The following is a 144,179-nucleotide window of genomic DNA, read 5'->3' as shown; positions in this document are numbered from 1 at the left end:
TATTTGAAGTACAATACCTGCTCTTTTAGTCACGGTCACTAAACAGTGAGTGTGATGTTTAAAGAGAAATTGAAACCATAATATAGTTTGAATAATTATAGATGGCGGAAAAACTTCTGTGGTGAAGCGAAATTCCCATTTGATATTTACATTATTATTATTACTTCCTTCTGCTTTAACATTTATGTTATTCATGGTGGTTGTATATATATATATATATATATATATATATATATATATATATATATATATTTTTTTTTTTTTTTTGTGAAAAAGTGATCATGCGATTTCAAAGAATAACCCTGAAACTTAAACATTACACATTTAACATGAGTCTTTTGTGAAATGATTAATATATGTAATGGCTGCATCTCAATTCACATTCCCCAGTCAACACGTTGATAATTATTATTAATAATAATAATAATAATAATTAAAAATAATTAAATTAAATAATAATAATAATTAAAAAATTGTATGTAAAAATACAATTCACAGTGAGCTAAAAGTGTAACCTCACAGCGCATTCACTTATGGTGATCAGTGTTTGCTTTAGTTGGGCACTTTGACTCTTCATGTGTTATTGTTAGTTTTTCTCTGCTGCTGAAACTGTGTTATAGCAAGAACAGTAAGAGTAAATGTGATCAGATGATGTCAGCTACTTGATATTGATGATGACGAAAATTATATAATCATCATGTAGTGCTCTGATCATCTGATCTCTTCAAGAATATCACGTGTTACTAATTTCATATAACTGATAATAATCTTTCCTGTAGCTCAAACAGTAGAGCGTTGGCGCTTGCAACACCAAGGTCATGGGTTCAATTACTTGGGAAATCAAGAATGTAAGTACAATGTAAGTTGCTTTGGATAAAAGCTTCTGCCAAATGCATAAATGTAAACGTAAATGTAAATAATAATGTTTCTACAGCATGACATCCAACAGTGTTTAAATAAGGAAAACTGTATAATAGTAAATATAAAAACACTACACATTTTGAACTGCTGTTTCATTTAGACACTCACTGAACATGGTGTCAAAGTCTTGAAATCAACTGAATATTAAATAAGACATTACAACACTCACGATCTCAGCAGAGGAGGGTTAAACAACAAGAACAGCATTACCAGCTTCACTTATTACTAACCAGACTGACTTTATGCCATAGCCTACGTCTACATAAGTTCTTATTGAGAATTAACAGGTTTAATTACAGTTTTTCTCGATTGCTTAAACACATTTCTTGAAACTATGCCTCGTATTCTCAAAACTGTAAACACAAATCCATAACGTCTCACCCAATTCCCCAAACATCCTATTTTCAGTTCAAAATGAAGCTCTAGACTCAAAACCATTCACTCTTGCTGAAAAACCAAACTTTGCCCTCAGACAGGACACACAAGCCCTCATAATCACACACACTGCAACATAGTCTAACACACTGGTGCAATAAATTCAAAACAACATTTCCAAAACTGGTAAGTTATGTTGCTTGTGGTCCCCCCCTCACAAACCTTTTCACATGATGAACACAAAAGACACAACCAGTGGATACATTGGCACATTTTTATTCATTCATGTACTACACAGTACAACACACACACAACAAAACAAAACAAATTATTTTTCCCTGTTTTACTTTTTTTTTCTCCTCTAAGAAAATTTGTATATTTACTTACAGTAAGATGTGTGTGACCATCATATGACAGTAAAAGAGCACACACAAACCATATTCTAATATGGAATTGTATTGGAATGGTAAAGAGTGTTGGTCGTGACAGGAGGGCCTCCACTCAAGGAGACAATATGATGGACACGTCTAAGAATGTTCCACATATGGTTGAAATACCATCATTGGCCTAGAAAGATAACATTCTGGAGTCAAGACTATAAAGGATGAAAGATGCCCTCCCTTCACTGTCACACACTGACTGTGCCACTCTGTGTGACTGTACGACGGCTGGCCTTTTCTTGCAAGAAAATAAACCTCATCAAAGACTATTGGAAATGATTGTCTTTTATTCAGTAATAGAATTTTGTTTGCCACCACACCTCCACGAAGGTTCTCGAGGCGACGGTAAAGCGACTCAAATTTGGCCTTACTCGTAGCCCAGCCTCCCTCATAGTCATACCATTGATAAAGACATGGGCAACTAGAGTGGCTTGAATTTCATCTGAGACTGCTTGTCTTCTTGGCCTTGCCCTTCTTCCTCCTCCTCCTTATCCCTCCTCGATCTCTTCCTTCATGTCTTTCTGGATCCATTGTTCCAAAACTCAATAAACTGATTTGGGCCCTTTATCTATCTACTGAAGGATCTGATTGATGTGTGTTAAATTTTGACTCTTAGTGTTTCCACCTGGGTAATTGTGTGCTAACTGAGCTGAAGCTGTGCTGACTTGAGTGAACAATATTGAATGCTAGTGCTTTCTGAATGACAACATGGTCTAGGCAATGAGAAATGAAGGGATTTGTGTGTAGAGTTTTGCAGTGACAGTTCAACAAATCTGACTCATGTGTCAAAACAGGGAATAGTGTTTATAGTTTAGGGAAATGAGTGTGCTTTTTGATAAATGGCATTATGGTTTTGAAATTTTAGTTCAAAAGCCTGGTTATAGTGTTTAAGCAATTGAGAAAAACTGTAAATAATATGTTTAGATGTTGATGATTTATTGAAAATAATAAAATGTTACAGTCATCATTATGGAAATCGGTGTTTGTTTAGTTGGGCTCTTGACTTTGTAGCTTTAATCTTTCTTTGGCTGATTCAATAGTTCAAAATGATTAAAACACAATGGGCCCTATTTTAACGATCTGAAATGCAAGTATCAAGCGCGAAACGCAAGTAACTTTGTGGGCGGGTCTTGGGCGCTCTTGATATTATACCAGCCGTATAAATGACTCTTGCGCCCGACGCAAATCTAAAAAGGGGTTGATCTGAAGTAGCTTCATTACTCATAGGTGTGGTTTGGGCGTAACGTGAAATAAACCAATCAGAGCGACATCTCACATTCCCTTTAAGAGCAGGCGCGCTTGTTCCATGGCGGGTTGCTATTATAACGGCGGATTTGCCAGGCGCACACGAGGAGCGGTTCACAGCCGAGGAGACCGACGTTCTCGTCAGGGCCGTAAAAGACAGAAAAGTGACATTGGGGATGGGAGAAACACACCCAAATTAGCTTCGGTTAAACAGGCGTATAATAATTTGGGTAAATATGTAAGCTAGATTTATGCCTATTTTTTCACATCTTCATGGACACAACAATTATTTCCCTCGTGTGTTAATATTTTTCCTTGTAATAATGTATGGTTTTCTAAAAATGAGAACTGCTGCGTCTGTGTGAAGATGAGAGAAGCAAAGTGTATGCGCATTGTGCACATGCTACATTGATTATGGCCAATATGCACCCTTAAATAGCATATGAATAACATGCGCAACGCGCCACTGACTTTAGACGAGGTTTCTCCTGGTCAGTGGCGGAATTGTTTTCTAAACCTGCAAAATAGCATCAGGGAACATTTGCGCCGGAACACACCTCCTCTTTGCGCTGAACCGCACCCGGGAGCGTAAGTGTTTTTCTTAGTTTACCGACGTGCGTCTGTGGAGGGAAAAGTCCGCTGTGCGCGGGTGCAAAATAGGAATGATACATGCGTCGGTGTACAAAGTCAATTGCGCTGGGTGCAAGATAGGGCCCAATGTGTAATATATATCCGTAGACATATATTTAGATATAAATATATCTGATTACCACAAAAATGTAGTATTTTTTAGTTTTAGTTGAAATACAGTGATAAATCTTTGAGTTTGATCTGTGATTCAGTATAATTAATGATGATAACCTCATCAATAAATATCCAACATATCATCCCCAGAATTTCTCTTGGCTTTTTTTTTGTGTGTGTGTGTGTGTGTGTGATTATGACTGTGTCGTATAAACACAGTCAGTTACAGCAGTCAGAGAAAAACTAAAGCTAAAAAGTCAAACGTAATTCTGTAAGGGCAGGTTGAGTCTGATAGAGGTGACATCCAAAATGTGCAGTTGCTGGGGACATTTCCCCCCTGGAAATCATTCAAATAATTAATTATTTAGGTTCAGTGACACAATTATCTCAAAGTATTTAAAATGTTGCTCATTTGTGCTTATAATCATATTTATGCATATTGTGATTGTCTATTTATCTTTACATTTTAATTACCATTGTTGATTTACATGAGTGTGAAATGTCCATATGCTCTTCAGTTGACACACACACAAGAATATTTTGCTTTTATAAATTCAGACTTGTTCTTCACTATTGACGGAGGATACATGGAATTTTGGATCAAATCTGATAGTATGTGCATTTTATAAATGCATTTACGTCCATATATTCATATTAAATAACAGGGTCTTGGATGTTTTTTTGTTTTGTTTTTTCATTTGAATTTAAATTTGAATTTGGACAAGGAAGTGATAGATGAGAAATAAGGAAAAAGGCCACATATTTAAATCATGAGATGAATGTAGAGTTATTTGAAGTACAATACCTGCTCTTTTAGTCACGGTCACTAAACAGTGAGTGTGATGTTTAAAGAGAAACTGAAACCATAATATAGTTTGAATAATTATAGATGGCGGAAAAACTTCTGTGGTGAAGCGAAATTCCCATTTGATATTTACATTATTATTATTACTGCTTTAACATTTATGTTATTCATGGTGGCTGTATTTATATTTCTTTTCTTTTTTTTTCTTCTTTTTTTTCAACAGAATAACCCTGAAACTTAAACACTACATTTAGCATGAGTCTGTTGTGAAATGATTAATAACTCTGTCTGTACAAAGTTATATGTAATGGCTGCATCTCAGTTCATATACCTGTAATATGCACTAAAGTTATATGAGGTTCTTCACAGTAAATTGAAGTGCATACACAGCCAACATGTCCATGTGTTTTTTTGATGGCTGTCACTTGGGCTCTGCTTGGCCCATATCATTTTGTCCATCAGCTCCACATGTTGCTTTATTTAAAGGCAGTGACTGTGTATTTGCTGATGCATTTATGATATTTTTGTTAAACGTACAGTATGTAATTTTTTCGCCGCTAGGGGTCGCTAACCTCTTACAATAACAAAGGCGTAGTTTGATGACGCAACATTTGCTAAGAATTATGGATCTTGTCGTCAACGTCAAGCCGACCGATCTAATAAATGTTTATGGATGACTGAATACATCGATGCTTTTATCATGACTGTGATATGAAGCAGTTCGGGATTGCTAAGAGACAGCTATCAGCTCCACACGTGACACGAGTCCCGCGGATATAAAAGGAATATGGACATTTCATTCTACCGAACTACACGCGAGTGCAGAATTACAACTCACAGGTCAGTTTATTAGACAAATTAAACTTGTGAGGTAACGCAGCGCTGTTTCACTTGGTCTAACATTACGCTATCACAGTAAACTGCATTTAAATGTGTTGAAATGTATGTATTAGTTTGTCTGTATGAGACTAGCAGTAAGCTAGATCAACATTAAAATAACATACAGATCATATTCTAACATTTTATCATTGTTGAACTATATAACATTGTTTAGTTTTATGTAAATGTACTCACCTGTTTAATAAAGTACATGTAGAAGTGGTCGAAGTCTCGGACGTGGAGCTCTCGTTTATATACTGTCTATGGGAGCTCTCTGCATCTCGAAAACACCGCGCTGATATTGATTCTCGTTTTAGTTCTCCTTTTTTATCCAAAGTCTGCTTGCCATGGTCCATAATGTTTGAACGAAACAACAACAGCGTGCAAATAGACATTGCGAACTATACAGTGGTCCACGTCTGTCGCTTTGGTTACTATCAGAGGGCTTTGGTTGCTATGGCAGTACGAGCGGAAACCAGGGAGAACGCGGATATGACGCCATTGACGGCGACAAAACGGAAATAAGAAACGGTACGTGTCTTCGAATTAAATTACAAATTTCTCCTGGTTTGAAAGTTGTTGGAAACAGTCGGGATAATGTAAGTACACAACAAAAAAATATATGTAACATAGATATAGTGATTTTTGCTATTTTTAAAGCAAAAAAGTTACATATTGTGCCTTTAAGTTCTTTGTCTAATGCTTGTGTGCTGTTGTTAACAATAATCTGTTTTGTTAACTTATTTAAATTATTATTATTTTTTTTTAAATGGCAATTGACCAATTTAAGATAATCGGTTTCCTCAAATGAAATGAGTTTACACAGGTTTAAATTCATACCATAAAGATTACAGTAAAGAACTGTAAATTCACAGCTGCTCTTGTTTTGCTGCTTTTACAGGTGTGCTGTATTTGTACAGTTTAATTTTTGTAAATTTACAGGCTTTTTTTACAGTGTAGTACACCACCTCTGTCAGATGGTCGCGGCCCGCGGGATGCCTTAATAAGTCTGTTAACAAGCAGAATCACTGAAGGAAAGAAGAGAACAGAAAAAGAGATGAGCATAAACACAAGAACTACAACTGACTTCAGACACAGCCTTAGATGAAATTAAATCTGTGAAGATCTCAGCAGAGGAAGATTAAACAACTCCACAAACAGCATTACCAGCTTCACTTATTACTAACCAGACTGACTTTATTTCTGTCATACATCCAAAAAACATCATTTATAATACTGTGAACTTATTTCTTGAGTGGGCCCCATTGACTTTCATAGTATGGAAAAAATACTATGGAAGTCAATGGGGCCCATTAAATGCAATCTTCATAATATATTTTTTTGTGTTCAACAGAAGAAATAAACTCATAAAAGTTTGTTTAAAAGTTTTTAAAGAACAACTTGAGGGTTAGTAAATGATGACAGAATTATCATGTTTGGGTGACCTGTCCATTTAAGTACAAATTGTATTTAGTTGTGTTACACTAAAACAGTCCAGCACTTTGTAGTAAAACTCATTTCTATGTTGAAATAATGAAGATTTCAGGCCCCTGCCTGGCGGCAAATCCTACACAGCAAAATCCCCAGTGTTAAATTAACACTCCTCAGTGTACATGTGTGTCCACACTACAGGGTGTTAAAAATTAACACTGAAGCAGTGTTGAAGTTAATGAGATAATTAAGTTAACACTGAAGCAGTGTTGAAGTTAATGAGATAATTAAGTGATTAATTACGTGATGATTGGCCATTAGTGGTGACACCTGATGTTAATAAGCAGAATCACTGAAGGAAAGAGAAACAAGAACAGAAAAAAGAGAAACACAAGAACTACTAACTTTGAACCATTATTGCACTTATTATTTTACCAGTTTGACTTTATTTCTGTCATACATCTACACACGGTCTTATTTAGATTTAACAGAAGTTTAGATGGTAATGTTTTATGGAATGTTTCGTTTCATGTCACCATTATGGTGATCAGTGTTTGCTTTAGTTGGGGTCTTGACCCTTTACTGTTTAACTTTAGTTTTTCTCTGGTTGCTCCAACTCTGTGCTTATAGAGCATATGTGTTGTGGCAAGAGAAACTATGATTTGGGCTGTGTTTCCTGAAAGCATCGCAAGCCTAATTTGATCGTACAAACCATTTGTTGCAGTTGGTCTGCGATCAAGTTAGGCTTAAGATGCTTATGAGAAACACAGCCCTGGTTATGTTTTGATGATGAAATTACCAGTGACCTGATTCACTGATAGCACCCATCATTATAAACTGATTGTCCAAATGTTCTATTAATTTTTCACTTCCAGCATTGTTTTAAAGATCTGAAGGTTTTAAAATCACACACAGACATCAAGAATCTACATATGAATCTCCACAATGGTGACAATCAAACAAATGCTTAATGTTGCAGTGCATGATGGGAGCCACCAATCAGAACTCATCAATGGCTGACATCATGCATTGCAGCATGAATAAATTATGCAGCTGAATTGTCCTGTAATTTTCATTGTTTTTGCTGTTGGCTTTTATTTTGCTATTGTTTTGTTCTGACTTTAGTAGCTTGTTTTCTGATGTTCAGAGTTGATCTGTTTGTCACTAGTTTGTTTTTTGTCACCATTGTTGAGATTCATATGCTGATTCTTGATGTCTGTGCGTTTAAACACAATATCTTCTATGCATAAAGTATTTTCAAAATTTTTCGTATTGCTGTTGGATCTCAAACTGTAGCATCTCGGAGCTACAATCACCAATAATAAAATGAGACATCAAGCATATAGTCAAAAATTTTGACTCTGAATGGTATCAGTGAATCAGGTCACTACATGATGATAATGTATTTATCATCAAAACATATTGTGAACAGGTCATGGTTTCTCTTGTAGTAACAAATGTGCTTTATAAACACAATGTTGGAACAGTCAGAGAAAAAAATTAAAATATTAAAAAAGGAAAAGGGTCAAAAGCCCAACTAAAGCAAACACTGACCACCAAAATGGTAACTTGAAAAGAAAAATTCCATAAAACATTACCGTCTAAACTTCTGTTGAATCTCAAGAACTTTTGTCGATGTATGACAGAAATAAAGTCAAACTGGTAATAAGTGCAACAATGTGTAATGACTCGAAGTCAGTTGTAGTTCTTGTGTTTCTCTTTTTTCTGTTATTGTTTTTTCTCTTTCCGTCAATGATTCTACTTATTAACATCAGGTGTCACCACTAATGGCCAATCATCACTTAATTAATCACTTAATTATCGCATTAACTTCAACACTGCTTCAGTGTTAACTTAATTATCTCAGTAACTTCAACACTGCTTCAGTGTTCATTTTAACACCCTGTAGTGTGGACACATATGTACACTGAGGAGTGTTAATTTAACACTGGGGATTTTGCTGTGTATGAAAATATCCTGCTCTGCCACTGGTTGAGAGTGTGTTGCTCACTCACAGTGTATAAAAATGACCAAATGACTGACATCTGTTCAAGAGTGACTCCTCATCCTACAGCAGAAGTATCTCAGAAACTTGAGGTTTTATTTCACTACTGAACATGCACCGGCACTGGCTAATATTTTTTCTTGCCTCAATGTGTAAGTAAATATTGTTTAATAATAACATTTTACAATAAGGTTCAATTTGTTATCATTAGTTAATGCATTAGGCATTTAAAAAAAAAAAAATCTGTTAATCTAAACAATGCTCATTTATAGATATTGTATACATTTTAGCATGAAATTACAGTGTATTCCAGGTTTATAATTTCACTGTAGGACTTTTCTTGTATCTAACTGCACTAAAATAAAGTGTTTTACTGTGAGTTTACAGTATTGGAAAACACAATTTACTGTAAACATACAACATCATACTGTATTTCAACAAAGCATATGTACTATGAACCCAGCATGCAGTGCGGCATGAATAGATTAAGCTGTGGAGTTTCTTGATTCTTGGTTTAATCTGTCCTGCTGAAACTTATTTTTGCTTCGCTCCTAGCAGTTTGCGTTGTTGGTTTATTTTGTAATGTTGGTTTATGTTGTATAATTGTTTTTTATTATTTGTTGAGTGTCACCATTGTTGTGTTTTGTATGTCAAGTATTGATGTCTGTGCATCGATTAAATTTTACATGTATGGTTATGTCACATCTTTCACAGATAAATATCAGCAGTTGTTAATCTTTCAGGAGATCCTTATGCAATCAGTTATGAATTTGAATTAAGTTTTTGGAAAATGTTCATGCTCAAAAACTGTAAACCTGAATAAGTTGGCAAAACTCAAATAATTTGAGGTAATCAGTAACATAGTTATTTTTTTTTTTAAGTTAAGAAATTTAAGATTTTTATTTTGTACTTATCTTGAAATATTTGAGTATGCGAATTCATACACAGCTTAAAATGATCATGTACTTAATTATCATGTCAACTTAAAAAAAAATTGTTGTGGAAACTTGCCTTGCTTCCCAGATAGCAACATTGTTTTGGCCAAGATCTGGCCCACATCTGGCACATGTGGAAAGATGATCTGGCCCACATGCAGCGTGGAATGGCGGCCCTTGGGCGGCTCACTCCTGTTTGCCAGATCTGGGCCACAAGCAGGCCATAGCAATGCCACATGTCAGCCAAGAGCAAAGAAATAAACCAGAACTGGACCTTATCTGAGCCACAAAATCTGTGTATATTAAATATAGAGTCATTTCAGCCTTAATAAGCCTGTTAACAAGCAGAATCACTGAAGGAAAGAAGAGAGCGCAAGAGAAAAATCTCGGAGCAAAGAGAACACTGACACCGATAGACTAGACCAGGGGTGTCCAAACTCAGTCCTGGAGGGCCACTGTCCTGCAGAGTTTAGCTCCAACCCCAATTAAACACACCTGAACCAGATAATCAGACCTTGATTATCTGGTTCAGGTGTGTTTAATTGGGGTTGGAGCTAAACTCTGCAGGACAGTGGCCCTCCAGGACTGAGTTTGGACACCCCTGGACTAGACAGAGCAGGTTACTTTTGATATGAAAAAAATGTTCAGCTCTCAGGTTCTGTCCATTTTATTATGAAATTTAGACAATAAATACCGTTTTGGAGCTTGTAAATGTTACGTGACAGATCTCTGTAGCGCCTCAGTTCAAGTAAACCAATCATCTGTTACTTTTTATTTAAAGATACAGTACAACTTACCGAAAAGTTTATATGCCTCATACATAATATCGATCAATCAGTGTTTTTCAACCGCGGAGAGAGGTAAATAAAACTGCAGGAGAACAATTATGTCACAGAACGTTACATTTACCTCAGGAAAGCCATTTGATGACCATAGTTGACTAGAAAAAAAAAATAGCTATAGAGAGGAGTATTTTGCTAAATATGTGCACTACCTACCTACCTACCTACCTACCTACCCACCCACCCACCCACCCACATTAGTCAATATTGAATCAAGATTGGAATCAAATCCCAAGAATTGAATTGAAATCATGAAAATTGTGTTAAGCAATAATACAAACAGTAGCCTATCAGTCATGTACCATGTAAACATTGTAACATGTTGTCACTAAACTTAGGCTAATATAATTCTGTTTAATTTACCAAATGTTTTGACAATCACAATTACACCTTTTGTGATGCAAGTTGTTTTTTTTACATCCCCCCCAATCCATCCGTTTCTCTTGTGCAATTAAAATATCGTGATAATACCATATACCGCGATAAAAGCTCAATCAATTAATCGCAGCATGAAAATTTGATATTGGCACATGCCCAATGGGGTTAATTTATTATAATTGTTTTTAATTATTTAATGCAGAATTCTATATGTGTATAGGTGTGTTTGAGTTGTTTAAAGGAGACATATCATGCTTTTAAATTGTTCCTTTTTACATATAAATCATACATTTGTAGTCTATATAAAGCGGAACTGCAATGCTTGGGTCTGAATTCCTCATTATTATAGCTCCACAGGCCCCTTTTCTACCCCTTTTCTGATGTGCGTCTGAGAGCAACTGGTTTTGGTGCGGTCTCTTTAAATACAATTGAGACACTTCATACCCCCGCCCCCTCTCCAGGTTGTAGCGGTGACACTCGGTTCAACTCCACCCTGTTCGGCCATTTTTGTAGTTTGATAGCAGAGATACGATTATCTAGCGGCACAGAAACTTTTTATTCACACGTTATTAACAAAATGTCAACAACGGAAGACTTGTCCAGCCAGCCTTACATGTTCGAGCCAGAGTCGGAGCCGGAGCGAGATGAAAATGAAGACGATGAACCTGTAGAACAACGTCTTCATATGGATGTATCGCAATGGTGTGTTACTGTATTTACACATGAAACTTTGGTCTTCCGACCTTTTACCACTGTGTCGATTTATTTTGATTAATATGTGCGAGGGAGAGAGAGCAAGACAGCGTCTAGTTTGGAGACGGTGAAGTCTTGTTTACACTTTCGCCTGGCTCCGAAGAGAGAGAGTGCGCGCGCAACCGGGTCTCTCTCTCTACTCGTTCTTTCAGTTAAACATGCGCCCTGTCACAAGCAGTTCATCTACATTAGGCGGTATAATGAATCGTGTGGGTTACTACATCAAACAACCGAACATTTTAACTTACCCTCTCGTAACTTCTGCATCCTTTAGCTTTGACTACAAAATTGCAGCGAGAAATAAAAATGGCGTATTGCTCGAAGTGTTGGGCCGGAAGTCAATGTCCTTATTTGGCAGTTCTGCTGCAAATACTGTGATGTAATAGTTCAAAAAACATCATAGAGAACAGAAAAATCGGAACAGGTTGAAAAATATGACCAAAACAGAATATAAAGATATCAACGAAGCACCTGAAGAGAATAATTTCAACTTTTCTGTACTTCTAAACACTCAAAATATACAACAAAATGCATTTAAGGGCTAAAAAAGTGGATTTAGCATGATATGTCCCCTTTAAATTTAAAAAAAAATTATAATTAATATATCATAGAGTTGTTAGTGGTGGGGTTAATTAAACACAAATATCATTGACGTCACAATCGTGTTGCATTGTGGTATATAGAGCTGCCTGAAGTGTACATATGAAGTAGACTCGTTCCCTCTGTCAAAATCGAGGGAGCGAGGGTCTGTCCATATAAACTTCCCTCGTCCACTTCACGAAGTGGAACGCACTTCAAAATGGCGGCAGGGATTCCCCCGAGGGGAAGTGCTTAGGGAAGTTCGCAAGTGCGTGTATAAAAGTGGACTGGAACGCAGCCCGGAGTGTGACATTTGGGATCCAGCCACTGACGCATGATAAGGGGTGTGTTGAGGAGAATCGTGACGTCACGTTCTCTCAATCTCAAATCCAGGAGTTTCAGAAGGGTCGAAAATAATACATTAGTTGTACAGGAGTTGAAACTTGCAGTATGTTTTAATTGTGGAGTAACTTCTTAAATGTGGAAAAATGTATAAAAAAGAAAATGTTTATGACCCCCTAAGACCAATAGTTTACGTTTGTTTTCTGTGTGTTTGTGTGTGACGAGTATGAAGTGTAGAAGGATAAATGTTTAAACATGAAATACTCTTTCACTGTGTGTTGGGAGAATATATTTTCTGTGTTACTGAATGTCTCATAGGCACAGGGTGGGTGTCAGATGCTAAAGTCTGCAGTGCTACAAAAAAAGTTGAAGCTAAAAAGGGACTTTTTGAACAACTCAAACTGGACAAGAAAGACCCTCCAAATGAAAACATGTGGCCCTTGATATTCAATCAATATGAAGACCCTGCCAAAATTTATGTGAACCTGTATGTGACCTCCATCACAAACGTGGTATGAGTTCAGCATGATTTATCTTCTCATTCAGGTCGTTATGTCAAGCAGTTGTAGTATTATCTCATCTTTTAACATCTTTTTTTATCTACAGGATGAAAAAGCCCAGAGTCTCATGACACAGGTCAATATGATAACAGTAAGTGCTTTAAAAACCTATTTCATTCTTATTTCACAAAGCTTTACTCAATTTACAGAATTTTGTCACTTATAATCAGAGGTTTTATTTAATTTTCAAGTATACAGTATCTCTCTTATAATCACTCTGAACTTCATTTAACTTTCCAGGCATGGCCAAATTCAAATATGACGTGGAACCCAGACGATTTTTGTCAAATTTACACATTTGCAGCCCCCAGAAATATGGTTTGGACTCCAGACATTGGTATAAAAGAAAGGTATAAAAAATACGTCTCTCAGAACATTTTATTTATGCTGTTTTTACTTTTTAGTGATAGACCAGAAAGGTTGCAAAATGATGGATAGTGTCCTACTTACTTTTTTAACCCTCTGGGGACCAAGGTGTTTTTGGGGCCCTTGAGATGTTCTGACATGCCCTGACATTTGTGCTTTTTTCAGTTATTTATAAACATGTTAATGGCAAAGGTGTAAATTCACTCTATATAGCACAACCAGGGCTACCATAATATGTGAGCATCATGTATGTATATGTTTGTATTTTTAAGAGAATAATGTTTATGCGTGGTTATTGAAAAAAATAAAAATGAAAGTTGCTGAAATAAGACTACAAAACTCATACTAAATATGTGTCCACAAGACTTTTGACTAATGGATGTTGTCGCTTCAAAATTATGTGAAAATAGTCTTGCTTTATCGTTCACATAAAACAATACATTGATTTAAATTGTGTAAAACAGGTTTTGCGAACGAGGAGTGGTTTACACCTGAGAATACAATGTCCCACCCACTCTACATAATGAGCCATTCATTCAGGTGTGACACTGACTGAGCCAAGAATGAATGCAAGGACAAAAGATATATTTAGAAGAAGACTTATATTGACCATTTAAGATTTTGCTTACACCTATCTTGTAAATATGTTTTGCTATTTTATTAAAAAGGTTACAATTACAACAATAATTACAATTTCAACAATATTTCAAGTGTACTCTTTCTTTGTAAAAAAAAAATGATTATAGGCCTACATTTGATCATGTTTTGCTATTTTATTAAAAAGGTTACAATTACAACAATAATTACAATTTCAACAATATTTCAAGTGTACTCTTTCTTTGTAAAAAAAAAAAAGAAAAAAAAAAAAGATTATAGGCCTACATTTTCTCATATGTATTCATTAGTTTGAATATAGCCAAGATTGGAACATCTAACATCTTAGTTGATGACTTTATTTTTGACAAAAATAGTATATATATATGAAGAGTTCAGATGCAAAAGCCTCTAAGTGCCATCTGAAATTTTCTTATAGAATGATAATTTTTATCAAGCTCGTATATTTAAGTTCAGTAATTTCATTTAAATGACAATTAATAGGTAATCTTCATTGCCATTTAAGTGAAATTATTGAATTTAAATATACGAGCTTGATAAAAATAATCATTACAGAAGAATATTTCAGATGGCATTTAGAGGCTTTTGCATCTGGGCCCGGTTTCCCAAAGCGTTCTTATCTCTAAGTAGTTCTTAACCTATTCCTTAACCTCTCTCTAATGGGACGGTTCCCGAAACGTTCGTACGCTAAGTATATCTTTTGTAAGTCACACTTTCGTAAGGTTGGTCTGGACCACTCTTAGCTTTACCTTATCACTGTTGCAGGTCTATATGAATATAATTCTGAAGTTTTAATACACCCAGACAGTATTAAATTAGGCTAATTCAAGTGTTTTCATGCAAAGAATAAAATTGTCATTACACTGATTGTTGTTAGATTTTTAATTATATTATTATACAATATTATTAATTTAATTAAAACGCTCTTTTAAAGGCCAGTGAAAGCATACACTCTCAGAAAATAAAGTACATAATTGTACCTTTAGGGCATTGGGTACATATTTGTACCCTTGTGATTTGTACCTTAAGATATCAGTCTTGTACCTGTGGTAACAATTTTGTACCTTTATTTAACAGTACAAAAATGGACACTTCAAAAATGGTACAAAATTGGCTTTGACAGGGTACAATCGTTGACTATAATGAGATTTATATATTTATAATACACACGTTGAATTAAAATCAGAATTTTTTTAATCCTTTTCATTTTCACATTTTCCAACATTTCATTTTAAACTCAATGTCTAACTGTGACATATAAATTATTATCATCTGAGTAAGTGTCATTTGCCTGAAAGTCCATTTCCTCTCCTTTCATCTCGATGTCGGTTACTTCTATGCCTGCTTCTGATATTTTCTGAAGGACCTCCTCAGTTGAAAGCCCTGTAAGAACCATGAGTAACCGTGGTTTGACTATTTCTCCACCGATGGCCAAAGAAAGAAAGACCGCGAACTGGACGTTCTTTTAAATTGAGATTCAAGCAGCCAATCAGGGCTGACTCTACATACAATCTCAGAAAATAAAGTACATAATTGTACCTTTAGGGGTACAATGGCTTGTCACTGGGGCTGTACCCTCAAGGGTACAATATTGTACCTTAACCTTTAAAAGAAACGGTACATATATGTACCTTTTAATGCTTTTTGATCTTCAAAAAGGTACATATATGTACCTTGAGGTCCAACAGCAAACACTCCAGTGTTAATTGAACTCTCCAGACTCAAGAGTGTTAAAGTGTTAAAATATCAGTGTTAAATGAACACTCAAGAGTGTTAAAGTTAATGATCTAATTAAGTGATTCATTGAGTGATGATTGACCATTATTGAAGACACCTGATGTTAACAAGCAGAATCACTGAAGGAGAAAATATATATTTTTAAGACACCGTTATGTAGATCAGTGTTTGCTTTAGTTGGGCTCTTGACCCTTAAATTATTAACTTTAGATTTTGTTTGGCTGTTGTATCTGAGTTATAACTGCCAGATGAACAAAGAGAAAATTTGATCAGGTGGTGTTGGTTATGTTTTGACATAATCATAATTTGACCTGAATCACTGAACTCATGTAGAGTCTAATCTCAGACTTATATGTATATTGTTGATTACAACATCACTGTGATTCTACAGCAGTGGTTCTCAAACCTGTCCTGGAGGACCCCCAACACTGCACGTTTTCGTTGTCTCCCTAATCAAACACACCTGATTCAACTCTTCAGCTCATTAACCCATGTGATAATGAGCTGAATCAGGTGTGTTTGATTAGGGAGACAACGAAAACCTGCAGTGTTAGTGGTCCTCCAGGACAGGTTTGAGAACCACTGTTCTACAGCAAATGATTTTCAATATAATCCAAAATATGTCCTAACAGATGTTCTGATCAAAAGACTTTACAAATTACTTTATGTAGACACACTGATATCAATAATCAGCCTGTGAATCTCAACAATGGTGACAATAATAAAGCATGTTGCAGTGCATTCTGGGTGTCACCAATCAAAACTCATTCATGGCTCCCATCATGCATTGCGGTATGAATAAATTATGATCTGAATTGTCTTACTAATTTCCTTTCCCTAATTGAATATTCTGTTTGTCACCATTGTTAAGATTCATACACTGACTCTTGATGTCTATGTGCGCCTAAAAGAAAGATTTGTTTTATCAGAACAACTTTTAAGGAATCCTTTAGATTATTAAAAAAATTCTGGATCTTATGCTGTAATAAACAATATACATTTAAATCAGAGATTAGGCTCTAAATGAGTTCAGTGATTCAGGTCAATTTATGATTGTGTCAAAACATACCCAACACCACCTGATTAACTTTTCTCTTTATTCATCTGGCAGTTATACATCAGATACAACAGCCAAACAAAATCTAAAGTTAATGATTTAAGGGTCAAGAGCCCAACTAAAGCAAACACTGATCTACATAACGGTGTCTTAAAAATATATATTTTCTCCTTCAGTGATTCTGCTTGTTAACATCAGGTGTCTTCAATAATGGTCAATCATCACTCAATGAATCACTTAATTAGCTCATTAACTTCAACACTCTTGATTGTTAATTTAACATTCATATTTTAACACTTTAACACTCTTGAGTCTGGAGCCATTTAAACTCCCAGGAGAGTTCATTTAACACTGGAGTTTGTGCTGTGTTATAATGATTTAATATCAGTAAATTGACTTACAAAACTTTTATTTCCTTTATTTCAAGGCTACTCAAATATAGTGATAAGTTAAAATCTACCTTAAATGATTAAGGTATCATTAAAACCTTAAAAAAATTATTTTATTTTATTTTTTACAAAAAAAAATTACTTAGCAGAGGCTGTCTTTTGATATTGTACCGTAACCTTTAAAAGAATCGGTATATGTACCTTTTAATGCTTGGGGACATATATGTACCTTTTTGACCCTCAAAAAGGTACATATATGTACCTTGGGGGACAGAAATGGACTCCTACTGTACCCCTATTTCTGACAGTGTAGGCTACTGTCAGTTAAGTCCTATTCGGACGCTAATATTGTTTCTCATGGGCTCGTCCGGTATTTTAAACATTTACAGGGGTAAGTCGGTGATTTTAGTGCCGTCCGAATCCATAATATCAGTGTTTTTCTCACCCAACCCGCGTAAAAATCCCTGGCCAAATTAGTACCTTCTGTTTTTTGACAAACAGGTCGTGTGGTAATTTAATTGCCGTCTGAATCCACATCTCTGAGTTTACAAGAGATTCAAAATTCACGGTTTAAATCCTTTTTGATCACTACCGAGCACCGTACGCAAGATGTAAACTTTCATTACTGAAATGCTGGAAAGTATTTACAAGAACAATATTTCATCGCAGCTCCACCTCAGCGAACAAAAATGGGAAAGAGAAGAAGGCACGTAAATTTTTGAAAAGGTTATTGTGGCAGCAATATATGTTACAATTTTAAAATATGTAGGCTAGGCTATTATAGGCTATTATAGTTTGGATAATTTTTTATAATATCCAATAATCATAATAAATTGCAATTTCAACTATTTCTGAAGTGCTTCATTTATAAAGATCACCGCTTTCTCACATAAACATCCCCTGCACGAGAGAATAATTGATTCTCGAGCCATCGATATCGAACAATTCAGCACCATTGCCACGGACAGCGCCGGGTAACGTCGCACGTAAGAAGGTATATCTTAAGCAGCTTCCTAAGTTATGGTTCGGGGAACACACTTAGGAACATAAACACCTTTGGTAAGATATATCTTTCGAGCTCTCTTAGCGCGCTAAGAGTGAGCGTTATCGGGAAACCGGGCCCTGAACTCTTCATATATATAATTAGAATATCATCAAAAAGTTGATTTATTTCAGTAATTCCATTAAAAAAGTGAAACTTGTATATTATATAGACTCATTACATGCAAAGTGAGATATCTCAAGCCTTTATTTGTTATAATTTTGATGATTATAGCTTACAGCTTGTGAAAACCACAAAATCAAAATCTCAGAAAATTAGAATATTACATGAAATCACACAGTAATTACACAGTAATCCCATGGTCATTGAACCAGGTTTTGGTTATTTTGGCAGTGTGGGCAGGTGCAAATCCTGCTGGAAAATGAAGGAAGCATCTCCATAAAGCTTGTCTGCTGAAGGAAGCATGAAGTGCTCTGGAAATGTCCTGGTAGACGGCTGTGTTGAGTGGACAGCACAGTGGACCAACACCAGCCGATGACATGGCTCCCCAAACCAACACAGACTGTGGAAACTTCACACTGGACTTCAAGCATCTTGGATTGTGTGCCTCTCCATTCTTCCTCCAGACTCTGGGACCTTGGTTTCCAAATGAGATGCAAAATTTGCTCTCATCAGAAAAGAGGACTTTGGTCCACTGTGCTTTATTAAATCCAGAGTCAACGCAGCCGTCTACCAGGACATTTTCAGAGCACTTCATGCTTCCTTCATTTTCCAGCAGGATTTGCACCTGCCCACACTGCCAAAAGAACCAAAACCTGGTTCAATGACCATGGGATTACTGTGTAATTACTGTGTGATTTCATGTAATATTCTAATTTTCTGAGATTTTGATTTTGTGGTTTTCACAAGCTGTAAGCTATAATCATCAAAATTATAACAAATAAAGGCTTGAGATATCTCACTTTGCATGTAATGAGTCTATATAATATACAAGTTTCACTTTTTTAATGGAATTACTGAAATAAATCAACTTTTTGATGATATTCTAATTATATGACCAGCACCTGTATATTAGATGTGGCAGTATATTCTACAGTAAAAACTGTACCCAAATCTAGTCAACAAAATGTTGTCTTTCATATTTCGCCTGACTATAACGTTGTTTTTTATGAAATATTAGGGCATAAATGTTCATTTGCAGTTTAATATGTTGCTTATACAGACATTTTATTTCAACATATTTCAGTCGATTTTTACTCATCTCAGTATAGCCAAGCATTTTATTTGATTAAAGCGGTTTATTCTTTCACACACAGACACGTGATTCATATTTAGGTAAAACATTTACCCTTCATTCATCTCACAGAAACGCGATTCATCTTTTTGCGGTTTACATAGGCCTACACTTACGTTATTCCATAACGTTATTTCCTGTAGCTCAAACAGTATAGCGTTGGCGCTAGCAACGCCAAGGTCATGGGTTCGATTCCCAGGGAAAGCAAGAACTGACAAAATGTAAAAAAATGTGTACCTTGAAAACAATGTAAGTCGCTTAAAAGCGTCTGCCAAATGCATAAATGTAAATGTTATTCCACATTAACACTTGAGAAAAGATAACTTAGCCTACCTCACTCCTCAGCGGGATCTATTGCTCCTCATATCAGCATTGTTCTGAGGAAACTTTTCTCCAGGATTATTACATGGGCGTCAGTTTGGTTTGAAATGTGCTGGGGACAGAGACGCATTTGGAAGTGCATTTTCAGAAGTGCTGGGTACAATGATGCATTCATTTTTTTTCTCTCTTTCGCGCAGGTTATGTTTTGAAAGACGATGTCCTGTAGCTCAGGCACGGCCCCACTTTTCAACAGGCCCACCCAAAACTAAAAAAAAAAAAAAAAAAACTTTTACTATATTCTAATTTTGTTAATAATTATAAAAAAATCGCCAATAAGCTCATAATTTGAGCTAAAATAGTGTTTAGTTTTAAAAACCATTTTAAAAAGCTGGTTATATTTTGATGTTTCTGCGCAAGTTCAGCAGACAGTGAGGTTCGGGTTTGTTCCGATCAGAGCTTGTGAGTGGACAGCGCATTTCTGAATATTCCGCTCCGCTCGTTCATTCTGCAGGGTCGCTCGCTCAACCCAGATGTCCTGTTGCCTGGTTCGAAAATATGTGGAATAAGGGCTGCTTCCGACTAAAAGTTGTTTTCCTAGTCGACTAGTAGGCTAGTTGTTCATTTAAGTCATTCGTGGACAAATCGCCCCTTTATATTAATTTAATTACTTGTATAGCCTACATGGATAATGAGCTTACATAACATAGCCGCACTCAAGCGCACGACCGCAAGCATAAAGTTTGCCACAAAGACCCGGTAAAAGTAATGATTATGAATGCGTCTAAATGTGTCTAAATACGCTGTGAATGTGAATGTGCATTATACGCTGAGTTTCGGTTCATTTATGAGACGAACTCCAGTTCACTCGCCGGCGCCTCCATGTCGTGATTCTGCTATATTTACTTCTTATTTATTAAATCCAGGCAATTGGTTCAAGAAACATTGATTAAAATTAAGATATAATTAATACAAAACGAAATTCACTTTAAAGAAAGGCAGCTGTTCTGTTTGAGGTCTCTGTGAAAGTTTTAAAGCAGTCTTTTATTGCCGCTTTCAGAGTGCTCACGTCCGTAACCGAGAACTGACACGTTATTTTTTCCCTCATAAATGCGAACACGGGAAATAAAATAAAATGAATATTATAATGTTTTTTTGTTGGGTCAGACAATGATTACCAAATTTCTGTCTCATATTGCTCCTCACAACCACTGAAAACGGTCAAAAAAATTGAACCAAAAGTCAAATTAATATGGACGGAAGTTAAAAGTGGTGGGTACAAAATGACTCATGACGAAATCTGGTGGGTACGCGTCCCCCCCGAAATCGACGCCTATGGATTATTAGGTAGGCTATATTATGCATCACTCGCGGCGTGCTGTGTTTACAGCTGATGGGTGTTTCACAGGACTGAAATGGTTCTCAGAATTTGCGTTTGAATACCGCGCGCTCTACGGGGCGTGGTCACATTGCATTTGAATGAGCTCTAATGAGCTGGACTGGAATCGCTCTCTTTTAATACAGATTTCACAAGCTGAGAATATTTGTTTTTTATAAAAATGACTTCATTTAAAAGATGCGATCTCAAGCTTGATGCCCGTGGGTATGTTTGCCTGTTTGACTGAATTTTCGTGGAGTTACAGATCATTTTCGAACGCGTTTCAAATTGGAGTTCACTGACAGAGAGAGTGCAGAACTCGCATCATGTTAATTTTTCTGTATTTGGCAAAAAGCAAAACACTTTATTTTTATTGTGAGTACACAGAAAAAAAATAGAAACTGAACAGGATTGATTGATGTATAACACAAAATGAAAGATCAAAATTAACAGAGCATTATGAACTTAATTTACATTGCTAAAAAAAAAAAAACGAGCAAAACGCCCAGGCGCGTTTTTGGTCCCCAGAGGGTTAAATGAGACAGACATATGTGGCCAACAATTGTGACCTCTGAAGTGTGTATCCTTCGAAATGAGATCCAGCTCTTGATCAGCTGGTTCAGGTGAGTTTAATCAGAGCTGTAGTTAAACTCTGCAGGACAGTGGCCCTCCAGGAGCAGGATTAGACACCCCTGACATAACATGATAATCAGTATAGTCTGCAAATTACTTTTAATTTGAATACCTGCTGTCTTCAATCATGTCTTTAATAATCAGTGCTAATTTATATCTTATCCATTTAGTATCAAGACAGAGTATGGAACAAAGGAGTCTCCATATGTGCTGTTGCTCAATATAGGCTATACACTCTCATCTGACATTTTATCTCTGACCACGGCCTGCAAGCTGGATCTCTACAGGTTTCCATTCGACACCCAAATCTGCAGTATAACATTTCAGTCTACGGTGTTTTCAGGTACATCTGAAACACATGATTCAGTTTTGACGAACAACCACAATATTAATATGGTTTATTCTTCTAAACTAATTGACTTTAAAATAAAATAATACAATTTTAATAATAAATTTTTTTTCACAGCTCAGGAGATTAAACTGGACATAGTATCTGATAAAACAGAAATCCTCCATCAGTCAAAGGAGATCTTTCAGGCCCAGGGAGAGTGGGAGCTCATTGATATAAATGAAACTAAAGCTATCATGACTGATTGGGTTGAAGCGGACCAGCTGATATATCAGGTACAGTGCACAGGGTATGGAATGCAAGCCAATATTAAATATATAAATAAAATGCTAAAAACAAAGAACAACTAGCCAAAATTTAATTCAATTATTACATTTTCATTCAACCCTTAAAAAGGCAGGGGCATCCAAATACCCTAAAACTTAATTTATTAAAAATATGTATTTTCCAAAACAGTAGTCCTAAACACAATTACATTTTATTTATTAAAATTATGTTTTGTTTTTACACCCAAGTTTGAAGTTTGTGGAGTATAGTATACAGTATTTATTCTGTTATTTTACAGGTTAATGTTCAAAGTCAACATGCAAATTCTATGTAGGTGTTGCTCAAGAGATACTCTCTTGAGCAACACCTACATATAATTTACATGTTGACTTCTTTACATGTTGACTTCTTTAATAATAGGGTTCTCACACCAGAGGTTGAACAGATGTTGCATGGAAGCTGTGAATGTGAAGGGAGATGTGTGAATGTATATCTGCATTAAATTATTTATTAATAGACCCTGAATAATTTTTCAGCATTCAGTCAAATTTTATTGGAACTGGAAGAAACCATCATATTGATAATATTATTCTACACATTCAACACTTTGATCGCACAGTGATCTCTCCATATCAAGAGTGTTAAAGTTAATGAGCTAATTAAGTGATTAGTTTAGTGATGATTGAGCATTATTGAAGACACCTGATGTTAACAAGCAGAATCACTGAAGGAGAAAAGCACAAATTGTAAGTCAAATTGTAAAATATTTGATGGATGAATGCGGGTGCGGGCGGCAAGCTATTATTGTGTGCGGGTTGCGGGAAAATAAAATTATTTGCGGGAAATATCTAACAAAATAAAATAACTAAAAACAAATAAACCGTTATTTATTTAATGCACAAGCAACAAGGATAACTAAAATAAAAACGATTTAACGGAAGCTAACTCTCGCGTGGTTCATTCATAGGCGGGTCATTCTACAGAAACGTCCACTTTTGGTATGGCAAGATGTCTTAAAATTGATTTCTTTTTCTAACATTTAAACTTACACCACATTATTAGATTACCCTTTGACTTTATGAATACGCATAAATTACAGCTTAATGATTTTTTATATTTTTTGTACATTTATTTAAAGACCGCATGTACCATTTTTTTGTCACTGGTGTTACCTTACTTTTTTGGCAATATTAAAGGTTTTTATGAAATATTATTTCAATTTTTTTTCAGCACATGTAGACAGAGTTAGCGAAAAATAATAATAATGCAACAAATAAGGAGATTATGTTTTATTTATTTTAATCAGGTTTGTTAAAAGTGTGCTTGAATGAGGTTAGTTCATCTGCGCTACCATCTATTTGCTATAACAATGAAAATATTTGAAAACCAGTTAAAATCAAGTTAAAATCAAGTAATGATGTAATCCTTTAAATCTTAACTTTTGAGTGTAGCAGAATAAAATGGATGTAACATTATTACTATGTCACATGTGACATTGCATTTAATGTGACAGAAAAAAAGACAGTAACACCAGTGACACAATAAAGTTTATCTTTAAATGGAAGTCACTGGTGTTACTGGTGTTACCCATAAGAAAGGTGACACCAGTGACAGTAACACCAGTGACAATTTTCATGAAAAAATTATTTTACAAAATGGCTGCTGCAAGGTAACAAACCACATGTTGTCAATCATGGTATACCAACTAAATTAAGTAGTTTAATCCATTTGTATTCTAGTTTTTTTACAATTACCTAACAGTAAAGTAGGTCATACCAGTGACTTCAACTAAAAGCTTCATATGAAATCATGAGATAAATGAGAAGATTTCTGCTAACTGAAAAGAGACAGTGGATCTACCGTGGGCTTTTCTTCATAGATATTCAGGAAATTGGCAGAAGGAAGTCAAGTGATGTCATCGGTGTGATTTTTATTTCAAAATAAGAGATTTTTGTTTAACAGTAACACCAGTGACACAACTCCAGGGGACCACTACTTTCATTATAAATTTTATAATATTTATTCTGCATTTTTTTATATATATATATCATGTACATAATATATTTAATAGTTATGTATACATTATTGTATTTTAAATGGTGTAAAAACCTGTTATTGACCTCAAAATAAAGCATTTTCCCTCTGTACATGACTGTGGGGACGAGCACTTCTGTGGTGCTTGAAATTCTATATAATTAATAAAAATCAAATATTGCCACATTGATGGCTCAAGAGGGTGTAATTGTTCAAATAACATATTGTTTTATTTTAAAATGTAAAGAAATTGTAACCCTAAAGTGTTTTTTAAATGTAATATTTCTGTAAAGGCTAGGGACAGAAAAATGGACATTTTCATAGAATGACCCAGGCGCGGAACAGCCAAGCCTACCACACAGAGGCAAAATGTCTGCACCGCATGACTCAGGTGGATCGTTTAGTGCTACAGATATTTCCTCGTTATTAAAGAAAGGAACATGCAAAACTACAAAACCAAACAAAGGAAAATCTGATATTCGGAAATGTTTTTCAGTAGTATGCGACAGCGATGGCAAGCTGTGACAAATGCAGCAAAATACTCACATACAGCTGGCACAAGTCTGGAACTTCAGGTCTGAAGTGTTATGTGTGCACCGTTTTGAAAAGCCAAACTTCCCTGACGTTTACGGCAAGTCAGTCGAAAGTGTCAAGTGCACTAAAAGATGTAACAACAGAAAAATGTGTTGACTTTGTTTGTGCCGACCTAAGACCTTATGACACCGTCTCTCCAGGGTTTCATTAAACTAGCGCAGCACCTCGTTGACACAGCAGCCAAGATTGGAACGTTCGATGTGAAGGAAATGTTGCCTCATCCAACGACATTGTCACGAAATCTGAGTGAAAGGGCACAAACACTAAGGAGAGCTGTTGTTGATGACATGACCGATACAATTGCGAAATATGGTTGTGCAGTGACTACTGACATCTGGACCGAAAACTATCGGAAAACCTCTTTTCTGTCAGCCACAATACATTACATACACTGTTAACCCTTGCTGTAAAATTCTGACAATATTATACCATTTTCCATTAAAACAGTAATATACCGTAGAAAATAAAAGTAGCCTACAGGAATATACTGTGAATTAACAGTGCTCAAAGTCAACACTCAGAGGCTGTTTTCCCAATCACACCCTATACCCTCATTCACTATTCCCTACATTAGTTCACTAATATAGTCCACTTGAATGAAAAGAAGTGAGTGAATTGAGACACTGATGAACACCTGATAAGCAGAATCACTGAAGGACAGAGAAACAAGAACAGAAAAAAGAGAAACACAAAAACTACAACTGACTTCCAGCCACACTGAGTGTGAAACCAGTTTACAAACCAGTTTACGATTATTTCTTTCATACATGTACAAAAGTTCTTGTTGAGAATTAACAGAGATTTAGTTATTAATAAAATTTGTTGTCACCATGATGGAGATCAGTATTTGCTTTAGTTGGTCTCTTGTCCCTGGACTTCTTACCATTCATCTCTCTCTGGCTGCTGTAACAGTGAGTTTATAAAACACATTTGTTATGGCAAGAAAAAGTCAAGCGGAAGATGATCAGGTGTTTTTATTTTTTTGTGATGATGTCACAATCATCCTGGACATGTCTGATTTTCAGATTTTTCCTGTATATAGTCATTGAAATTATAGTTCTCATATTTAGCATATATCTGTGAATCTACAAAATGAAATCAATATTTCTGTAATCAGGTCTTCTGAAGAACATTGTAATCATATAGTGCATTCAATTTTATTTTACTCCTGCTTGACTGAGACCCACACAGATATCAACAATCAGCATATGAATCTCAACAATGGTGAAAAGTTTCATGTCGCAATGCATGCTGGGTTCCAGGATAATATAAAACTCCCAGCATGCACTGCTGCATGAATAATAATAATAATAATAAAGAAATATTGCCACCATTGTTGAGATTCATGTGCTAAATTGTGATATCTCGGTGTTTCTAAAACACAGTGTAGCTCTGTTTATGCATCATGTGTTAAAAAAAAAAAGAGTCATTGTATCTTATTGCTGCGTTTTCAAAGTGGTGGTAATGTAACACTTTTGATTGAGGATTAAACTCTGAATAAGTGAGAATGAATTCCTTAGTGAATGAACAGGCAATATGATGATTTTGTCATCATAATCATTATAACTGCAGTCATTCATAAACTGTGTGTGCACAAGTGTGACTTGCAAAAACACAGCTCAAGCAGCAAAAGAAAAGCTAATGTTTTAGCATCAGCATCCCAACTAAAGCAAGCACTGATCTCTATAATGGTAACTTCAAACCAAACATTTTCAATTAAACATCTCAATAACAACTTCTGTATGACAGAAATAAAGTCATACTGGTTAATAATAAGTGTAATAATGTGTAATGGCTGGAAGTCAGTCGTAGTTATTGTGTTTCTCTATTTTCTGTTCTTGTGTTTCTCTTTTCTTCAGTGATTCTGCTTACAATCACTTACATATTCCCTTAATTATCTCACTGCATTGTTACTTTTTACTCGTAGTGTGGATTTCCCTGAGGGGTTGAAAGGGTTAACTGTGTAAGATAAAAAAGACACACCCACAAAATGTATTTTAACAGTAATAAACTGTAAGTTATAAAACAGGTTTATACTGGCAACACTGTTGCCAGTAGTTTACTGTAAAATTATTTTTTTGGGTCACCATTGTGCAGAAGAGTAGAGCCTGTGCTTCAGTCCAGGAGAAGATCTACAAACATTGATGATTTGCTGCATGTTGCTTTATTTAACAGGCGGTGACTGTGTAGTTGCTGATCCAGTGGAAATCTCTTTATGTGCAATAGTTTTTTAGTGGTCTCAAATGAAAGAAGTTCACAGTAATACTTTGCTCACATTATTAATGCATTATAAATTTTAGTTAATACATTTAAATGACAGTTGGTCAATTTAAGGCAGTCGGTTTCTGCAAGTGTAATTAGTTAACTATAATTTAGTGCATTTTTACAGAAACAAACTAGATTACAGTAAAGAACTGTACAATTAACAGTATTTTACTGGCAACAGTGTTGCCAGTATTTTACTGTAAAAAAACCCGGTAAGGTCTAACAGTGTAGAGGCAAATTACGACATGGTGTCAAGGGTGTTCTTTGCAACCCCATTCGATGCAGGCACTTCAAAAACTGGCGACAACATTCGAGCTTTCTTATTTAAAAATCTCAGAGTATTTGGAATAGATAGTTCACAGGCAAAGAAACTTGTCTTCGTCACTGACAGAGGAGCGAACATGGTCGCAGCTCTACGCGGCTTCACAAGACTGAACTGTAGTGCTCACGTACTCAACACCATTCTTTCACATGGATTCTCGTCTGCTGTGATGGACAAAACACCCGAAGTTGGCCAACTTCTGAAAGACGTGAAAAAACTTGTCACCTACTTCAAACATTCCGGCCTGCAAGTGAAGCTAAGTAAGTCTCTAAAGCAGTCAGTGGAAACACGATGGAATTCTAATTTTGAAATGCTAGATTCTGTGTTTCAACAGTATGATGAGATTGCAACAATCCTGCTGGATAATAAACAGTATGACAGTATCTTTCCTATAAAGTACACTGTTAACCCTTGCTGTAAAATTCTGACAATATTATACCATTTTCCATTAAAACAGTAATATACCGTAGAAAATAAAAGTAGCCTACAGGAATATACTGTGAATTAACAGTGCTCAAAGTCGACACTCAGAGGCTGTTTTCCCAATCACACCCTATACCCTCATTCACTATTCTCTACATTAGTTCACTAATATAGTCCACTTGAATGAAAAGAAGTGAGTGAATTGAGAAACTGATGAACACCTGATAAGCAGAATCACTGAAGGACAGAGAAACAAGAACAGAAAAAAGAGAAACACAAGAACTACAACTGACTTCCAGCCACACTGAGTGTGAAACCAGTTTACAAACCAGTTTAACATTATTTCTTTCATACATGTACAAAAGTTCTTGTTGAGAATTAACAGAGATTTAGTTATTAATAAAATTTGTTGTCACCATGATGGAGATCAGTATTTGCTTTAGTTGGTCTCTTGTCCCTGGACTTCTTACCATTCATCTCTCTCTGACTGCTGTAACGGTGAGTTTATAAAACACATTTGTTATGGCAAGAAAAAGTCAAGAGGAAGATGATCAGGTGTTTTTATTTTTTTGTGATGATGTCACAATCATCCTGGACATGCCTGATTTTCAGATTTTTCCTGTATATAGTCATTGAAATTATAGTTATCTCATATTTAGCATATATCTGTGAATCTACAAAATGAAATCAATATTTCTGTAATCAAGTCTTCTGAAGAATATTGTAATCATATAGTGCATTCAATTTTATTTTACTCCTGCTTGACTGAGACCCACACAGATATCAACAATCAGCATATGAATCTCAACAATGGTGAAAAGTTTCCTGTCGCAATGCATGCTGGGTTCCAGGATAATATAAAACTCCCAGCATGCACTGCTGGAAAAGAAATATTGCCACCATTGTTGAGATTCATGTGCTAAATTGTGATATCTCGGTGTTTCTAAAACACAGTGTAGGTCTGTTTCTCTGGTTATGCATCATGTGTTAAAAAAAAAAAGAGTCATTGTATCTTATTGCTGCGTTTTCACAGTGGTGGTAATGTAACACTTTTGATTGAGGATTAAACTCTGAATAAGTGAGTGAACTCCTTAGTGAATGAACAAGCAATATGATGATTTTGTCATCATAATCATTATAACTGCAATCATTCATAAACTGTGTGTGCACAAGTGTGACTTGCAAAAACACAGCTCAAGCAGCAAAAGAAAAACTAATGTTTTAGCATCAGCATCCCAACTAAAGCAAGCACTGATCTCTATAACGGTAACTTCAAACCAAACATTTTCAATTAAACATCTCAATAACAACTTCTGTATGACAGAAATAAAGTCATACTGGTTAATAATAAGTGTAATAATGTGTAATGGCTGGAAGTCAGTCGTAGTTATTGTGTTTCTCTATTTTCTGTTCTTGTATTTCTCTTTTCTTCAGTGATTCTGCTTACAATCACTTACATATTCCCTTAATTATCTCACTGCGTCAATGTTACTTTTTACTCATAGTGTGGATTTCCCTGAGGGGTTGAAAGGGTTAACTGTGTAAGATAAAAAGACACACCCACAAAATGTATTTTAACAGTAATAAACTGTAAGTTATAAAACAGGTTTATACTGGCAACACTGTTGCCAGTAGTTTACTGTAAAATTAATTTTTTGGGTCACCATTGTGCAGAAGAGTAGAGCCTGTGCTTCAGTCCAGGAGAAGATCTACAAACATTGATGATTTGCTGCATGTTGCTTTATTTAATAGGCGGTGACTGTGTAGTTGCTGATCCAGTGGAAATCTTTTTATGTACAATAGTTTTTTAGTGGTCTCAAATGAAAGAAGTTCACAGTAATACTTTGCTCACATTATTAATGCATTATAAATTTTAGTTAATTTAAATGACAGTTGGTCAATTTAAGGCAGTCGGTTTCTGCAAGTGTAATTAGTTAACTATAATTTAGTGCATTTTTACAGAAACAAACTAGATTACAGTAAAGAACTGTACAATTAACAGTATTTTACTGGCAACAGTGTTGCCAGTATTTTACTGTAAAAAAACCCGGTAAGGTCTAACAGTGTAGGGTGCATTGACAAGAATATTCTTAAAAACCTGGTGACTTTTTTGAAGCCGTTCAAAGACGCAACCAATGACTTGGAGTCAGATAATACAGCCCTGAGTGCATCTCTAGTACTTCCGTGGTCCGTAAAACTAAAGGCGGGCATACACTGTGCGATTTTCGTCCGATTTTGAGCCGAATTCTGACTCCTGCGACTCTTTTTTGGGTCGGGCCGATTTTCAGCTTTGTCGTGCGTCGTTTGTCGTACAGTGTTCGTGCAGTGTACAGGGGGAAAAGAGAGGCGATTAACCTCTCACGACCGGCAATCGGATGGTCGGATGAATTTCTGGCATGTTAGAAATTTTGGTCGCTCCTCGTGACTATATCGCACAGTTGAAGCAGAGCTACGAACCGATTGCCCTAAACTCAGTGTTTTTTTCCCTCATTGCGCCTGCGCAAAAACAGTTTAATCTGCAGCAAAAAAAAAAAAAAAAAAAAAAAATGAAAAAAGGGAGATCTTTAAGTTCTGTAGTTCAAAGCTACAAATTACTGTTGCTTACCTCCAGTTCGTGTTGCAAAATGGATTAACCATTACCCACTTCTTCCAAGCCACCTGCGATGTAGGCTACACTTTGCCTCTTTTATTGTTAAAAATGTTTTTGAAATAAAGCTGTTTTTAATTTTCATAGATGAATTATTGCAGTGTTCGGACATATTATAGACTGTTAATAATTAATTATATGTATATAATTCATTGTAATCGACCTAAATGTTTTAGACAATTTTTAATGCGGAGAAGTAAGCTTCTATGTAATATTTTATTATCCTCACAGCGCGTTGGTTATGCGGTGATGCGCAATGAAATTGTTGAGTGGCAATTTAATTATAGTAGCCTATACTTTAATAGCCTAGGCCTTCCCTAATAATAATAATAATAATAATAATAATAATAATAATAATAATAATAATAATAATACTAGCCTACTAATAATTTAATATATAAATTGGAAATGCTAAATCTTCTTGATATTGATAGCTGATGCTTGTTTTGACAATATCTCTGGATAGGCTACATGATATCTTCCATAGGCGCAACCCGGCACGAGGATTTATCGTGCTGATTCGCGCATATTTCACACGTATAGTGTGAGCAGTCAAGTCGCAGCTCGACGTTCGGACCGTACAGTGTGAGCACATAAATCCTGAGCTTTGGCTTTACATCGCATGCGATCTACTCGTTCAGTGTGAGTAGGTTCCTTGCTGAAATCGCACAGACATCGCACAGTGTATGTCCGCCTTTAGAAACCACTGCGAGGCAGCCAGGACTGACTGCATTCTCAGTGAAATTGCATCCACTTGTCTGCAACGTCTGGAGGAACTAATGTCGCAGAAAAATTCGGCACCAAATGGAATTCATATGCTCTACAACATAGCTACATTCCTCACTCCCAAACTACGTCAGTTAAAAATGATTGATGATAATGAAAGACAAGCTGTGATCCTTGCCAACAAAGTGCTAGTTGATGAGTTGGGGTTTGATGAGGATAACACAGAGGAAAACCTACAACCGCCGCCATCAAAAAGGACTTTTCAAGACTTTGCGGAATGGGAGGATGCTGATGATACCATGGACAGCGACGTGTCATTCGATTCCGAAATAGCGAGATATTTGAAGGTCAAGTTGGATGGATTAGAAGCACACAGACCCAATGATGTCCTCCAGTGGTGGAAAAGACGATGTCAAGAATTTCCGAGATTAAACAAAGTAACACGCCAAGTACTTTGCATTCCAGCTTCCAGCGCACCATCGGAGAGGGCTTTCAGTATTTGCGGTCGCATACTGGAGCAGAGACGGATTAATCTGAAGCCCTCATCAGTGAACAACATGCTATTCCTGCATGGGCACATTAAGTAGTCGTACAATTTTTTTTTTAGTTAATTCAGTTTATTTTTTTATTTAGCTAAATATTTAAAATTGGTCTATTTTGTTATTGAGGAATAAGGATAGTTTTTGTTTAATGTTTGAAGGAATTGCTAAAAGCAAAGAAGGCATTCTTAAGCAGTATTAGGCCCTATACACAGCAAAATCCCCAGAGTTAAATTAACTCTGCTCAGAGAACATTTGGTCCCTCTCTACAGAGAGTTAAAATAACTCTGAAACAGAGTTAAAGTTAATGAGATACTTAAGTGATTAATTAAGTGATAATTGTGCATTAATGATGAACACCTGCTGTCAACAAGCAGAATCACTGAAGGAAAGAGAAACAAGAACAGAAAAAAGAGAAACACAAGAACTACAACTGATTTCCAGCCACAGATTAAATCAACTGAAGACAAAATAAGACATTAAATCTCTCAAGATCTCAGCAGAGGAGGATTAAACAACCAGCTTCACTTATTACTGACCAGATTTACTTTATTTCTGTCATACATTTACAGAAGTTCGTATTGAGAATTAACAGAGGTTTAGATGTTGACGATTTATTGAAAATGGTTGGTCACCATAATGGAGATGAGTGTTTCCTTTAGTTGGGCAGTTTGACTCTTAGCTTATTTTTTTGTGAGTTTGTGTTTTATGTAACAGTTTTTACTAAAACACGTAATTTGTTGCAAAGAATGCCAGACGCAAAGATGTTCAGGTGATCTAGTTTTCAACAACAAAAAGTAGAATGATCCACTTATATCATCACTGTCCTAAAGTGATTGATGTTAATAGATTATATTCACTAACAATACTCTCTTGCCACAGATTGGACATTTTGAATTTTTTTAATACTTTTTTTTAAAAGTTTTTTTTTTTTTTTTTCTAAGACACAGACATCAAGAATCAGCATATGAATCTCAACAATGGTGACATGTTTCATGCCGCAATGCATCCTGCGAGCCATGAGTTTTATACTATTGTGGCTCCCAGCATGCATTGCAGCATGAAACATGTCACCATTGTTGAGATTCATATGCTGATTCTTGATGTGTTTGTCTAAAAAAATAAAATCCCTATAATGTATTTTAAAAATCTAAATTCAGAATGTCCGATCTGTGGCTAGAGAGTATTTTTAGTGAATATAATCTATTAACATCAAATGATCACTTTTAGACAGTCATGACATAAGTGCATGTTTCTACTATATGTTGTTAAAAATTATTTCACCTGATCATCTTTGTTTTTGGTTTTCTTTGTAACAAATTATGTGTTTTGGCAAAAACTGTTACATAAACCACAAACTTGCAAAAAGAGTCAAACTGCCCAACTAAAGGAAACACTCATCACTATAATGGTGATCATACATTTTCAATAAATCGTTAACATCTAAACCTCTGTTAATTCTCAATAAGACCTTCTGTAGACGTCTGACAGAAATAAAGTCAGTCTGGGGTGCGTTTCCCAAAAGCATCGTTGGCCAACTATGGTCGCAAGTTCATCGCAATGTCCATTGAACTCTATTGTTAACGAGGGAACTTGCGACCATAGTTGGCTAACGATGCTTTCGGGAAACGCACCCCTGGTTAGTAATAAGTGAAGCTGGTAATGCTGTTTGTGGAGTTGTTGAATCCTCCTCTGCTGAGAACTTGTTGACAGCAGGTGTTCATCATAAATGCCCAATCATCACTTAATTAATCACTTAAGTATCTCATTAAGTTTAACTCTGATTCAGAGTTATTTTAACTCTATTTAGAGAGGGACCAAATGTTCTCTGAACAGAGTTAATTTAACTCTGGGGATTTTGCTGTGTATATAGGCTACTTTTCTGTTTGAACATGAAAGAAATCCAGGTTTATTATTAATATATAATTTATTAGGCTATACTATAATTATTATGGTATATTTTTGATTTACATTTCTTACTTTTTTGACTGTATTTATATGTTCTACGTTCCTTGTTCATGTTCATCCATTGAATTAAACGCAAATAAAACGAAACATTTGTTTATTTTATTATATTCAATAGGGGAGCAAGTGAAAAAATAACAGTAGCAGGCAGAATATACAATGTATTACAAAAAAAAAACTACTTGTACGTTTACCCGCGGGATTTTGCGGGCGGGAGCGGGATGAAACTTGATTGTTGCGGGCGGGCGGGGGCGGGAGCGGGACAAAATCTTGCGGGAGCAGGAAAAATCCGTCCCGCGCAGGTCTCTACCTTATGTGTTTACTTTAATTGTGCTTGTCTGCTGTTATTGTTTATAACAGTCAAATGAACAAAGATACAATGTGATCTGATGGTGTTGGTTATGTTTTGACATAATCATGTTGTGATCCGAAAAATGAAACTTATTGAGATAGTTTGGTTTAACTTGTTAACAGCAGCTTTGTGATTCTACAGCATATGATTTTCTGTATTTTTCATATAATACAAAATATTTAATAAACATTGTTCTGATCAAAAGACTTTCAAATGAACTTATTTAGAAACACAGACATCAATAATCACCCTGTGAATCTCAACAATGGTGACAATAATAAAGCATGTTGCAGTGGCTGCCACCAATCACAACTCATTAATGGCTCCCATCATGCATTGCAGTATGAATAAATTATGATCTGAATTGTCTATGTAATTTACTTTTCCTAATTGAATATTCTGCTCGTCACCATTGTTGAGATGCATAGACTGAATCTTGATGTCTGTGTGTGCCTAAAAGAAAGTTTTTTTTTTTTTTTTTTTCAAAACAACTTTTAAGAAATCCTTTGTATTATATCTAAAATTCTGGATATTTATGCAGAATCACAGTTATTCTGTGATCACCAACATAAATCTAAGTCAAATTAGGATCTTAATGAGTTCAGTGATCAAGTTCAAATGATGATTGTCATAATATAACCAACACCATCAGATCACTTTTTTTCTTTGTTTATCTGGCAGTTATAACTCAGATACAACAACCAAACAAAATCTAAAGTAAAATAAGGGTCAATAGCCCAACTAAAGCAAACACTGATCACCATAAAGGCGGCTTACAATTTGAGATTTTCTCCTTCAGCGATTCTGCTAGTTAACATCACGTGTCTTCAGTAATGATCAATCATCACTCAATTAATCACTCAATTATCTAATTAACTTTAACACTCTTGAGTGTTAATTTAACACTCATATTTTAACACTTTACACTCTTGAGTGTGGACTCATATACACTCCCAGGAGTGTTAATTTAACACTGGAGTTTTTGCTGTGTAGGACATGGACATGAAAATTGGGTAGATGTCTTAAACAATTGAGGTCAGACTCCAACGTCATTAAACTACTCCACAAACAGCATTACCAGCGCATCTTGTGAAAAGGCCATTTTACCACTCCTTTAAACCTTTTAACAAACATGACCTCATAAAACTAACCTTATGCTGACACACACACTGTTTTTGCAGCACAAGATCCTTTGTAATTTAATCAGAAATGCTAGAATGTTTAAAATGCAAACCATAAACTGCACACAATACATTTCAAACAATTCTACTGAGACAAACATAAACCTCGAGAATCAGCTTGTGAATCTCAATAATGGTGACATGCTTCATGTGGCACCCAGAATGCATTGCGGCATGAAGCATGTCACTGTTATTGAGATTCACAAGCTGATTCTTGAGGTTTGTGTGTGTCTAGGTTTTATAATAATTTTAAATATGTAATGTTTTTTTTGTTTTTTTTTACAAAATTATTTATTATTTCACTGTTGGATAACATGCTGTAGAAACATTTCTTTAATGCACAGGTGTCAAACTCAGTTCCTGGAAGTCCACAGCCCTACAGAGTTTTGTTCCAATCCTGCTTCAACACACACACACATGCAGTTTTCAAATAAGCCTGAAGGACTTGATTAGCTGATCAGGTGTGTTTAATTAGGGTTGGAGCTAAACTCAGCAGGGCTGTGGCCCTCCAGGAACTGAGTTTGACACCCCTGCTCTAATGATTTATTTGAAATGAATAACATACATGATGGTCTAGTAGTGATGTTACATTCATGAACGAATCGTTCTTTTTTAATGAATATTTTAGGTGATTGAATCATCCTCGTTTACGTAAGCGCAGCTCAGTGAACCGGGTAGCTCTGTGACTTTTTCAGCCTGTCAAAGAATGACTAAACCTGGAGCCAATAGCCTTCGAGTATGAGATGTGACGGAGCATGTGATTTGTTGAATGTAGTGAATGAATACACCCTTCACTGACCGTGACCGAGTTGCTTTTGAGTCTGAATGAGAGAGAGAGAGAGATCTTCTCGATCGTGAACGAGTTGAACGAACTGGGACACGTCGTTCGTGAACGAAAAGAACCAGTTGTTTGAACAATAATGATGGCGAACAGATAGAGCTATATAGGCTTGTGTAGTTGGCATATTTGCATCAAAGAAAGAAATTTGCAATTTACCATTGTAATGAAAACATCTTAATAATACAAGCTGATGGTTAAATATAACAAAGACAAATTAAAATAGTAATTTTTTACTTGGTTTGAGCTACGTGGGCGGGGGGCACTTGACTGTTTACTTGATTTAAATTTACACTTCTCTTTTCCTGCTTTTCTTGGTTAGGTTAGGTCTCATTTGCATAACGTCAACAAATAGCATTTCAGTTCGGGCTGTGAAGGGGCATGTAATTGCTTGGATCTACTGAACAAATACGCCCATCACTGACCGAGATTGCTCTGTTTTGAGTCTGAATGAGAGAGAGATCTCATTTGTGAACGAATTGAACAAACTGGTACAGTTTGTGAATGAAAGCCTACTGGGTAGATTGGTCATTTAGCATGTGATTAAGTCAAGTCAGGTCAAGTCAATTTATTTATAGAGCACAAGATAAACACAACGTTTGTTGATCCACAGTGCTTTACAGACGGTCAAAAGGTTAATGGAGAAAAAGTAATAATAATAATAATAAAAGAATATATAAAAATAAAAATAAAATAAAAAATCCATACACAGCATCACTCAAATGCAAGAGTATAAAAATGAGTCTTTAAGCTAGATTTAAAAACGTTGAGTGATGGAGAGGCCCTGATATTAAAGGGTAAGCTGTTCCAAAGTTTAGGGGCAGCAACCGCGAAAGCTCTGTCACCTTTGGATTTGCAACGTGAACGAGGGACAGATAAAAGAAGCTGGTTACAAGATCTTAATGACCTAGAGGTTGTATATGGCTGGATAAGGTCACAGATCCGGGGCTGATTTTTGCAGTGCCTTATATACAAAAAGAAGGACCTTAAAATCAACTCTGAATTTGATAGGGAGCCAGTGCAATGAAGCAAGAACAGGAGTAATATGCTCCCGCTTTTTTGTTCCTGTCAGCAATCTGGCTGCCGCGTTTTGAACCATCTGAAGCCGAGATAGAGTGCTTTGAGAAAGGCCGACATAGAGTGAATTACAATAGTCCAGTCTTGAAGAGATTAGTGCGTGGATGACAATTTCAAGATCCTTTTGAGAAAGAAAATGTTTTACCTTCGCAACAGATCTGAGGTGGAAGAAGCTACTCTTTACAACCGTGTTTACATGCTTTTCGAATTGTAATAAAGGATCAAAGTGGACCCCTAGATTTTTTACATAGGGTTGTACGCTATCACTAAGGGAGCCTAACCTACTTGTCAGAGTAGTATTGAGTGCAGTGGGGCCTAGCAGAAGCACCTCAGTTTTGTCAGTGTTTAGTTGCAGGAAATTGTTAGCCATCCAAATTTTCACTTCGTCAAGACATGAGAAAAGAAGTTGAAAAGAGGAGTCATTTTCAAGTTTGATTGGAAGGAAAAGTTGTAGGTCATCGGCGTAGCAGTGATAGTTTATACTATATTTCTGGAGAATGGAGCCCAGGGGAAGCATGTAGAGTGAGAACAATAAAGGGCCAAGAATAGAACCCTGGGGAACACCATAAGGGACGGGTGCAGTAGGTGAGGTAAATGACCCAATATTTACTGAAAACGTCCTACCCTTTAAATAAGAGGTGAACCATTGTAATGCCGTGCCTTGAACCCCTACTGCATATTGAAGTCGATTCAAGAGGATGTCATGGTCAATAGTGTCAAAAGCTGCACTCAGATCTAACAGTAACAGAATGACAAATGACCCTGAATCAGTTGACAACAAAAGATCATTTGTAACTTTAAGCAAGGCTGACTCTGTACTGTGAAGCGCTCTAAAACCAGATGGGAACTTATCCAAAATGTTAAAGGCATCCAGGTAAGAAGTAAAGTGTGAAAGCACTGCTTTCTCTAAAACCTTGGAAATAAATGGGAGTTTAGAAATTGGCCGGTAGTTACTAAGAACAGATGGATCAAGGTGTGATCTTTTTAGCAGGGGCTGTACAGAAGCATGTTTAAAAGACTCAGGGAAAACCCTGCTAGACAAAGAACTGTTTATAATAGTCAAAAGCGCAGGGCTAATGGTGTCTAGTACCTCTCTGAGCAAACGGCCAGGCAGTACATCAGATTGACAGTATGTAAATTTCATCTTAGAAATTAATGCACTTAATTGAGATTGAGTCACTGGTTTAAAACTAGTGAAATTGCTAGGAGGAGAGATCGGGGGAGAAACATCCATGTCAGAGAAGTGAGATCTGATATCTAGTATCTTCTGTACAAAGAAACCTAAAAATTCTGTGCAGGTCTCGAGATTGCCAACAGGTGCTGAGCAAGAGGCTGGATTAAGTACTGAGTTTATAGTTTTAAAAAGAACTTTTGGCCTGTTTGCATTCATGGAAATCAAATTTGAAAAGTATTGAGATTTTGCATCACTGACCGACTTTTGATAGGAGGCAAGACAATCTTTTAAAATTTGATAAGAGACCTGAAGCCCATCCTTTTTCCACCTGCGTTCAGCCCTTCTGCACTAATCTAAACTAATTAAATCTCATTCAAAGCGCAGTTATAGGTGTGCACATACGATTGTTTATATATTCATATCTAACATACAGAACATAACTCAATGTTTAATATAACCCCAGATTTATGAACGTGTATGTCTGACCAAACAATTAAAATGTTAATTATGCAAGAAAACCTTGTTTTGGTCATCAACCACTTATTTAGACTTATTTTATTAATTAAGTAAATAAGGCAAACATTTTAACAAAGCCAAATCAGTTTTTTGTAAGAAGTAAATAAGTTTGTTAAGCCACTACCGGCTGCAGTATTCATGTAATATGAAAAAATTGTCTCTGAATGAATTATTTTGGTGAACAAACTGAAAATTAACGAGACTCTGGAAAGAATCAAAATTTCCACCACTATGGCCTAGAAAAGATCAACCAATCAGAGATGATTATATTGTTTGATGATTATATTGCTATCATCATGTGGCTGACATCATCTGATCATAACTTCTTTTACTTTTCTTGCCATAACAAACTGTGACAGCAGTCAGAGAAAAACTAACATTAAAACATCAAGAGTCAAACTGCTCAACTAAAGCAAACACTGATCACCTTAATGGTGAAATCAAACCAAACTATTCATTTCAATAAATCATCAACATCTAAACCTCTGTTAATCTCAATAAGGACTTTTGTACACATATGACAGAAGCAAATCTGGTTTGTAATAAGTGAAGCTGGTAATGGTGTTTGTGGAGTTGTTTAATGACGTTGGAGCCTGACATCAAATGTTTAAGACATCAACCCAATTTTCATTTTCAACCAAAATTTGACGTCTGAGCGATGTTGGAGTCCATGTTCAATCGCATTTCTAGCTGGGATGATCTAATTTTTTTGGCCATAGCATGAGCACACAGTGAGTGCGCTGGGAGGTTACACTTTTAACTCACTGTGAACTCACATTATGATCATATATGGAACGTGTTCGTTTTTCTCTGGCTGCTGTAACTGACTGTTATGGCAAGAAAAGCAAGAGTTGATCAGATGATGTCATGATGATATAATCATAATTTTGTGGTCTATTTTACTGATGCCATCTGTTAGATAAAACTGGATATCAGAATGAAGTCAATGATCAACGCAGAGTGGAACACTAGATCTAGGAACCAACAATGACACAAACACAGAAGTGCAACACAGTTTGGAATGGAATAATGAGAAATGAAAAGACGGATAGTTTATTTGTTTTTTTGTTTAGATTAATATACAGAAAATGAGATTTCGGCTTGATGTCTCAATTTCCGTTCATTTGTGTTTTACACCAAACTCCATGTTAGCATATTGTAGCCTATGACTTGCGATCTCTCAAGTGTCGTATGAAGCATCGCAGCAGCACTAATTGTGTTCCCAGCAACATATTTCTGCATCAACTGTCAGTGAGTGGTGCAAAAGGGTCCGTGATGAAATTTAAAAAAGGGTGCAGCTTGGTTTTTTGTTTAAAAGAAAAAAAGCAGAAATGGCTGTATTTTGTTTTCCAAATGTATTGTTGTCATAAAATAATAGAAAATTGGACGACATTTCCGATCGGTTTTTAATTTGTTATATTTATTTGTACGTTTATTGTATTTCATTTGACTGATCGCATCTTTACCCGGAAGTAAATTACACCGTCGTGCGAAGTCATAGTTTATATACACTAGTGCTGCGTTCCAGTCCACCTTTAGACACGCACTTGCGAACTTCCCTAAGCACTTCCCCTCGAGGGAATCCCCGCCGCCATTTTGAAGTGCGTTCCACTTCGTGAAGTGGACGAGGGAAGTTTAGATGGACAGACCCTCGTTCCCTCGATTTTGACCGAGGGAGCGAGTCTACTTCATATGTACACTTCAGGGCCCGTATTCATAAAGAATCTTAATGCAAAGAGTAGCTCCTAGTGACAAAATTCTAAGAAAATTCTTAGAAATGTGGGCGTTTACTCTTAAAATTGAAGAAAAAATCCTAGTAAAGAAAAAAGTATTTCAGAAAGCATCTTAACCATTAAAAGCGGTCTTAAGGTAAACATTGTTAGGAGCACGGACGAGGACTTTTAAGAGGCTTAAGAGTTTCTTTAGCAGAGGAGAAAATGACAGAAAGACGAAGAAGGAGAAGAAATGTGTTGCAGACAATGGATGACAGTGAGTTAATAAGAAGCATATATATTAGATCGTGCAGGGATCATGTTTGTGACAGATCTTTTTAGAGACACGCTAATATCTCCAACACAGCGCAGAAATGCCATAGCGCCAGAAATGAAAGTAATCACTACATTACAATATTTGGGAACTGGGAAAATTCCATGTTTGATACATTAAAACCAACATTCAAACCACCACCACTTAAATAGACATGCCAGTAATCAGTGTAATTGGAAAGAGTGGAACAATTTTTATCATTCTAAGCCAATCAAATACCTTATAGGAAATTAACAGCATGGTAAATAAAAAAAAGGATGTATATACACATATATAATGTGTGTGTGTGTGTGTGTGTGAGAACGGTCAAATAGGAAAAATTACGCATGTAATTTCAAAGTGGAGGCTTAGAATAGAAATATAAATCTTTTTTTCCTTCTTGGTCAACCAACCAATCACAGTCGTCAAAAGATAGTGTCATACATAGCAACGGGGTCAACCCCGCCTCCTCACTAGGATAAAAGTTTTTGTCTTTTCCTTACTCAGAGTTGCTCTCAGATCGGTCTCGAATTGCTCTTAAGCTAAGACTCCTACGTAAAAGTTTTTAAGCTAAATTAAGAGTTTTCTGAGAGGATTCTTAGAATCTTTATGAATACGGGCCCAGGCACCTATATGTCCCACAATGCAGTACGATTGTGACGTCACCACATGTCTCGTCTAATCACCACCACAACAAACAACTCTAAGATATATGAATTCAATTTTTTTAAATTGAAAACAACCCAAACACCATATATACATTTGGATGCTGCATTAAACAAATTCTTAAAGGGAAAACAAATGTAAATAATAAATCAACTCCACAGCTGATTCCAAGTGATCAAGGGCTTAGGACGTTCCAATTCAGCCCATTGCAGTTTCCGCCAGTAGTGGACACTCGCAATGACGTACATCCGAGTGAACGAGACGGAGGGAAGTTAGCAAGTGAAGGGCATGACAATTTTGGACTGGAACGCAGCATAGATAGATGTCGCCTTGGCTACGGCAGTTCATTGGCTCATCTGATTTTTTGTACATAGCATAGCCTATTTTGTTATGATTTTAGTATCATAATGATTAATAAATGAACGCACAATTATCCTGAACTTGATTTGAACAAATGCCTTTCAACTTGTGTGTGCAAAATTCAGAATTAAATGAATGTGCAGAAATTTGTACAAATAGAGAGTCTGTAGGCCTATACTGTTGTAGCCAATAAATAAGCACATTTAGTTGTGTTTTTTTCCATGTATGTTGATTTATGAAAAGTGAACAGCAGATAGGATGCACAATATATCGAGAGACATGGAGCAGGTCAGGCATGATTTTGACCACTTCATTAAGTTTTGTTTTGTAGAAAACCTTTCTTTAAAGTGAATTTCGTTTTGTATAAATTGTATCTTAATTTTAACCATTTTTTCATCAACCAATTGCCTGGATTTAATAAATAATAAGCAAATATAACAGACAATAATATTATCATGCTCGCCCGCGCGGTCACTTGCATTGCACGTTAACTGGAGCGCATCTCATCCTAACTTAACGAAACTCAGTGTATGCCTCACACAGACATGAGAAATACATCAAGTACACAAAGCTTGAAATGTCTTTAAACGAAATAATTCAAAACGAAAAAAGAAAAAGTCTACTCTCTGATTATGTAATCCATTATGTGCATTTCTCTCTATAGGCGCGTTCACTATATGGCGATCGTCAACTTCATCTTTGCAGCCGAGTCGACACTGTCAGAAAACACTATAAAAATCATTGCAGGCGTCACCGGATTTACAAATGCACATCTTGCTTGTTGCACGCACACATATTATGTCAAAATAACGAGATATTATGTTGAAATAACATTATTATTAATAATACATCTTTTAGAATATTTGATTGAATGCTGAATGTTGTGCTTGTTCGGTTTAATAAAATTAAAACGTACTCGGTTACTAACGTAACCTCGGTTCTCTCTAGAAGAGGGAACGAGTACTGCGTTGAAAACGCTAGGGGAAAAACTCTTTTTCACGAAATACTGAAGCAAAAAATTATCCTTTAATTTTTTAAATAATTTAAAGCGCGTTGCAGCAGCACACAGCCATGGGCGAGACGGCTCGCTCGCTCATTGGCTGCTCTGCGGCAACTGCATAAGCCTATCGAGCGAGGCCTGCGGTGACGTCAGGCCAATGAGGGCGCTTCGCGCCGAAACAGGCGTGGCTTAGCCCTATAAAGGAAGCTCGAAAAGGCTGATTCACTGATTTTATTCATCGCCGAAGTGAACCAGAGTGAACCGTACGCACGGCCAGAAAACGCAGTACTCGTTCCCTCTTCTAGAGAGAACCGAGGTTACATTAGTAACCGAGTACGTTCTCTTACGAGAGGTCTCTCGTACTGCGTTGAAAACGCTAGGGGAACCAGTGCAAAACGCCGTGCGTACTGTGATTAATCACCCATAAACCTGGATACCCAGGATTTATCAAGCATAAATCACTAGAGGGACTCACAGAGAGTCCTGGAACAGGAAGGGAACCCTTCTCCCCCTATATGGTGACGTCCACTGACGCAATAACATGACATCACATAGACAAGGCGGGGAGCCTGAACTAATGTGGGAATTTGTGGGTCTTACGCAATACTGCCCATATGATAGCCGGCAGCGCACTGCGTTCGCGACCTCAGAGTCCTAATCAGACCACTGATTCGGTAATACCGACAATAGCTTAGCCTGTAGAGCGGGAACCTCTAGGTTATAAAACCTAATAAATGTAGACGGCGAGGCCCAGCCTGCCACCATACATATGTCCTGTAAGGAAATCCCACTAGACCAAGCCCACGATGAGGCAACGCCTCTCGTGGAATGCGCTCTGACACCCAACGGGCACTGAAGACCCTTGGCAGTGTAAGCTAGCGCTATAGCATCGACTATCCATCTGGATAGGCTTTGTTTCGAAACAGCCATTCCCTTGGAACGTCCACTGAACGAGACAAATAGCTGCTCAGTCTGTCTAAAGACAGAAGAGCGAGACACATAAGCTCTCAGGGCCCTTACAGGGCAGAGAAAACATGAGTCCCCTTCCTCGCCTGACACCGGCAGGGCAGACAGGGAGATAACCTGAGCCCGAAACGGTGTGTTGAGGGATTTTGGCACATAACCATGCCTAGGTTTGAGTATGACTCTTGAGTCACCTGGCCCAAACTCTAAGCACGCTGCGCTCACCGAGAGCGCGTGCAGGTCACCTACGCGCTTCACTGAAGCGAGAGCCAACAAAAACACTGTTTTGAATGACAGATGTTTGAGGCTAACCGTTTGGATGGGCTCGAAAGGGGGACCTTTCACGGCCTCTAAAACTGTAGGGCTGGTTCATCCAGAGCGGCGCTACGCGCAGCACTGAGCATTTTGTTTCCCTGATCCGTTCTAACACCTGAGGCAGGAGGGAGACGGGGGGGAAAGCGTAGAGCGGACAGCACGGCCACATTCGGGACAGCGCGCTCTCGCTCTTGGAAAAGAACGCGGGGCAGTGAGCGTTTTCGCGGGACGCGAACAGGTCCACCTCCGCTCTGCTGAATCTCTCCCACAACAGCTGGACTGTTTGCGGGTGTAGAGACCATTCGCTCGTAGGAACGTTGTTCCTGGACAGTCTGTCTGGACCCAGATTCTGGATCCCTGGCACATGCACTGCTCTCAGCAAGCGCAAGTTGCGCTGAGCCCATATCAGCCTGTACAGGTTTAGGGATGTGAGACCGCCCTGGTGATTTATATAGGACACCACAGACATGTTGTCCGAACGGACTAAGACGTGTTGGTCCTTGATTTGGGGACGAAAACGCGTCAGCGCGTTGTCCACTGCCAACATTTCCAGGCAGTTGATATGTTGGAGCCTTTTCGCGTTCTGACCACAGGCCGAAGAACGCTCTGCCCTCGAGCAGCGCTCCCCATCCCGATGTGGAGGCGTCTGTCGACTCAACTATCACTCTCGAGGAAGTCCCCAGGCTTACACCTAATTGGTACCAGTCGCTCGTCTTCCAAGGCTTTAGAGCTTCCACACAGCTCTGATTGACCCTGAGACGCAGCCAACCGGATGCCCACGCTCTGCGCGGTACTCGCGCTTTCAACCAGAACTGCAGAGGGCGCATGCGGAGCAAGCCCAGCTGGAGAACTGATGATGCTGAGGCCATAAGACCTAGGATCCTCTGAAAATTCCTGAGCGTGACGGTCGCACCACAGCGGAAAAGTTTCGCCGCGCGCTGAATGTCTAGCACGCGCTGTGGTGACAGCCGCGCTATCATAGACTGTGAGTCCAGAACTGTGCCCAGAAACGAAATCGTTTGACTGGGGTTCAGCGAACTCTTCGTCCAATTGACTCTGAGACCAAGATTCTCGAGGTGATCGAGTAAAATGGCCCTGTGCTCCACGAGCTCTGATACGCGTCCTTCAGATCTATCGACATGAACCAGTCTCCTCTGCGAATATGCGCGAGGATTTTTCTGGTCGTGAGCATTTCGAAACTGCGTTTCACTAATGCTTTGTTCAGCTGTCTTAGATCCAGTATGGGTCTAAAAACCCCAGTCTTTCTTGGGAACCAGAAAATATCTGCTGTACAGCCCCCCTTCGCTTTGAGCTTGAGATACAGGCTCTATAGCCCCTTTGCTCATCAGTTTTGATATTTCGGCACAAAGTAGGTGTGCTACTTCTGAATTCACCGTAGTTTCGACGCGCGCTGTGAAGTGGCGAGGACGTTGACAAAACTGTAGCTAGTAGCCTCTCTTTATAATGCCTAGCACCCACTTCGACACCCCTGGAAGCACTGCCCATGCATCTGCGTGGTTGGCTAAGGGTTGGATGCAAAGCGCGCTCTGGTCGCTGGGCGACAGAAGCACTTCGGTGTGCTGTAACATAGGCGTTACGCCTGTGACATTCGAGGCGGGGAGCGCGCTGATCACAGCGGGCAGAGCGCTCGCCCTCGACCCTACTACGGTGCCTAACCGAGTGAGGGAGGGCTGAGCGAGTCCCGTAGGACTCATGGTGTCTGTGAGTAAATGTGGGCGCGGGGGAGCGGGCACATTACTGCTTTGGACGCGCTGTCCGCCTGAGCAGAGCGAGCGCGCGCAGGTTTCGTTTACAGAAACCGTGTGGCATGTATAACATAGTGTTTGTGGGCACTGGGTAGTGGGCACGTTTACTATGTTGGGTGCGCGATCGACCTGAGTCGATTTTGTGGGCGCGAGCCCTGTGTGAAGGGCTGTGCTTGAGCGTAGGGATGGGCACTAGACAGTGGGCATCTGCTCTACACTTGAAGCATGCGAAGCGCGCTCTGCTCGTATGGCGGCAAAGGCGCTCTGGTGCGCTGTAATATAGGCGTTATGCCTGTGACATTTAAGGGGAAAACTCGCTGATCACAGCGGGCAGAATGCCCGCGCTCGACCCCGCTGCGGTGTTTAACCAAGCGAGGGAGGGCTGGGCGAGTCCCGTAGGACATAAAATGTCTGTGAGTGAGTGTGGGCGCAGAAGAGCGGGCACATTCACTGCAGTGAGCGCACTGTCTGCCTGAGCAGAGTGAATGCACACATGTTTCGTTTTTACAGAAACCATGAGATATGCAGAACATAGTGTTTGTGGGCACTAGGTAGTGGGCACGTTTACTATGTTTTGTGCGCGATCGACCCGAGTCGAATTTATGAGCGCGGGCCCTGTGTGAAGGGCTGTGCTAGTGTGTAGGGATGGGCACTAGGCAGTGGGCATCTTCTCGACACGTATAACACCATCGGCCGTGGCCGGGACACCAGACGATACATCCCGTGGGATCTATCTGGGTAGCCGTAAAAGGCTTTTTTTGTGTGTGTGCAGGCAAGCGGGCAGCTGTGCACTGCAGAATACACTGGAACAGTCACATTTCCTGGGACTGAACGAGCGGCTAGTCGAGCGCGGGCTGTACCACGTGCTCGTCGACTGCAAAAACACGTCTGCAGCTGCCTCTCAGGGAACTGACAGAGTGATTTGCGTTTGGCAGCATAAATATTTTCTGCCGGTAGACCCGGGATTCGAACTCGGGTCTCCTGCGCGAAAGCCTGAGAATCTACCACTGGGCCCGGTTTCAACGGGGCTAAAAACACTCCATTCTCCTTTGCCAGTGACGCACGGGAACCGTAGAAACGGTGTTCGGTTGCAGGCAAGCGCCTGCTGGCTGCAAAATGCACCCCTGCAGTCGCCCTCAGGGGACTGACAGAGCGAAGCATTGGCGGCACAAATATATGCGGCCAGACCGGGAATCGAACCCCGGTCTCCCGTGTGAAAAACCTATAATTCCACCACTGAGCCACAGGGGGATATAGGCTTGTATTCTTCTGCGTTGCTGGCAAACGTGCGTGTTTACAACAGACTCGCTTGCTGCAAATGATATTTCCAGTCGCCGAACAGGGAACTGAGAAATGTAAGAGAAAAGAGGCCAGCACGTCCAACGGCGGGACTAAGAACACTCTTTTCTCCTTTCGCCGGTGAATGACGCGCGCAGAGGCAGGGTAGTTTTTCTTGTAACGTAAAGAAAAACTAACCCCGACCGTCCGCTTCCAGGAGGAGCAGCCTCGGAGAAAGATGCCAGGTGAGTCCTCAGAGTCACCATAGGCAATTGGCTCGGAGTGAGGGCGGTCGCCGTCAGCGAGCGCGAGAGCTGCGAGATCCTCTAGGAAAGGGGGGCGTCTTGAAAAAGACGCCCGGCTCTTTTAGTGTAAAACACAGTATATAGAGAAAGGATATAGGCGCCGGATAGCGCAGCAGGTACGGCGGTGAAGGCGGCGTTGGCCAGCAGCTTCTGGAGTGGCTCGTCCAGCTGAGGTGCTTCTCAGACGACGCGTTGCTTCTCTCGTGATCCAACGATGCGTGAGCTTCGCTGAAGAGATGAAAAATCAGTGAATCAGCCTTTTCGAGCTTCCTTTATAGGGCTAAGCCACGCCCGTTTCGGCGGGAAGTGGCGAGGAGGGCGCGAAGCGCCCTCATTGGCCTGACGTCACCGCAGGCCTCGCTCGATAGGCTTATGCAGTTGCCGCAGAGCAGCCAATGAGCGAGCGAGCCGTCTCGCCCATGGCTGTGTGCTGCTGCAATGCGCTTTACATTATTTCAAAAATTAAAGGATAATTTTTTGCTTCAGTATTTCGTGAAAAAGAGTTTTTCCCCTAGCGTTTTCAACGCAGTACGAGAGACCTCTCGTAAGAGAACTTTAATTGTGATTAAAATAATTGATTATTAAATATTTAGTGGCCATGTTTTGCTCATTCATTCATTCATTCATTCATTCATTCATTTATTTATTTATTTATTTATTTAAAGATGCGATCAGTCAAATGAAATACAATAAACGTACAAATAAATATTACAAATTAAAAACCGATCGGAAATGTTGTCCAGTTTTCTAATACTATTATTTGATGACAACAATACATTTGGAAAACAAAATACAGCCATTTCTGCTTTTTTTCTTTTAAACAAAAAACCAAGCTGCACCCTTTTTTAAATTTCATCTTTCATTCCGAAATAGAATAATGAATGAACGAAAAAGTACACGGACCCAAAAGCTTATTAAAGTGGGATTTTAGTGTGCTGAAGATGAAGCGGTTTGACCAATCAGATTTCAGCGCCTCCCACATGTGCGAACAAAATATCAAAGCCATAAACCGATTTGTAAACCACAAACAAAAATTGAGAAATCAAATTTTCCCTTTAATAAACTAAAGAAAAAAAAAAAAAAAAAAAAAAAACATAAGCAATCCTTCTTTTCATTTCTCATTATTCCATTCCAAATAGGAATTGAAATGATCAGATGATACACAGACCCGGTTCACTCCAAGTCAGCTTTGTTGTGTTTGTGCCATCATGAGCTGAGCTGAAATAGAGATACAAACATCAAGCAACCATTTCCCTCCATACATAAATAAATAACTAATTAAATGTCCCCTACTGCCCTCTTTTATTTGATGTATTCTTAGTGTTCTACGTAGACGTTGACGTTGACGTTTTCCACTAGAAACAAACATTGATGTATTATTTTAATTTAATACTGTGAAGCTGCTTTGATATGATCTGTATTGTGAAAAGCGCTATATAAATAAACTTGACTTGACTTGACTTGACTTCTCAATTTTAAAGTCCATCGTAATGCTAAAGTCTCTCTCTCTCTCTCTCTCTCTCTCTCTCTCTCTCTCTCTCTCTCTCTCTCTCTCTCTCTCTCTCTCTCTCTCTCTCTCTCTCTCTCTCTCTCTCTCTCTCTCTCTCTCTCTCTCTCTCTCTCTCTCTCTCTCTCTCTCTCTCTCTCAGATCACCATAAAAAGGAGACCTGTACTGTATGTAATCAACATTATGACACCAGTATTTTTCTTCCTTGTGCTGGATTTGATCTCCTTCTTCATTGACACAAGTGGATCAGACAAAGTGACCTTCAAAGTGACTTTACTTCTGTCTGTTTCTGTGATGCTGCTGATTCTTAATGACACACTGCCCTCTACATCTAGACGAATCCCTCTGATTGGTGAGTCTAACATTGACCTGATTATTTAATATTACTTCTTTCTTTTTTTTTAATGCATTCTTATAATTTAATCTCAAATGAAGTCACAACAAAAGTAAGTATAGTTAAGAATTTAAGGATTTAAGGCAGAACCGTCGCAAATCCTCCTCAAAACAATTTAAAGTTGACGCCTCCTGTCCAGCAGAGGGAAACAGAACACAAGATAAACCTCCTCCTGACTTCCTGCTCTTTATTTTAATTATTAGTTCAGAGAGTTCCTTCGACTTGAAGACAGTTTCACATGGGATGTGGAAATCACATGTCTCCAGGTCATTTAACAGCAGGTGAAACACACGGAAAAGCGGCAAATCAGTTCTGCTGATCTTTTCCAAACCTTCACATGTGTTATTAATTTAATAGATTTGATTATGAAAATGTTTCTACAGCATGGCATCCAACTGTGTTTTAATAAGAAAATATGTATAATTAAAAACATTTGGAACGACTGTTTCACTCAAACCTTAAGAATCAGCGCATGAATCTCAATAACAGTGAAATGCTTGATGCTGCAGTGCATTCTGAGAGACACTGATGAGAGAATGCATTGTGTCACAAAGCATGTCATAAAGAGATTTCAATTTTATTATGCACAGTTTTTGTTTATTTTTACATTAAAGTCACCAGATTTTCTTAGCAAAATACTGTAGGATCTCATGTTATAGAATCTCTGGATTAATATGATCATATATCACATGGTGACATCACTGTGATATCAAAGTGTTGACTAGGCTGACTTCCAGCCGTTACACATTATTGCATGTTTTACTGACCTTTTTTTACTTTATTTCATACATCTAGAAGCTGTTGTTGAGAATTAACAGAGGTTTAGATGTTGATGTTTTATGGAATGTTCAATTTAAAGTCCCCATTATAGTGATCAGTGTTTGCTTTAGTTGGCCTCTTGTCCCTTAAACTTTTAATATCATTTTTTGCTGTTGCTGCTCCAACTTTGTGTCTAAAAAGCACATTTGTTGTGCCAAGAGAAAATTTTACATGGTGTCCGTTCTTTGTACTTTGTCTAATACATCTGAGATGAATCGACAGATGTCAGATCTTCTACTCGTGATAACTGATCCCTGGCTAATTTGGCTCTTCAAATGAACATGTGGATTTTATTAAAATATCTGGATTAAGTTTACTGAGATTACTGTGCATTCTTGTGTTTATTGGAAAGGGCAGATATATCGATACTCAAAACCATGATCAGCAATGCAGTGGTTGGCTGGCAGCAAGACATCTACGTAATGAGCGTAAGGGGCGATGATCTGTCAACCCATGAATCATGAGGAGTCACTGAGAACCAATGAACAAGTGTCTGTGCGTTTTACCTGATCTCTGATCAGTCTTATACATTAGATGTTTTAATTAGACATTAGTATAATTCAAATGAATCATGGTAGTTAATAGTCTCTTATTGGCCTGTTTAGCTGAGCCATTCATAGAACAAACAAAACAAACATTGACAATTGATAAAAGAACATATAGACACTTGATAATCTTATTAGATGATTAGATAATTGCATCTGAAAGTGTTGGTAGCGGTTGGTTTCGAAGCCTCGGCACAATACAACACATTTGATTCAACTGTTTCAGTGTTCAACGAAGCCTCAATCTGGAGTTGTTTATTCCTCCTCTGCTGAGATCTTCAGAGATTTAATGTATTTTATCTTTAGTTGATTTCATCAATGGCTGTAGCTGAAGAAAGTTGTAGTTTGTGTTCCTATTTCTCTTTCGTTCAGTGCTTGTTCACAGCAGGTGCTTGAATGATTGAAAATGTTTCAGAAACATCAAACTAACCTTTAAATAACATTCTAGTAACATTCAGGAAACTGGGCATTTGTATGTTCTTGGAATGTTAGAAATCAAAGTTCCTAGAATGTTGAATTTTAAATCAAAATGAAGTTGAAATAACCTTTGAGGAACATTATACCTTTTAATACACGTTCCTCTAAAGTCAAGAAAACTGGACATTTTTTACGTTCCCAGAACCAACACTGAATATTTGGAGAACGTTATTATAACAAAAATCTGTTAGCTGGGTTATCTGTAAACCTCCTCTGTAGGCAAGATATCTCTAAATAGTGATCGACCGATATTGTTTTTTTGATGGCCGATGCCGATATCTTAGAGAGCAGGGTGGCCAATGGCCGATATAAAGCCGATATTTTTATATATATTTATTTTAATCAATATTTAATAAATTATAAATAAATTAGAAAACAAATCTTTAAAATAAACATGCTGTTATACTTTAGATGGCAACTTCTTGAATCTGCAATCCTATTACAGTATTTTTCACAAAGTAATTGTTTAGAAATAAATGAATATGTGAATAAAAAGAATGTAAACACTGTAACAGTACTCAGTAATCTGGTAATTTCGTGCTGGTAATCATATTTTTTCAAATAAAGACAAGGTAACGCTAATTTTACATACAGTGAAAACGATATGAATTTGACACAGTTGGCAACTGGATATATCACAGATATGAATATGACACAGTTGGCAACTGGTTATATATCAGCATATTTTAAAATGAAGGATTTAAAGTTTTTCGATCGCGTCTCCTGAAGCTGATCTTCTGTTCGCATTCACTCACTTCGCACGGACCGACCGTCACTCGCAGACAGTAACTGTTAATGCACACTTCACAAGATATCACAGGTGGATTCGATTAAATCTGCAAGGTTTGTGAAATGAAATGTTTATTAGATATTCAGAGATTTGTTTAAATGACGTAGATGCGCATTTGCTGAATGTTGACGGCAAATGAGAAAGCATTTTAGCCTGATTGTTTGCCTTTTCTGTTACAAATAATATAAAAGCAAACGCTTTACTTTACTTTCTTCGCATAAGTTACAATTTACTTTCTTTGTTTACCAGTTATGTCTAACAAAGTATTAGATATGACTGACAGAGATCGTAAATTAATGAAAACGGAGTGCTGTGTCTGTGTGATCCATAGACTGTAAAAAAAGATGGACGACTCCCCTTCGCTCTCTTCCACTGGTGAGAACTGAAGCTGCCAGCGTCCCGATATGGCGCTGACATCTTGGGACTTGAGTCTGCGCAGTAGCGATCTCGGGACCAGACCTGCGCAGTAGAGAGCAGGAAGTAAAGCCATGAAATCAGCGCTCCGCCCTCACTCTCGCAGAGAGAGTGCATTCTGCACACTTTTTAAAAAAATTGATTGCAGTACGACAAGAGGCTTGTTAAAATAAAGTAAATACAATCTCCTCAGTCCTCCGAAGATCCCGAAAAAAATGTCTGTTGGTGCTTCAGTGACTACTTCGCTCAGAGAACCTGTCAATCACAGCTGTCAATATGACGTTACACCACCGCATCACGTAACTAACTAAAAACCAACTTATTTTTGAATAACACATTGAATAACACGTTGAATAACACGGGGAGGCGGGGCTTATGACCTATACTAGGACCAGTCACCGGGGGGCGATCGAGACATTTTGGCTTCACTTTTCAGGGCTTGTGCGGCACGCTTGGTGTGATCTGAGGAGCTGCCGTTGCCGTTCATTTCTGGCGCTGGTGTTCTCAGCGCCACCCATAAAAATAAAAGTCCGGAGCGGCGTCAAAATAAAAGTACCACTTCCAACACATCGGCCAATCAGAAAAACTTATCGGCCGATGCCGATATTTCAAAAATGCCAAATATCTACCGATATAGCGCCAAGGCCGATATATCGGTCGACCACTATCTCTAAACTCTTAAAACTTTATTACATTTTGGTTTACTTCTTTGTGGATCAGACCTTTGTACCAGTCACGCTGACACATTTAAAAGTATACCAAACATGTAAAGTGTTGTCTGATAGTTGTTCACATTAAGCCATATAGCTTTTTGGGTGAATTTCGGGAGATCTCAGTATGAGAGAGAGAGAGAAGAGATGGATGGGATTTCGTCTTGGATGGGGATGCTAGTTTCTTAAGACAGAGTTCAAATGTTAATTTCCTTTGTTTTCTCAGAGAGTAGTCCTCTCTTCCAGTTCTTCCAGTTTTTCGAGTCTTACAAGTTTAAACAGCAACAATTACAAAAATCACAGAGACATTATTTTAAAGGCATTATAGCACAGGCAAGCTTTTGCAGTCATAGTGTTCTGTGTTTACAGGGGTTTACTGCAGTGCGGTTTTCATTCTCATTGGCATCAGCATTCTGGAGACCATCGTTGTGAATTATCTGATGAAAAAAGGAGCTAAGAAGAGATCAACAACAGCTGATGTTACTGGCAAGTGTTGAGAGCATCTAATTATGAACATTTTCCTGCATTATATGCGTTTAATCAAAAGTTAAAGGCACAATATGTAGTTTTTCACCACTAGAGGGTCGCCTATTCAAAACACGTTGTCTTCACCTCACAGCCGGTGAAAAAGAAACCGATGGGACTCAGGCAGAAATTATATTCATGGATGAGATTATTAAAGTTACTGTAGTATGTATGAAGCAGAGCAGGGCTGAGTGCTGTGGGAGCGTTTTACAGTGCTCATGTGACATTCATTTGTTTGTCTATAATGTATCAGCAAAGATTCCCCATAAAAAAAATATATATATATATAAAAAAAAAAATAAAAAAAAAATATATATATATATATATATGTAAAAGTATATATATGAGAAATCAACATTTATCCAAAGCTATGCTTTGCTTTTTTCCTCTCATAGACTGTGTAAAAGGCCAGCAGAACCCTCCAGACTCAGTTAGAGATCAGAATGAAGAGCAGTCTCGTACCCTTGACCTTCTGAAGCAGATCCTTCGGGCTGCAACTAACCGAAACCAACGAGAGAAGATATCTCTGTCCTGGAACGCATGGGCAAGAATCATAGATGTGATCTTCTTGGTTCTTTACATGTTCACTATTATTGTGTTTCTGTCTGTGCTTAGAAATCGTTGGTTTCCATAGAGATGTCTTCTATAGCACACAATACTAACTTTTATTCAGAGTTTATATACAGAGTTTAACACAAAAAAATTCATGGGCAAAACACAAAGATTCAGATAGAGGCTTAAATAAAACAACATCAAAAGATAGAAAAACAGTCATAATATTTAGACATTTACTTATATAATAGTGCAACAGTGTCCATCCACTTTTTATGCAGCCTTGGTTTGACACACATGTTTCCAAAATATTTTTTCCACATTTGGATATGTATATTGACAGGGCCATGCACATTTTTGAGAGCTGCTGCTCAAGTGAAAAAAGGGCACCCCTCTTCTAATTATTTATAGAGAGTAAAGTTACATTTAGTTGAAAAAAAAAAAAATACACAGTTTATCACTATACACTGTTATATCAATTAAACGAGATCAGTATCAACATAATCCATCTTACCATTTATCAAAATCTATTTACACTGCAATAACAATTGTTTGAATAATGCCATTAATGTTCTAAATACAACATAATGAATATAGAAATACGAAATGTATTAATTATATATAAAACTAAAAACACTAGTTGTGGCAACAAGTCATAATAAGTTAATTAATTTAACCGATTCGTTCAAACCAGCTGATTCATTTATGAAAGAGTGTCCACTGTGTCCACTGACTTTATGAGTGGGTCATTGAATTATTGAAAAAAAAAGAGTGAATCATTGACTCACCAAATTCATTCAAAAACGGTGAATCATTCAAAAAGGAATTGGTAAAATAGAGCAAACAGTCAAATTTGACAATGTTGTGTCTAAAAATGGTAAATTCATATAATCAACTTATTGTTTATTGAACTCTTGTATAAAATTTATTTCACATTTTGAAATTGTGCACTCTTGCACGTGTGCTTTTGCTTAACTATGTTATCTTATAATCACAAAATACAAGAACTCATATACTGGGGAAATTTATATCCTGAATTTTGGGGCATTTATATTAATTTTGGTGGCATTTCCAACCTAGCTCAATGCTAATTTACGCCAATGCCAGACTAGTTTGCTTGTTGTTAAGCTTGATTTAGGGCTAGTGCCTAAGTTAGGCTGGCTGCATTGACATGTTTAAATAGTAGTTTAGTTTCACATCGGTGACAAACAGTGCCGAATCTGTTACTGGCTGTTTCACAGAAATATTGACAAAAAGTTGGCAGCCACATGCTGAGAATTGATGACACAGGCCAAATTTAAACAAAAACTAAAATATAAAATAATAAAAAGAATCTTGCAAAAAGGGCACTTATCTAGTCAGAGGCCAAAAGGACAGGTGCTTGAGCTCCACTCGGGGTCTATCTGTGCATGTGCCGGTATTGTGATGGCTCAACCTGTGGCCACACATTTATATAACTTCACACGCATTCATTCATTCATTAGAGACGGAACCCCTAATTCACTTGATCTACCCTTTAATTTAATTTATAATACACTATATTTAACACTGTATACACTATATTATGTTGCATTTAATAAAAACATTATGCAGACGTTACGACCCCGTCTAGGGTGAGGCCGCAACATAAACTGGAATTTGAAACCAAAGATCCTTGTACACTTTTATTTACAGAACCACAAATGAAAGCACAACTTCAGGGGTGAGCAAAGGCCAAAACAACAAACAAACATCAACTTACTCCTAACAGAAAATCTAAATTCCCTATCAAAAGAAAATAAACTAAATACAATAAATTACTCTATCTTCACATCACACCCATCACAGTGGTCTTGAGTGATAACAGGCTGAAGCTCGTGTAGCTGTAGATATTTAAGGCCTGATGTTCTGCCCGCCAATACTCACTACAAGCAACGTCACACGGGGTGAAGGGAACAAAACTTGATTTTTATTGGTTTTTATCTATATTATCAACATTGGTTGTTTTGTATGATTATCTGTTTTGGTTGTTATTATATTCACTTTGATTAGCTGAATTGAGGATACAGTGTCTTGTTTAAGTGGGTCCACGGTGTATCTTAAATACCTGTCTGTTGTCTAAATATGGCATCAGGTTTTGTTCTGTTCAGTTTTCCTCAGTTTTTCCTTATATTGAGGTGAAGGTTAAAGTTTGGTTTAAGTCTAGCTATTATTTGTTGGATTAAGGTGATTCAGTTTGTATTGTTTATTAGTGTAATGTTTTTGTTTGGTTGGTCACAATAAAAACTATTTTTGTTGGAAATCCTGTGTCCTCATGCCTTACTACCTGGGCTTGTCTCTCACACACACACACACACACACACACACACACACACACACACACACACACACACACACACACACACACACACACACACACACACACACACACACACACACACACACACACACACACACACACACACACACACACACACACACACACACACACACACACACACACACACACACACACACACACACACACACACACACACACACACACACGTATTTAGGAAGTTTATTCACTTCATTGAAAATAGTTTTACATTTTCACATCTGTGTAGTTTGGCGTGTATGTGGCTAATCATTTGTGAGTTAGTAACTCAAATGTTAACTCACAAATGTTTAGCCACATACACACCAAACTACACAGATGTGAAAATGTAAAACACTACTTTCTTTTGTCTTTGGCTTGTTCAGTGTGCAGTGGAGCTACATGAGTTTGACACACGTACATGTATGTGCACAAATACACTGTATATGCACATTTTATAGTTTTTGAACTGAACTGAATCAATACTGAAGTGACTTGAGCTGAATAATGACACTTTTGGCTTATTGGCTTTTCAGGAGAATTTGAATTTGTAACTATTGTTGAAACAATCTGTATTGTATAAAGCACTATTGAAATAAAGGTGATGACTAACCGATATATGTACATTGACTACATTCAGTATATATTTACATAATAAAGGGTGAAAAATATATTTGTTTCTCAAAGAAAATTGTGTTTTGATTTCTAAGTGATCAATTGTGTTTTTACACATGATCAGTGTGTGTAGGTAATCAGGATATGATTGTGGCATTTTTTACAGTTTTTTCAAATGGTTAACACACTAAAAGTGTTACTTGAAGCTCACTTAGTGAAACCATTCACACATGTATCTTATCTTCTGCAAAACTACAAGCACAATATACACTTTACACTCAGGTTGCAATTGTAAAACAAACTTTTTGCAAAACTCTAAACACAGTTCTCTAAGACAAAAAAAAAACACTTATACATAAATTGATCACTTAGAAATCAAAATTCAGATTTGAGAGATATTATTTTTACCCCCATGAATTTCTGTTTATAGTGTATATATATATATACACATATATGTATGCAAGTATATATATTTATGTATATATTTATGTATACACACACACACACACACACACACTATATATATATATATATATATATATATATATATATATATATATATATATATAAAATACTTTTTTTATATATATATTTTTTAAATGTTTAGTTTATTGTTGTAAATTTAATGATTAACCAAACATTCATTAAACTTTTTTTTTCTTTCTTTTTTTTTTTTCTTGAGTCAGATAAAACAAAGAGGTAATCAATCCTTCACCCGTTTATTGAAAACTGTTGTTGGACCGATTGAACCATTATACTTGCAACATAAACAAACATTACAAAATAAACCAGCAACACAAACTGCTACAAGTAAACCAAAAGCTAATTTCAGCAGCAAAGATAAAACCAATAAAATAATAATATCACATTGTTTGTTTATAGTAATTTTTGTTTTCAATACACTCACAGTAAAACCAATATATTTTTTACAGTACTGAGGAGGACTTTTACTTTCTGAACCTGGACTTTACAACTCTGGCCACATGTCAGCCAATAGCAAAAGAAATAAACCAGAACTGGACCTTATCTGAGCCAGAATACCTGTGTATATTAAATATGGAGTCATCCCGTTCTTAATAAGCCTGTTAACAAGCAGAATCACTGAAGGAAAGAAGAGAACAGAAAAAGAGATGAGCAGAAACACAAGAACTACAACTGACTTCAGACACAGCCTCAGATGAAAACAACTGAAGAGAAAAGAAGACATTAAATCTGTGAAGATCTCAGCAGAGGAGGATTAAACAACTCCACAAACAGCATTACCAGCTTCACTTATTACTAACCAGACTGACTTTATTTCTGTCACACATCTACAGAAGTTTTTTTTTTTTTTTATTGAGAATTAACAGAGGTTTAACTCTAATGTGTTTCATTTGAAGTCACCATAACAGTGATCAGTGTTTCCATTATTTGGGCTCTTAACTCTTATTATATCTTTTGTCTTTTAAGGCCGCTGTGACAGTGTGTTTGTTAAACACATTTACAGCAGCAAAGAAAGCTAAAGTGAAAGCAGGCTCCACAAACGGCAAGAAAAACAAACTAGGCTAACCCGCACCACAAAACATAACATACTGTTCCATCCAATAACCAACAAGAAGGATTTGGGGTGGGGTTTGGAGGGTTAGTGCGCGGATGAGGAGGAGGGAGGGTCTACCCTCTACTCCAACCCTAATCAAACACACATTTGCCAATCCAGGTCGTCAGGATTACCAGTAAGTTACAGGGAGCTGAGTTTGATCAACTCTGCAGGAAAAAAGTTGTGTTCCATCTCATAAAAGAAATCAATATAGCCCCCAAACCTTCCCAAGCACAGACAGAAACACAGTAATGGTGATTACATAAAGAAAATGGAAGGTCACATCTGTAATTCTTGCCACTCTGGTCCAGCACAGAGATGTCTTCTCTCGAGGGTTTTGTTGAGTTGCAGCCCAACACTCAGTGAGGATCTGCTTCAGACGGTCAAGGGTACAAGACTGCTCTTCATTCTGCTCTTTAACTGAGTCTGGAGGATTCTGCTGGTCTATTGCACTGTCTATGAGAGGAAAGACAAAACATTAATCTTGATCAATACTATATCTCTTGTGTTTTGTCTAAATAAAATTTAGGGAATAGGGAATAGGGAATCTTTGCTGAAATTATTGGAATAACCACACTGTAAAAAATTGCTGTAAAAAAACGGCCACATTTTCACAGTAAAATGCTGTTTTCCATTAAAACAGCAATATTCCGTTGAAAAAATGCATTCTGGGTGATATATGTCGTTTTCGAGAAACTAGCCTACAGGAATATACTGTGAATTAACAGTGCTCAAAGTCGACACTCAGAGGCTGTGTTCCAAATCACACCCTATACCCTCATTCACTATTTCCTACATTAGTTCACTAATATAGTCCACTTGACTGAGTGAATCATTTCATAGTTAATTGAGTTCAATTTCAAAATTAATTCAGACATTGATGAACACCTGCTGTTTACAAGCAGAATCACTGAAGGAAAGAGGAACAACAAGAACAGACAAAAGATCAAATCAACTAAAGAGAAAAGAAGACATTAAATCTGTGAAGATCTCAGCAGAGGAGGATTAAACAACTCCACAAACAGCATTACCAGCGTCACTTATTACTAACCACTGACTGACTTTATTTCTGTCAGACGTTTACAGAAGTTCTTATTAAAAGGTGAGAGAGGTTTAGATGTCATTTTATTTTAATTTGATGTTACCATGAGGGTGAGCAGTGTTTGCTTTAGTTGCTCTTGACCCTCCACTTTTGATCATTAGTTTTTATTTGGCTGTGGTAGCTGTGTCTTACATTTGCTATTTCTAAAAAGCTGAAAGAAAACCGTATTAGATGACAGTGAATATTTGTTAATGGTCACAATCATCATCTAGTGGTCTGATGCACTGATCTTTTTATTGTCTAATGTATTTATTTTGGTAATGTGTTGTATATTATCATATCATTGTGATTTTACATATCGAGAGTAGGGCTGGGCGATTTAAATCGCGATATTGTATACACTCCTGGGAGTGTATGAGTCCACACTCAAGAGTGTTTAAGTTAATGAGATAATTAAGTGATTAATTTAGTGATGATTGAACATTATTGAAGACACCTGATGTTAACAAGCAGAATCACTGAAGGAGAAAATCACAAATTGTAAGTTACCGTTATGACGATCAATGGTTGCTTTAGTTGGACTCTTGACCCATATTATTAACTTTAGATTTTGTTTGTCTGTTGTTTCTGAATTATAATCACCAGTTGAACAAAGAAAAAAGTGATCTGATGGTGTTGGTTATATTATGACAATCATCATTTGAACTTGATCACTGAACTCATTAAAATCCTTCTTTCTGACTTCGATTTATGTTGTTGGTTAGTGAATCTGCATAAATGCCCAGAATTTTTGATATAATATAAAGGATTTCTTAAAAGTTGTTAAAAAAAAAAATCATTATTTTAGGCACACACAGATGTCAAGATTCAGTCTATGCATCTCAACAATGGTGAGGAGCAGAATATTCAATTAGGAAAAGTAAATTACATAGACAATTCAGATCATAATTTATTCATACCGCAATGCATGATGGGAGCCATTAATGAGTTGTGATTGGTGGCAGCCACTGCAACATGCTTTATTATTGTCACCATTGTTGAGATTCACAGGCTGATTATTGATGTCTGTGTTTTAAATGAATTTATCTGAATGACGTTTGATCAGAACAATGTCTATTAAATATTTAGAATTATAAGTAAAGTACTGCTAATCATAGGCTGAAGAATCACTAAACTGCTGCTAACAAGTTGAACCAAACTATCTCCATAAGTTTCCTTTTTCAGATCACAGCATAATTATGTCAAAACATAACCAACACTATAAAATAACATTTTACTTTGTTCATTTAACTGTTATAAATCAATAACAGCAGACAAACAACAGTAAATATTAAAGTAAACATATAATGGTCTAGAGCCCAACTAAAGCAAACACCCATCACCTTAATGGTAACTTACAATTTGTGATTTTCTTCTTCAGTGATTCTGCTTGTTAACATCAGGTGTCTTCAATAATGCTCAATCATCACTAAATTAATCACTTAATTATCTCCTCAGCCCTAAATGCCGCTTCATCTGAAAGCAGGTGATGGTGATTTACTACTAATCAAGGAACCGGCTTTACTGACGAGATGCGCATAACAATATCGCGATTTAAATCGCCCAGCCCTAATCGAGAGCTATCGGAATTGTCACCATTGTTGAGATTCATTGGCTTATTCTTGATGTCTGTGTGTGTCTTACTGAAACCGCAGTTCAAATTTTTTTAGTGAATGATGAGTTCAAAAATCCTTCATAACTGATTGTGCAGGATGCTTGATCTTTTGCTGTAGCTTCACAGTGTAGAAATATAAAATTAATCTGTAATAAAAAACACATTTTAGATATATGATTAGACTCTAGATGAGATTGGTGATACAAACATTATGTGATGATGAAACATTCAAAACATAACCAGCAACACCTGATCTATGTTTTGTTGGGTTTGTTTCTGCTACAACAAATGTGTCTTAATAACACAGTTACAGCCAAAGAGAAACTAATGTTAAAGTCAGGGGTCAAGAGCCCAACTAAAGCAAACACTGATCTCCTCAATGGTAACATCGAATGAAACAAAACAACATCTAAACCTTTGTTAATTCTCAATAGGAATTTCTGTAGACATATATGAAAAAAATAAATAATGTCATTCCGGTTAGTAATAAATGAAGATAGTAATGTTATTGTTTTAGAGTTGTTTAATCCTCCTCTGCTGAAATCTTGAGAGATTTAATGTCTTCTGTGGCTGATGTCAGTTGTAGTTCTTGTGTATCGCTTTTTTATCTTCTTTTTGTTTCTCTGTCCTTCGGTGATTCTGCTTGTTAACATCAGGTGTTCATCACTAATGCTCAATCATCAGTTAATTAATCACTGAATTATATCATTAACTCAACACTGCTTCAGTATTACTCCTTCACTCTGTAGTGTGGACACAAGTGTTCATTTAAAACTGAAGTGGGGTTGAAAGGGTTAAATGTGTCAAATAAAAAGAACACAGAGTGAAGTGTAATTTAACGGTAATCAACTGTAAATTAATTTACGGCATAAAACTGTAGAAAAACAGCAATTTACTGGCAACCCAGCTGCCAGTAGATTACCGTAAAATCAAGTAAAAACAGTAATATACTGTAAAATGCAACATTTAGATTTACTAAACAAAAGAGGATAATTTCACTGAAATATTAGTAAATGTTTATAGAAAAAAGTTAGGCAAAGTCAATAACTGATAAGGAGAGTAAATATTAAATTGAAGTGTTTTATGTTGTTTTGCACAAGATGATACAGGAAAGATCTGTTAGTTTAATTCATTAGTTTTGTGTGTCACCATTGTTCTGGAGAGTAGAGCCTGTGCTTCAGTCAAAGATGAGCACGGAAACACTGATGTTACGCTGCCGGTTGCTTTATTTAAAAGCAGTAACTGTGTATTCTTGATGCAGTGACAATCTTCTTGCTAAGTACTTTAGCACATACATGTATGCTAATGTTCGCTAAATGCGAACGGCAAAGATTTTAGTTAAAGGAATTTTTAAAATAAATTCACTATTACACATTAGGTGTTTACAGTTTAATATTAAGAGATATTAATTTTCAGTGGACTCAAATGAAGTAACTTCACAGTACTATCAGTATAAATAGTCGTTTTTAAACTCAAACTGTTTGAAACAATCGGTTACCCAAATGAGTTACCTTCTTTGGTATTTTTACGGTAACATACTGTAAAAAAGGAGAGCTGTATATTAACGGTAGATGGCTGTAAATTAACAGTACATTGCTGGAACCACAGCTGCCAGTATATTACCGTTATTTTATGGCGCAATTTTTTACAGTGCAACTGAATTGCACATGTGATTTTGGAATGGTTTGTTTTCATGTGATTACATGGTCTCACATGCATGTGCTAATTTAAAGCTTCAAATGCTATTTTCATGTGATGAAATGAAACATAGATGTGCACACATGTAATTAACATAAAAGTGTTCTTTTTCAGCATTTCACGTGTCAAGAGACCCTGCCTTTTTTTCATTTATGAGTGCTGCAAGTTGAATGCTATTGTGTGATGTCTCGCATTTTTGCTTTTAAAAAAATTGAGAGGCCACACAATGGTATCCAAGCCACAGTGCTGATGAATCATCAGGGTCCTGACGTATCAATGTTGCGTGAGCAAAAAAAAGGCCATGGAATTGTGCATACGCAATTTTCCACGCACATATCTGGATTTATAAAAAAAATAAACTGTGTAAATATGTGCGCACCTTCCACACATTCTAGACCATGCGTACGCACTCTTTTGAGTGAGTGAAGAAATTATGTAAACAGAATGATTTTAAACTGTTTTCATTTTGATATACACATTTAGAATAAATATTCCACTGTCATTGTTCAAATTACATAAAGTCATTATCCAGAAGTTTAACAAAAATTATATGAAATTAGATTTAAATATTTGTAGTGGATGCATTGCTTTTGAACACTTTTCCTGTGGCATGCTACGTTTATGACAGCGAAGAATGCTAGCCGCATGATAATTCCTTTAGTGTATGATAATTCATTAGGTGTTAAGGCACCTAATGATTCAAAAACAGATTTTTTATTAAGTATATTTAAATCTAAGCTGTGAATTTGATCAAATGTTTTTTATATATATCTTATCTTGCACCAATGGAGTGCTTCAATCTGAAAATCAGTTCAATCTGAAACCATTTACTGGTCTTAATGTTCCTTCACATCAGATACATGGATGCCTCAGTAGCAGCTCTTTCTTTGGGCCGCAATACATAAACTGTATTGGATATGTTTGATTTGTGAAGTCGAGAGTGTGTGTCTGCAATCATAGCTATATATTAATGTCTATATGTGCAATGTACTTTAGTAGGTGATTTTCAAAGGATTTAGTTCATCAATAATGTTAGATTAATTATGACCTACAATAATAAATTATATTATTAACTCAGCTTCACAATGATGCTGTTTTCTAGTCCGAATGAAGAGCAAACCTGGTAGGACCCAGTAAGGGTGAGTTTCAAGAGAAAGGAAAGAAACATGCAAAATGTTGAGGACAAATTGATAATCATTAATGAATTCTATCAATATTTTGTCAGGGTATACTAGACTCATAAATAGAGTTAGTTGAACCAAAATGTGGCTGTTTATTGACACAATGGCATGTGAATGGATTCAGGCTAGTCAATGAGAGATAGACAGTTCAGTGGAGAGGCAATATATTTTTTTTTCCTTTACCAGGGTAACAAAGAGCTGAATCACAGTGGAGCAGATGAGACATCGACACTCACACTGGCATAATGACAGTGAGGCAGGTAAGGTAAGGAGGTATCCTAAGTTGCGTGACTGTGTGTGTGCTTTATAGGAGTGCTGATGCGTGCGCTGATGAAGATCCGGTGTGGATGATTAGTGACTGTGGTAACCAGACATTAGGGAAGGCACAAGGGAAATGTGACATAAGGCGCGTTTCCATTAAAGATTTGCGATTTTTTTCTAAATATCGATAAAAAACTATTGCGAAACGGCGGCGTTTCCATTAACCGATGTTATGCGACTAAAACGTCATTTTTTCCTCTCGCGATAAGTAATTCCAAAAATTATGGCAACGGACGTTGGTAAGTTTATATATATATATATCACAGCCACGTAGCCTACCGCAAGCATTAACCAAGCAATTGTTATCCAAGCATTAATGGCAAGGAAAGACCCTTATACTGTGAGCGGCACATATGAGGTGTTTCTGGGATCTCCCTCATATCTGCTCCGAGGTCTTGATTGTGGCATTTTCTTGACGTTTAGAATCCAGTATTTATGTCATTCTTTTGTCTTATATGAATTTAATAAAGAACTCTGTCTCGTATTCTTGTCCAAACACACCGCGTCATCTAAGTCAGGTGACTGTAAATGCGCAAAAACTGTTTCCATTGCAGTTCTGCGAAATATTCCTTTTTTGAATTGCCTGAAAAACCACCTCATCTGAACGCAAAAACTTTTTTGCGATAAATGGGAGGTTTTGGCTAAATTGACGTGTTTCCATTGGGCGTATTTTCAATTCACAATTTCAATTTGCGCAATTTGAAGGGTAATGGAACGCGGCTACAGATATAGGCTGCAGAGAGGTACAAGTGTAGAGTGGACCGGGTTGGGCGGTGGAGTGCCCAGAAGAAGCAGGTGGAAGAAGAGACAGAAGAGTCCACCGCAGAGCCGGAGGAGGCAGGAGCCAAAGCAGATCCATCAGAACTGAGAGCCAAGGTGAAGCCGGTAGAGCTGGGAGCCATGGCGGATGCATGGGACCAGGGCAGAACAGAATGGAGTATGTGGCCTCTGGAGTGCCGGCAGAGCAGGGAGCTTCAATGGCTGAGATCAGGGAGCTTGGGAACAGCCTCCTTGGCCACAGAGCTTGTAACTTCACATGCTCACCTCTATATCCATTTAGTTTAATCTGACAGAAATGTATACATTACCTATCAAACATGTACTAACTTGTAGTTAATGTGGTTATTATTCAGGAATGAATCCCTATGGCTCCAGTAATAGTAAAGGGTACAGCTCTTTTTTAGTTTTTGATGAGTCACTGCATTTAAATGAGTTCCTGTTGAAGTAACTTTTAATTCAGGTATGAGATCATGATTATTCAAGCACTGTTATTGTAAAGTGTTAACAAATATCATAATCAGATGGTGTGTCGACTCTTACCATCTTGGCCAGTAAAAGCAGATGTGGTTTCCACTGATCTGCTCTCAGCTCCTCTAGCCATCATAAAATTCACAACGATGGTCTCCAGAATGCTGATGCCAATGAGACTGAAAATCACACTGCAGTAAACACCTGTGAAGATAGCAAACTATGACTGCAAAAGTCTTTCCTGCTCTGAAATGTAACTAACAACTTTTTTTTATCATGTGATCTCAGAAACTCCAGTGTATTTATTGTACTGTGTCTTATGTTTATGACCCAAAGACACAGATGATGTGATGCAGTACTTTGTACACTGTGGTACTCAGAGACTAGGGAGAGTTTGATCCAAATGCAGTTAAAGTTTATTTAATAAATCAAAAACACAGAAAGGAGCAGAAATTCAGGAAACAAGAAACAAGAACTGAGAACACAAATGTAGTGAAAGTCAATACCAGGCCAAAAAACGGGGAAACACTTGGGCTTGTAGCAATGGGAAATATGTATAAATGATTATGATGACCAATACAATTATAATGAACTGTTATACACATTGACGAGCTGCCCTGATCTGGGGACAAGGATGATGCAGGCCCTTCTTGATGGTGTGGAAGATGAGCAAACCATCACCTCATCTGTAACCACTCAGGCTAATGCTCCCAAGGAATTGACCCTCTTAGAGTTTTTTGAGGAAGAGGCCGCTCGTCTCAACATCTAATGGCTGACCCTACAAAGTGCCTTGGACCAGGAGAGGGACGTCTTCGATGGAAAACTCATGGGACCCCTACTGGCCCCATAGCAGCTTCTCCCTGTCTTCCTTGCATTTGCTAAACACATGGACCATTGCTGGGGAGATCCGCTTGACCTAAAAAATGGTCTTGCAGGTATTGAAGTTAGGGCATGGGTGACCTCCTCACCATCGAGCCCTCTATCGCAAGACACCTCAACCCACATAGCAACATTGTGATGGCCCAGATCTGGCCCACATCTGGCACAAGTGGAAAGATTATCTGGCCCACATGCAGTGTGGAATGACGCCACTTGGGCGGACCGTTCCTGTTTGCCAGATCTGGGCCACAAGCAGGCCATAACAATGCCACATGTCAGCCAAGAGCAAAGAAATAAACCAGAACTGGACCTTATCTGAGCCACAAAAGGATCCGCCGGATCCTGCATTGACACCATTATATGAGAACTGAACTGAGCTGGACGATGACATCACTGTTTTCTTCAGAGCGGCTATAAATGAACTAAATTAACAATGTTTTTACAACAAAAAATGAACCATCACTGAACTTACTTAAGTTGGACTGTGATGCTATTTTCTTCACACTGTACAGCTGAAACAAACTCTGATGCATTATTTTCCTGTTATCACTGTAAAGCTGCTTTGAAAGGTGACTTGACTTGACATGTGAACCTCAAAGAACATTAAAGTTGTGATAAAAATAGTTAGGGTCATGACAGCTAATTAAAATATCGATTTTTGACCATTTACTGCTCTTAGATGGAAACTTAAGAAGCTTTAATAAGCTTTTGTGTAAACCGAATATTAATACAAATTTAAGTTTAAAAAAAGAAAAGAAACAGAAACAGGACTGTAACTGAATGAAAACTGGATTTTAACTACAAGCCTCCAATTATGCAATTGCATTTTTAACCACTTAAGCTATGATTATCATGTTTAAGTTAGACTCACCAATCAGAGGGATTTTATCAGCTGTAGAGGGCAGTGTGTCATTAAGAATCAGCAGCATCACAGAAATAGACAGAAGTAAAGTCACTTTAAAGCTCAGCTTATCTGATCCACTCGTGTCAATACAGAAGGAGGTCACATCCAGCACAAGGAAGAAAAATATTGGTAGCATGAAATTGACGAGATACAGTAGAGGTCTCCTCTTGATGGTGATCTGTCAAATAAGAACAGAAACAGTTTAACAATTAAAGCAGTAAATCTAATTCAAGAAGCATCAATTAAGAATGTCCAACTACAGCCAATTAATTCACCAGTGAATGCAAAATGTGGCCAATTAAAAAAATATTTAAAAAAAATTACAAGATTCAATAAGCATTTGAATCTTCACAGTTATGCACTGTAGCTGAAAAATAAAAGCTGAAAATGTAACTGGCATTCCAGTTTCACTGTAATTTCGAGGCAAGACTGTCATTATTGAACTGGGAAAAAGAAATGCAACTTTAGCTTATAAAGCTTTTTTATATATAATGGGAATACAATAATACTGACAGAATTTAAATTAAAATGCAAAGTTTATACAATTTACAATTTAATTGTGAAATTTAACATGTAAATTCTATGCTAATCAGTGGGTGGTATTCAAGAGTAGATGTAGTTGAAACAAACTCTGGAGCGGTTCGTTTGTGGTGAGAACGTGATCCGACCTCGAACAGAACCAACTGCCAAAGAACTGCTTATTATGGCCTAAACCAGTTGCCGTAGTCAGCTGCGCTGTGCAAACTATATAATAAAATATGACATGATACAATCAGCCCACATAGTCGTCTCTCCATAGTAAACAGCGTTCAACATAGTTATGAATGGTTGTCTGACGGATTTTCCACCTCTTTGTTTACTTCCGGGAGTTCTGTTGGAACTTTCCCGCACGTTAATTCTGACCAAACGAAGTGCAGTTATGGAAATGGGTTCAAGAAACATCTGGCCAACGACACGAGTGATGTGGATGTTGTCACGTGACTGTATTTTGGTTCGTTTTATCAACTCATAAACTGATTCGGACCAGAGTGATCAGTGTAGTGTGAAAAGGAACCAAAACACCTGAAAAATGCTACAAAGTATCATTTTTCGCCCTTGGTCCGGACCAAATCAACCGAACTACAGATGTGAAAGCACCCTAAGCCTAGTTCTGGACTAAAATGGCCTTTTAAACCAGATTAACAGAAATCTTCTTTATGTGTAATGGTTTTAAAGGGGTGGTATAATGCCCTTTTCACAAGATGAAGCCTTTCATCAAGTCTTTGATGTCCCCAGAGTGTGTATGTGAAGTTTTAGCTCAAAATACCCCACAGATATTTGTATATAACATGTTAAAGTTGTCACTTTTTGAGGGTGAGCAAAAACGCTCCGTTTTGTGTCTGTCCCTTTAAATGCAAATGAGCCGCTGCTCCCGGCACAGAGGGCGGAGCTTCAAGAGCTTGTGTCCTTTTACCTCACACACAGACATGCACTGGAAATTTCAAAAACTTTTAGCCTTTTTATGTTCAAACCGAAGTCAGAAATATGGAGAGACTCAAGAAGAAGTGACAACATGTAGACAACATTTCTGAATGGTTAGTTGATGAATTTATATAGCTTATGTGTAGTTATCTTCTAGTCATTGATTAGCATATTCTGTCTTGATAATCTATAAATGGTGTTCTGGGGGTGGGGTTTATGTAAATTTTAGGGTTGGTGATGTCACTAACCCTGGAGGAATGTCTTGTAATCCCTACCAGCCATTTGTTGTAGTCCTTAAAGAGTGATTTCTTTAAAAGCAAATATTTGAACTTTGAGCGTTGTAACTTTGCAGATGTTGTTTATGCTCAAAAAGCAACGTTACACACTAACTAAAGTTAGAAAAGTGAAATCACAATCAACCGCCCCTTTAAATAGTCCTAGACTTTGTCTAGTCCAGAGTACTACACAGCAAAATCCCCAGAGTTAAATTAACTCTGCTCAGAGAACATTTGGTCCCTCTCTACAGAGAGTTAAAATAACTCTGAAACAGAGTTAAAGTTAATGAGATACTTAAGTGATTAATTAAGTGATAATTGTGCATTAATGATGAACACCTGCTGTCAACAAGCAGAATCACTGAAGGAAAGAGAAACAAGAACAGAAAAAAGAGAAACACAAGAACTACAACTGATTTCCAGCCACAGATGAAATCAACTGAAGACAAAATAAGACATTAAATCTCTCAAGATCTCAGCAGAGGAGGATTAAACAACCAGCTTCACTTAATACTGACCAGATTTAATTTATTTCTGTCATACATTTACAGAAGTTCGTATTGAGAATTAACAGAGGTTTAGATGTTGACGATTTATTGAAAATGGTTGGTCACCATAATGGAGATGAGTGTTTCCTTTAGTTGGGCAGTTTGACTCTTAGCTTATTTTTTTGTGAGTTTGTGTTTTATGTAACAGTTTTTACCAAGACACGTAATTTGTTGCAAAGAATGCCAGACGCAAAGATGTTCAGGTGATCTAGTTTTCAACAACAAAAAGTAGAATGATCCACTTATATCATCACTGTCCTAAAGTGATTGATGTTAATAGATTATATTCACTAACAATACTCTCTTGCCACAGATTGGACATTTTGAATTTTTTTAATACTTTTTTTAAAAAGTTTTTTTTTTTTTTTTTCTAAGACACAGACATCAAGAATCAGCATATGAATCTCAACAATGGTGACATGTTTCATGCCGCAATGCATCCTGCGAGCCATGAGTTTTATACTATTGTGGCTCCCAGCATGCATTGCAGCATGAAACATGTCACCATTGTTGAGATTCATATGCTGATTCTTGATGTGTTTGTCTAAAAAAATAAAATCCCTATAATGTATTTTAAAAATCTAAATTCAGAATGTCCGATCTGTGGCTAGAGAGTATTTTTAGTGAATATAATCTATTAACATCAAATGATCACTTTTAGACAGTCATGACATAAGTGCATGTTTCTACTATATGTTGTTAAAAATTATTTCACCTGATCATCTTTGTTTTTGGTTTTCTTTGTAACAAATTATGTGTTTTGGCAAAAACTGTTACATAAACCACAAACTTGCAAAAAGAGTCAAACTGCCCAACTAAAGGAAACACTCATCACTATAATGGTGATCATACATTTTCAATAAATCGTTAACATCTAAACCTCTGTTAATTCTCAATAAGACCTTCTGTAGACGTCTGACAGAAATAAAGTCAGTCTGGGGTGCGTTTCCCAAAAGCATCGTTGGCCAACTATGGTCGCAAGTTCATCGCAATGTCCATTGAACTCTATTGTTAACGAGGGAACTTGCGACCATAGTTGGCTAACGATGCTTTCGGGAAACGCACCCCTGGTTAGTAATAAGTGAAGCTGGTAATGCTGTTTGTGGAGTTGTTGAATCCTCCTCTGCTGAGAACTTGTTGACAGCAGGTGTTCATCATTAATGCCCAATCATCACTTAATTAATCACTTAAGTATCTCATTAAGTTTAACTCTGATTCAGAGTTATTTTAACTCTATTTAGAGAGGGACCAAATGTTCTCTGAACAGAGTTAATTTACTCTGGGGATTTTGCTGTGTAGAGCTACTCTAGGAATACATTGACTAAATCACATGCTAATTGTACTTTGGATTTAAATTTTTTAAATGCTCATGGCAAGTATAAAGAAGATAAAAAAATTTATTATTTGAATACAATTATATAATGTGTTGGATAAGAGCAATACATTTTTTTTTTTTTATAAAGACATTTTTTTCTCTTTCCCTTTAAAGGGTAAAATTTTTATTTTATTTTGGCACATATTTTGCTATTTGGTTTGATCATTTTGACTTATTGATTTACACTGTGCTCTGTACCTGATATACCAGCTGATTCTTGACACCCCATAAAATAGAGTTGTTGGAGGAAGTCATATTTATACTGAGGAGCTCCCACTCTCCCTGGGCCTGAAAGGTCTGCTTCGACTCCTCGGTCAGCCATACAGAATCATAGAGTGAGTACATTACAAGCTCATCTACTGTGGGAACAGGATTATATTCAGTGAAATTAAAGTCAAACTGTAGAGAAATCATGTTATCTTTCATTTCTGTGTTTGTCAACACTGATTCATGGGTTTCAGATGTACCTGAATGCGCTGAAGATTGAAGTGTTATATTGCAGCTTTGGATGTCAAAGGGAAACCTGTACAAGTTCATCTTACAGGCCGTGGTCAGAGCTAACACATCAGATGAGACTGTAAAGCCATAGCAGGTCAACTGCAAATATGGAGAATCCTTTGTTCCAAACTCGGTCTTGATGCTAAATGGATAAAATAATAATAATGTCATGGTACGGTTGTAGTATATAGCACACAAAGATTAAGAAGTAACAGAAACAGTCTTTAATTCAATCTCTCACAAAACAGACACAAAATAAACTCAAACACAATCTCTAACATCAGCGTAACCCTGAGAGAGAGAATGAAGGAGAACTCAGGATTAAAATACATGGAAAAAACAAAGGGAACTAATGAATAACAGGTGAACATAATGACCAATAAAACAATCTGAGAAACTAAGTCAACTCGAGCGCTTCTGCAAGAAGTGTCGCATGGCCTGGGACGCCTTCTGTGCCTCGGTGTATCGCTCAGAGAACCCCTTCACCGCCAGGCTGAAGAGGCTGGAGCTAGTTACAGGGGCGTCGAGGAACTTCGTCTTGTCAGTGTCCTTAATCTCGGTGAGATTAAGCCAGAGGTGGTGCTCTAGCACGACCAAGCTCGCCATGTTCTTGCCGATCGCTTGTGCTGTGGCCTTGGTGGTGCGCAAGGCCAAATCCGTGGCGCTTCTGAGATCGCGGAAGGCCTCGGGGTCCGGGCCAGCCTCATGCATAGACTGGAGGAGTTTGGGCTGGTACACTTGAAGCACAGCCATCGTGTGTAGGGCCGATGCAGCCTGACCGGAGGCGGAATACGCACTTCCAGCGAGGGCTGAAGTAGTTTGGCAGGGTTTGTTCGGGTGAAGAGCTCTAGCTTGCCAGCTAGCAGCTGTGCTCGGACACAGATGAGCGGCCACGGCCTCTTCGAGGGGCGGCAACGACTCATATCCCTTTTCCGCCGCGCCGTCCACCGAGGATAGCATTGCGGAAACCGACGATCCCACACATGCGGAGTAAGGTGCGTGCCACGCCTTGGTCAGCTCCTTGTGTACCTCCGGGAAAAATGGTGCGGGCTTGTGACGAGGAGCCTGCTGGCGCCCCGAGAGAAACCAGCCATCTAGCCAGCTACGAGGAGATTCCCGAGGAGGTCCGCGACAGCCTTGGTCAGGATCCAAAGCATTTCAGCGTCGGAGTTCGTCCTGGTAGCTGAATCCTCGCTAACAGACTGGGAAGGTGTGACGGGGTCGAGAGAGCCCGGCCAATCCTCCTCAGAAGCCGCGAGAGAAAGGCTGTTGTTGTGCTCGACGGATCCGCCGAAAGAGACGAGGCCTGCCACGGGGGCGGGGGCGGGGGCGGGGGCGGGGGCGGGGGCGGGGGGGGGGGGGGGGCGCCACGCCACGCCACGCCAGCAGAGAGTGCATTCTCCGCGTGGTTAATTCCCAGGCATGAAATGCAGCTCGCGTGTCCATCGGCCTCGTGCAGCTTGCCACCGCACGTGGCGCAGGATGAACAAGGCATAATAAATCAGAATAATTCAAAAAAGAATATTGCGTCGTCGCCAGATAGCCACAGGTGAGATGGCGTCAGGAGAAAACGGCTGAAAAAGCGTAGTCCGCTGAATTGATGCTCGCTCAGGCTGAAGGGCTTGTTCAAACGGCGAAGCTCAGTAAAACACAGTCAGAGATGTGAAGTTGTCGCTGAAGGAGTAAGATTCAAGTCAAGTCAAGTCAACTTTATTTATATAGCGCTTTTCACAATACAGATTGTATCAAAGCAGCTTCACAGTATTAAATAAAATAGTACATCAGTGTTTGTTTCTAGTGTAAAACGTCCACGTTTGGTAATGCTGATCAATAGTATTGTTGATTGATTAATTAAATTAAGTATCCCCAACTGAGCAAGCCAAAGGCAACAGTGGCAAGGAACCGAAAAACTCCATCAGGTGACCTAATGGAGAAAAAAAAAACCTTGGGAGAACCCAGGCTCAGTCGGGGGCCAGTTCTCCTCTGGCGTTTATGAACTAGAGATCGGATTTAACTGTAAGATTAAAAATATTATATGAATGCCTGGCTGAAGAGATGCGTCTTTAATCTAGTTTTAAACTGGGAGAGCGAGTCTGAGCAACGAACAGTATCAGGAAGGCTATTCCAGAGTTTTGGAGCTAAATGTGAAAATGATCTCCCTCCTTTGGTTGATCTGGATATCCTAGGTATGACCAAAAGCCTCGAATTTAGTGATCTTAAAGAGCGCGATGGATTATAGGGCGATAGAAGATCCGTTAAATAAACTGGACCTAAGCCGTTTAGGGCTTTATAAGTCAGTAGCAATACCTTGTAATTAATACGGAACTTTATAGGTAACCAATGTAGTGATGATAAAATTGGTGTTATATGGTCAAATTTTCTTGATCTAGTAAGAACTCTAGCGGCGGCATTTTGGACTAACTGTAGCTTGTTTATTGAGGATGCAGGATCAGCTAATAAAGCATTACAGTAATCTAGTCTCGAGGTCATGAACGCATGAACTAACTTTTCTGCATCAGAAACAGATAGCATATTACGTAGCTTAGCAATGTTTCTAAGGTGGAAAAAGGCTGTTTTTGTAACATATGAAATATGATTTTCAAAAGACAGGTTGCAGTCAAGTATAACACCCAGGTCTTTTACTGTAGAGGATAAAGTAACAGGACATCCTACTATGTTAAAGTTGTATTGTGAGAGGTTTTGTGGGCGGTTTTTTGAACCGATAAGTATTACCTCTGTCTTGTCTGGATTTAATAAAAGAAAATTGCGCGTCATCCAATCTTTTATATCTTTAACACACTCTGTCAATTTGGATAATTTAGCGTTTTCATCCGGCCGTGATGAAATATATATTTGAGTGTCATCAGCATAACAATGGAAACTAATTCCATGTTTCCTTATAATATTTCCAAGTGGCAGCATATATATTGAGAATAATAGAGGGCCTAACACAGATCCTTGCGGCACTCCATACACTGTTAGACCTTACCGGGTTTTTTTACAGTAAAATATTGAGAATAATAGAGGGCCTAACACAGAGGGCCTAAAATACTGTTAATTGTACAGTTCTTTACTGTAATCTAGTTTGTTTCTGTAAAAATGCACTAAATTTATAGTTAACTAATTACACTTGCAGAAACCGACTGCCTTAAATTGACCAACTGTCATTTAAATGTATTAACTTAAATTTATAATGCATTAATAATGTGAGCAAAGTATTACTGTGAACTTCTTTCATTTGAGACCACTAAAAAACTATTGCACATAAAGAGATTTCCACTGGATCAGCAACTACACAGTCACCGCCTGTTAAATAAAGCAACATGCAGCAAATCATCAATGTTTGTAGATCTTCTCCTGGACTGAAGCACAGGCTCTACTCTTCTGCACAACGGTGACCCAAAAAATTAATTTTACAGTAAACTACTGGCAACAGTGTTGCCAGTATAAACCTGTTTTATAACTTACAGTTTATTACTGTTAAAATACATTTTGTGGGTGTGTCTTTTTTATCTTACACAGTTAACCCTTTCAACCCCACAGGAAAATCCACACTACGAGTAAAAAGTAACGATGCAGTGAGATAATTAAGGGAATATGTAAGTGATTGCAAGCAGAATCACTGAAGAAAAGAGAAACACAAGAACAGAAAATAGAGAAACACAATTACTACGACTGACTTCCAGCCATTACACATTATTACACTTATTATTAACCAGTATGACTTTATTTCATTCAGTCATACAGAAGTTGTTATTGAGATGTTTAATTGAAAATGTTTGGTTTGTAGTTACCATTATAGAGATCAGTGCTTGCTTTAGTTGGGATGCTGATGCTAAAACATTAGTTTTTTCCTTTGCTGCTTGAGCTGTGTTTTTGTGCAAGTCACACTTGTGCACACACACAGTTTATGAATGATTGTAGTTATAATGATTATGATGACAAAATCATCATATTGCCTGTTCATTCACTAAGGAATTCATTCTCACTTATTCAGAGTTTAATCCTCAATCAAAAGTGTTACATTACCACCACTGTGAAAACGCAGCAATAAGATACAATGACTCTTTTTTTTTAAACACATGATGCATAACCAGAGAAACAGAGCTACACTGTGTTTTAGAAACACCGAGATATCACAATTTAGCACATGAATCTCAACAATGGTGGCAATATTTCTTTTTTATTATTATTATTATTCATGCAGCAGTGCATGCTGGGAGTTTTATATTATCCTGGAACCCAGCATGCATTGCGACATGAAACTTTTCACCATTGTTGAGATTCATATGCTGATTGTTGATGTCTGTGTGTGTCTGAGCCAAGCAGGAGTAAAATAAAATTGAATGCACTATATGATTACAATGTCCTTCAGAAGACTTGATTACAGAAATATTGATTTCATTTTGTAGATTCACAGATATATGCTAAATATGAGATAACTATAATTTCAATGATTATATACAGGAAAAATCTGAAAAACAGGCATGTCCAGGATGATTGTGACATCATCGCAAAAAAATAAAAATCATCTTCCTCTTGACTTTTTCTTGCTATAACAAATGTGTTTTATAAACTCACTGTTACAGCAGCCAGAGAGAGATGAATGGTAAGAAGTCCAGGGACAAGAGACCAACTAAAGCAAATACTGATCTCCATCATGGTGACAACAAACTTTATTAATAACTAAATCTCTGTTAATTCTCAACAAGAACTTTTGTACATGTATGAAAGAAATAATCGTAAACTGGTTTGTAAACTGGTTTCACACTCAGTGTGGCTGGAAGTCAGTTGTAGTTTTTGTGTTTCTCTTTTTTCTGTTCTTGTTTCTCTGTCCTTCAGTGATTTTGCTTATCAGGTGTTCATCAGTGTCTCAATTCACTCACTTCTTTTCATTCAAGTGGACTATATTAGTGAACTAATGTAGGGAATAGTGAATGAGGGTTTAGGGTGTGATTGGGAAAACAGCCTCTGAGTGTCGACTTTGAGCACTGTTAATTCACAGTATATTCCTGTAGGCTACTTTTATTTTCTACGGTATATTACTGTTTTAATGGAAAATGGTATAATATTGTCAGAATTTTACAGCAAGGGTTAACAGTGTAGTTTACTGGAGTTATGATCGATTTTTCTCCATTTAAATAGACAAAATGGTATCGGTCAGATAGGTATGATCTGAACCAGCTTAATGCTTGTCCTTGAACACCAGTATAATTTTGTAGTCGATCTAAGAGTATTGTGTGATCTATAGTATCGAACGCAGCACTAAGATCAAGTAAAACTAGTATTGAGATACAGCCTTGGTCAGAAGCTAAGAGTAAATCATTTGTGATTTTAACGAGCGCAGTTTCAGTGCTATGGTGCGGCCTGAAACCAGACTGAAACTTTTCATAGATGTCATTTTCTTGTAAGAAAGAGCCTAGTTGGGCGGACACAACATTTTCTAGTATTTTAGACATAAAAGGAAGATTTGAAATGGGTCTATAATTTTCTAGGTTATTTGGGTCTAATTGTGGTTTCTTAATGAGTGGTTTTATAACTGCCAGTTTAAATGTTCTTGGAACATGACCTAAAGATAAAGATGAGTTAATAATATTGAGGAGAGGCTCTTCCACTACAGGTAACACTTCTTTCAGTAGTTTAGTTGGTATGGGATCTAATAAACATGTTGTTGTTTTAGAGGAAGTGATAAGTTTATTTAACTCTATTTGTTCTATAGTTGTAAAGCACTGTAATTGTTCTTGCAGGCTGATAATCGAGGCTATAAGGCCTATGAGTTACACTGTTAGACCTTACCGGGTTTTTTTTACAGTAAAATACTGGCAACACTGTTGCCAGTAAAATACTGTTAATTGTACAGTTCTTTACTGTAATCTAGTTTGTTTCTGTAAAAATGCACTAAATTATAGTTAACTAATTACACTTGCAGAAACCGACTGCCTTAAATTGACCAACTGTCATTTAAATGTATTAACTAAAATTTATAATGCATTAATAATGTGAGCAAAGTATTACTGTGAACTTCTTTCATTTGAGACCACTAAAAAACTATTGTACATAAAAAGATTTCCACTGGATCAGCAACTACACAGTCACCGCCTGTTAAATAAAACAACATGCAGCAAATCATCAATGTTTGTAGATCTTCTCCTGGACTGAAGCACAGGCTCTACTCTTCAGCACAATGGTGACCAAAAAAATAATTTTACAGTAAACTACTGGCAACAGTGTTGCCAGTATATACCTGTTTTATAACTTACAGTTTATTACTGTTAAAATACATTTTGTGGGTGTGTCTTTTTATCTTACACAGTTAACCCTTTCAACCCCTCAGGGAAATCCACACTACGAGTAAAAAGTAACAATGCAGTGAGATAATTAAGGGAATATGTAAGTGACTGTAAGCAGAATCACTGAAGAAAAGAGAAACACAAGAACAGAAAATAGAGAAACACAATAACTATGACTGACTTCCAGCCATTACACATTATTACACTTATTATTAACCAGTATGACTTTATTTCTGTCATACAGAAGTTGTTATTGAGATGTTTAATTGAAAATGTTTGGTTTGAAGTTACCATTATAGAGATCAGTGCTTGCTTTAGTTGGGATGCTGATGCTAAAACATTAGTTTTTCTTTTGCTGCTTGAGCTGTGTTTTTGCAAGTCACACTTGTGCACACACAGTTTATGAATGACTGCAGTTATAATGATTATGATGGCAAAAGCATCATATTGCCTGATCATTCACTAAGGAATTCATTCTCACTTATTCAGAGTTTAATCCTCAATCAAAAGTGTTACATTACCACCACTGTGAAAACGCAGCAATAAGATACAATGACTCTTTTTTTTTTAACACATGATGCTTAACCAGAGAAACAGAGCTACACTGTGTTTTAGAAACACCGAGATATCACAATTTAGCACATGAATCTCAACAATGGTGGCAATATTTTTTTATTATTATTATTATTATTCATTCAGCAGTGCATGCTGGGAGTTTTATACTATCCTGGAACCCAGCATGCATTGCGACATGAAACTTTTCACCATTGTTGAGATTCATGTGCTGATTGTTGATATCTGTGTGGGTCTCAGTCAAGCAGGAGTAAAATAAAATTGAATGCACTATATGATTAGAATATTCTTTAGAAGACCTGATTACAGAAATATTGATTTCATTTTGTAGATTCACAGATATATGCTAAATATGAAATACCCATAAATTCAAAGAATAAATACAGAAAAGATCAGAGAATCAGACATGTCCAGGATGATTGTGACATCATCACAAAAGCCAAAAACACCTGATCATTTTCCTCTTGGCTCTTTCTTGCCATAACAAAAGTGTTTTATAAACTCACTGTTACAGCAACCAAAGAGAGAAATGAATGGTAAGAAGTCAAGGGACAAGAGACCAACTAAAGCAAATACTGATCTCCATCATGGTGACAACAAATTTTATTAATAACTAAATCTCTGTTAATTCTCAACAAGAACTTTTGTACATGTATGAAAGAAATAATCGTAAACTGGTTTGTAAACTGGTTTCACACTCAGTGTGGCTGGAAGTCAGTTGTAGTTTTTGTGTTTCTCTTTTTTCTGTTCTTGTTTCTCTGTCCTTCAGTGATTCTGCTTATCAGGTGTTCATCAGTGTCTCAATTCACTCATTTCTTTTCATTCAAGTGGACTATATTAGTGAACTAATGTAGGGAATAGTGAATGAGGGTATAGGGTGTGATTGGGAAAACAGCCTCTGAGTGTCGACTTTGAGCGCTGTTAATTCACAGTATATTCCTGTAGGCTTCTTTTATTTTCTACGGTATATTACTGTTTTAATGGAAAATGGTATAATATTGTCAGAATTTTACAGCAAGGGTTAACAGTGTATAAGGCGCGATTGAGGATTGAACGTTTACAATTGTGGTTCTGATGTTTTCTATTTTCTCAGTGAAAAAATTCATGAAATCATTACTACTAAACTGTAACGGAATATTTTGTTCAGGTGACGCTTGTTTATTTGTTAGTCTAGCCACGGTGTTAAATAAAAATCTAGGATTGTTTTGGTTATTTTCTATTAGTTTGCGGAGGTGCTCAGCCCTGGCTACTTTTAGGGCCTTTTTATAACGTGACGTACTGTCTTTCCAAGCGATTCTAAAAACCTCTAAATTAGTTTGTTTCCGTTTACGCTCTAAATTACGGGTTTCTCTCTTTAGAACACGCGTAGTATTGTTGTACCATGGTGCTTTAATTTTCTCTCTGACCTTTTTTAGTCTAATAGGTGCAACAATATCCAATTTTCCAGAGAGAATGGTGCTCATAGTGCTGGTTAGTTCCTCTAGTTCATCTGTTTGTTTGGGTTCACTGAGCAGCTGAGACAGATCCCATAAGCAATTTGAAAAATTATCTATGGTGGATGGAAGGATTGTTCTGCCTAATCGATAACGCAGCGCAGCATGATATATTACAGGGGTACGTAATATGCAAGTTACCATGTAATGGTCAGTGACATCATCACTTTGTGGAATGATATCTATATCGGTTGGATCGGTTCCATGTGATATAATTAAATCGAGTGTATGATTAAAACGATGAGTTGGTCCGGTAACGTTTTGCTTAACCCCAAAGGAGTTTAATAAATCTATAAACGCAGCCCCTAACGCATCATTTTGATTATCTACGTGTATGTTAAAATCTCCAACAATTAATGCTTTATCGACATTGACCAATAGGTCTGAGAGAAAATCTGCAAATTCTTTTAGGAAATCAGCGTAAGGCCCTGGCGGTCTATATACGGTAGCCAAGGCTAAAGATAATAGGGATGTTTTTCTAGCATCTAAGAGCGTAACATTTAGTACAAGAACTTCAAACGAAATAAACTTATAACACGTTTTCTGAGTAACACTAAGAAAATCTCTATAGATTGTTGCAATACCGCCGCCACGACCAATCAGACAGGGCTCATGCTTACAGGAGTATCCTGATGGAGTAGACTCATTTAGACCGAAATAATCATTTGGTTTAAGCCAGGTTTCAGTAAGGCAAAGTACATCGAAGCTATTATCTGTGACTATTTCATTTACAATAACTGCCTTAGGTGTGAGTGATCTAATGTTTAGAAGACCTAGCTTTAGAAATTGTTTTTGTTTACTAATAGCAACATTTTCTGTTTTAATAACAATTAGATTTTTCCTAGATCCTGCAGTAGATTTATTATTTGATCGCACTAAACGAGGAATAGACACAATTTCTATGCAATGTTCTACACTAGTATTTATATCAGTTAATTTGGTGCAGCAGAGACTATGATTTGGACTTTTGGTTACTAGTCAAAAGGTATTTAACATTTTGGAGATGTTATCCGACAGAAGATCCGCTCCGAATCTGCTTGGGTGTAAGCCATCAGCACGGAAAAGCCTAGGACGCTCCCAAAACAGATTCCAATTATTTACAAAGAGCAGTTTCTGCTCATTGCACCATGACGTTAACCATTCATTTAGCGCGAATAATCTACTAAACTTGTCATGTCCTAGACGGTACGTGGGAAGCGGTCCTGACACAATAATCGTTGTTTCAGGCGATGTGCTGCATACCGTATCGATCAGATTCCTGAAGTCTTTCTTCAGAACCTCCGTCTGGCGCAGCCTGTTGTCATTCACTCCCGCGTGCAGGACCACAGTTCCGACGCGCTCGTCACTGTTCAGAATCTCAGGAACGCGAGCAGCGATTTCAGAAACACGAGCACCAGGAAAGCAGTGACTGTGCACCTTACTTTTACCTAATGTAGCGTGGAGATCTTACCTAAGATCTGCTATAATGGCGAATTCGGGGGACTATTATAGACTAAGGCCACGCCCCCCTGGGGCGCTCTGACGTAGGGCTAGCTCATTGGTCGCACGTCAGAGGCGCCCGCGCCATTGGATGTGCAGTTGCTGCAGCACAGCCTATGAGCGAGCCAGACGCTCAATGTGCTAGCTGTGCAGCTGCAAATGCATTTTACATATAAGCTTCAGTAAATCGAGGAAAAGGAGTTTCCCCACTGCGTATAGCTACGCAATACGAAGTGACCATTCGAAAGGGAACCAAAACACAACATACATGTTGCAAATAATAATAATAATATTAATATAGATGTTTAGAGACAACAGAGGGCTGTTCCATAAAACAAGATTAGAATACAAACCAGGCTTATTTTGATTAGTCAGACTTATTGTCGGTTGATTCTGTTTCATAAAGCAAACTTAAAATAGTTCAAACTCAGTTACTCTGGCAACTTACGCTGGGAGACTAACCTGGTCCAGGACAGGCTAACTGTCAGGCTAAGCCTGAGTTATTACACTGTTCCTCTAACACTGACCATCAGGAACACAATGATATGCACTGACTCTCTCTCATACCATATAGGGATTGTCAAAGTTTTTTTTTTTTTTTTTTTTTTTTTGTCATCTACTGAATTTTTTCGTCAACGATACCAGGGACACCGAAACACCGGGGAACATGAAATTTGGTGGGCATGTAGCCCCACTAGACTTTTACGGAAAAATTTCGTTTGGTCCCCGGGGGCCACTCCCCCCCCCGCGCTGGGCCCCCCCAAACCCAAAAAATGCAGTTTTTCCTAAATAACTACCTGAACCGTGGCACCGAGGATGTAGATTTTTTTATGGTATGTTGGTCTACTAGACTTTTACGGAAAATTTTCGTTTGGTCCCCGGGGGCCACTTCCCCCCCCGCGCTGGGGCCCCCGTGAATTTTTCGTCAACGATACCAGGGACACGGAAACATCGGGGAACATGAAATTTGGTGGGCATGTAGCCCCACTAGACTTTTACAGAAAAATTTCGTTTGGTCCCTGGGGGCCACTCCCCCCCCGCGCTGGGCCCCCCCAAACCCAAAAAATGCAGTTTTTCCTAAATAACTACCTGAACCGTGGCACCGAGGATGAAGAAATTTTTATGGTATGTTCGTCTACTAGACTTTTACAGAAAAATTTCGTTTGGTCCCCGGGGGCCACTTCCCCCCCCGCGCTGGGGCCCCCGTGAATTTTTCGTCAACGATACCAGGGACACGGAAACATCGGGGAACATGAAATTTGGTGGGCATGTAGCCCCACTAGACTTTTACAGAAAAATTTCGTTTGGTCCCCGGGGGCCACTTCCCCCCCCGCGCTGGGCCCCCCGTGAATTTTTCGTCAACGATACCAGGGACACCGAAACACCGGGGAACATGAAATTTGGTGGGCATGTAGCCCCACTATAGATTTTACGGAAAAATTTCGTTTGGTCCCCGGGGGCCACTCCCCCCCTGCGCTGGGCCCCCCGTGAATTTTTCGTCAACGATACCAGGGACACCGAAACACCGGGGAACATGAAATTTGGTGGGCATGTAGCCCCACTAGACTTTTACGGAAAAATTTCGTTTGGTCCCTGGGGGCCACTCCCCCCCCACGCTGGGCCCCCCCAAACCCAAAAAATGCAGTTTTTCCTAAATAACTACCTGAACCGTGGCACCGAGGATGAAGAAATTTTTATGGTATGTTCGTCTACTAGACTTTTACAGAAAAATTTCGTTTGGTCCCCGGGGGCCACTCCCCCCCCGCGCTGGGCCCCCCGTGAATTTTTCGTCAACGATACCAGGGACACCGAAACACCGGGGAACATGAAATTTGGTGGGCATGTAGCCCCACTATAGATTTTACGGAAAAATTTCGTTTGGTCCCCGGGGGCCACTCCCCCCCTGCGCTGGGCCCCCCGTGAATTTTTCGTCAACGATACCAGGGACACCGAAACACCGGGGAACATGAAATTTGGTGGGCATGTAGCCCCACTAGACTTTTACGGAAAAATTTCGTTTGGTCCCTGGGGGCCACTCCCCCCCCACGCTGGGCCCCCCCAAACCCAAAAAATGCAGTTTTTCCTAAATAACTACCTGAACCGTGGCACCGAGGATGAAGACATTTTTATGGTATGTTGGTCTACTAGACTTTTACAGAAAAATTTCGTTTGGTCCCCGGGGGCCACTCCCCCCCCGCGCTGGGCCCCCCGTGAATTTTTCGTCAACGATACCAGGGACACCGAAACACCGGGGAACATGAAATTTGGTGGGCATGTAGCCCCACTAGACTTTTACGGAAAAATTTCGTTTGGTCCCCGGGGGCCACTCCCCCCCCGCGCTGGGCCCCCCGTGAATTTTTCGTCAACGATACCAGGGACACCGAAACACCGGGAAACATGAAATTTGGTGGGCATGTAGCCCCACTAGACTTTTACGGAAAAATTTCGTTTGGTCCCCGGGGGCCACTCACCCCCCCCCCCGCGCGCTGGGCCCCCCGTGAATTTTTCGTCAACGATACCAGGGACACCGAAACACCGGGGAACATGACATTTGGTGGGCATGTAGCCCCACTAGACTTTTACGGAAAAATTTCGTTTGGTCCCCGGGGGCCACTTCCCCCCCCGCGCTGGGGCCCCCGTGAATTTTTCGTCAACGATACCAGGGACACCGAAACACCGGGGAACATGAAATTTGGTGGGCATGTAGCCCCACTAGACTTTTACGGAAAAATTTCGTTTGGTCCCCGGAGGCCACTCCCCCTCCGCGCTGGGCCCCCCGTGAATTTTTCGTCAACGATACCAGGGACACCGAATCACCGGGGAACATGAAATTTGGTGGGCATGTAGCCCCACTAGACTTTTACGGAAAAATTTCGTTTGGTCCCCGGGGGCCACTCCCCCCCCACGCTGGGCCCCCCCAAACCCAAAAAATGCAGTTTTTCCTAAATAACTACCTGAACCGTGGCACCGAGGATGAAGAAATTTTTATGGTATGTTGGTCTACTAGACTTTTACAGAAAAATTTCGTTTGGTCCCCGGGGGCCACACCCCCCCCGCGCTGGGCCCCCCGTGAATTTTTTGTCAACGATACCAGGGACACCGAAACACCGGGGAACATGAAATTTGGTGGGCATGTAGCCCCACTAGACTTTTACGGAAAAAATTCGTTTGGTCCCCGGGGGCCACTCCCCCCCCACGCTGGGCCCCCCCAAACCCAAAAAATGCAGTTTTTCCTAAATAACTACCTGAACTGTGGCACCGAGGATGAAGAAATTTTTATGGTATGTTGGTCTACTAGACTTTTACAGAAAAATTTCGTTTGGTCCCCGGGGGCCACTCCCCCCCCGCGCTGGGCCCCCCGTGAATTTTTCGTCAACGATACCAGGGACACCGAAACACCGGGGAACATGAAATTTGGTGGGCATGTAGCCCCACTAGACTTTTACGGAAAAATTTCATTTGGTCCCCGGGGGCCACTCCCCCCCCGCGCTGGGCCCCCCGTGAATTTTTCGTCAACGATACCAGGGACACCGAAACACCGGGGAACATGAAATTTGGTGGGCATGTAGCCCGTGAATTTTTCGTCAACGATACCAGGGACACCGAAACACCGGGGGACATGACATTTGGTGGGCATGTAGCCCCACTAGACTTTTACGGAAAAATTTCGTTTGGTCCCCAGGGGCCACTTCCCCCCCCGCGCTGGGGCCCCCGTGAATTTTTCGTCAACGATACCAGGGACACCGAAACACCGGGGAACATGAAATTTGGTGGGCATGTAGCCCCACTAGACTTTTACGGAAAAATTTCGTTTGGTCCCCAGGGGCCACTTCCCCCCCCGCGCTGGGGCCCCCGTGAATTTTTCGTCAACGATACCAGGGACACCGAAACACCGGGGAACATGAAATTTGGTGGGCATGTAGCCCCACTAGACTTTTACGGAAAAATTTCGTTTGGTCCCCGGGGGCCACTCCCCCCCCGCGCTGGGCCCCCCCAAACCCAAAAAATGCAGTTTTTCCTAAATAACTACCTGAACCGTGGCACCGAGGATGAAGACATTTTTATGGTATGTTGGTCTTAAGGGCCCACATCAACCTAGCCCATAATCACTCATTTGTGATTTGCGCCCCTCCCATAAAAAATTAAAATGCAATATTATTCTGCTTTAATCGCCCCTATCTTCAGTGGAGATGTTCAGAACTGCACCATATTTCATGTGTATGATTAACTTGACATCCTCTGGGGGTATGCTAAGTTTCGTAGAATTTCATCCATGGGGGGGTATAAAATAAATTCATTTATGTGCACATTTAGTGACTGTACACTCATCGGCCTGTAGATGGTGCTGTTGAGCGAAGGGTTGCTGGTTTAGGATGATACTGTCACACACACACATGCAGGAATACAAACAAACGCAAGCATGCACACACACTGACATCCACAGGCACAGACACACACCCATACACACACATACAAATCCACATGCACAGACACACACACACAAACACACACGCGCACACACATGTACGCACGCACACATACACGCACAGACACACACAGACACACACATACACAAACACACACACATACACACACACACACAGACAGACATGCACATACTACTACTTTTTTTAGGTATCAGCCATATACCCGATTTACCAATACCCAATGTGTTATGCTTGGGCAGTATACTAATGACGTGGGTGGGACATGTTTCATGCCATGTTAGATCACATCCTGAGAGTCTACGCTTTCAGAAAATATATAGTTTATATAGTTGAATCAGTTTTCTCTTCATGGTACAGACCAAAATGTATTATGTGTACACTTTCTTCACCTAAATCCATAAAATCCCATTAATTTCAATGGGACATTTACTTAAGTGTTCTACTAGGTACAGTGGGAATGAGTTTAATTTTGTTAACATTGTTTTTTTAAAACTCTGGGACCAGGGCTACAAGATAAAACCACTTTTTTGGGGAAAAAATGTTTTTTATTTCAGTAAAACACAACAAACCCATGCCAAAGTCAGATAACAGACTTTTACCATCAACAGGCACCTCAACCGTTTGGTAGAGGTTTGTATAAATTGAATGGGAGGGTCCTTTGAAAAAAAAAAACACAGATTTTTCATACTTAGTATGTATAAGTATAAGTATATATACTATTTTGATCCTGTGAGGGAAATTTGGTCTCTGCATTTATCCCAATCCGTGAATTAGTGAAACACACTCAGCACACAGTGAACACACAGTGAGGTGAAGCACACACTAATCTCGGCGCAATGAGCTGCCTGCAACAACAGCGGCGCTCGGGGAGCAGTGAGGGGTTAGGTGCCTTGCTCAAGGGCACTTCAGTCGCTTTTTACTGTTAACCACTGTTATGGATGTGACGTTTTCACATTATGGATGTTAAGTGTCTAAACTAATGACTTTTGATATAAAACTTAAATAGTAATGGCAAATAATTACAAAACTCTAAATTATCCATGATCCACAGGAATACTCCAGACAGTCTTTTAAAATATACAACTTATATACATAAACACGCAATACAGCCAAATTGCTCCACGTCATTTATTTTTGTGGAAAGCCAGTGCAGGCCTGAGCGGCGGTCATATTTTGTACCGCCATGCGGTACATCTAGTTTTGTATATATATAAATACACACACATGCATGTATATATTTAAGAAATATTTGCATACATATACTGTATATATTTATATATAATTTATATTATATATAAATATATATTTTTTACACATAAATTACACATTTTTCTTAAATATATACAAGCATGTGTGTGTATTTATATATACAAATTTAATTATACACAGTACACACACATATATTATTTAAACACAAAGTTTTATTTTGGATGCGATTAATCGCGATTAATCTTTTGACAGCCCTACTACAGACGTGTTCAATTATATTGTAGGCTATATTAAATCTTTATGTTAACGTTGTTATATATATATATATATATATATATATATATATATATATATATATATATAACAATGTTAGCATTTAATAAATGTCTAATTTATCATTATCATTATGATATGATATTATTGTATCATCATTTAAATACAAACAATATATATATATATATATATATTTTTTTTTTTTTTACATAAACAATTGATAATATACAATATAATTTAACACATTTGTAGGTATTGTATCAATTATCATTGTAGCCTATATATATATAGGTATGTATATATCCTACAGGTTTTCTTACTGGCTGAATGTTTTGTGCCCAATATTTTATTAGATTGTTTTAAAGATTAATGAATACATTTCTCTCTGGTTTTGTTTGGCAGCTGTAGTACATTTTTATCGTTATTAGAAGAACATTAGAACATTACAATCTTAAAAAAAACTTTTTAAAGCAGAAGTTAAAATCACAAAATTAAAAATAAATAATTACAAAAGCACAGACTAACTGGTAACTGGTAAGATGAATCTGAGCTTAGTAATTGGACTACAGTATATTAGCCAACATTTGATTTACCCCATTACAATAGTCCCTTTACAGTTATTGCTATCATAAAAAAACATACTTACTTCTAGGTTTAAAATTCTAAATAAGGCACATCTAATGTCCAACAACAAATATTTTAGCATATACTGTATATGCTTTATTTATTATGTGTTTCAATTCAAATGCATTTAACACAATTATACAAATGGATAGTTCCTTTAAAGATAAAATATTCCACCAATAATTATTCCTTATTTTTCTTTCTACTTTTTTTTCCTTTTGTGATTATACCCACCAACACATAAAAAACACATAATTAGAACGTTCCCAGTTACTTAACTGTAACCTTGTTCCCTGAGAAAGCGGAACGAGATGCTGCGCTGATCAGCGCATTGGGAACGTCTTTAGTCGTGACCAGCTGTGAATATTGTGTGTAACACGTCGACAGAATTGACCCGGAGGTAATATAGCCTCAGTCGATGACGTCATCGGCGCGCACCCGCAACACGAGGCTATAAATAGATGAGCCACAGGTGCATCATCAGGATATTTTGTCTGAAGAGCAGTCCTGGGACATCTTCAGCACGGCAAAGTAGCGCAGCATCTCGTTCCGCTTTCTCAGGGAACAAGGTTACAGTTAAGTAACCGGGAACGTTCCCTTTCAAAAGCTACAATCAATGCTGCGCTGATCAGTGCATTGGGAACGAGAATACCCACGCTGCCGTGTTTGAAAGTGTCTGGACCCCTACGGTTGTGCAGGTGTGCTCACAAGAATGCAAGAAGGCATTAGCTTGTGACGTTGACTCAAGGACATGAGAGTCCGGAGTGGCATGAACATCCAAACTATAAAATCTTATGAGCAGAGAAAGAGAGCCAGAGAAAAATCTGCCTCGCTATTCTGTTCAGATTGCGTGAGCGCAGACCTCCCTGGTGATTTATATAAGAGACTGCTGCTGTGTTGTCCACCCGCACTAGGACATGACAGCCCCTCAATTGATGGAGAAAATATTTCAGAGCCAGAAATACGGCCATCATCTCGAGGCAATTGATGTGCCAATCGAGCTGATGGCCCTCCCATTCCCCTTGAGCTGGATGGCTATCTAAGACTGCTCCCCAGCCCATCAGGGAGGCGTCCGTCGTTAGCAGTCTACGATGACACGGCGCCCCTAGAGTGGGACCCAAGGCGAGGAACCGGGGTCTGAGCCACAGAGATAGTGTACGAAGGTGACAAGGCGAGGAAGGCCGAATGGAAGAAACCGAAATTGGTACGCTTCGCCCCCGAAAGCGAACCTCAGGAATTTCCTGTGTTGTGGCAATATTTCTATGTCAAAATATGCGTCCTTCAGATCGATCGTGACTAACCAATCGTGATGTTGAATTTGTGACACGACCGTCTTGACGGTTAACATCTTGAACTTGAGCGCTTTGACTGTACGGTTTAAGATCTAAGATTGGACGCACCCCCCCATCCTTTTTGGGAACCAGGAAGTATCTGCTGTAATAGCCCGACTCTCTCTCCTGAAGAGGGAACATGTTCTATGGCCTCTTTGCTCAGAACAGTTTGCAGTTCTCGTGACAGTACGTGCATCAGCTCCGGTTTCACGGAAGTGGAGACCACGCCGTTGAAACGTGGAGGACGACGAATAAATTGGATTCTGTATCCTATCTGTACTGTGCTTAATACCCACGCAGAAATGCCTGGCAGAAGTTTCCACGCTGCCAGACTCTCTGAGAGTGGTATCAATTTTAATACTTCCTTTTGAGGGGATGTTAGATGTTCCGTGTCCTGAATGACGGCAGGAAACAACGGGACATCTAACATTTCGCTGGAAACCGCTGCCCCCGAAGCACGAGAGGTGGCGGGGATGGAGAGGTTTTGTGAGGGTAACGGGAAGGGGCGAAAAGATCTTGAACGTGCCCCATCCCGTGGGGGGCTACCCCCACCAGATTGGGTGCCAGACCATCAGGACTTTTTCTTATTATTAATGATACAGCCTGGTATGCCTGTAACACTGCCATAGTGTGCAGCGCAGCACCAGCCTGACCTGCAGCTTGGTAAGCTTTACCCACTAGTGATGATGTTACTCTACATGGTATAGTGGGGAGGGTAGGTTTCTTAATCGAAGATGCAGCTTCGGGCGAGAGATAGCTCACGAGCGTCTCTTCATCTCCGTATACCCCAGCGACTTCGCACCCACGATAGTCAAAAAAGTCGACGTCGAAGGCACAAAGACGCGAGAGGTATATGGTTTACTCCATGACTTAGACAGCTCATCATGGAGGTCCTCGAAAAAGGGGAGAGACTGATGTTGTGGTCTCTCCCCCCTGCCACCAGACAGAGACCTATCCTCTAGCTTACTACGTTTGGGGGTCTCTTGTTCGCGTGGCCAGTCAAGCTGTAACCTGGCCACCGCGCGAGTAACCACCTCGAGCAATTCCTCAACAGATCTTTTTTCACGAGAGGAATGCTCAGAGGCGGGCTGCTCGTGGTCCGAAGACCCAAGAGATATATCATCCCCCTCGTGAACCGAAGAAGCACCGGAGCGTGCTTCGAGATCACGAGAAGGGATGCGTGGATCTGGTGACGCAGCAAGCAAAAGGGACGGACCCGTCTCTTGCTCGTCATGCAGATCCATACGAGAGCCCCACGATGGTAATGTGGGTGCGGACTGGAAATAGTTCAGACGAGAGCGAAGCATCTTAACTGTGAGCTGTTCACAATGCTCGCACTCACCTTTCTCTAAAGCCAGAACCGCGTGCTCTTCCCCCAAACAAACAAAACAGTAATCGTGTGTATCCAGCTCAGACATGGGACGGGAGCATGGAGGAACACAACGCTTACTGATTTGTTGGCTCATTTCTCCTCTTTTTTTACTTTTTAAACTCTTTGTTGTAACGTGAGAGAAAAAGATTTTGAGAAATGAGAAATTTTCCGCACACTGCCTGATGAAACTAACTCCTAACAAAGATCTGTAGTCAGCAGATGAAAAGTATAGAGAGAGAGTTTTCTTGACGCACACATGCACGGAATGGTCTGAAGACAAAAGACCTGATGATGCACCTGTGGCTCATCTATTTATAGCCTCGTGTTGCGGGTGCGCGCCGATGACGTCATCGACCAAGGCTATATTACCTCCGGGTCAATTCTATCGACGTGTTACACACAATATTCACAGCTGGTCACGACTAAAGACGTTCCCAATGTGCTGATCAGCGCAGCATCGACTGTAGCTTTCGAAAGGGAACAATAACCAATAAGTACATAGTTAGATATGAAATATGAAAAAAGGGGAAAAAGACAAACAAATATATTAATAAATATTAATAAAAATTAAACATTCACATATTTATATCAAACTCTTATAATTACACATAATTCCTAATAAGTTATTCAAGTAATATTATTTAAATATTAAAATAATAACCATATTAAATAAGTCAATAAATAAAATAACAAATAACTAGAATTAAAAGGGAGGGAGGGTTATATACAAAAGTTATTAACACTGTTAGACCTTACCAGGTTTTTTTTACAGTAAAATACTGGCAACACTGTTGCCAGTAATATACTGTTAATTGTACAGTTCTTTACTGTAATCTACAGTATGTTACTGTAAAAATCCACTAAATTAAAACTCGAGTTAACTAATTTCACTTGCAGAAGCCGACTGCCTTAAATTGACCAACTGTCATTTAAATGTATTAACTAAAATTTATAATGCATAAATAATGTGAGCAAAGTATTACTGTGAACTTATTTCATTTGAGACCACTAAAAAACTATTGAATATAAAAATATTTCCACTGGAGCAACAACTACACAGTCACCGCCTGTTAAATAAAGCAACATGCAGCAAATCATCAATGTTTGTAGATCTTCTCCTGGACTGAAGCACAGGCTCTACTCTTCAGCACAATGGTGACCCAAAAAACAAGATTTTACAGTAAACTACTGGCAACAGTGTTGCCAGTATATACCTGTTTTATAACTTACAGTTTATTACTGTTAAAATACATTTTGTGGGTGTGTCTTTTTATCTTACAATGTTAACCCTTTCAACGCCACAGGGAAATCCACACTATAAAGATTAAAAAGTAGCATTGACACAGTATTGCAGTGAGAAAATTAAGTGAATATGTTGAATAATAAGTAAATTAGTGAAATAAGCGAATGAGAAATAAGCGAATGAGAAGAACTACAACTGACTTCCAGCCATTACAAATCATACACTTATTATTACCCAGTTTGACTCTGTCGTACATCTACAGAAGTTGTTATTGAGATGTTTAATTGAAAATGTTTGGTTTGAAGTTACCATTATAGAGATCAGTGTTTGCTTTAGTTGGGATGCTAACACTTGACTTTTAATTAGTAGATTTTTCTCTGACTGCTTGAACTGTGATTTTGCAGGTCACTGTTGTGTAAACTCACGGTTTGTAAAAGATTGTGGTTATATTGATTATGATGACAAAATCATAATATAGCCTGTTCATTCACAAAATTGCGTTCAATGTTTAGGTCTGTATCAAAAGTGTTTCATTACCACCACTGTGAAACTACAGTAATAAATTACGATGATTTTTTTTAACACATGCAGAATCTAAAAAAGAAACAGAGCTACACTATCTTGTAGAAACACAGAGATATCAAAAATCTGCACGTCTCTCATCAATGGTGGCAATAATTTATTTGTATTTATTTATTCATGCAGCAGTGCATGCTGGGAGTTTTATGCTCTCCTGGAACCCAGCATGCATTGCGACATGAGACTTTTGATTGTCACCATTGTTGAGATTCATATGCTGATTGTTGATGTCTGTGTGTGTCTGAGTTAAGCAAGAGTTCAAAATGTTATAAAGCACTATATGATTTCAATATTCTTCAGAATAATTGATTACAGAAACATTTTTCTATTTCATGTTGTAGATTAACAGATATACAGATATGATAAATATGAAATACCCACAATTTCAATGCTTATTCACTAGTTAAGATCAGATAATCAGACATGTTCAGGATGATTATGTAATCATCACAACAGTCATAAACACCTTATTATCTTCCTCTTGCCATAACAAATGTGTTTTATAAACTCATAGTTAAAGCAGCCAGAGAAAAACTGATACAATAAAGTCAATGGTTTTAGAGCCCAACTAAAGCAAATACTGATCTCCATCATGGTGATAATAACTTTATTATTTTCAATAAAACATCAACAACTAAATATCTGTTAATTCTCAACAATAACTTTTGTACGAAAGAAATAATGGTACACTGGTTTGTAAACTGGTTTCACACTCAGTGTTGCTGGAAGTCAGTTGTAGTTCTTGTATTTCTCATTTTTCTGTTCTTGTTTCTCTGTCCTTCAGTGATTCTGCTTATCAGCTGTTCATCAGTGTCTCAGTTCACTCACTTCTTTTCATTCTCTCTGTCAAGGGGACTATATTAGTGAACTAATGTAGGGAACAGTGAATGAGGGTCAAGGGTGTGATTGGGAAAACAGCCTCTGAGTGTCGATTTTGAGCACTGTTAATTCACAGTATATTCCTGTAGGCTATTTTTGTTTTCTACGTTATATTACTGTTTTAATGGAAAATGGTATGATATTGTCAGAATTTGGCCTTTTTTTACAGCAAGGGTTAACAGTGAATGTAATGTATTCCTTTTTGTTTTATGGAAAATTCTTTGATTTTAGAGTTGCCCATATCTTTTCAAAATGTATACTTTCTCTCTTAATTTTAAGTTGTAGTGTACTTTAGAAACTAAATCTAACCAAAACAAATTCTCGCTTTCTCTTGCCATTTTTTTTTATTTATTTTTATTGCTTAAGTCATCTTTAAGTAGCATAGGTCATATACCCAAAACTATATTTTGTACCTTTATTATATTTGGTTTCTTAAAAATGTATTCTCTGAATTACTTCTGTTCAATTTTATTTATTTATTTATTTATTATAATTATTTTAATTATAACATATAGGCTATGAGTGTAAAAAGCTATAAGTTCACCACAACTTATCCAACACCCTAAAGATAAATTATTATCGTTAGAAGACATTTCTGGTGTTATTAAATATAAATTTCCCAAGCAAAAAGTATATTTTAGTCAGTTATTGTTATTGTTATTGTGCTCCTATTTGCGCTCATTCAATGTGAAGTTTAGCAGCAAAACAGAAATATTTTCTTACTTTCTAAAATTTACAGATGGAGAATAGACCTGTGAAATGTAAGTTTTGCACTGAGGAAAACACCATGTCTAAAACGCATAAAACAGCACAAAATGTATTCTTGTTTGATAGTGGATCGATATGATCTATGATCGACCTCTAGGGCTGCTTAAGAAACGCGTGCACACGCAATTATCTAGACTAGATAAACCTGGATCAAATTAGTGAGATTGCTTGAACTTCAATTACCTTTTATGAAACCGCTTTAGCCCCAATTTATTTGTTAGGTTCATTCAAGTCAGGTGTTGGAGTTTAATCCCCGCTTTTCTTTGCGTCTTTTATGAAACAGCCCTTGGGTATTTAAATAAAATCAAAAGAGATTGCTGAAAATTTGCGTGAGAGGCAAAACATTTCATTATTTTTAAGATACAGTTGTAATCAAAATTATTCAACCCCTATTGCAAATCAGGTTTATTGGCAAAATTTTAGGACTTTCAGCTGTTTGCAATGAACAAATCAAACAAAAGTAATTGAGTTAGCTCAACATAAAAAATGTTACAACATTCAATGACTTTTGAAGTCTCAAAATTATTCAACCCCCGAATAGAATCCCTCACAACAGCACAAATCTGCAAAACAGATGTTGTCTCAAGCACATTTGATTCAAATAATCAAGGGCTTCATTAGTTGCACCAGGTTTGCTTGAGCTAGAACACATGAAATATCTGAACTGGCTAGGTTTGTTGAGTGTTATAAGTGTACTTTATAACATATGTAATTTAAGAAAACAGAAAAGTACTGTATAAAAATACAGTACTTTTCTGTTTTCTTAAATTACATATGTTAAATTAACAAAATAATCTGTAATTATTTGTAATACAATAACAAAACAGTTACATGAAAAAACGGTCAAATGACTGGCAACAACGACTGCCAAACAAACACCTTAAATTAAAGTAAATCTCATTATTTAAATAAGCTGAAAACACGTCACATTAAACATTAAACACTAAACACTTACAGGTCTCTCTAGATCTCAGCAACTTGACTTATTACAAGCCAGTTGGACTTTATTTCCCTCATACAGAACTTATAAATGAAAATTAGGTGGTGATGTTTTATTGCAAATAATAAAGTTTGAAGTCACCATTATAGTGATCGGTGTTTGCTTTAAGGCGGGCATACACTGTGCGATGTCTGTGTGATTTCAGCAAGGTACCTACTCACACTGAACGAGTAGATTGCATGCGATGTAAAGCCAGAGCTCAGGATTTATGTGCTCACACTATATGGTCCGACCGAGGATCCCTTCCGAGACGAAAACATGGGAATTTTCTCTGTTAATCATCTGTGAATTCACATTTGGGCTTTTTTTTTTAGGCTGTTCAGGAGCCATGTGCCAGTGTTGACAAGCAGGCGATGCACTGTCTCTTGGCTGTTGCCGTGGTGCTGAGGGTAATGACTAATGATTGAGATGCAGTTTGACCAATGTTTGCGTTGCATACATGACCGAACGACCAATGGTTGCGTGAGAGAAGGCGGGACCTAAAGCGATGTAAAAATGGCGACTGTAAAGAGCGAAAGCCAAATCCCGGATATTTTGGGTGATCTAGAAATCACATTTTTTTAGGTCTAAAAAGAGGACATGTCCGGGAAAAAAAAGGACGTATGGTCACCCTAATGAAAGAGAGTAAAATCCCCAAAGTAAAAATATAAAAGTTTTGACAAGTAATTTTATACCTTTCTACAATTCCAATGTCTGGAGTCCAAAACCTGTCTTTTGGGGCTCCTAGTGTCCCTATTCCACAAAATGTATCTTCACCCCAGTCCATATTCTCATTTGCCCAAGCCTGGAAATGTAAGAATATAAAGAATACAAATTGATTTTAAGGATGAGATGCTTGATATTTCCATGCTAATCAGTTAAAACTTTGTGAAATAAGAAGGAAATTTGGTTTTGAAAGCACTTACACTTATCATTTTGACCTGTGTCGAGAAGCTCTGGTCTTTTTCATTCTGTAGATAAAAATGGTGTTGAGTGATGCTACACCTGCTAGACATTCATAATGACCCAAATGAGAAGAAAATCATGCTGGACTCATACCACATTTATGATGGAGGTCACATACAGGTCCACATAAACATGGGTAACAGGGCCCCAGGGCAAAGGCCGCATGTGGGTCGTCTGAACGTTCTTGTCCAAGCCGAGATGTTCAAAAAGTGCCTTATAAGCTGCAGCATATTCTATATCACTGCAGTTTACAGCAGCAGAAACCCACACTGTGCAAATGAGACATTCTGTTACATAACCAGAATATTTTATTGTGCTCAGGGCCTAAAAGTAGCACTCGCCAAGCACTAAATATGAGTAAACATCTGTGTTGGTGGGGTTAGGGTTAGGGCTACTATTATTCTGTTGCGTGGAGCTGCACTGTAAAAAAAAATCCTAATTTTACAGAAAATAACTGTGATTTTTTGACGATCATTTTCTTTCATTTTAAATTGTACTCAAAACACTGTAAAATTACAAATAATATCTGTAAAATAAAAATTCAGCTGTTATTTTAGGTATTGTGACATTAATGACAAATTACAGTAATTCACATTTTTTATACAGAAAATTGATTGTATTTTTCATACAGTATTTTTTCTGTTTTCTTAAATTACATAAAAATGTATGTAAAATTACAAATATAATCTGTAATTTAACAGTACAAAACCGTTGAATGATAAAATGGTCAAATGACTGTCAGCCCCCCAAAAAACTGTAAAACATCCTAAATTAAATAAACTGAAAAACACTGGTATTTTACAGGCATTTCCTGAATAATCACGATCATATACCTTCATTGTAAAAAAAATCGTAAAAAAAGGGTCAAATGACTGGCAGCCAAACAAAAACCATAAAATGAAAGTAAAATATTCTAATTTAAATAAACCGAAAAAACACTGTTATTTCACAGGTATTTCCTGCATTATTATGATCAAATACCTTCATTGTAAAAAAAATCGTAAAAAAAGGGTCAAATGACTGGCAGCTACGGCTGCCAAACAAAAACCATAAAATTAAAGCAAAATATGCTAATTTAAATAAAGTGTAAAAAACTTTAAAATAAATTTGATGTCACCATGACTGAGATCAGTGTTTGCTTTAGTTGGGCTCATGACCCTTGAGCTTTAAACTTTAGTTTTCTCTGGCTGCTTTAACTGTGTATTTGATATACATTTGTTATAGCAATAAATGCTGGAGAAAATATCAGATGATCTTGGTCATTTATTGGTGATGTCAATCATCATATGATGATCTGAGTCACTGATATGTCTGTCAAATCTCTGAATATATTAGCTTAAATTAAACAATATGTAGATGGATTTTAGCTTTATACAAAGTCTTTAATTAATGTCAATTTTTCACATGGCCATTGAAATATTGTGGCATCAGTATTATAACGATCTATAATTGAAAAAAAAAAAAATATTATACAGAAAAAGTTTTGAGCTGGTTATTTTTTTTTTGTAATATAGAGACATCAATAATCAACATATGAATCTCAACAATGGTGACAACCAACAAAGCCTTTTTGTGACTTTATAGTAATTCAGATTTTTTTCATTGTCACCATTGTTGCGATTCATACGCTGATTCTTGATGTCTGAGTGAGTCTATATTATCCTGTCAAAACATTTTCTGTAGAATGACTTCATAAAATCTGAGTATCACAGCACTGCAGGATCTTCTGTCGCAGTTTTGGCATGTAAAATGAACCACTAGTATTTAACAATTTAAAACAAATATTACTCTTCAGAAGGTAACAATGAAGCAGGACACAACATGATGACTATTATCACTAGAAAGTGACCAGCATCATCTGATCTGAGTTTCTCTTGGATTCCCACCATAACAAATATACATCAGAGACACACAGTTAAAGTATCCATAGAAAAACTTAAGTTAAACACTAAAAGGTCAAGAGCCCAACTAAAGCAAACACCGATCTCCATCATGGTGACATCAAACTTTATTCTTTTCAATAAAACTTCAACTTCTAAACCACTGTTAATTCTCAATAAGAATGTTAGTATGAAAGAAATAAAGTCTGGATTGTAATAAGTGAAGATGCTGAGAACCTGAGAGATCTGGTAGTGTTTAATGTTCTGTTGGGGTTTAAAGTGTTTCTGTATGGTGTGTTTCATGTGTCACCGTTGTGTTGAAGAGTAGAGCCTGAGCTTCAGTCCAGGATGAGCAGAGAAACACTGATGATATGCTGCATGTTGCTTTATTTAACAGACAGTAACTGTGTAGTTGCTGATGCCGTGACGTATAGTCACAGCAAATCATGCATGTAATTAACTGCATGTTTTTCAGTAAAAAAATCAGAAAATAAATGTGAAATAACTGTGTTTTAACTGTGTGTTTCTGTTAAAAAAGATTAATGAAGATTTCTGTAAAAGTATTTTGCACTTCATTTAAATTAGGATATTTTACTTTATTTTTACGTTTTTTGTTTGGCAGCCGCAGCTGACAGTCATTGACCGTTTTTTTTACGATTTTATTTTTTACAGTGTGAGTAAGAACTGATGATAGCATGGCTTGATCTTTGGTTGACCAATCAGGGGAAAGGATACGTTTACAAAATTTATCGATTTTGGTTTTATTGTTTTTCCATTCGACGGATTAGAACAGTGTGATGAAAAAAACAAATTTAAATATATATATATATATATATATATATATATAAAAAAAAATAGTTGTAAGTATCAAATTACATTCATAATCAGCCTTACAGTCCCCGGCTTCATCTTTGTTGATCTCATCATTCTGTTAAATTGTTTTTAATGGGCCAATATTCATGAATATTGACACTTGCGATATTCAAAAATGTTCAGCAATGATGCGTGTCCAGTTTAAAAGTGATTGAGGTTTCAATCTTTTTATTCTCAATTAAATCGATGCGATTTCCAATAGTATAGAGTTCAAAATTCATAATATTCTTAGAAATGTGATGTGTAAGTTAACATTCACCTATATTTGTTTATTTTATTTATTTTTAAATAGATTTTCCTTGTTGATCTGTATAATGTGTTATATTAAGTTTATTCAATGCATTTTGCCCACGTGGAAAAGCTGAAAAATAAAATAGGGGGTTATTTTAGGATTAACACTCATACAGGTTAAAAAAAGCGTACCTTCTATGACTATAAGGTTGAAACAGAATATCATTATTCACTATTAATTGGTTATTCCGTTGAATTAATGATGTTTGTTGCATTTAAGCAATTCAGATTTCTGTTGGTGTAGTAAAGTTATCTTGAACTTCAATATATCCAAAATAAAATGTGTTAAAGACATTTAAATGTTGAGTGAACACAACATATTGTGTTGGTAAGACACTAATACATTAACTAATGTTAATGAATTTAACCCCACTTGTAAAGTGTTTTCAATTAGAATTTTGTTTGTTTTTAAAAATGTACTTACAGACTGAGGTAGCAGCCAACATTAGCCAGAGTACGTACATGCTCAATAGATCCCAAGTGCCTTAAATGCTTCAGCTAAAGGATGAGGATTCACTCTTGAACAGATATTGGCCATTTGGTCATATTTAAGCACTGTGAGAAACATGCCCCACCTCCCAAATATGGTCAAAATATTTTATTTACTATAGAGAATCAATAAGGTTGACATAACACCTGGGGACTCGCATCACAGAAAGGAATTATAATGCCTTAAACATTTAAAAGCCAAATATTTATCTAAATATATGACTACACTAAAAACAATCATCTTAGGATCATTTCTACATGTAATATGAGATGACAGTCCTGCAGGGACAGAAAGGCTACCGCTCACAGATGACCAAATGACCAAACCTATTATGTGTTGTTTATTCATATTGCTACAGGGCAACAGACCTGTACGTTTAATATAATACAGGGGCTTTCAAAGTCAAAGCTCCTGCTGAAATTACACAATGACCCTCCCCTATTATTAATTATAAGGGGATGGCATGAGGACAGTGAGGGGACGGCAACACCAAAGCATTTAATCATTCATACTAAATCTAATATCATAATATCATCTATACTAATTCTATACTATTATTAAAGACAAAACAGCCACACGCGGCAATCATCGAGATCCAAACAACAATTGCCCATGTGAATGATTAGCTTCCAGCTGTAATGTGTCTTATGATGTGGTTTGATTAAAGTTTGAAAAGTCCATCTTGGATCTTCACTAAAATAAAGGCAACTGCAACACACAAGTGTCAAAATCTACACATTAATTTAAAAAAGTTTGTGCTTTTAGGGGGTACACTTTAACATTTATCTTAAAGGTATAGTTATATAGTAGTTATATATTTTTTTCCCAGCCATACAATTGAAGGCAATGGGCACGGGAACAGTTTGGTTAGCAACATTCTTCAAAATATTGTCTTTTGTGTTCAACAGAAGAAAGAAACCCTAAAGTTTTGGAACAACATGAGGGTGAACTAATCATTTTTACTTGGTCATTTATGTCTCCGCAATCTCTACACGTGAACTAAAGTAATTTAAAGTTTATTTATTTTTTTGTGTGAATATTGAGCAGTGATAACATAACACACTTGAAATATATAAGCACTTTTCTGAATTTTTATGCTTGAAACATAACACACAACAAATTAATAACAAAAAAAACTAATTTGCTGCATAATCTTAAGGTGATGATACACAGGGAAACTTTTTGAGCAATGTTGCTGTGCAATGTTACTATCAACAGGCAACCAGATGAGACACAGGCCCCACGACCGATAAAAATTATCCAGATATAAATGTATTGCCCATTTTTAATGGGAAAGTGCCCAAGCAACAATCGCTCTGCAAGATTGCCCAGCAACATTGCTCAAAAAGTTGCCCTGTGTATCATCACCTTTACAGATGGGTCTTACACAAATCAATTTAGGAAAATGAATCATTAACATCTCCATTCCCTATCCAAGAATATCATATTAGAGGCTGTTTCTTCCAGAACACACACACTTACTGGACAGCTTGGAGTTCCTTCAAAAACTTCCACTGAGCTCACAACTGTTTTTTCCAGAGTTATCCCTCCTTTCAATATCTTCCTTCATCACATACCTCCATCATATCAATTAAATTCAGCCAGGAACAATCAAAGTCTACCTCAGCAGCATTAATTTCTTTTTCAAACTCATCCATGGCCAAAAGTGCCCCAACATTTAAAATCCTCAGATATCCCTCCTCATCAAAGGTTTACAAAAAACATAAATTCTAGAACACCTTTAACCATCGACATTCTAAGGATCTGCCTAACGACTCTCTGCTCAGGTTTATATTCCCCCAACAAAACAAGAACCTTAGATAACGTTCAATTTGGCTCTCTTTGGCTTCCTCAGAGTCTCAGAATTCAAACTTCAACCCATACATCCTACAATCTCTGACCTTCAAGTAATAAACCATGATACCATACGTTTCAACATCAAACAAAGCAAAATAGATCAACTGAAACACGGTCATTCAAATTTCATTTTCATTTTGCCAACCCCCATTCTACCATACCAGTCCATAGCCCTTTTTCTTCACCAGAGGATATCCCAAATTACCTCTCCTCTCAACCCTCTTTTTACCTCCAGTTGTTGGTTTCAAAATAACTTCAAATCCATCCTCAACAGTTCCGGCAACCCAACCAAACATTTCTCTTCCCATTCCTTCAGCATAGGGGCAGCCACCACAGCAGCGCCAGGGGCCTATCCGAAAACCAAAAAAAAAAAAAAAAAAAAAAATGCTAGGTCGATGGTCGTTCCATGCCTTTGAAACATATATTCGATAAACTCTACATCACATTAGACAAGCACACCAAACATAGCATCTTTCAAAGAGCGCTTGGGTTGAATTTGTTTACAACAAAGATGGCTGCCGCTGGAGAATTGAGATGTGTGGATTACGCCATCGGGTCTGTTATAGAAGATATTGACAGCGCATTAATTTTTAATCATATAATTTTCAATCAATATAATTTTCATATAAACTCCAGCAGTTTCTTAGACTTCTGACAAAAGGTTTTGTCCCATCACCTCTTAGCTGTACAAAATAGTGCATGTAAGAACAAATAACACTGGGCAACAAATCAGTTTGACAGTTATGACAATTCTGTCATCATTTACTAATCTTCATGTCGTTCCAAACCAAAATCTTTTATTTTTTTTTTATTTTTTTTTACCCCAATGAAGCAATAAATGCACATGCACCTGTGGAATAGTCATATAACTATAACAGTTTTACTGTAACTATAACACTATAACAGTTTACAGGCAGTAGACAATTAAGGTCAGAGTTACAGTAACTTAGGACACTAAAGAGACCTTTCTACTGACCTGTTCACAATAACTTCCTGCTGAATTAAAATGTAAGCTATGAATGATTCTTATAGACACGTAAAGCAAAATTACATGCCAAATAATAACAATTTGAGTGTTTTTATATATATTTACTGTATATTTATTGATGTTGTTATTTTATTATTATTATTATTATTATTATTATTATCATTATTGTTATTTTCAAAGTGTGTACCTCATGGGGACAGTACATTCTCCACAGATATGTTTGCTCAAAGGGAAAAGGACAAAAGTGGTTTACAACTTTTTTGACTCTAAGAAATTTCTCAAGAAAATTCATCAGCACATTTGGTGGAAGTGCTTACTAAAACAATAATAATCTCAATTAAACTATAATAATAATAATAATAATAATAATAATAATACTAAAAAAACCTCTGTCTATACAGCTGTCACCCACCCTATAGTGATGGATCTGAACACAGTCTATATATGTGACCTGCGGATCATGTTGTATGGCCATTCAGGGAAGATCTTGCCCTTGAGCGAGACACATAAGCCCACATTGCTTCAGGGAAACCAACATTGTAATAAATTCATGATGCTGTCATGATGATGGCATTGTATTAAAGTTATAAATGGCATTGAATCAACAAACACATTCCACTAGCCATGGTTGTATGGCGATATATATTAACTATTTAAAATAAATAAAATATGTTCCAACCAAGGAAAAATGAAAAGAAAAAAAAAAAGGTTTGTTTGTTTACAGCAGGAGCAGCAACAATTGTATGATCAGTGTTAGGAATTACAATGCATGAATTTAATGGATGGATTATCAAATTTGAAGGTATTATCCATGTGGTTTTTGTGTGTAGAGTTTCAAGAAATGGAGCCAGAGTTTCAGAATCAGAAACTTTATTTTTCCTTTGCAATTCTTTATTTTTGTTTGCATTTTTTTTTTTGCTCAATATTTTAATTTTGTTTTGCAAAACTTTTCTTTTTTTCTTTTTTTGCAATACTTTATTATTTTACAAATCTATGGTTGTGACTCCATATATATATATATATATATATATATATATATATATATATATATATATATATATATATATATATATATATATATATATGTATTGCTATACATAAATATACATATTTACACTACAGAAATTAAAAGGGGGTAAAAATAAAGTCTTTGTTTCTTAAAACTGAGTTTTGAGTTTTGATTTCCAGTTTTGGTTTATTTCTTTGCTCTTGGCTGACATGTGGCATTGCCTGCTTGTGGCCCAGATCTGGCAAACAGGAGCGGTCCGCCCAAGTGTCATCATTCCACACTGCATGTGGGCCAGATCAGTATCCACAAGCCACAGACGTGGGCCGGATCTGGGACGAAACAATGTTGCTATCTCTGGAGAGTTGGCTGGGGTTTTTTTTCAATCGTAATTTTTAATTTAAAATGTTTGCAATTTGAAGCACATGTTTAAATGTTTTGCCAATTGCTAGAGCAACTTAATAAAGCAAAATAAAGTCGTTATTTTTGTTTGTTTTTTGCGCACAAACAGTATTATCGTCACTTGATAAACTTAAGGTTGAGCCACTGTAGTCACTTGGACTATTTTAACAATGTTTTTACTAACTCTTCTGGGCCAGCAGAATGAAATTGCCTAGAAGCCTATGGAGAAGTGATCCAGCTCTCAGATTTCATCAAAAAATTCTTAATTTGTGTTCCGAAGATGAACGAAAGTCTTATGGGGTTGGAACAACATGAGGGTGAGTAATTACTGAGATAATTTTCATTTTTGGGTGAACTAACCCTTTCAATATTAAGATTCACTTGGCTAAAAAATGGCTTAAGGTTGGACATTACACAGCAAAATCCCTTGTGTTTCATGAACACTACTCAGTGTTCATATGTACCCACACTGCAGAGTATTTAACTGAAGCAGTGCTGGATTGTATTAGAGAATTGAATGATGATTGAGCATTAGTGATGTAACTGAAGGAAAGAGGAACAGACATTTGAAGTCATCATTATGGTGATCAGTGTTTACTGTAGTTGGGCCCGTGACGCTGGGTTGTGTGTTCAGAAAACACATTTATTGCATAAGAGGAAGCTGAGGTAGAATAACATCAGGTGATGTTGACTGTTAATGTCATTATGAAGTGTCGCTGTTCACTTCTGAAGTCTAATCACTGAACAAAAATGTGTTTTGTTGGGGTTAGGAATCAATTTGTTTGAATATTGTGCTATTAAGCATGTGAAACTACTGAGACAAACAGATGTGATGAAAACATATTATGAGTAGAGTGTTATTAACTACGGTGCTCTTTAGACACTCACAGACATCAACAATCAGCATCTTAAACGCAACAATGCTGACATGCTTCATGCTAGCACACAAAACTCTTTCATGACTCCAAGCATGCATCTTTGATATATTTTTTTATTGTCACCATTTTGAAGTTTGTATGATGAGTGTTGATGTCTAAGTGCGTCTCAACTTTTACATGAAAGGTTGTAGTGATTTTGGAGGATCTCACACAGATCTATTCAGTGTTAAGTGAGATTTTAAGTGAGACATGTAAAGTCCATGTTCACACCGTCTCTGTGATGTGGAGTGCCCGTGTGAGCCACTGGAGGGCACTCTCTCCCTGCATTATGTTTCACCATGGACTCATTATGTTTAATTAGGTTTCAGTGGTGTTTGATTATGGGTCATTGAGTTCCTTATTTAAGCCTGAGTGATCCCTGTGTCTGGTGCGAAGTCTTGTCACACTGTAAGCGTACATCTCTGAGCATTCTTCCCTGTTTGAGGATTCCGTGTTTCTCTGGACTCTTGACCCTTGCCTGCTTCTTGGACTGTGTATGAACCTGTGCTGCCTGCCTCGACCTAAGCCTGTTATCACCACGAGTTACTGGATTGCCCCTTGTTTAATTGTATGCCGGAGTTTATGTCTACTTGTGTGTGAGTTGAAATAAAGTGCTGCATATGGATCCGACTGCCTCTGTCCTTACGTTACAGAAGACTTCGCCACTACAGGATCCAGCAGACTTTCAGCATCTATCGATCGTGGCCAAGACTCAAGTTTCCATGCTAGCCTCTCACCATTTACAGCTGGAGAGACTAACATCTCTCCTTGAGGAACTTACAAGCTTTAGGCAATCTGTGTCTTCGCAGAGCTTAAGCACAGTCACTAATCAAGCCCAAGCTCCCGCTGCACCTGTTCCACCGCAACCCAGTGTGAGTACTGCATTGAACTATTTCAGTCTGTCACTTCCTGAAAAATTTAATGGCTCACCTGTGGCGTGTGAGGGATTCCTTCAGCAGTGCAGCTTGTATATGAATCTTCAGCCCCAGTTTTACTCCTCGGATTATGACCGCGTTTCCTTCATTTGCTCACTGTTCACTGGAGAGGCTCTGGAGTGGGTAGGCGCGTTCTGGGAATCAGGTCGGGTATCGTTCCCTTCTTATGATGTGTTTATCGCTCTATTCAGAGAGGCTTTTGAACTCCCCGCAGGAGAAGAGGATCCTGAAGAACTGCTCTTGTCTCTGCGTCGGGGAGATTCGTATATGGCGGATTTCTCTCACTCATTCCGCACGCCACTAAAGCCTCATCTCGCCAAACTGTTCGATCCTCCCTTGATGACCGTTAGAGGGGCTTTCAAGTATACAGTTTCTGCCAAATCCATTCATCGTGTCGGACCCCTCAAGCCCGTATTCCTCACTGGTCTTGTTGAACTTGTTAATCCAGAGACAGCGGAGGTTTCGCCGGCCGAACTGGAGTTTGAGCGCGTGCCAGCCGACTCGAAAGAATCGAGTATCGAGTCCAGTGAACCGAATCCCGAGTCCAGTGAACCGAATCCCGAGTCCAGTGAACCGAATCCCGAGTCCAGTGAGTCCAGTGAACCGAATCCCGAGTCCAGTGAGTCCAGTGAACCGAATCCCGAGTCCAGTGAGTCCAGTGAACCGAATCCCGAGTCCAGTGAGTCTAGTGAACTGAATCCCGAGTCCAGTGAGTCCAGTGAACTGAATCCCGAGTCCAGTGAGTCCGGTGAACTGAATCCCGAGTCCAGTGAGTCCAGTGAACCGAATCCCGAGTCCAGTGAACCGAATCCCGAGTCCAGTGAACCGAATCCCGAGTCCAGTGAACCGAATCCCGAGTCCAGTGAACCGAATCCCGAGTCCAGTGAACCGAATCCCGAGTCCAGCGAGTCCAGTGAACCGAATCCCGAGTCCAGTGAGTCCAGTGAACCGAATCCCGAGTCCAGTGAACCGAATCCCGAGTCCAGTGAACCGAATCCCGAGTCCAGTGAGTCCAGTGAACTGAATCCCGAGTCCAGTGAGTCCAGTGAACTGAATCCCGAGTCCAGTGAACCGAATCCCGAGTCCAGTGAGTCCAGTGAACCGAATCCCGAGTCCAGTGAGTCCAGTGAACCGAATCCCGAGTCCAGTGAGTCCAGTGAACCGAATCCCGAGTCCAGTGAATCCAGTGAACCGAATCCCGAGTCCAGTGAGTCCAGTGAACTGAATCCCGAGTCCAGTGAACCGAATCCCGAGTCCAGTGAACCGAATCCCGAGTCAAGTGAATCTAGCCCTGAGTCAAGTGGATCAAGTCCCGAATCAAGTGAATCCAGTGTGGAAAGTGAGTCAAGTTCGGCTGAATTTATGGAGTCAGGTCCAGTTAAGCGAAACGATTATGTTCCCCTGGATCCAGAGTTATCAGTTCCAACAGTGCGCCGTCGCAGGAGGAAGAGGAGGAGGACTCACTCGGCTCGCCAGGCTCCAGTGAGCGTACCTAGACTCCTCGCCCTGTCGGCCCCGCCTCTGCGCCTCGCCCTGCCGGCCCCGCCTCTGCGCCTCGCCCTGCCGGCCCCGCCTCTGCGCCTCGCCCTGCCGGCCCCGCCTCTGCGCCTCGCCCTGCCGGCCCCGCCTCTGCGCCTCGCCCTGCCGGCCCCGCCTCTGCGCCTCGCCCTGCCGGTCCCGCCTCTGCGCCTCGCCCTGCCGGTCCCGCCTCTGCGCCTCGCCCTGCCGGCCCCGCCTCTGCGCCTCGCCCTATCGGCCCCGCCTCTGCGCCTCACCTCGCCAACGCCTATCAAGCTCTGGGAGCCTTTTCCAGAGGCTGTTTCCAGCCCGGAGGCTATAGCCTTAAATTTCCCCAAGAACTTTTTGGGGGGGGGCAGTAGGTACCCTGTGAGGGCCATGGAGGTGGCGCTGACATGGACCTTGTCTGTGCTATTTCCACTTGAGTTTCTTATGCCGCTAGTCCTGTCTGGTCCTGTGCTTCCCATGCCACTGGTCACGTTCAGTCCTGAGTCTGCTTCGTCCTTGTCTTCGTTTAAGTGTGCTTCATCCTGGTACCCCTTCAAGTGTGCCCAACTCTGGTCTCCGGTCAGGTGTGTTCCACCCTGGTTGTCTACGACACGTGCTTCCCCATGGTCTCTTGTCCTGCTCTGGTTTCCAGGCCCCAGGTTTCTCCATGGGCCTGTCCTCCTGCCTTTCCACGGGCCTAGTCCTCCATCCCAGTCCCCGATGACCTCCCCCCAGAGCTCTTAGGAGCGTCTGGAAGCCGCTCCTTTGGGGGGGGGCTATGTGATGTGGAGTGCCCGTGTGAGCCACTGGAGGGCACTCTCTCCCTGCATTATGTTTCACCATGGACTCATTATGTTTAATTAGGTTTCAGTGGTGTTTGATTATGGGTCATTGAGTTCCTTATTTAAGCCTGAGTGATCCCTGTGTCTGGTGCGAAGTCTTGTCACACTGTAAGCGTACATCTCTGAGCATTCTTCCCTGTTTGAGGATTCCGTGTTTCTCTGGACTCTTGACCCTTGCCTGCTTCTTGGACTGTGTATGAACCTGTGCTGCCTGCCTCGACCTAAGCCTGTTATCACCACGAGTTACTGGATTGCCCCTTGTTTAATTGTATGCCGGAGTTTATGTCTACTTGTGTGTGAGTTGAAATAAAGTGCTGCATATGGATCCGACTGCCTCTGTCCTTACGTTACAGTCTCCACCACTTCATATAAACATTTTTCTTATTTTCCCCATGAATTTGATGTAAAAAGCAGTCCATACACTATACGCGCTATTGCTTCTTGCCAGTCATCCGGTGTTTTTGTTTATTTTGTTTTAGGTGAGAGATTTTGCGAGATTTCCTGTGTTCACAGGCGGGACTCTGGTTGTTTGTGAATGGAATCTGTTAGTGTATGGCGTGCTTTTCTGGTCATATCGCAGCACTCCACACACTAGAGGAACAAAACTGTTAAATCTATGATTTCTTATCGTCATATTTGTGGTCTCTCACATTTTAAAAAATCGTATAATTCTTTAAAAATCTTTTAGTGTGACCCAAGCATTGACGAAGCCCGTCTGATCTATATTAATAATAGTGGGAAGCACCAACTCGAGCTGAGTCTGTAAATTGTTTGCTAGTATTTAAAGGCACACTGTGTAGAAATTGTGTTTTTGTCAAACAGCGACTCAGAATACTTGCACTGTCGTAAATACCCCTCCACCCCCCCACCTCCCACCCTGTACACCGGTACCTGCGTCGGGCATGGAACAGGCACAGATAGACTCCGAAGACATGATTATTGCAATTTATCATAATAGTTTGCAAATTGTGCTCGTTTACACTATTTACAACCTTTATGTTAGGTTTATGTCCTGATAATTATGTGAGATATTGAAACTGTTCTCATGATAATCGCAGGAATCAACGTCAACCGTGTCGTCTGATATCCCTCAGGACTATGTGATAAATACACCTCACACAACACCTGAGTTCAGCTGGCAAAGTTCGTGAGGCAAGCTAGGCAATAAAACATAACGCAAAAAAGACGTAAGAGAAATGAGTGTTTGTTAGCAAGTCTGTTAACAGCTCTGATAATGGAAAGCTAGTTAGACATATGTGGAAATTATTGGACTGGTCTAATTATCAGCAATGAATGAACAGCATGTAAAAATGACATACTACAAGCAAGCGCAACAACATACAACATAGAACGCAAACAAGTTTACAAATAAGAGATTTATTTAGTGGCCACTTCACAACTGCATTTTATTGATCATCAGCTAAAATTTCAAAATCAAAGACCGCAATAAGAGAGAGCAGAAACAGCCCTGGTAAGATCATTTAATTTCTTTACTTTTAATGATGATGATGATTGTGTGTTAAGCATCTGCGACTTACTTTCACTTTGATTTGCGATAGTTTGCATGTTGGCTTGATGAATAGATGCTCAGTTGCTCATCTGCGGTGATGCGTGTTCCAGTAGCGTTGTCATATCTGGCTATAACATATAGCCTATAACACGCTCTCACACGTTTTTTTATTTATTTTTTTAGCATTGTTGGGAGGAGTACAATTTACATATGTGGTTTCAACAACCAGATGCATTTACACTTGTCTAGTTTCGTCTGGAATGCGTCTCAGACCTTCTCCTGAAGTGGTTTGAGCGATCGGATTCAAATCCATCTTGAATGCGTTTCGGAGGGCATTTACACCTGGTCTTTTCATGATCGGATAGCTATCCCATCTGAGAAAACGCATGAAGTGGCCAGGTGTAAACAACCCCCATGACAAAAACATACGCACGAAAGCCGAAAACAAACGCTGGTTGGCCTCTCACGTCCAAATTTGATGAAGTGTTGGGGGAAGTGACGTATGGCGTAAAGCGGTCGAATTTTGTAGTTCTTTTTATGCTCGGGTTACTACCCGAACCCCGAAGTTACATAGTGCCAGTAAAAGCGATACAGACCCCGTCAGGCTACGGCAGACGTGTCATTATTAAGGTTGAAAAGCTACATAGTGTTCCTTTAAAAATCTACATTAAGTAAAGAAATAGGGTGATAAGATCCACATTCTCCAGTATGTTTGCCTTTCTTTAAAAGAACACAAATATTAGCTTCCAACTAAGTAGGCAGATTGCCAGACTCAACATAGACTGTAAAAAGTAAACATATGCAGTTGTTGCTTTAAGGAGGTATTTCTATCTGATTATTCCTACACATTATAGTTTTGTTGTTGTACTTCAACCAGTTTGATGTAACATAAAACAAGGGAATATTGTTTTAACTTAATTGAGTTACATTGACGCAACAGACAATTTCCATTAAAGCTCAGGATGGACACATTCGACACATGCGCACCTGCTTCAATGAGAAATTGTCATTTGGGGTTATTAAACACATTAAGTTGCATCAACGTATAAATCACAACAGATCAGGGAAATAGACGAGTCCATGATGATTATGGCATCATCACAACACAGCACAAAACACCTGATCAACTTTCTCTTGGTTTATTCTTGCCATAATAAACATGCTTTATAAACACACAGTTACAGCAGCCAGAAAAAAACAAAACATCTGATCCTTAAGGGTTCAAGGAGGCTAGGTTAAGAAGAAAAAAGAAATTGGTAAAGACATAAAACAAAATTGAATTACCCTGAATGCCGAACAATAAAATAGAACTATTTACACTCTTCGAAATATTAACATTTAAGTCCTTTTAAAGGTGGAGCCTGACGCCGGTCAGTTTCATATATGAGATCCATGCTCAACAGAAACTTTACAGGACAAGGAAAAACAACAAATGGCCTGGACACGTTTTAAAAGACACACAAGTAACACAAATACAGGTCATGCATCTGTTCAAAAGAGCTGACAACAGAAGTAAGCCCCGACGTAATAGTCAACCCTTTACTGGTATACAAAACATACTTAGCCTTAAGAAAAAAAAAAGTCTTCTTCTTCTTTGACATCTCATACTGTTGAAACTAACTATTCATTCCCCGTTGGGAATACACAGAACAAAATTTTATGCCGTTTTCTTTTTCTATTGTGTTGTTTTCCACATGTCCTGTTAGATTTGACTTGTGTGCTGTCTAGTTGTATGTTTGAGTCTGTGTTATTTTTCCCTTTTCAGTTTAGAAAATGTAAGCTTTGCTCTTTATGATTCATGTTTTGGACTGTGTACTTCCCAGAGACTCTTACTAAGTTTAGTTTACTACTATAGTAAAATGTGAATTGTTGTAAAGTGTTATCTGTTATTTTTGTATTCTAATATTTAATGTGCTTACTTAATACTCTGGAAAAATGTTAACACAGGTTTTGGTACTTACTTAAAAATGAAGTTAAAATACTTACTTACTGGTACTTAAAAATTTACTTAGAAATCCATACCTATGGCTGTAAGAATTAATTCATATAAATATAAAGAGGGCAGCACAGTGGCTCAGTGGGTATCACTATCATCTCAGAGCAAGAAGGTCCTGGTTTGAGTCCCGGAGTAAGCAGGATCACCGTGTTTCCTCTAGGTACTTCAGTTTTTCTTTGTCAAAGGTACATCTAAATTAGCGATACTCAAGTGTCTGTGTGTGATCCCCATTCAGGTTGTTTTGAACACTCAGAAATAACTTTTTCATAACATTTTCAAAATGATAGAATGGGACGTTCCTCTACGGTTCACATAAACCAAGAAAAAACTTTCTTAATACATTAAAAATATGGATGTTTTCGACATTTAAAAAACATTCAGAAATAATGTTTTCATAACATTTTCAAAATTATAGAATGGAGTGTTCCTCTAACGTTCACATAAACCAAGAAAAAAACATTCTTAATACATAAACAAATCTGGACGTTTTCAACATTTTAAAATCATTCAGAAATAACGTTTTCATAACTTAATGGGAATGTTAGCAAAACATTCTACTGTAAGTACACATTTTTTGTTAGCTGGTTAGTTCAACAAGTCTTTGTTTCCCAAAACCATATACAAACATTCGCAAACAGCATCTCAAAGTTGTGTGAAGCAGAGATTCTTGTTTGCTTGACATCAATAAATCAAAAAATCAAAAGTTTTGTGACTACAAAACTGTGCCCCGAACTTCCTGCAACATACCTCTTTAAATGTATATTTTTCAAATGAAAAACAGGTGTTATCAATGGAAATTTGCATTAATCAAGGTCCCAGACTTGGGCAGTTTACACCTTTTGGGGACAGGGGCACGCCCACCACAGTGAGCAAAGTATCTCTAAACTCTAAAAACCTTTATTACCCTTTGGTTTACTTCTGTGGGAATAAGACCTTTGTACCAGTCGCATTGAGACATTTCAAATGATACCAAACAAGTATAGTGTTTCATGAATATGAGCTTTCCTGTAGCTCAAACAGGGCGTTGGTGCTTGCAATGCCAAAGTCATGGGCTCATTTCCCAGGGAAAGCAAGAACTGATAAGAATGTAAATGTGTTCCTTAAAATGCAATGTAAGTCCCTTTGAATAAAAGCGTCTGCATAAATGTAATGATGATTGTTCACATTAAACCATTTAGAATTTTGAGTGGATTTCAACATGTGGAGAGGAGAGATGGGGAATGAGATGTAAATTAAGACAATACTTGGGTGATCAACTGAAGTGTGATGGGAATGCTATTTCCTAGAGAGAGTTCAAATGTTAATTTCCTTTGTTTTCTCAGAGAGTCAACCTCTCTTCCAGTTTTTCCAGTTTCTCCAGTCTTAAAGTCTGTAAATATCCATATCTTGTTTCCACTGAAAGTTAAACTCCTTTGGACAACATTGATCTAGTTTTAAAGTCATTCAACCGCTTCAGAAGGGGTGTATTATGGGATGGATAGGAATGCAGGAAGATTAGACAGGAAATCCTCCACGTTGATTATTGTTTGAAGAACTTGGCACCTTCATACAAGCCTTGTGTTGATTCATCCTTACGTCTATCTTCATCAGTTGTGATAATATGATAGGTACCTGGAGGTCCAATTGGGTCAGCGTGTTTAATTGGCTCCTCTTCATTCTCAGAGTCTTCAGCATCTGATCACGTTTTCCCTAAGCACTCTTCTCTAACCACTATGATCATAACTCTCCAGCTTTTTTCTTTCTTTTTGTCTCACACAGAATCTGAACACACGAGAACTAACGTCTCTACAACCTGAGTCACACCAGCAATGGCTTTGGGAAACTCAAGTTTGATAGCCATCGTAAGGCATTTATGGGTACTTAAGCCCCATATTTCCAGGTAATCCAATGTTTGGATTACACTCTAATGAGAATGTAGGTGCAAAGTTACTTTTAGTTAACAGAATGTGTTAAAGGGTCCATCAAAATAAAGTCAAACCAGAAGTCTTAAAGAAAATGTAAATGGCATGAGAAGCAAAAATAAAATATCCGGGCTCCGCCTATGATTGGGTGTGAGGATGTGTTGCTCACTCGCAGAGTATAAATATGGCCATATGATTGACTGTTCAAGAGGGAATCCTCATCCTATACAGAAGAAGTATCTCAGACACTTGGAAGTTTTTTTTTCCACTATTGACCATGCACTTACACTGGCTAGTCGTTTTGCTTGTCGCAATGGGTAAGTAAATATTGCTTAACACTTTACAATAAGGTTCAATTTTTCAACAGCAGTTAATGCATTAGGCATCACAAATGACAACATTTTTACAACACTTGTTAATCTAGATCAGTGTTTCCCAACCCTGCTCATGGAGGCACACCAGCTCTATGCATTTTGGATGTCTCCCTTATCTGACCCATATATTTCTGGCCTGATGAGTTGAATCAGGTGTGTTTGATTAGGAAGAGTTCAACTATGTGTAGTGATGGTGTGCTTATATGAACAGGGTTGGGAAACACTGATCTAGATCATATTAATTAATATATATTGCTCATTCTTGTCTGTTAATAATATCTTATTATATATTTAAATAATATATAACCAATGCTGATTTGTCAATTTGAAATGTTAAAAATGTATTAGAAACCATAAACAATGTTAATGCATCAATGTTAACTGCATTGAATCAACATCACTGTTGCACCCGCAATTAATGCTGAAATAATGTTGAACTTTCATCAAAAAACCAATGGTAATGATAGGCTATTAAATCAATGTAACATTGTGATGTTGGTTCAGCATCATGCTTGCACTCTCAGAAAAGGAAACACAACTACAACTGACTTAAAGCCACGCAACATGAAATCAGCTGCAAATAAAAGAAGACTTTAAATCTGTGAAGATCTCAGCAGAGGATTAAACAATTCCACAAACAGCATTACCAGCTTCACTTATCACTAACCAGATTTACTATTACTATTACAGTCATATGTGCACAAAAGCTTTTATTAAGAATTAACAGAGGTTTAACATTAATTCATGTTGATGTTCTATTGAATGTAAGCTTTGTTTGAAGTCACCATTATGGTGATTTGTGTTCGCTTTCAAAAGCTACTCTCGATGCTGCTGATTCATACTCAATGGGAAGAACCTTTGTTTGATCAGTTGTGAAGTACATGTGCTGGTCATATAATTAGAATATCATCAAAAAGTTTATTTATTTCAGTTATTCCATTCAAAAAGTGAAACTTGTATATTATATAGACTCATTACATGCAAAGTGAGATATTTCAAGCCTTTATTTGTTATAATTTTGATGATTATGGCTTACAGCTTGTGAAAACCACAAAATCAAAATCTCAGAAAATTAGAATATTACATGAAATCACACAGTAATTACACAGTGATACCATGTTCATTGAACCATGTTTTGGTTATTTTAGCAGTGTGGGCAGGTGCAAATCCTGCTGGAAAATGAAGGAAGCATCTCCATAAAGCTTGTCTGCTGAAGGAAGCATGAAGTGCTCTGGAAATGTCCTGGTAGACGGCTGTGTTGAGTGGACAGCACAGTGGACCAACACCAGCCGATGACATGGCTCCCCAAACCAACACAGACTGTGGAAACTTCACACTGGACTTCAAGCATCTTGGATTGTGTGCCTCTCCATTCTTCCTCCAGACTCTGGGACCTTGGTTTCCAAATGAGATGCAAAATTTGCTCTCATCAGAAAAGAGGACTTTGGTCCACTGTGCTTTATTAAATCCAGAGTCAACGCAGCCGTCTACCAGGACATTTCCAGAGCACTTCATGCTTCCTTCATTTTCCAGCAGGATTTGCACCTGCCCACACTGCCAAAATAACCAAAACATGGTTCAATGACCATGGTATCACTGTGTAATTACTGTGTGATTTCATGTAATATTCTAATTTTCTGAGATTTTGATTTTGTGGTTTTCACAAGCTGTAAGCCATAATCATCAAAATTATAACAAATAAAGGCTTGAGATATCTCACTTTGCATGTAATGAGTCTATATAATATACAAGTTTCACTTTTTTAACGGAATTACTGAAATAAATCAACTTTTTGATGATATTCTAATTATATGACCAGCACCTGTATGTGTGGCAAACATGCCAAGAATTTGGCTTAAAATGATGGCGCTTGTCTTTTCTTTCCTAACCAAGCTTAATGATCTGTTAACATACATGTGGAGAACATCTGCCTGTCATAACATCTAAACTAATAATGTGTGTGTGACATGTGTGTGGGGAATGCCTGCCTGCCTTAACATGTCTAGTTATTGAACTGAACTGAATCTTCACTGAAATGACTGAAACAATCACTTTAATGTCTTCTGTAGATCTGCTTTATAGCAGAATACGTCTTATATTTGTTTGGATCCTTGATCATTATTTTCCTGTTCATTAGCCTACTGTAAAGCCAATTTTAAACAATCCTTATTAGTAATGAATTAGCAAATCCAGGTGATTGGAACAAAATACTGAGGAGGACTTTTACTTTTACTAATGCATTAACTACTAGTTATGCCTTGTAAAGCAATTATAAAGGAGATTTAAAGACTCAGTTATCTTCTAAACAGAAAAATGAAACAAACACAACAGTGATACAGTACATAGAAATATTTAACAGCCTTTAAATCACCTTTATAATGCATTATAAGGCATAAATAGTCCTCACTTTAGATGAGCTCAAAAAAATAGATAACTAATACTAAATGCTTTATAACTAGCTGAATTAACCCTGAATTACAGTAGAAATACATGTTAATAAACCATAACAGACAAGTAACTATTACTATATGTCTGAATAATAAGGTGTATGAATGTACATTTAAAAAGTTTATTAATCATTTACTCACACTATCTAAGTGATCTTATGAATCACTGACAACTTCTAAATACTGCTTTGTAAATAATGCTGTATTCATTTAGAAATGATAAATTGATTGTTAATAAAATATGAAAATACAATTATTAAACACATTATAGATATGCTTTTAAAACAAGAATAAAGCATTTATAGATGTATTTATAAACTGCTTATTAATGTCTATTAATGCTTTAAAAATGATGAATTAACTGTTTACTAATGCTTAACTAATGATTCATAGCGTGGAGTTATTATCATCAACAGGTAACCATCATCACCTGATCTCATTTCACTTTAGCTTTCTTTGCTGCTGCAAATGTGTTTAACAAACACTCTGTCAGAGCAGCCAAAGAAGACAAAATATATAATAAGAGTTAAGAGCCCAACTAATGGAAACACTGATCACTGTTATGATGACTTCAAATGAAACACATTAGAGTTAAACCTTTGTTAATTCTTAATAACAACTTGTGTAGACGTCTGACAGAAATAAAGTCAGTCTGGTTAGTAATAAGTGAAGCTGGTAATGCTGTTTGTGGAGTTGTTTAATCCTCCTCTGCTGAGATCTTCACAGATTTAATGTCTTCTTTTCTCTTCAGCTGATTTCATCTGAGGCTGTGTCTGAAGTCAGTTGTAGTTCTTGTGTTTCTGTTCGTCTCTTTTTCTGTTCTCTTCTTTCCTTCAGTGATTCTGCTTGTTAACAGGCTTATTAAGGCTGAGATGACTCCATATTTAATATACACATGTTTTGTGGCTCAGATAATGTCCTGTTCTGGGTTATTTATTTTGCTCTTGGCTGACATGTGGCCAGAGGTGTAAAGTCCAGGTTCAGAAGTAAAAGTCCTCCTCAGTATTTTGTTCCAATCACCTGGATTTGCTAATTCAGACAGGAGACAGAACTAATTATTGAAATCAGCTGACTGAGTTTATGGGTGGAATAAACATATGGCAGGACTTTTACTTTCTGACCCCTGGACTATACACCTCTGAACCTGAGTGCGCAGCGTATTTGACCTCCGTTGTTTTATCCATTAAACACAAATAAAACCCTGACTACGCTAAATGTTCAGTTTTCTGATAATATAATTCACATATTAAAGTGTGGCAATAAATTAAATGTAACAATTATATTAATACTAATTGTAAAAATACCAACAGAGTTGCTTGATGCAAGTAAATGGTGGTCTAATTATTTTATGGTTTCTATGCTGTTTAGGTGTCAGAATATATGATCATGTAACATAGGCTCTATATGAGTAGTGGTCTGGGTTCAAGCATTCCGGCACATAAAGTGAAGCATTCTCGTGACTGGGAAGAAAGTGAGGCTTCGGTTTTCGTTGATCACGTGTTTTGCTGAAAACAATACGCGGCCCGACACGGAGCTTCATGAGAAATTGCACTGCATACTCGATACACGCTTTGAGGCTTGAGTGTCACATGAAACATCACTAAGAGACATGGAATGTGAAATGTAGAAAGTTGAATGTTGAAATTCTTTTTAACTGTGTGCTTGGAGAATATATTCATCTGTGTTACTGAATGTCTCACATGCACAGGACAGGAGTCTGATGCTAAAAACTGCAGCAAAGCAGAAACAGCTCAAGCTAAAAAGAGACTTTTTGATCGTCTCAGCTTTAATGAGAATTACTCTCAGAATACTAGAATGTCGCCCTTGACATTCCACGACGACCCTGAAGACGTCATATACTTCGACCCTGCCATCATTTCTGTGGACCTATATGTGACCTCCATCACAAATGTGGTATGTGTCCAGCATGATTCAGGTCATTATGGGATATCAAGTTAGTGTCATCTCTCAACACTTCTTTTTTATCTACAGAATGAAAAAGCCCAGAGCATCTCGACACAGGTCAAAATGATAATTGTAAGTGTTTTAAAAACCTATTTCATTCTTATCTCACAAAGTGTTACTCAATTTACAGAATTTTTGTGATTAGAGGTTTCATTTGATTTTCAAGCATACACACAGTAAATTCCCTGATGTTGAATAAACACCGCTCTGTGTTCATATGGGAACAACCAACAGGGTGTTAAAGTAACACTGAAGCAATGTTAGAGTTAATGATATACTTAAGTGATTAACTGAGTGATGATTATTGAAGACATGTGATGATAATAAGCAGAATCACTGAAGGAAAGAGAAACACAAGAACTACAACTACTTTAGATGAAATCAACTGCAGATAAAAGACATTAAATCTCTTCTAACAAACCAGACTGATGTTATTTCTGCCATTCATCTACAGAAATTCTTTTTGAGAATTAATATTAAGGTTTAGACCATTATTTAAAATATTCGGTCACCATTATGGTGATCAGTGTTCCCTTAGTTGAGTAGTTTGACTGTTTCTTTAAATCAGTTTTGTTGTATTTGTAACAGTGTTTAAACAAGCATTTACATTGTTGCAAAGAAAACCATGAACAAAACTCACCAGTTGATATAGTTATCATCATAAAGAAAAAATATTGATTAAATTCATCTCTGATACTTTTTTTTTATTGTTAATAAATGTTCACCAGCAATAATTTTTTGCCACAGATTGCTCATTCTGAATGTTTATTTTAAATATATTCTGGGATATGTTTTTTTTAATGCACACATGCATCAAGACTCAGTATATGACTCTCAACAATTGTGACATGCTTCATGCCGCAATGCATGCTGGGAACCACCATAGTATTAAACTCATCACTCTTAGCATGCATTGCTGGGTGAAGCATGTCACCATTGTTGAGATTCATATACTGAGTCTTGATGTATGTGTGCATCTAAAAAAAAAAAAATAATAAAAAATAAATAATTGTATTTAAAAATGTAAAAAAAAAAAAAAAAAACACTTTATGATAATAACTATATATCATGATCAATTTCATTTATGGCTTAATTTGCAACAATTTATGTGTTTTGTTAAACATTGCTACAAAAACCAAAAATGTCAAACTACCCAACTAATGGAAACACTGATCACCATAATGGAGACCACTATACATTTTCAATAAATCATCAACATCTAAACCTCTGTTAATTCTCAAAAAGAACTTCTGTAGATGAATGGCAGAAATAACGTCAGTCTGGTTTGTAATAGGAGATTTAGGCTGCTTTCACACTGCGCTCGTTTGCTGCGGTCCGAGCCCGAGCGTGTTTGTTCCCGGCGCCCCCGGCAGCATTGGTCTGGTTTCACACTCAACTTGATTCTATCGAACCCTGGTGGGTTTGCGTGCATTGTATTGCACGCAATTGTCATCTTATTGCTTATTGTCTTCGCAAACATGCACGGCGCTTGATAGAAAGTCAATATATTGTGTTTTTTATTAATTTGGTGCTATTATGCACAGCTGAGTGAACAACACAGGTTTACTGTGTGTGTGTGTGTGTGTGATGCATAAGGTGGTTTTCTGCTTCTTGCAAACGAACTCTTTTGAGGAGACAGTGGATTTCCATTAATTTGTTGTCCTGATTCCACACGCTATGCGCAAATACACTGCAGGCTCACTCTCGCTCGTATCCAAGGTAAATCATCAGCACTATCATCCCTTACATGCGTTTTATTGAACTAAATACATAATAATCAGCTAAAACGCATGGGTAGGTCACTTTTCTTCCTGAACATGTTTCTTCCTGTGTTGCTTTCACTTTCACACGAACCGCGGCACGGTTCGAGTGCAACCGAACTCAGACCACCTCCTCCAGGTAGTCTCGGGTTCGGTACCCCAGTGCGCACCTGGGTCCACATGACAGCGTTCACATTAGCGATTTTTCATGCAAACCGTGCCCCGTTCTGAACTAAACTGCCAGTGTAAAAGCACCCTTAATGTCTTTTATCTTCAGTTGATTTCATCTAAGGCTGTAGCTGAAGTCAGTTGTAGTTCTTGTGTTAACACAGAACGGTGTTAATTCAACACTGGAGAATTTACTGTGCAATATCTGTCTTATAATCACTCTGAACTTCATCTAATTTTCCAGGGTTGGCCAAATTCCAATATGACGTGGAACCCTGAACAATATTGTGGAATCACATTATATGCAGCCCCTAAAAATTTGTTTTGGACTCCAGACATTAATATAATGGAAAGGTATAAAAAAATTCTTCTGTCAGAACCTTTTATTTTGGCTGTTTTTGCCTTTTAATGATAGATCAGAAAGATTTAAAAATGATGGATAGAATAAAGGTAATAGTTTGCCAACGGAAATGACAGGAAATTATAAAGCCGATTCAAAGGCTTTGCTCATACTGCACATAAAACAGCCTGTGAGATAAGCCTTGGCTGGTCCCTGAAGCGTACGATCACACCGGTGTGATCATCATGTGATCAGCTCAGCGCTGTCATATATCACAACTATTCAGTGTTTTCTACCACATTAGGTTTATTTTAGGTTTCAGACTAGGGTTGTGCATAACCACACTTGCGACATCACCGACACGAGCGTATATATAAGGAGTCCTCAATGTTTTTAAAAGCGACTACAAAACTACATCCCACCTCAAAATTGAATTGCAAGGTGATATATTCAAGGTGATATATTCATTTTTAAATAAATGTAAAATTGTCAAGAGTGCTTGTTATAATAGACACATCATTCTAATATAGTTGTTGTTTTAGCCTATAGGTGAAAACGGCATCGTTGTACGCCAACATTTTGTTTCCATAGCACATTAACAAAACATTTAATGACACTAAAAGCAATACAATTAAAAGTTAATAATAATAATAATAATATGACTAAAATTAGTTCTTAAGTCTTTAGTTCGCGAACACAGCACAAATCTGCCATCTGTGAAAATCAAAAGCAGCTTCAAACACAGACTTAAAAAAAACAACAACTTGTTTAACAAGAAATATTTTCACTGTTATTAATGAAGGTCCACAAGAGAAATATTAAGCCAGTAAATTAAGATAGTTGATATAGCATTTATCCATCGTCGTCTCTGAGAGTATGTGTCATTAATACAGCGATAGATGCTGAAAGCTCAGTCCGTTTCTGCTTTCTATATTCTTAACTTGATTATGCTGAATAAACTGATAATTAGGGCTGTCAAAGTTAGCGCGTTAATAACGCGTTAACGCAAAATCATATTAACGGCACTAATTTTTTTAACGCTCGATTAACGCAGCGCGTATTTTCTGTTTAACCCGTGGCCCAAAACCTAGTTGGAGAAATGGAGATACACAGTGTTGCCAACTTAGCGACATTACAGACCCATTTAGCGATTTTTTTCCCTTCAACAAAGCGCCCAAACCTTATTTAGTTTCTGAGAATCTACCGGTACCGCCGGTACTGCTCTCCCAGCACGCGCGCGCGCCTCTCTCTCTCTCTCTCTCTCTCTCTCTCTCTCTCTCTCTCTCTCTCACGGGGTGACAAATAAGCCCGGGACTATCCCTGCTAGAGAAATGTCCCCGCTGAGATTTGGGAAGCGAAACACCGTCCCAAAGCCTGGGTGATTGCCTGTCGCTATGGTAACCTAGTGGCGGATTGACAGCAGGTGTGGGTAATTTGCGCTGAGCGTTTGAATGGGGCCACGCTCGCTCATGAGAGTATAAAAAGTCAGAGGAAGAGAAAGTGAGGGTTGTTCTTCCCCTGCTTGTGGCGTTTTTTTCCCCCGCTTGGATGTGACTTGTTCCTGTTGGGAAGTGTTCTCTGAGGTGTGTCGTTGAGGGCTTGTTGCGAGGAAAAAGGAATGTCGTGTGTATGAGGAATTGAAGACGGAGAGAGAGAGGGAAAGAGGAAAGTACGTCGTCTGGATGGAAGAGTGAAGATGAGTAATTGATTATTGAATCTCTTATTGCACGCTTGATACTGCGATAGATGTGGGTTGAAGTGCTTGGAGTTCGCCTTATGAATAACACTGAGTGAATTAAACTGATTCTCTGCCGTTCTTATCTCCTCCTTCCGTTCGGATGGTGAAGCGAATCCAGTTCACGCCTATGAAGAAGTGTTTAGAACTTCCTTCCTCACACCGCCGATCCTTCGCTCTTTAGATCGAGACCCAGGGTGAGTGTTGGTCTTAATTACACTTTAACGAGTCGACTTGTAGTGTTTGAATTAACGTTCCTCCTCCCTCCTCGCGCTGTATATTGGAGTGCAATTGCTGTGGGTGTGTGAAAGATTGCTTTTAACTGCCGTGCACTCGCCCAAGAGTCGTACTGGTCTATTGTACATCATCAGAGCCTGGAGAGATCGAGTATGCCCATTTGTGGAAAGGGTTTGAAAAGACAGTTGGTGTGAAGTTATGATTCTGTCTGTCCTAGAGAAAGCCCAGTTCAGTCTGTGACTGTGAGTTCGCTACAGCCTTGAAGCCCACCTGTATGGTGTGAAGTTCCTGTCTTCCCCACGACACATGTGAGAACAATATACTGCTGTGTGAAGTTATGATTCTGTCTGTCCTAGAGAAAGCCCAGTTCAGTCTGTGACTGTGAGTTTGCTACAGCCCTGAAGTCCACCTGTATGGTATGAAGTTCCTGTCTTCCCCACGATACACGTGAGAATATTATACTGCTGTGTGAAGTTATGATTCTGTCTGTCCTAGAGAAAGCTCAGTTCAGCTCGTGACTTTGAGTTCGCTACAGCCCTGAAGCCACTTGTATGGTGGCTATTATATAGCAATTGTAAGTCGCTTTGGATAAAAGCGTCAGCTAAATGAATAAATGTAAATGTAAATGCTGTGTGAAGTTATGATTCTGTCTGTCTTAGAGAAAGCCCAGTTCAGTCTGTGACTGTGAGTTCGCTACAGCTCTGAAGCCCACCTGTATGGTGTGAAGTTCCTGTCTTCCCCACGACACATGTGAGAATACACTTGTATGGTGTGAAGTCCCCGCCTTTTCTACGGCACACGTGAGCCGCTCTACCTGTGACCATGAGTCCGCTACAGCTCTGAAGTCCACCTGTAGGGTGCGAAGTGCTCGCCCTCCCAAGACACTCGTGGGAGTTGTACACCGCTCCTGAGCTTGCCCCTTCTGCCCTAGGGGAAGTCTCGTACGGTGTTTACGGCGAACCTGCTGCAGTTTTACCCGTCCATTTCTTACCGTTGTATTTGTCCCTCACATAGAAGAGGGGAAAAAGCTCCGACCATTCTCTCACTGAAGAACTTACCTGCCCATTATCGACTGCTGTGAACTGTCCCTCACGTGGAAGAGGAGAGGAAGCTTTGACCATCCGCTCACCAGAGAACTCACCTGTCCACCACCTCCCATTGTGAATCTGGCACCAGCTTGGAAGAAGGAGCTCGGACAACCTACTTACCGTAAGATACTTGCCTGCCCATTATCGACTGCTGTGAACTGTCCCTCACGTGGAAGAGGAGAGGAAGCTTTGACCATCCGCTCACCAGAGAACTCACCTGTCCACCACCTCCCATTGTGAATCTGGCACCAGCTTGGAAGAAGGAGCTCGGACAACCTACTTACCGTAAGATACTTGCCTGCCCATTATCGACTGCTGTGAACTGTCCCTCACGTGGAAGAGGAGAGGAAGCTTTGACCATCCGCTCACCGGAGAACTCACCTGTCCACCACCTCCCATTGTGAATCTGGCACCAGCTTGGAAGAAGGAGCTCGGACAACCTACTTACCGTAAGATACTTACCTGCCCATTATCGACTGCTGTGAACTGTCCCTCACGTGGAAGAGGAGAGGAAGCTTTGACCATCCGCTCACCGGAGAACTCACCTGTCCACCACCTCCCATCGTGAATCTGGCACCAGTTTGGAAGAAGGAGCTCGGACAACTTACTTACCGTAAGATACTTATTTGCCCATTATCGACTGCTGTGAACTGTCCCTCACGTGGAAGAGGAGAGGAAGCTTTGACCATCCGCTCACCGGAGAACTCACCTGTCCACCACCTCCCATTGTGAATCGGGCACCAGCTTGGAAGAAGGAGCTCGGACAACTTACTTACCGTAAGATACTTATTTGCCCATTATCGACTGCTGTGAACTGTCCCTCATGTGAAAGAGGAGAGGAGGCTTTGACCGCCTGCTCACGGGAGAATTCACCTGTTCACCTCCTCCCATTGTGAACTTGGCATCAGCTTGGAAGAAGGAGCCCTGACAACTCACTTACTGCGAGACACTTACTTGTCCATTACTGACCGTTGCGAACTGCCCCCACGTGGAAGGGGGAAGGAAGCTTGGACCATCTACCCACCTGTGAGTAACTCACCTGTCCAATACTCTACCTGTCCAGTACTCCCCACTGGGAATCGCCGCCTGTGGGGAAGGTTGTGTCTGTTTTGCCCCGCCCTGGATTCTCCCTGGACGAGGGAGAGAAGAAGATTTTTAGATTAGGATTATCCATTAACTTATTCTCAATAAAATTGTTATTCTTATTCTCTGTCTCTGGTCTCGTCTCTGGCACGCTCCTCAAAGTGTTCTTGGTCTAGGGGTGGGTGTAGTCTGGATCGGCCCATCCCGACCTGTGACATAAGCATAAACCGATCGACTAGATAGATTTTTGCCCCGATTTATCCCGCCATGTAAAACACATTAATCTGCGTTTGTTGGGCATATTGAAGTGTGCATAGGAGCAGGATTGTAGTGTACACCCCTGACATGACACCCCCTCAGTAGTCTGCAAATGTGCAAATACATTTGATTTGAATACCAATTGTCATGTCTTAAATAATCAGTGCTAATTTATATTTTATCCATTTAGCATCAAGACAGATTTTGGAACAAAGGAGTCTCCAAATGTGCAGTTATTCAGTGACGGCTTTACAGTCTCAACTGATGTTATAGCTCTGACCACGGCCTGTAAGATGGATCTCTACAGGTTTCCCTTCGACACCCAAATCTGCAGTATAACACTTCAGTCTACAGCGTATTCAGGTACATCTGAAACACATGAATCAGTTTAGACAAACAAACACATATGAAAGATCACATGGTTTATTCTTCTAAACTTTTTGAGTTTAATATGAAATAATAAAATATTAATGTCTGTTCCCACAGATCAGGAGATTATAATTGACGCATTAACTGATGCAAAGTGGGCGACCTTCAAGTCGAAGGAGCTCTTTCAGGCCCAGGGAGAGTGGGATCTCGTCAGTATAAATAGCAGTAGTGCTACCATTGATGGTGATGTTGGAGATTTTTACATAAATCAGCTGATATATCAGGTACAGAGTACTGGGTATGGAATATAAACCAATATTGAATAATAAAAAAAATAACAAAACAAAAAAATAACAACTAGTGCCAAAATATGCGCCAACATTTAATTATTCAATTTTAACTCTTAAAAAGGCAGGGGTATCAACTATCTCATAAATTAAGAGAGTATATACTTTAATAATATGGTTCTCACACCAGAAGGCGCAGATGTTGCATGGAAGCCGCAGATGTGAAGATGTGTGTACGTCTATCAGCATTACATTATTTATTAATAGACCCTTTTACAGCATTCAGTCAAATATGTTTGGGAATAAACCATTCATATTGATAACATTTTTTTTAAGGATATTACATTTTCATGGTGGTCGAGCAGTGCGAAACAAATCACAATAATGAATACAAAATTACAATTACAAATCCAAAAACCAAACAGCAAATTGTAAACACAGTGGCTATACTAAAACTACAATGACAAGACTAAAAACTAAATAACACGACAAGTCATTCAAAAAAGAAAAGGTTGGTATATTTTGCAAATGGAATACAGTTGATTGGAAGAGACATTAATCAATCAAGATACACAGGAAGTGCGGCAGTAGAAGATCGATTTGTCTGTGTGTGTGTGTGTGTATATATATATATATATATACAATTTTTGTGTGTGTTTCATCTAACACTAAACTAAAACCGTCAGTAGGTGACGGCAAGTCTTAATGAGTCATTCATTTCGTTCAAACAGCCGATTCGTTCAGGAAAAGCAAGTGTCTGGCTGTGTCTGACATCTCCCCCATACCCTTAAATAGAGCACTATTTGAGGGGACAGCCATTTGTAGTGGTGTCCGAAATCATAGTAGACGTTATCGAGTGCACTCCTTAAATCCCACAATGCACCGCAACAACAATTGTACAACTGATGTACACTCAATGTCTAGAGAATACCCATAATGCACTATGAAAGTCATGGGCCGAACGAATTCCCACGTCTGACCAGAAGATGGCGTCTTTATAAATGGGTCACTAAATCATTGACGATTTGTTCAAAACATGTGGATTCATTCACCGCTAGAAAAGGAATGTTGCTTTTGTTAATCCATTAACGTGCTTTAAAAACAAGACAAATATGGCAAAACATATCCTGCATTTAAGTTCACAATTCTCACTGTGTACAATACTCTCTCTCATTGTGATGAGGGATGACACTAGTATGACCTCTGCTAAATTATCCTCCACAGTGTGAAAACCCACAGATTAACAAGAGATTTATATGTTGAGTTTGCCAATGTAAAATAAAAGATAAAATGGCTAGCTCTTTACAATAAGGTTTCATTAGTTAACACATTTAGTTAACATGAACAAAGAATGAACTGCAATTCTACATCTATTAATCTTAGAGAATGTTAATTTCAACATTTACTGATACATCATTAAAATCAAAAGTTTTATTAGTGTTGTTAACATTAGTTAAAGCTGCCGTCGGCAACATTTGTTTTTATCATATTCAGTGAAATCGACACTATAATCCGACAGAACAACATAAATAAGGTGGTTTTAGAAAAAAAACCCGAGCTTCTAACTCCACCTGGAGCGTGTTATTTGTTTTGGAAAAATCCACCGCTCCCGGATCATCGGGTCCAATCAGCGCAGGGCACCCAGAAATTTTGGCACCCAGAAATTGCAGAAATTATTTAGAAACGCACAACAGCAGCTACGTATAGATTTAAAAAAAAAAAAAATTACCATCGCTTTGGCGCCCCCCTGGTGCTGCGCGCCCCTATGCGCCGCATATAGCGCATACCCACTTTTTGCACCACTGGGTGTGAGATCTGACTGTCAATCACAGGTCGTGCACACGCCACAGATCCCCCCTCCCTCGCGCACGTTACAATATCACATGCACACGCCTGAAGTTGGCAGGTGTGTTGGATTGTATGAAGCGTGATGGCGGAGAGAAAATCTACTAACAAGCTTCCAATTCCTCGGTTATTGCTATCTATCCATTAGCCAGGGCAGCCTACCTCCGAGTCCATGGTGTTGATCGATGCTGAAGAGATGGCGAGGACGTGTTCACATAAAATCTGGTGCACACGCACTGACGTGCACGACCTCGATGGGAGGGTGCTCGCTGGTAGTGGGGGAGGGGCATGAGAGTTGTAAACATTCAAAATTTTGGCTAATAGTCCAGGCAAAGTAACTCATTTTGGAGCCAAAAATAGAACTAATTGTAAAATAATTGTTTGGTTTTTTTTTTCAGCTTAGATCATTTCTATGAGGTGTCCATAACAACATACTAAAAGTCCTAAGAAATCCTAGTTGAGGAAATATGTTAAATTCTCATCAATCCGAGATGTGTGCCAGTAAGGCCAGACAACAATACACCCCAATGGGGCTATTTTTTTCCCTTTACTCCTATCAAAATAAAACTTTACACAATGAAAGTATCCATGAAAAGTAATTTTTTTTTTGTATTACAAGTTTCTTTGAAAATTAATTTGAATATGCAAATGAGCTATATACACTAATCGAATATAGGCTACCCCAAATACACCTGCATAGGCTTAATTTTTTTCTTTACTCCTACCACAATAAAACTTTACACAATGAAAGTCTACATGAAAAGTAAAACATTTTGTATTAGAAGTTTCTTTGAAAATGAATTTGAATATGCAAATGAGCAATATACTAATCGAATATGCCCAAAATATACCCTAATGGGCTTATTTTTTCCTTTACTCCTATCACAATCAAACCTCACACAGTGAAAGTATACATGAAAAGTAACATTTTTGTTTTACAAGTTTCTTTGAAAAATCTATTTTAAATATGCAAATGAGCTCAACACTAGGCCTAATTGACCAAGAAGCCATAAAGTCACAAGTAGAAAAAACAGGGGCCAAATAACCAGCCCGTTCTCATCCTAGGGCGTCATATATTGACGCTTTTGACATTTCGTCTACATCGAACGCACATGGCACCCTTTAGCGTCAATATGAGATGCAGATAGAAATGGGCCAGAAGGCGCCTCCTAGCGGTCTAACCCTAACCCTACACCAGACCTAAACCTACCCATAACTGAACAAAGCTCTGTGCGTCTCATATTGACGCTAAAGGGTGCCATGTGCGTTCGATGTAGACGAAATGTCAAAAGCATCAGTATCAGTATTATGACGCCCAAGGATGAGAATGCGTTGAAATAACTAACACATTCATGTCCATTCAATAAGTTAACCTATGCATAAACACGATAAATTTGAAGTCACTTGCCTCACTTACCTGGGTCACTTGCCACAAAAAGACTTATAGTGACCTTAAGAACTGATTGCACAATCTTGCCTCCAGTTGCTTTTTTTTTTGCGAACAAGCCTTACCTAATGACATTCCTCCACAGATAACATCAGAAAAAAGTCAGAATAGCCATCTTAGTCATTAGTAACGTGGTGAGATTAAATTTTGGGCTGGTAGATTTACAAATGATTGGCATTGTTGGTAAGATTACGAGATTACAGGCAGAAATCATTCTTACCAACTAAACGATTCACTCTCACACAGAAGACAGATGAAAAACCAGATAGACACACTTTCCAGACATTCCAGCTCTTTAAAATAATTTTGCCAGACACCAAAACTGCTTCTCTTTTTGTAGTTAGCAAGTATTTCAGACCAGCCGGGCCACACATCAAACTTCCATCGCTTGTTAAGTAGCTTTGCAGAGAAGCTAGCAACAGCAATTTCTAGGCTAGAAATCCAGTCAGAACATTTTAAGTTACCAACTCCTTTCTAACTAGACTTTTTACTGTAGACACATTTTGCTTAAGTTTTTTATCAAATGATGGAGTGGAAAGGGGGAAGTGAACATATGGACCCAAAAGACTGGGGGTGGCATGTTCTGGATGGGAGATTTATGCCAATAATGACTGATCAGCCTGCGGCACCACCAGAAATACTAGATGTAGTCCGCTGTAGTTGCAAGAAAGACTGCAGCACAAAGAGATGAACATGCAAAAAACATGGACTCCCTTGCACTGCCATTTGCGGAGAATGTCGTGGTACTAGCTGCACAAACTCACAGTTGCCTGATTTATCAGATGAATATGACCCAGAGGGGAAGAACTAAGCAAAGAACAAACCAGGAACTGATATAGGGGGTGTCAGAACCAAGAACCACAGAGAAGGGGTCGAGGATCCAGGCTGGATTTAAACATAAAAAAACGTAAAAAATAAAAATAAAAAATAAAATAAAATAAAAAACACACACAAAAAAAATCCCCTGTTGTTGCTACGTTGTCGTGGTGGGGAGGCTTGTGTGCCTCTGTGACCCTGAAGACTATACGGGCGGGGGTTATACCCCTGGCAGGTACTACCAAGCCAGGCAGTTTTCAGGTTAGAGGCCAGTCTAAAAGCAGCATTGCCATCACCCATTGGCAGTAGGATGATTGGATGAAGATCGGGCCGATGTACTTGTCATACATGAATGGTGTTTCTGCCTATGCAAATTAGGACATATTCAATAAGTGTGTAGCTCATGTGCATATTCAAATTCATTTCAAAAGAAACTTGTAATACAAAAAAAGTTACTTTTCATGTATACTTTTACTATGTAAAGTTTTATTGTGATAGGAGTAAAGGAAAAAAAAAGCCTATTTGGGTGTATTTTGGGCATGTTCGATTAGTGTATAGCTCATATTTGCATATTCAAATTCATTTTCAAAGAAACTTGTAGTACAGTTTTTTTTTAACTTTTCATGGGTACTTTCATTGTGTAAAGTTTAATTTTGATAGGAGTAAAGGGAAAAAAATAGCCCCATTGGGGTGTATTGTTGCCTGGCCTTACTGGCACACATCTCGGATTGATGAGAATTTAACATATTTCCTCAACTAGGATTTCTTAGGACTTTTAGTATGTTGTTCTGGACACCTCATAGAAATGATCTAAGCTGAAAAAAATTATTTTACAATTAGTCTGTCGTAAAACGCTACTTTGCCTGGACTATAAGTCGACCTAATCTGCCAGACTTGCCGACTGCAGCTTTAATACACTGTGATCTAACATGAACAAACAATGAACCGCTGATTTTTTATTAACTAACATGAACAAAGGTTCATAAAAACTGTAATAAGTGAATTGCTCAATGATAGTTCATGTTAATACATTAATTAATGTTAACAATTGAGACCTTATTGTAAAGTGTTACCATAAAATGACCAAACACAAATCTATGTCACCATTAAATTTTAAATGAAATAAATTTTATATTTAGTGATAGGCAATATGACCAAGTTCATATATCACCATACGAGTTTAATTTAACAATGTATCACAATATATGGAGCACTTTAATTCAATTCTTACTAGTAACAATTATGAAGAGAGCTCTCTAATCCAATCATTATTGGTAATAAGAGCCCCTACTGTTTGTTCTTTTAAACTGGTATACCACCCACCCCTATTTTAGTTATGGTGAATGGTGGTGTAGTGGGTTATTTTTTTACAGTCTATGGTTAAACCACTGAACTGGTTTAAACTGAGTTTACTCCATGTTGCTCCAGGGGAATTGTCCCTGTAATAAGCGCACTCTAGCGTCTGCCAAATGCATAAATGTATGTCTCTTAGTGTTCTCTATGTTAAAGTCCATCATGATGCTCTCTCTCTCTCTCTCTCTCTCTATCTCTCTCTCTCTCTCTCTTCATGGCAGATCACCATAAAAAGGAGACCTCTACTGTATGTCATAAACATTATAATACCTGTATTTTTCTTCCTCGTGCTGGATGTGATCGCCTTCTTCATTGACACAAGTGGATCAGACAAAGTTAGCTTTAAAGTGACTTTGCTCCTGTCTATCTCTGTGATGCTGCTGATTCTTTATAGCACGCTTCCCTCTACGGCTGAAAACATCCCTCTGATTGGTGAGCCTAACATAGACCTGATTATTTAATATGACTTAATTTAGGTTAATTTTTAAGAATGCAATCCTTGTAACTGAATCTCAAATAAAGTCACAACAATCAAACAATATGCATTAAACTTAGAATATTCTCTGAACTGAAATATAGTTGAGATTTTAAGGATTTAATTCTCAAACATGTTCCTCTAAGGTCAAGAAAACTGGACATTTTTTATTTTCCCAGAACCAACACTGAATGTTTGGAGAACGTTTTTATATCAAAAATCTGTTAGCTGTGTTAATGATGAACACCTGATGTTAACAAGCAGAATGGAAAGAGAATCAACAAGAACAGAAACTACAACAGACTTCCAGCCACAACCTTGTCCCTGCTACAGAATATCCGATTTCGGCAATCTTATAAGATCATTACAAATCAACAAACACACTGTGAGATGATCATGCTAAATCTCTGACACTGTCAGAAAATGATCACAGGCTTTGGTCGCAAGACCGACAATGGCCGTCTTTGAACCTCTCTCACTGTACGACGTATAGGACCACCGTTTAAGAGCCACAATCACAGAAATCGCCACGATTGGCCATCCTTCGTCTGGGACAGGCCAAAATCGTACATTTTGTACTGGGCATTAGATGAAATCGACTGAAGAGAAAATACATTAAATCTGTGAAGATCTCAGCAGAGGAGGATTAAACAACTCCACAAACAGCATTACCAGCTTCACTTATTACTAACCAGGGCTGCGTTGAGCATAAAAGTTGATCATAAAAACAATTGCCAACAATGGTCTCTACAATCAAATAAGGATTACAATGCTTTTGTAAAACACAGCCCAGATTGCCTTTATTTCAGTCATTTTTATTTGTATTGAAAATAATAGTTTTGTTTGAAGTCACCATGATGGCGATCAGTGTTTGCTTTAGTTAGGCTCTTGACCCTTGACTTTCTAAAATGTTTTTAAAGCACATTAGTTATGATAAAGAAAGCCCAAGACTAAATGTGATTAGGTGATGTTGTCTAGTTAGTGATGTTCACATAATCATCATGAACTGGGCTGAATCACTGATCATTCAGCCTAATGTTATAATTAAAATGGAGAGAAAAAAAGTATTATTAATTTTATGTTATTCATAATAGTACCTATGTGATTCTACAGCATGAGTGTTGTGGTAATCAAATATTATGCAGGATTTAAAAAAATATTTAGTGCACAAAAGGTTTTCAACTACAGCATTACAGACACACACAAACTACAAGAATGGCCATGGTTTCCTGTTTTTCACAGGGGTTTTCTGCTGTGCGGTTTTCTGTCTAATTGGCATCGGCTTGCTGGAGACCTTCCTTGTGAATTATCTGATGGCTAGAGGTGCTGAGAAGAGATCAGTGGAAACAACATCTACTGTTGGTGGCCGATATGGTAAGAGTCGACACAGCATCTGATTATGAGGAACATTTTCATGCATTTTATTCTTTTACTTCACAAATTAAGGTTTAGTTGTGAAATTAAGTTTAAGATTTGTTTGCTTTGTCACTTGGTACTTTTTGCAAAGAAAATTAATCTTTGAGTAAATTAGACTCCATGAAAAAAAAAAAATAATAATAATAATAATTGAACATGTTCCACCATCCTTGTGCCCTTAAAGGTGCACTAAGTAACTTTTTTACCTTAACCGAACAGCTTCGGAGTCATTGGAATAGTTATATGACTTGTTTCGGGTTGAATGGTGGTTGTCGCGCATCCCCCGAGCGCCTGTGAGCGGAAAAACCACCCTTGCAACTTTGGGCCGGCGGGTCGTGTCAGGAAGTATCGCGTGATATCAGGTCTCGCGATGTAACAAATTGCTTTACGGCACTGCACACACAAAGCTAGGAAAGCTTTATCGGAGGACGAAAGAACGGAAACGGCAGACTGACCGAGTCAGACTCGAGTAAATATCGTTCTTGTTGATGGACTAGTAACTTAGACATCTTCAGAGGTTATCTGTGCCTGTTCGATGTCCGACGCTTTGTAACGCGTTCTGTCAGGAGGTGAAATAGGGATAGCTCACAGATGAAGTTATTACCGAGAGCCAGACAGACTCACGGAGGCGATTGGCATCTCACAACTTGCACTTTATTCCCCAGTCGAACTCATGTAACTGTCTGTCACCCGTTCTACCATCCACATCTTTACTTGATAAACAAAAGTAGGATAAGAATGAGCATCAAACTGAAATAACCCGCATACGGGTGTTCGAGGTGCACATGATACAACACAGACTGCCGACGACAGTTCAACAGGGCGCGCGCAGCTCTTAAAGGGGCCACACCTTATTTCCACTCATTACAGCTTCCATCCTATTGAACAGGTACCGGTATAGAGGGCGGAAGGGATCAGGCCGTGAGTGCAGAGACGGCTCTGCGCGAGTGCTATTTACGACAGTAACGTTAAATACAAGTACTCCACAGCGACTCTAGGGGTCGCGGTTTGACAAAAACAGAAAGCTGCATAGTGTGCCTTTAAAAGTACAAACAGTTTGGATAATTGATGGTTGGATGGATGAAAATAACATTTGAAGTCTGAAATTAGCAAATATAAAACCATGCAATCAGATATTAAACAAGCCACCTCAAACCACATGTGAAATTTGTTTCTATTTCTATAATGGAGTATCAGCAAAAAAAAAAATCATGTACATGATTATGCAGACAAAACAGAATTTATCCGGACCTGAAGCTTTGCTTGTTTCCCTCTCACAGGCAGTGTAATAGACCAGCAGAACCCTCCAGACTCAGTTAAAGATCAGAATGAAGAGTCTTATACCCTAAACAGTCTGAAGCAGATCCTCACTGAGTGTTGGGCTGCAACTCGAAAGAACCAACGAAAGAAGCTGTCCTGGACCAGAGTGGCAAGAATCATAGATGTGACCTTCTTGGTTCTTTACATAATAACTATTATTGTGTTCATGTCAGTGCTTTGGAAGCTTTGGTTTGCATAGTGATGTCTTATACATGATATAGCACACAATATTAACTTTTATTCAGGGTTGGTTATACAGTTTATAGAGTTTAACACACAATAATACATGGGCAAAACACAAAGATGCAGACAGAATACACACTCTCACTGGCAGACTTGAAATACCGACAGAGGTTTATAAATTAACATGATCATAATACTCTCCACAGAACCTCTCACAATACAACTTTGACATCGTAGGATGTCCTGTTACTTTATCTTCTACAGTAAAAGACCTGGGTGTTATACTCGATTGTAACCTGTCCTTCGAAAATCATATTTCGTATGTTACAAAAACAGCCTTTTTCCACCTTAGAAACATTGCTAAGCTACGTAATATGCTATCAGTTTCTGATGCAGAAAAGTTAGTTCATGCATTCATGACCTCGAGACTAGATTACTGTAATGCTTTATTAGCCGGTTGTCCTGCATCCTCAATAAACAAGCTACAGTTAGTCCAAAATGCAGCCGCTAGAGTTCTTACTAGATCAAGAAAATATGATCATATAACACCGATTTTATCATCACTACATTGGCTACCTATAAAGTTCCGTATTAATTATAAGGTATTGTTATTGACTTATAAAGCCCTTAACGGCTTAGCTCCAGTCTATTTAACGGATCTTCTATCACCCTATAATCCATCACGCTCTTTAAGATCAATAAATTCGAGGCTTTTGGTCATACCTAGGATATCCAGATCAACCAAAGGAGGGAGAGCATTTTCGCATTTGGCTCCAAAACTCTGGAATAGCCTTCCTGATACTGTCCATTACTCGGACTCACTCTCCCAGTTTAAAACTAGATTAAAGACGCATCTTTTCAGCCAGGCATTCATATAATATTGTTAATCTCACTGTTTCAAACTACAATCCGGCCTCTAGTTCATAAATGCCAGAGGAGAACTGGCCCCCGACTGAGCCTGGGTTCTCCCAAGGTTTTTTTTTTCTCCATTAGGTCACCTGATGGAGTTTTAGGACACCATTAGGTCACTTGATTGAGTTTTTCGGTTCCTTGCCACTGTTGCCTTTGGCTTGCTCAGTTGGGGATATTTTGGGGATATTTAATTTTATTCTATCAATCAATAAATTCCACTAGAAACAAACTTTGTTGTATTATTTTATTTTAATACTGTGAAGCTGCTTTGATACAATCTGTATTGTGAAAAGCGCTATACAAATATACTTGATTTGATTTGATTTTGATTTAATACTTCTAGGCGAAGAACCAAAGCAACATATATGTGGTGGAAAGAGTATTAAATAAATAAATATATATATATATATATATATATATATATATATATATATATATATATATATATATATATATATATATATATACGTAAATGGCTACTTAAGAAACAATGTACTTGAGTACAAGTTGAAGTTCTGAAAAATGATGTGAAAAAAAAAAAAAAAACTACTTAAGTTACTATGGTACAAAGTACTTTTGTATTATTTTTCTATTTTTACCCAAAATGAGGCGATATTAGCAATATGGAGCTCTAAACACTCTGATGTAATTTTGGTTTCATTCATACTGGAAGCCAGAGGGCGCCCTCACGCAGAAAGTCCACAGGTTCACAGGAAATCCCTTATATGGACATCAGGGCTGCGTTCAGCCCCGACAAAACGTTGCACAACGTTTTTTAAACAGAAACGGTGGTGCGTTGAACACACTGTTCTGATGACGCAAGAGTTGCAGCTATGGCAGCTGAGAAGGCTATTCTTTGTGTTATTTGTGAAGAATTTTCGGAGCCTGATGAAGTCGGTATAAATATGTGTTTAATACTACAAAATATGCCCGATGTTACAGTTACTGCACTTGCCGCCCAGAACAAAAGAGAACATCCCAATCGAGAGAAGGGATTGCTGAAACTGAAATGGAAGCAAACATCTTACCTAATTCAGACTAAAACACATCTATTTAGCCTCACATACTGACTTTATTTGTAGTTCATACTGTTTTAATACCCTGTATTTTCTTTCTCATTTTTAGGAAAAGCACTTAACTACCATTGTTTATTTCTATACCAATACACTTGCAATGAAGCTAAAATAAACAACTACATCATTTTGTTGATATCCTATATTTTTTACAATAAAACTTTCGACAAACATGTCTTCTAATATCCTCAGTTGTTGCGTATACCGAGCTGCATCGAACACATTTGTAAATTTAATACTTTCCTTGAACCCATTGTGCGAGTTCACTTTAATACCACGTGCTTTATATACATGTTGTTGCTGATTGGACTGCAGTTCTGACACACCCACCAAACAAGAGAAAACGTATCTCAAACCCCGTTGCACACCGGTGCACGCCGTTTCCAGGAAACATGACGTTCAACCCGGAAACCGTAGCAAAACGTTGCGCACCGTTTTGAACTTGAACATGCCCCAGATATCACAACAGCTGAATAACCAAGGGGGTAATCCATCAACCGGAAACCGAAGCTTTCCCGGGACCACCATTGATTAGCAGACCATCACCTGCTGTTAGCATTCCATTGATTCCCATTCATTTTGGCGTCACTTTGACAGCGAATAACTTTACATCTGAGGCGTTTAAAGACTCCATTTGTCCATTATTTATTTCTAAAGAAACACGAAAATGTATAAAAGGTTTAATTTCCTTGTATCTTACATTATGGCCCCGTAGAAGCAGTTTTACTTTAATCTGCTGAATATTAACTACATGAATTCTAATAATCTTTAGTTAATCATTTAACTTTTTTTTTTTATTTAATGCATAAATTCTTTTCAAAATGAGGATGAGTAAAACAATGATCGAACAGCTGATGATGTATCATTTCCTTGTTCTTTCTGTATTCGCCATATCTTGCCATCTACTGAAATCTACCTCAAACTGAAAAAAAAAAATAATAATAAAATAAATAAATAAATAAAGGGAAACATTTGAGTGACAAAATGCTGTAGTTTAACATGGATTCAGCTTGAAAATGGGATAGTAGGGAAGTAGGGATTCACCAAATTGAGTTTGTGTATAGATATTAAATGTGTGAATAATATAGTATCAAAATGTGTTAAAAGGTCAGGATGATATTCAATAAACTTAACTATTAGCTATAAAATATGTATCTAAGAGCATTATTTATGTATTTAAATGCAGTTCATATCATATAGTGTGACAAAATTATCATATGGCGTGACAAGAAAACCCTGTCGCAAAACTATGAGGTTTCATGTTCTTAGCATGACATTAAGCAAGGGGTGGTTGACATGACATGGCCTTTTTTTGGTCAAGTGTGTCAAAGTTAAGTAAATTATAGAAAAAATATGTACAAAACTGTGGTGATATTGTTCAGAAAGTGCTGTTTTATATGAACATACAGAGCATTCATGGGTTTAATCTTCCATTTTTTCACAATTTTCAGCCAAACCAGAATAAGCTCATATGGCGTGACAAGAAAACCCTGTCGCAAAACTATGAGGTTTCATGTTCTTAGCATGACATTAAGCAAGGGGTGGTTGACATGACATGGCCTTTTTTTGGTCCAGTGTGTCAAAGTTAAGTAAATTATAGAAAAAATATGTACAAAACTGTGGTGATATTGTTCAGAAAGTGCTGTTTTATATGAACATACAGAGCATTCATGGGTTTAATCTTCAAATTTTTTCACAATTTTCAGCCAAACCAGAATAAGCTCATATGGCGTGACTGTCCCAAGCACATTTCACAAATTTTGATTTTGAATAAAAACAAGAAAATTATTTTTTTTTTTTTCTGTTTATTCAATCATATATTGATATCCCAGATGTCTGCTTGTGAGTCTGCTTGACTAAAAGTTCAGGCATAATATTTTGAAGCCACCCTTAGTTAAAACATTTTGTCCCAAAAATGGATATCATAAGGTGTGACGCCATATTCCTTTTTTTAAACGGGCAATTGTTTGGAGACCTTTGGGGAGTGGGGTCCTCCTTCTTTCAGGAGGAAGAACAACACCTCAGAAGGACACTGAAAGTTACAATGTGAGTTTTCTCCCTTCATGTTTTAAAAAAATTCAAGTATATCCGGCACTCCTGCTTCAGTTTCCTTTTGCGCTGTCTTTTGGTGTGACACATTTTACACAAAAATGCCTTTAAAAATTACCTTTAAAACTATATTGTTATATTGTAGTTAGCATGGTTTTAGCATGTTCGCATAAAAGTGAATAACATGCAGATAAACAAAGACAATAAACACTCGATTGTGATGATATATCTGTGTTCTTCAAGCCATCTCAGGTATTTTCATAAGAATTATGTATATCTACAATGCAACGCTAATCAACATAGCTTGTATCATAGTATATAATTCTATAAAATAATATATTTTCTGTCTCACTCTGTGTTAAGAAGTTATTTCAAACATGACTGACATGTATATAGTGATTTTGGAGCAAAACGTGATATTAATCTCACACCGTGTCCTAACCAGACGGGATGCGATTAGATTCCAGCGACAAACAATTTGTCTTCATCAAGATGTTAGGTCTAGCAACTCACCATAGTATGGGGTCCACTGCTTCAAGTCCCAAAAATGTGCATGCATCCTTCTTAAAAATAATCCATCCAAAAGTAATCCATTTTGTCGTAAAAATATACATATTTAAAACTTTATAAACGAAAATAACTGGCTTCTGGTATACGCCAGCATCCATCTCCGTGAACGCGCGTCGACCGCTACCGGAAGCCAGTTATTTTCGTTTATAAAGTTTTAAATATGTATATTTTTACGACAAAACCGCACAGATTACCCTCAGAAGGCCTTCGTTTATCCCCCTGGAGCCGGATGGATTATTTTGTGAAGGATGCATGCACATTTTTGGGACTTGAAGCAGTGGACCCCATAATTTCACATTATAACCACTGAAAGATCTAAGACATTTTCTAAAATAACTGAAAATGTGTTCGTCTGAAAAATGATTGATATATGCATCTCGAACGGCTTGAGGGTGAGTAAATCATGGGTTTAATATCATTTTTGGGCGAACTATCCCTTTAAACACTTACATTGTTCTTGCTCCGTCCATGCAATAACTGCGTCCTTGTATGAGCTGAGTTTTCTATTTACTTCCTCTGCTCAATGCCAAAATTACAATTTAAAATCAGTTTGAAACATTCCAGCTCGCCCAGTTGATCTGTTGGCACCTTTGTCAAAGTACTTTGTACTTTTGGTATAAAATAAATGTAGCAAAGTTAAAGTTAAATTTTGATTCAACTCAAGTAAAAGTAAGACAATTTAATTATAGTCATTAAAGAAAATAAATAAATAAATATATATATACACTTAAGTACTGTAACGAAAGTATTTAATTAGTTACTTTACACATCTGATAGTGACACTGCCATTTTGAGGGGCATAGCTCATGCGAAAAAGGGCACCCCTCTTATAATTATGTATAAATTATAATTATCTATATTTTTATTGTTGATCATCTCTTAATTAATTACACTATTTAACACTGTATGGCTGTTATACCAATGAAATGACATCAGTATCAAAATCCATCTCTACATTTATAAAAATCCATTTATACTGCAATTACAATTGCCTAAATAATGTAATGAGATTAATATTTTAAATAAAACTTTTTCAATATAGAAATATGAAATGTTGCGGAAAATGAAATTACACTATCATATATGAAACTAAAACCGCCAATAGGTGGTGGCTAGTTGTAATTAGTGAATCATAGAATCATTCATTCAACCAATTCATTCAAACAGGCTGATTCATTCATGAAAGAAGCAAGTGTCCACTGACTTTATGAATGAGTCATTGAATCATTGACTCACCCGATTCATTTAAAGAAAATCAGTGAATCTTTCAAAAACGTCTTTTCCGCCTTAAGGCCCTTGCACACTGAGTCCGAAATTATCGCATGCGTTTTTTCGCTTTCGTGATTCGGTGGCTCTAAATTGTCAAAACACCATTCAAAATGCTTGCTACGGATGTAAAAAAGGCAGAAAATCGAACCTGATTCGATTTTTTTTTTTTGACGGATGAACCCTCACAATCTGGCCGCTTTGACTAGTTGGAATAGACATTTGCTAGTAATGTTATTTTAACCACAGGTTCAGAGAGAGTGACAGAGATAAACAGCATGATCATTTAGAATGTTTTTAAAAATACAATTCCTGAATTTAGGTAGTAAAATAAGATGCAGAATTGAAATTGAATGAAGAATTCCAGATCTTCTCAAGCAGGGGAATTGTTCCCTCAAGGATCACAGGAGGGACTTCTTAGATCTGGTGTCCTCACTCACTATCCTGACAGCTTTCTATGAGTCTTCTACAACACCAGCCTCAATGAGTGGTCGAAGGCACGCCTGCCTGTGGAAGGTCTTCAAAGGAGCTTCGCAGAATCGCTGCTTCAGTCCAATCCCAAGTCGTCTTCCTCATCACTGCTTCAGTCCAATCCCAAATCGTCTTTGTCGCCACTGGATGAGCCCAGTCCAAAGTCCTCTTCATCACCACTGGTTGTTAATGGTATGTGTGTAATGTTTTATTACAATTTTACTTAAATGTGTTCATTAAAGCCTCTATTCATCATTCATTCTGGATCTCTGTTTTGGATTACAGAATCCAGCGATCGTGACAACTATAGAAATGTAATGCTGTGTAAAATATAAATGTTGTTGAGTACAAGAGCCTTTGAAATTTTTGTATTTATTAGGGCCAGAGCACCGATGGTGTGAGGACCCTCTTTGTTATTGCTCCGTTTATTAATTTTGGTTTTAAATGGTAAGTTGTTCGAAGTAGATTCTCAGAAAGTGCATGTAACTAGCCAAAAACAGAATAATCCAGAAACAGCCGTCAGTTGGAATTTACCAGTCGATAACCTGATGCATTTGTAGAACTATAAATCTGCTGTACTATTTGTTTGCTTTGTAATTTTGTAAAGGAACCAATTCTCAGTCACTGAGAAAGCTTGCCATGATACATGTCTTTGTTTCCAGGTGTTAGCATTTCAGCTAATCAGGATGAGGATGAGACAGACATGGAGACATTTCAGATGGAGATTGACAAAGAGACTAAGAAGTGCATGTTCAGAACCAGCGGCGGAAATTACTGGACACTCGTTACTCACGGAGGGATTCTGTCTTCAGCCACAGAAGTGTAAGGAGTTGTGTTATACATGTATCTCATTAAAACAAACAAACAGACAAACAAACAAACAAAATATCTATGGTAAAACTTGAGAAACATGACACTACTACAACTACTTAAACTTGGAAATACAAATGTTTAGGATATTGAAAAATATATAAAATTAAAAGTTATGATGTAAAATCAAGAATACATTTTTAAGATTCTGTAGTATTTCTATGTAAATAATCATAAGCAAATTTGTTGTGACAATTTTAATACTTTCACTGAAGCACATTTCTCTTTGGAACGATCTCAAATCATGCTGGAAAATATGATCATTTGGTTTTGTGCATGTCTGCTATAGAGTGCTTTTTTCCTCAAATGATTATTAATTATAAATTACATAGGGGTTCTGTTTGTAAAAATAAATTTGGAACAAAAACCATTAAATCAGATAATTTACCCAAAAATTTTAATTCTGTCATCATTACTCATAGCCTGGATGCCAGCTGAACTTAGCCCCGCCCACAAGATTTTTAGGTCGGGAAGTTCGGTCTGGACTCGATCCGTTGAGGAGCTATTATGCCCGAACAAAAATTGTTTGGACCAATCAAATTGTCAGGGCGGGCTTTATGCGATGATGGACAGATGAGCAACGGTAACGTAATCATCCACGTCACCAATGAGCGATTGGGTTGAATTCGTTTACAACAAAGATGACTGCCGCTGGAGAATTGAGATTTCACGAGTTCACACTTACAAATAAATCAGATAGAATAAATGCATATTTGGCGTGCTGTCCGAGGAGAGGCTCCGGGCGTGAGAGTGAGTGAAGGGATGCTGAAAACTGTCAAGGAATGTTAGGTGAGTTGACAGTGAATAAATATATGCTTCCTCTGATTGGATTTGAACGTGCTCCTCTCGAACTTTGTTTATGAAACATCATGTGTAGATTCCGCCATCTGTTATAGAAGATGTCGACAGCGCATTCATTTTAAAAGAGGAACAGAGAACCGCGATCAAGGCATTTGTCGATCAGAAACATGAATGAAAAACATACGTCACTTACTCCGTTGCTCTGATTGGTTGTAGGTCTATCCAATTGAGTGCAGAGGCATTTTCCTTCCTGGTTCGGTTGAGACACGCCCCATAATCAAAGCTCAATGGAGCAGTATCAGACTCACATTCTGACTAGAATCTGACTAGAATCCATTTACTTCTATTGTAAGGAAAAAAAAACACTTTTGTGTTCATTAGATAAAAAAATAAAAGTCACACAGGTTTTTGAAGAGGGTGAGTAAATGATGAGAGAATTTTCATTTTGGGGTGAACTATCACTTTAAAGGGGTCATATAATGGTACATGCACTTTTACAAGCTGATTGTACTGAAATGTGTGTTGGCAGTGCCTGTACACAACCATCATAAAATGATAAAAATCCATCCAGTGTTTTTTTTTTAAATCTCCTTATATGTTTGACCCTCTCTGAAATCAAGCCGTTCGATATTGTGATGTCACAATATCGTCGCCCCTCCCACGATGGCTGATTGACAGCAGCGTTTAAACAGACCCGCCCTCGCTCGTGAGCGAGCTGTCTGTCATCATAGTCCGCGCGTCACTGTTGATACCCTCACTGGAGCAGAATGGCGTCTGCGATTGTGGTGTTGAGTTCTTCGGTGTAATAAGGAACACAGCAGTCATTTGGATGTTCCTAAATCCGAACCGGTGAAGATGCAGTGGCTGAGTTTTGTTTTTGAAGCGATAAGCCCAAAGGATTGACGCGGGGATTCCCTCACGGGGATTCCCCACGATCATCCATGTTTTCATGTTTGCGCGAATCATTTCACACCAGACAGCTTTAC

At 38.1% G+C, this 144,179-nt stretch overlaps 2 protein-coding genes across 2 annotated transcripts; one reads left to right on the top strand and one right to left on the bottom strand.

The window, feature by feature from the left end:
- Window positions 1-59,436: 59,436 nt before the first annotated feature.
- On the bottom strand, window positions 59,437-105,545 carry LOC311097269 (5-hydroxytryptamine receptor 3A-like; the record flags this gene model as incomplete). The annotated part of the gene is made up of 7 exons (XM_084136839.1): window positions 59,437-59,687; window positions 68,126-68,336; window positions 72,016-72,176; window positions 72,285-72,457; window positions 96,551-96,660; window positions 96,915-97,090; window positions 105,497-105,545. 7 exons carry the CDS (start codon window positions 105,543-105,545, stop codon window positions 59,437-59,439), a joined length of 1,131 nt encoding a protein of 376 aa, XP_083992965.1.
- An 8,854-nt stretch (window positions 105,546-114,399) lies between these two features.
- LOC311066419 (5-hydroxytryptamine receptor 3A-like) lies at window positions 114,400-136,315 on the top strand. The gene is made up of 9 exons (XM_084087605.1): window positions 114,400-114,532; window positions 118,745-118,950; window positions 119,029-119,073; window positions 121,174-121,283; window positions 125,861-126,033; window positions 126,157-126,323; window positions 132,009-132,219; window positions 133,505-133,636; window positions 134,959-136,315. The coding sequence occupies exons 1-9, from the start codon at window positions 114,493-114,495 to the stop codon at window positions 135,195-135,197; spliced, it is 1,323 nt and encodes a 440-aa protein (XP_083943731.1). The 5' UTR covers window positions 114,400-114,492; the 3' UTR covers window positions 135,198-136,315.
- The last annotated feature ends 7,864 nt before the right edge of the window (window positions 136,316-144,179 follow it).

Source organism: Abramis brama, assembly GCF_963993115.1.
Source record: "Abramis brama genome assembly, chromosome: 1".
Lineage (NCBI taxonomy): Eukaryota > Metazoa > Chordata > Actinopteri > Cypriniformes > Leuciscidae > Abramis > Abramis brama.
This window is presented reverse-complemented; position numbering and strand designations above follow the sequence as displayed.

Excerpts from the sequence above, each read along its gene's own strand:
- LOC311066419 (XM_084087605.1), top strand. The coding sequence starts at position 114,493 with ATGCACTTACACTGGCTAGTCGTTTTGCTTGTCGCAATGG. Across the intron at positions 121,284-125,860 it reads GACATTAATATAATGGAAAG|CATCAAGACAGATTTTGGAA; the intron begins GTATAAAAAAAT and ends TTATCCATTTAG. Across the intron at positions 126,324-132,008 it reads TAAATCAGCTGATATATCAG|ATCACCATAAAAAGGAGACC; the intron begins GTACAGAGTACT and ends TCTTCATGGCAG.